At 42.6% G+C, this 144,179-nt stretch overlaps 2 protein-coding genes across 5 annotated transcripts; one reads left to right on the top strand and one right to left on the bottom strand.

Annotated features, from left to right (window-relative positions):
* Positions 1 to 46,436: 46,436 nt before the first annotated feature.
* On the top strand, positions 46,437 to 67,196 carry dcxr (dicarbonyl/L-xylulose reductase). Of its 3 annotated transcripts, none has more exons than XM_072373459.1 (9): positions 46,437 to 46,708; positions 46,912 to 46,978; positions 49,239 to 49,336; positions 49,790 to 49,944; positions 51,325 to 51,367; positions 59,408 to 59,507; positions 59,670 to 59,734; positions 63,045 to 63,162; positions 66,966 to 67,196. In XM_072373459.1, exons 2-9 carry the CDS (start codon positions 46,927 to 46,929, stop codon positions 67,067 to 67,069), a joined length of 735 nt encoding a protein of 244 aa, XP_072229560.1. In that variant the 5' UTR covers positions 46,437 to 46,708; positions 46,912 to 46,926; the 3' UTR covers positions 67,070 to 67,196. The 3 variants fall into 3 exon arrangements, with proteins under 3 accessions (XP_072229560.1, XP_072229559.1, XP_072229558.1); XM_072373458.1 differs by having other exon boundaries at positions 46,437 to 46,735; XM_072373457.1 differs by having other exon boundaries at positions 46,437 to 46,739.
* A 20,562-nt stretch (positions 67,197 to 87,758) lies between these two features.
* LOC140278098 (ras-related C3 botulinum toxin substrate 3) lies at positions 87,759 to 113,845 on the bottom strand. 2 transcript variants are annotated; one of them, XM_072373009.1, is made up of 6 exons: positions 113,653 to 113,841; positions 110,880 to 110,951; positions 110,085 to 110,202; positions 106,651 to 106,713; positions 105,907 to 106,066; positions 87,759 to 90,351 (listed from the first exon to the last, which is right to left on the bottom strand). In XM_072373009.1, exons 1-6 carry the CDS (start codon positions 113,685 to 113,687, stop codon positions 90,221 to 90,223), a joined length of 579 nt encoding a protein of 192 aa, XP_072229110.1. In that variant the 5' UTR covers positions 113,688 to 113,841; the 3' UTR covers positions 87,759 to 90,220. The 2 variants fall into 2 exon arrangements, with proteins under 2 accessions (XP_072229110.1, XP_072229111.1); XM_072373010.1 differs by lacking the exon at positions 106,651 to 106,713 and having other exon boundaries at positions 113,653 to 113,845.
* Positions 113,846 to 144,179: the final 30,334 nt, after the last annotated feature.

Here is a 144,179-nt window from a genome sequence, read left to right as displayed (position 1 = left end):
CTCTTCTAAATTAGAGGAACGCCACTGTCTCTCCAGCTTTCTTGCAGTCTGCTTTAACGCACGCAGCTGTGAATTATACCAAGGAGCCAACCTCTTCTGACTGATTACCTTCCTTTTCAGAGGGGCAACATTGTCCAGTGTTGTACGCATTGAAGCTGTAGTGCTGTCAACAAGAGAGTCAAGTTCTACTGGAGTAAAATTTAGGTAGCCATCCTGTGTCATATCAGCACATGGCAGTGAAGAAAAGGATGATGAAATCAACTCTTTAAATCTGGTTACAGCATTCTCTGACAGACACCTTCTATATGTAGAATTCTTCTCAGAAGCCGTATCGTCAAGTAATGTAAATTCAAAAGTTATTAAAAAATGGTCAGACAAGACAGGGTTATGAGGGAACACTGTTAACTGTTCACTCTCAATGCCATAAGTCAGCACAAGGTCATGGGTATGATTAAGGCAGTGAGTAGGTCTGTGAACACTTTGAGAAAATCCAATAGAGTCTAATATAGAATTAAAGTTAATATTTAGGCTGTCATTTTCAACATCTACATGAATATTAAAGTCACCCACTACAATGACTTTATCTGTACTCACCACTAACTGGGATAAAAACTCTGAGAATTCAGACAGAAACTCAGAATAAGGGCCAGGTGGACGATACACAACAACAAACACAAGAGGTTTTTGTGATTTCCACTTTGGGTGGGAAAAACTGAGAATCAGAGATTCAAAAGAGCTAAAACTAATCTTGGGTCTAGGACTGATTAGTAACCCTGATCTGAAGATAGCTGCCACTCCTCCTCCTCTACCTGTGGTTCTAGGAACATGAACATTTAAATAGTCAGAGGGAGTTGATTCATTAATGCTAACATGATCCTCCTGCTGCAGCCAGGTTTCTGTAAGACAAAATATATCAATATGATGATCACAAATCAAATCATTCACTAACAGAGACTTCAAAGGGAGAGATCTAATATTCAGCAAACCACATTTAATAGTTTGATGTTTTTGTTCAGTTAAAGTTTTTGTTTTAAATTTTTTTTGCACAAGAGGATTTGCTCCTTTTGTGTTTTTTGATTGAGGGGGGGGCAGCATCAGGTGGGAAGCCGCAGAGAAGTGTGTAAGACTACAACTCTGCATCCTGGTCTCAACCCTGGGATGTCATGTTTTTGGATGACTAATAAATTCGTCCATATTTCTAGAAATGAGAGCCGCTCTTTCCAAAGTGGGATGGATGCCGTCTCTCCTCATCAGACCAGGTTTTCTCCAGAAAGATTGCCAATTATCTATGTAGCCCACGTTGTTTGCTGGACACCATCTAGACAACCAGCGATTGAATGAGGACATGCGGCTAAACATGTCATCACTGGTCAGATTTGGCAGGGGTCCAGAGAAAACTACGGAGTCCGACATTGTTTTGGCAAAATTACACACCGATGCAACATTAATTTTAGTGACCTCCGATTGGCGTAACCGGGTGTCATTACCGCCGACGTGAATAACTATTTTACCGTATTTACGTTTATCCTTAGCCAGCAGTTTTAAATAGGATTCTATGTCGCCCGCTCTGGCCCCTGGAATGCATTTGACTATGGTCGCTGGTGTCTCTAATGCCACGTTTCTGACTATAGAGCTGCCAATTACCAGGGTTTTCTCCTCAGCGGGTGTGTCGCTGAGTGGAGAAAATCTATTAGAAACGTGGACAGGTTGATGGTGAACCACGGGCTTGACTTTAGGACTATGACTCCTCTTCCTGACAGTCACCCAGCCACTCTTAAGTCCCGGCTGCTCGGGATCTGCTCGGGGACGACTAACAGAGCTAGCTACGCTAGGTGGCTCCGCACTGACTAAAGGGGCCTGGCTCGCTATCGGGTGGTTTTCAACAGTGCAGAGCCGAGCTTCCAATTCAGAAAGCCTTGCCTCCAAAACTACAAAAAGACTACATTTGTTACATGTACCATTACCACTAAAGGAGGCAGAGGAGTAACTAAACATCTGACACACGGAGCAGGTGAAAGCAGGAGATAGAGGAAGAGAACTGGTAGCCATGCTAAGCTAGAGAACCAGATACACCGCTAAAAAGTGAAAAATAAAGACTAAAGATCTGTAAGAGTTAGCGTTAGAATATAACAAGTATGGGATAGAGTTAACTATGCAAGATGTGTAAATTATAGGGAGAAATAAGGTGATTATTAGTAGTTCAAGGAGAGCGAGAACTGTCACAGTGCACACACACAAAGCAACAGGAAGTGATGCAATACGTCTTATCATCATTTATCTGGTAAATCATTCGCTTTACCAGATAAAACTGCGAGACTCTGAGCGCCAGCTATCCTGAGGGAAACTTCGGAGGGAACCAGCTACTAGATGGTTCGATTAGTCTTTCGCCCCTATACCCAGGTCGGATGACCGATTTGCACGTCAGGACCACTACGGGCCTCCACCAGAGTTTCCTCTGGCTTCGCCCTGCCCAGGCATAGTTCACCATCTTTCGGGTCCTGTCGCGCGCGCTCAAGCTCCACCTCCCCGACGGTGCGGGCGAGACGGGCCGGTGGTGCGCCCGGGCCGCGGAGGGCCCGGGATCCCACCTCAGCCGGCGCACGCCAGCCTTCACTTTCATTGCGCCACGGGGTTTCATACATAACATGCACCTGCAACTTTCGTCTTTCTGAGGGGACACGCTGAAGCTTTATGGCCATACTGCTGGCAATAATAACAAATTATGGTCTTACCAGGAGCAGGTGGTTCAGTGGTGGTGCTAGCGGTACCTGGGCGCTGTCCTGCTGTCGCTCCTCGTTCATTCCACCTCCGCGGAGACTGTTGAGCTGGGTCCCAAAAATCTGGGGTGCAATGCGCCAACCTGGCGGATCTCGTCGGCGTCGTATAACTCCCCCCTCTCCGCGCATTGCTGTACTGCAGAGCAAGTGTCGACGCCTGTAGTCCGTTGGCTGGATCGTGCTCTTTCACCCACGTCCTCACGTCGGTCGGCAGAACGCGTAGCAGCTGCTCCAAGATGACGGCCTCATCGATCTGCTCCTTTGTGTGATGTTCCGGCTGGATCCAGCGACGGTAGAGCCCTTTCAACCGGTGGTACGCTTCCGTCGGCGTTTCTCCCGGCGGCAACATGGTTTGGCGAAACCTCTGCCGGTAGGTTTCAGGTGAGATGTCAAACTTGGCCAACAACGCCGCTTTTAGGTCTCGGTATGAGTGTGCCCGGTCCTCGTCCATGGTCGAATACGCGTCGAGAGCTTTCCCAGATAAAAGCGGCACCAGCCGACACGCCCACTCCGTCTCGGGCCATTTCCAGGTTCTAGCAATCCTCTCGAACCTTAACAGATAATTCTCAATGTCCTCACCGGCTTGGTAGGTTGGAATCTTTGGCTGAGTGGTGTACATAGCTGGTTGTGGCTGGGCAGATGCCTGGGCAGCTCCCGCTACTGTTGGAAAGCTGACTGCGTCTGGTTGTTGTCTTCGAGGGGCTGGTGTTGGCAGTCCGAGCATCGAGCCGTCTGTTTCGGTGCTTGGAGTTGAGCTAACCGGAACGGTCGGCATAGCCGGCGAAAGAGGTTGCGGGGCAACAGGCGTTTGGAACGACCCTCTCAGCCTGCGGAGCTCCTTCAAGAGATTCTGCTCTCTTCTCTGTTGGGCCTCCAGAAAGTTCCGCAACATACTACCCAGATCGATCGGCCCCCCGGTCGACCCAGAAACGCCTGGCTTCTCGCCATCATCCTCTTCCTCCTCTGACGGAACCGCGGTCTCCCAATCCACGTCTGTCTCAGCTGTGGCCGCTGCGGCCTGGCTCTGGGGATATCCCGCCTGGGATCGTAGTCCGGTCCTTGCCGGATGACGGACCCTCTGTTTCCGACCAGCCATCTCTGGTATATCGTCTCTCTTAGTTCTAGCGAAGCAATAAATCCCACTTCTGACACCATATGTTATGAGGTGCGAATGGCGATCACCCTCTTCATCACGGGCCCAGGTGTTTGCTGTCCGCCACTCCACCTCCTGGTGACCGGGTTCAGTGTCACCGGAATAACTCAGACTTTTTCTTGCTGGTTTCTTGGTGGAGCTATTTATTGTGCCCCCTTTTCTCCCCACATGTGTATTCAGTCCCAAAAATTACTACAGACTGTACATATCTTTTTTACCAATCAAGCCCACATCAGCTCCAGCTTTTACATCATTCCTAGCCATTTTTCGCTCCTTTCTCCACCCGTCTTTCTCCATTTAAAGGGCTCCCTCTCTTAATTGAACTCCTCCCCCATAATCATCAACCTCCGGGTAACAGGTGCTCCTTATCACCTGCAGCCGACATAGATTACCCCCCGATACACAAAAATACTCATACACAACCACCAACATAACAGATTTTAGATTAGCACCCATCAGTGCCAGTGATGTCCCAGTCTCCATACTGATCCAACCCCAAACCCACAGACTAGTAGGTGTGCACCCCTAATAGCCTGCAGACTACAGATCAGGTCCTGGAAAATAAGGGACGGGGTCACTCCGTCACATCATCTACCCCCTCCCCTAGGTTGACACTGGGTGGCAACCTGGATAAATAGTCGGCCACCACGTTGAACTTTCCTGCCCGATGTCGAATGACAAACCGGAACGGTTTTAACGCAAGATACCACCGAGTTAGGCGACTGTTATGGTCTTTCATGGAACTAATCCAGGTCAGGGCCCGATGGTCTGTTTCCAGATCAAACTCTCGTCCCAACAAATAGTAGCGGAGACTCTCCAAAGCCCATTTAATGGCCAACCCCTCCTTCTCTATGGTTGAGTACCTGGTCTCTCGAGGCACTAGTTTTCGGCTCAGGTACAGGATCGGTTGTTCAGCGCCCTCCTCTCCTTGAGCTAATACTGCTCCGATACCCACTGCTGATGCATCCACATGCACCAAGAATCGGTGGTCAAAATCAGGGCTGCGCAAGACCGGGGATGAGCACAGGTGATCCTTAAGAGTGTCAAACGCTTGCTGGCATGCAGCACTCCAGAGGACAGGATTTCTTTTGTCCTTCATGGTGAGGGCAGTTAGTGGTGTGGCAATAGTGGCAAACTGGGGCACGAAGCAGGTCACTCCGTCACACACATTAAGGCAATAACAAAGTCAGCCTACTATCACCTTAAGAATATATCAAGGCTAAAAGATCTGATGTCTCAGCAGGACCTGGAAAAACTAGTCCATGCATTCATCTTTAGTAGGCTTGATTATTGTAATAGCATCTTTACAGGTCTGCCTAAAAAGTCAGTTAGACAACTGCAGCTCATCCAGAACTCAGCTGCTCAAGTCCTCACTAAGACCAAAAAATGGACCACAAACCACAAACACTCAGCCACACCCCCCTACCGGCATGGTGAATTGCAGAGCAATTTCTAGTTGTTTGGTTTAATATAAACTCAAGACATGTATTTGTGATACAACATAGATTAGTTTTTATACAATTTTATTGAAATCATACAAACATTAGAAATGTGATTATTTAGACTTATTTAGAAGATTTCAGGTATTTAAGGATAACGCAATACTGCGTTGTTGTTTTAAAAAACAGTATGTCTTCTATGCTAATAGAATTGTGCATTTTAACATCAGGGAGGTGACACTGATGTTTTTAAGGTTCATATCAGGGTTCATTCAATAGGAACAATTTTCTAATAGTGTATTTCATTATCATTTAGTGGGAACTGCGTTGTGTTAGTGAAATATTAAGATTATATGAGAATTTGTCATGACATTAACTTTGCAAAGATAGTCAGGAAAATTAAAAAGTGATGGTGTCACTCTTTCCTTGAAACGAGTTGACAGTCCAGTCCTATCAAAGTCTTGTGGTATAAAGTGACAGCTGCAGACGTGACCCTCCTTAGCACAATTGTATAAAGTGGCTGATTGCAAAATGTCACTTTCATCATCTTACTGATGTCTTACTAACAAAAACATCTTTGGTTTTCTTGTCCCGACGTAAGCTAGTAATAAGCTAGTTTAATTTATGTTCTCTTAAGAGATACATCAAATTAAACTCGTTCATAAGAGTTAAATAATATAAAACAACTTCTTATTTGCAAAATGTTATTCGAAGTTTATTTGTTTCGACGTTTCTTTCACGGGAACATCCTTAAGTGGCACAAAAGTCTGGCATTTTGCCAGATGCACAGCTGTCAGACCCGCTCTGACAGTCGGACTGTTGTCAGAAACCCTGTCTCAAGAAGGTAGCCGTGTTGACGTGCCTGACAAGTCCGTATATGACATCTACGTGTATATATCTTTGTATATATCTGTGGACGACGTCCACGTGACGTCTTCATAGTTTCGGCATCTGTCAGAGCTTTTCTTGTGAAAAACCCGATGTGACCCTGCCTCACCCAGACTCTACCTCCAGCGGCCCCTGGGTAAATTGAGTTTGAGACCCCTGATCTAGATAGTCACTGATAACGTGAGTCGTGGAGGACTATCTTTAACGATGCCGCCCACCAGTAAACCTGCCTCTTCTGGTGGGCTCTGTCTTTTGGCCGATTGGGGCAGACTGCAATTAAATGATTCTTGGCCCAACAGTAGAGACATTCGTTGGCTCTCAAATAATAAAGACGCTCCTCCGGAGAGCACTTTGCCCGACTCACCTGCATGGGCTCTGCGGAATCTGTCATGGGCGGCTCTCCAGGCGCAATGAACTCCCTGGAAAGAGGAAGGTTGCGCATGTAAGAAGAAGACTGCCGAGTAGAAGGTGGTTGGTTGCAGGATGCCCTCTCCCTCCTCCGCTCAACCAGCCTGTTATCGATCCGGATAGCCAGAATGACAAGATCCTCAAATGAAGAAGGCTCCTCCCGTGATGCCAACTGGTCTTTCATCTGCTCGTTGTAAGCATTTATGAGCACCCCCTGAAGGGAACTCTGTCTCTGCAGCCAAAATGTGGAATTCAACCATGAATTCAGGTACAGTCTAGCTACCCTGCTTAAGGTCTCATGAAGGGGGTGGTCAAACATTCTCTTAAGCTCCTAATGAAAAGAAGAGAAGGGAAAAGAGTCAATAGAGCACCCAGTCTAGTGCTCTCTCTTCTAACAGAGCAACAACATAGGAAATCTTTGCAGAGTCATTGGAGAAAGAACGTGGAGAACGGCGAAGATGAAGGAACACTGGAGCATGAAACCACCACACTTGCTGACATCTCCGGAGAAATGATCTGGTTTAGGGAAGGAGACGTCGCGAAAGATGGGCTCAGGTGTGGCGCCCTGGCTGGCTGATGACTGAGCCTGTAAACTGACAGGGGAAACGCCTGGGGAGGAAACAGACAGGTGTTCATGAATATCTTATATGAATGATATCGTGAATATCAGCTCAAAAACTTGATTGAACCGTTGGTTGCTGAGCCCTGCTGTTCCTTTAGAGAACACAAGACCCTCTCATGTTCTCTGAGCATGATTCCCTGATTAGATGATGCTGTCTGGAGAGTGTCTGCTGGGTCCATCCTGGGTCCATCCTAAAAAGATTTGGCTATAAAAACCTATATTATAGTTCTTTCAAAGAGGGATGTAGAAGAGGAGTGGCAACATTAATAGCAAATACAGTCTGGTTTGCGATAACACTGATAAATATCTATGTACCCCCAGAAAGTGACAAATGTTTCTTCAAATGCTTATTTGAGATCATAGCGGCAGAAGCAAAAGGCATTTTAATCTGTGGAGGGGATCTGAACGTTGTAAGAAGTCACAAAATAGATACGACTAACCTAAAGAAGAATAAAACCCATCTGACAAGATACATAAATACATTTTTGATGATATGGGGATGATAGACATATAGAGGAGTCTACACCCCCTAGAAAAGGGCTTCACTCACTTCTCAGCAGAGTCACAAAGTCAACAAAGTCCACACAAGGATAGATTACTTTTTTATTAATGTAGAAGACCACCATAGGGTGAGGGAATGTAAAACAGGAGCAGCAGATCTGTCAGACTACAACCCTCTCTATCTAACAATAAATATAACCAGTTTGACATGATATACAGTATGGAGGCTGAACCTGGGAATTCTGAATAATGATCAGAGAAAAGCAGAAATAAAAACGAAAATAACAATATATATTGAAGAAAACAACATTGGTCAAGTAGATCCAACAATATTATGGAATGCTTTGAAAGCAGTCATCAGGGGACAGCTGATAGCTGAGACAGTACATGTTAAAAAGGTAAAATTGGAGGCACACAAACTACAATGTGACAACTTGAGGCAATTGGAACAGGAATATCAAAGCACGGATGACCCCAAAGTATAGCAGAAAATTAAGGAAACAAGAATGAAAATAAAAGAAATGATGATGGATGAAATTAAGAAAAAAGAACAAATTTCTGAAGCAGAACTTTTATGAAGTAGGCCCTAAGGCCACTAAGATATTGGCAAAACAGATTAGGAACGTAAACAACAGACAATAAATAACATATATAACATCAGAGACCCTCAAACAGATGCAGATATATCAGACCCAGAAGGAATTGGAAAAATCTTTGAGTTATTATCAAGAGCTATACACGCAACCTACATCAGCAGATGAACAAGAAATAAAAGCATTCCTGGATGTACTGGACCTACCCTCCATAAGAACCATGCAAAACAAAAGACTAACAGCAGCAATCACAATAGAAGAGGTGAAAGATGCAATTAACAAGTTAAAAAACAATAAAGCTCCAGGGAGCGACGGATACCCAGCAGAGTGGTATAAGATGTTTGGGGAGGAGTTGGGACCACCACTCCTGTCCTCCTTCAGTTGGACACTTAAAAACAATAAAATGCCTCCGTCTTGGACCAAAGCAAGGTTACAGTTATCCCAAAACAAGGAAAAGAGTATTTGTGCCAACTACAGATCGATTTCTGTATTAAATGTGGACTACAAAATTTAAACAATAGTCTCTAAAAGACTTAACTCTTTTATATCAGAAATAATAGAAGAAGACCAAACAGGATTTATTAGAGAACGCATGACAGACGCATGACAACATTAGGAGGACATTACATATAATAGATCAAGCAACAAAAGACAGAATGAGCACATTATTAGTAAGCATAATGCTGAAAAAGCTTTCGATTGTGTTTATTGGACATTTCTATACAGAGTCCTAGAACAATTTGGTTTTAACAATAACTTTATACAATGCATCAAGACCCTTTATCAAGAGCCAACCGCCAGAATAGAAAATTGATGGAAGTTTGACAGATAAATTAAGGCTACAGATATCAACAAGACAAGGGTGCTGCCTTTCGCCTACTCTATTTGCCCTTTTTATAGAGTCTCTCGCACAGGCAGTTAGACAGGACCAGGAAATCAGGGGAGTGATAGTGAATGGCATAGAACAGAAAATAGAATTCTTCACTGATGATGTCATAGCCTACCTCAGACACCCAAACAAATCACTGCCCACATTGATGAATCTCTTACAATCATATGGACAACTATAAGGATATAAAGTGAATATTAGAGAGATGGACAATGCTAACGCTAGACTTTAGTTCGAGAATTGAAATTGTCAGAATGAATGTGTTGCCAAGGCTCTTATATCTATTCCAGTCCCTACCAATAGAGGTCCCTCAGTCCCAGATTATGAGGTGGAACAGAATGATATCAAGATTTGTATGGGGAGGCAAAAGACCTAGAAGAAAAATGGAAACTCTCCAGCTGCCAATGTATGAAGGAGGAATGGGACTCCCGCACCTTAAAGAGTATTCTTATGCAGCACAATTGAGATATATTGTGGATTGGCGTAAACCAAACTACAATGCTAAATGGAAGGAAATAGAGGCAAAATGTGGAGAATACCCAATACAGAGTATTATAGGAGACAAAGAAACATACAAGAAGTTAAAAAACAATTGAAAATGTGGTTTAGGATGATTAAGACACACAAGATTAGAAAAGACACCAATTTATTAAAGTGGATTGCATTTGACAGTCATTTTCAACCGAATATATATGACAAAGGATTTGAACGGTGGAAAACCAAGGGAATTACAACGTGGTGTGTATTACAGAAAGATAGAGAGTTTCCAAGAAATTGAAGAAAAGTATGACCTGGACGGGTGGCAACACCCATTCTGACATCCCGCTATTCCGACATCCCACCATTCCGACGTTCAAATGTCCCACCATTCCGACAAGGCTTTCCGTATAAGGAAATGTGCGTTACTCAACAGGTGAGTCCCTTCTTTCTGTTCATGCAATTTATATGTTTAACACATGTTTACAGATAATAAGCGTTATTAAAAACACAAAGTCTCGGCAACTGGAGGAGGAGAAGAAGACCGCGGTGGTTTTCAATCACACACTCCAATGCCACTTGTTTCAACTTACAAACATGGACCGAAACGGCTCCATAACACGCACAAGAATCCAAAAGAAACGAAAGTTAACTAAAAGAAAGCAAATAAACAGCATGAAGTGGTCCAAATTGGTTTTACGCATGCCTATGTGCTTCTGGCACATGCGTCTTCGGGCTCTCCCACGTTGGTTTGTGGATGAAAGCTATATGTTCAGCTGTAATGTCATGTAAAAACAATCTCTACATGACATTTACTCCCAGGTGTGACCAGTTAGGTCCTTAAGATATCAACAGGCTGTATAAAGCCTTGCGCAACGGCTGTGTGTTTGTGCCAAATGCGCAAAGCCCATCCGCGCTTCCCAAAATTGGAGCGAGTACTCATAAATCACGTGAATAACATGAATAAACGTTTTTACTGCATTTTGTTGTGTTTTATACGTTCTATGCTGTCGTTTCTCTCCTCTCCTATTGGCAAGGCAAGGCAGAGTGCTCGCAACTGTGTCCTGTGCAGTAGCCGTGATATCTGTAATTGCAATTATTACTTTTGCATATGATGACAGCGTGCAAAAGACGCATGGGCTCTGTGGAGAGCTCGGCTCCAGCTGGCTGCCTGACAGTTCACTGACACTGTATTTCTGCTTAATCAGTTTCAGTCTCGCCAGAGTTACATTAATATCTGTATTTTTATATTTGACATTTCAGGGGATTTTGATAATAGATTATTAAAGTTTGTTTGCGAGGCTGATCTGCCGGCGCCTTCATTAGTGTAAAATGTTTTGGGTAAAACATAGGCTATTAAAAGGAACTGTCGGAATGGCGGTATGTTAAAAAAATATATATATACCGCCATTCCGACCATAGGAGGACAAAAGTGTCGGAATGACGGGACGTTTGATAAAAAAATAAGTGTCGCCATTCCGACAATTGGAGGCCAATATCGGAATGGCGAGATGTTGGAATGGCAGCATGTAACCGTAACCGACTTGGACAAACATGAATTCTATAGATACCTGCAACTTACAAACTATTACAAAAAGGAAATCAAGATGGACCCTTCTGCACTGTTAGCCCGGATTTTATATCTAATTAAATGTTTAATTGCAATACACTTAAAAAATCTAAGTTACATACCATTACTAAACAACCCTGAGTAAATTGTACTAATTTATTGATGTTGGCGAATGTATGATTAATTTTAAGTCAAATGAATTTAAATTTCTAAGTTTTTGTCAGACCACATTTTTTTTTTTTCTTTTCAAATTAATTGAGTGAGAGGCCCTCGCAGTTGCAGACTGGACCATCTTTGCTTAAAAGTAAGTTTGTTTGTTCCTCTCTTTTTTTAGTATCCTACATAATACTCATTCGGAGTACAACTAGATAGATAATAAAACAGAAGGAAAGACAACATGCAGCTTTATAATAAACAACGTCATTCTGTAAAATGTAACGGAAAATAAAGTACTTTGAGATTTAGATTTGTGACGATTTGTTGTGGCGTGATTGCATGCTGGTGGCGGGAACATAAACGCCCATGACCGCGACCACTTCAACATTCAGTCAAAGTCAGACCTGTGCTGACCGTTCTCCGACCATACTACAACCGCAATTGCTGTTGCATGAATTCGAGGATCTATTGGTGAGGAGATGAAGTTTTTGTTTTAATCTGTGTGGTGCTTAGGACGTTTACTGTTAACCGGTTTGACGGACATTTTAAGGCTGGCTGTCCAGGGTGGACCGAAATACCGCCATTCCGCCATTCCACCATTCCGACATCCCACCATTCCGACATCCCACCATTCCGACATCCCACCATTCCGACATTCAAACGTTCCACCATTCCGACATCCCACCATTCCGACATCCCGCTATTCCGACATGCAAACGTCCCACCATTCCGACAAGGCTTTCAGTATAAGGAAATGTGCATTACTCAACAGGTGAGTCCCTTCTTTCTGTTCATGCAATTTATATGTTTAACACATGTTTACAGATAATAAGCGTTATTAAAAACACAAAGTCTCGGCAACTGGAGGAGGAGAAGCAGACCGCGGTGGTTTTCAATCACACACTCCAATGCCACCTGTTTCAACTTCCGAAAATGTAATCCAGGAACAAAAGGCTTACAAACATGGACCGAAACGGCTCCATAATACGCACAAGAATCCAAAAGAAACGAAAGTTAACTAAAAGAAAGCAAATAAACAGCATGAAGTGTTCAAAATTGGTTTTACGCATGCCTACGTGCGTCTGGCACATGCGTCTTCGGGCTCTCCCACGTTGGTTTGAGGATGAAAGCTATATGTTCAGCTTTAATGTCATGTAAAAACAATCTCTACATGACATTTACTCCCAGATGTGACCAGTTAAGTCCTTAAGATATCAACAGGCTGTATAAAGCCTTGCAACGGCTGTGTGTTTGTGCCAAATGCGCAAAGCCCATCCGCGCTTCCCAAAATTGGAGCGAGTACTCATAAATCACGTGAATAACATGAATAAACGTTTTTACTGCATTTTGTTTTATACGTTCTATGCTGTCGTTTCTCTCCTCTCCTATTGGCAAGGCTACTGTGCAGTAGCCATGAACCAGTGATAGCTAGAAGAGACATGTATCTCTACAATGGCACTGACGATTCGCTTTGTTTCTCCAGCTCAGATGGCGGTGGTGATGGGGGTGATGTGCCAGAAGGAGCGAAAGACACTTCGCTCTCTCTCACCTCTATTTTTTGTCTTTCTTCTTTGATTTATTCACTTACTCATTCATTTTCTCTGTTCTTTTCTGCCAACGGATGAAAACTAGCTGACATTATAATTGAAATGTTCATGAATGTACACTATCCCCTTTTCTACAAATAAACAGACCACTGATGCGCGGGTGTTGCTGTGATCAATAAAATGAGCAAATTAATTAACTCACCTGTGTCATTCTTTTCGATATGGACAGCACTTTTAAACATTTTAAACGGGAAATCGGGGTGCTATAATCACGTGACTTAAAAAAGGTCAAGGGCAGGAAATCTCAGCAGGCCTATTGCTCACCATGGCGTACATCCAGGTAGCTAATAGTCGCGGGGGTACAGTCCTAGTTTTGGACGAATTTCGATATTTGAAAAATAAAAAAACAAACACCAGGATCTACTGGCGTTGTGCTTCGAGGGGCTGTCATGTCTATTTGACAACTAATACATTTGATGTCGAGGGGGGGGATCCCGACGACATAATCGTCATCAATCCACCCGGGGAGCATGGCCATGCGGCAGAGGTAGAATTGGTGGCTAGCACAAATTACATTGGGCAGATGCTTCTGCAGGTGGCTGCTGACCCGTCCCACCCATCCAAACGGGTATATGACCAGGTAATTACTATATATAATTATATATATAAAGCTATATAACATTTTGCTAGACCTCTGCTGAGAAGCCACATGTTGTGAAACATATTAATAAGTGTTCATTTATACTTAATAGGTTGTGTTACCTTCATTAAAAGATTAAAAAAATTGTTACAGCTCCACATACATTTTTTTCTCTTTTATAGGCCAAAAATGTCTTAATTGTAAAGGTTGCCGACCCCTACTTTAGTCCTTTTCATTCTGCTCAAGTTGCTTTATATGAACAAGACACAAACCGTCTAACTTTATTAAAATAGGTGTTGGCCCAGGCTGCAGACGTGGCAGCTATGCCCCCTTTCGAGGCAGTGAGGTCGCGGCTTGAGAGGAAGAGGGCCAGCCTTATGCCCCCCATTCCCAACACTCTTGAGGAGGTGGCCATGCAGGGGGAGTGGGCCGAGAGCTGGGGTGGAGAGGACTTCCTGTCCAAACATAATGCCACCCACAACTTCCTTGTCTTCGGGACCGAAGACAACTTTCTCAAGCTGTCCCAGTGCCACCAGGTTAGAATCCCTCCCCCATGAAACTTTCTGCATGTCAGTTAAATGAAGTAGCTTAATCATTTATTCAAATTTTAGTGTGATGTGATGATGCAAAGAACTTCATATATCAAAATATCAGGAAACAATCTCCTGGGTAGAATAAAAGTTCATACAAAAACTACAATGTGACTCCGGTTAGAGGCAACCTCTTGAACAGCACCTCAACCTTCTTGAATGAAAACAGATTACTTTCTAACTTTTTATTTGTATTTTGTTTTAGATCTATATCGACGGGACATTTAAAACGTGCCCTAGGCCGTTTTACCAGTTCATAACCATCCATGGGCTTTACATGGGGAGGACCATCCCCTTCATTATGGTCCTCATGTCTGGGAAGACTGAGCATATGTACCGCGCGTTGCTCAGACATGTGAAGAGGAGGATTCAGCGGATAACGGGAGAACGGTGTGTGTGCGTGTGTCTTCCTGCCTGTGCGCATCCGTGTATGTTTGCGTGGTTAATTATGCTTCTTATTATTTTTGTGAAAACTAAGAATAACTGTTTCATTTTCTGTGTCTGTCTGTCTGTCTATGTAGGTGGATGCCAAATCGAGTGGTCACCGATTTTGAAATGGCATTGATGGTGGCACTACGGGCCGAGTTGCCAACAGTCCGTACTTTAGGCTGCTATTTTCATTTTTGCCAAAGCCTGTGGCGGAAGGTCCAGGAGCTTGGTCTGGCAGGTCAGTGTTCATATGGACAAAGATTCAGGCTGTGCCTTATTGACAGGCTGTGACTTTTTATGACATCACAGGCTCACCCATTGATTTAGAAGACTATATCAAATTTCAGTGAATCATTTTCACTTTTCTCCTCAACATCTGCAGCACCATACCGGCACAACAGGCAGCTTAAGGAGTGGGTGAGGAAGGCCATGTTGGTGGGCTACCTTCCCCTAGCTGTGGTGCGGCAAAACTTTCACACCATGGCCACATCCCGGCAGACCAGGCGCCTGCTACGTGTGCACCCAGTACTGGATGATTTCATCCAGTACATGGAGCACACCTATGTTGGGGTCAATGCTCTTTTCCCCCCGGCCCTCTGGAATGTCTATGGCCGGGGGTCTGACAATAGGACCAACAACCGTGTTGAAAATAACAACTTACATTTCTTTGCTGTAGCCTAATGGGTAGCATATTATTTGACTGTGAAGACTGTGACTAATTTAAGGTGCAATAACCAGTAACTTACACACAAAATATTACAGATTGAAATACAATTTATGAGGAAACAGGAGGTGTGAAGTAACTTTGTGAGACCATCCTGATCTGGTGTGAGCTCATGTGTTGCTTGCAGGTCAGTCTGGACACTGAAAATAGTATCCAGCCATGTGATGCTCACATCTAATTTCCTTGATAAAATAGAAACGTTTGGCATCATTACATCAAGCTGAAAGTGAGGTTACGGCTGTGCATCTTCTCGCTCAGAATGGGTTTCATTAGTCTAATTTCACAGAACAATGTATAAAATAACATCAATGGGCCATGTGTGCTGCATGTAGTTCTTACACATCTACGATTATTTCAGCTTTCCATCACAGATGGAACGCAGCGATGGAGCAGCGCCACCCATCACTCTGGGTCTTCATTCGCCATCTGAAGGATGAACAGCGGTTAGTGGAGACCAGGTGTGGCTTGGCTGAGCACGGAGACCCTGCACCTCAACAGCGGAGGAAGTGGAGAAGGCTGGAGGAGAGGCTTCAGCGGCTGCGGCGGCAGTACCATAGAGGCATAAGAACCCTCCAGCAGTATTGGGATGCTGTGCAGAACTGCATAGTTAATTTTGAATAAATTAATCCTCCATGACCTCCGCTGCCAACCCACCACCTGCCCCCTCCCCCATCACCAATGTATGTTCCAATAAAGTTAATGTTTGATTTATTTTGAAAATCATAACTGTGTGTGGGGGTATCTACCTCAACATCAATCCATCACACAACCATCCCGCAACCTTCAGATAACCTTTAAAAAAGTAATTTTCAAAACGCACTCAAAAAGCTAATAAATTATGAAATAGTTTATTACACAAAAAGGAGCGACAAACATGGACAAACACTGTTCACCGATTTAAAACTAATTTACAACTAAGTTGGGGGTAGCCTAATATATGAAATTGATTTTATTTGCAGCAACGGGACGTCCGACACAGGTGAGCTGCCGTTGATGTCTGATTATAACCGAACCGTTACTTTACTTTTGCATATGATGACAGCGTGCAAAAGACGCATGGGCTCTGTGGAGAGCTCCGCTCCAGCTGGCTGCTGAGACAGCTCACTGACACTGTATTTCTGCTTAATCAGTTTCAGTCTCGCCAGAGCTACATTAATATCTGTATTTTTATATTTGAAATTTCAGGGGATTTTTTTATAATAGATTGTTATTATTATTATTATTATTATTATTAATAGTATTATTATTAAGTTTGCTTGCGAGGCTGTGGGTTTGGTGTGGGTTTGGCGCACAAACATTAGGGCGTATTTGCGCCGGCATATCATTAGTGTAAAATGTTTTGGGTAAAATAGGCTATTAAAAGGAACTGTCGGAATGGCGGTATGTTAAAAAAAAAAAAGATACCGCCATTCCGACCATAGGAGGAAAAAAGTGTCGGAATGGTGGGACGTTTAATAAAAAATTAAGTGTCGCCATTCCGACAATTGGAGGCCAATGTTGGAATGGCGAGATGTCGGAATGGCAGCATGTAACCGGCTTTCCACTAGCTTACTTTTCCTCGGTGGGGGAGGGGATGTTTGATCGCAGTGGAAACTGTTCAAATTCTTGATTTTTTTATCGCTCAGCTTAGCCTGTTTCCTATTGTAGAGCTACTTTTCTTATTCTGATAGCTTTATATGAGCAATAAAAGTTTATTGTAACAAGTTTCACCGTCTTAGATACAATTCCGGGATCTCAACTGAGACGAAGGTGTTCAGCGAGGCGGGCTGTCCTGTGTGCGCGGAGGGAGAAAACGCGTCCAGCCGTTTTTCTTCGCTTTGCTACTGAAACTGGTAAGTTCACACATTTGACCATATTGGCCCTCAAAAAGACAATTCAGGCAATGATAGCTTATGCGGGAACATTAGAAATACATCGTTAAAAAGTCCAAACGTTATGACAACTGTTCAAAACAAAATTCAAACACAATGATTTGGAAATGCAAGTATTGTGCTTTTAGCTGTGAAAAGAGAGCACAGCTGTTTAAACATTATAAACTCAAACATGGAAGTTATGCAAGAACAGAGCCATTTCCTTGTTTGCATCAGGAATGTCTGTGCACATTTAAATCACTAAATGCACTTAAAGTGCATTTATCCCGCCTTCATACCAAAACCCCAGATCAGCAACCAGCAGATGGACCAGTAAAATTGAATTGTCAGTCATGTGAGTTTACTGAGTCTTGTTCAGAGAGGGAGTTTTTCACTCACCTGCATTATGTGCATCTAAAAGTAAATCATAAGGTCAAATGCCCTTATAAAGACTGTAACTTTGAAAGCAGTGTTTACTCCACATTCAAAGCACACAAGAGCAAAGTACATAAAGAACAAAACTGGAAGAGGTTTAAGTCAGAAATCATTGGTGATGATATTTTAAGTCATGATGGTGATGCTGCACAAGAACAAATGTCAGATACAGATGATATTGAAGACATAGACAAGGTCAGTGAGGTAACCAGCGACCGTGATCTCCATGATTTAGAAAAACAGCTTGGGCACAACTTAGCATCTCTTCTACTAAAGATGCAAACCGTTTTGCACATACCAGAGAGTGCTGTGCAAGATGTGGTACAACAGCTTTGGCAAATAAATCAGCTGTCACAACCACTTCTACAACACAGAGTCAGAATTGTATTAAACAAATATGACTGCCGCCTGGATGAAACATTTGTTAAAGAGATGATTCGTGCTGTGTCAGAAAGTAACATAATGTCGCATTGTTCCAAAGATGGACCTTTAGGAACTCCCAAAAAAAGAGCATCCTATGTGCACAGAGAGTTTCCACTGGTAAATCCAATTGAATGTGTTGTGGCAAAAAACCTCTTGCATATGTTCCTATTGTTCCCATGCTACAGAGGTTGCTGAACAAAACTGATGTTTTAGACAAAGCTATGTCGGAGAAAGTCCATGTCCCACAGGAATACAGGTCATATGCAGATGGCCAGTACTTCAGTGAAAATTCACTTCTTTCAAAGGATGAGTTCACAATTGCTCTTGGCCTTTACATTGACGACTTTGAAATAGCCAATCCTCTTGGAACATCAAAGGTGAAACATAAGATGTGTGCAGTTTACTGGGTTATTGTGAACATACCAGCAAAATATAGATCCACCCTTAACTTTATCCAACTAGCTCTGCTGTGCAACACCTCCACAGTCAAAGAGTGTGGTTATGAAAAAGTACTGCAACCTCTGATCTATGATCTTCAGTTTGTTGAGCAAAATGGCATTTTCCTGGAGCAGCTAGGTACAAGTGTCAAAGGTACTGTTTTGTATGTTGCAGCTGACAATCTTGCTGCTCACTCTCTTGCAGGATTCTTTGAGAGCTTCAGTGTTGAGAAATTCTGCAGATTCTGTTCAGCCAGCAGGAGTGACACTCAGCAACGTGAGATATGTTCTGTTTTTTTTCACATGCGCGATAAAGAGTCCCATGATAGGCAGGTGCAACAGGTGCAAAGGGATCCTGGATTGGGTCGGTCTTATGGTGTTAAAGGAGCATGTCCTTTAACTCAAAATCTTAACCATTTTCATGTGGTGAGTGGGTACCCTCCTGACATCTTGCACGATATCTTGGAAGGCATTGTTCCAACCGAGGTTTCACTGTGTCTTTCAGACCTGATAGGCAAGGGTTATTTTACACTTGATGTGCTGAATCAGGCCATCAAATTCTTTAAGTACACTTTTAGTGACAGAACAGATCAACCTCAGACGATTGGAAAGGGATTTTCCACCAAAGGGACAATTGGTGGAAATGCCCACGAGAACTGGTGTCTCATAAGGCTCCTTCCACTTCTTATTGGTCACTATGTCCCTGAGAGTGACAACACTTGGGAAATCCTCATGCTTCTCAAGGACATTGTGGAGTTAGCTGTAGCACCAAGGCATACTGAGGAGACGGTGCATTTCCTCGACTGTAAGATTGTAGAGCACAGGCACTTGCTACAGCTAATCTTTCCAGATTTTCGTTTGAGACCAAAACACCACTTTGTGGAACATTAACCTCAGCTTATCAGGAAGTTTGGTCCCCTGTGTGAAGTTTGGACAATGCGCTTCGAGGGGAAGCACAAGTTCTTTAAAAGGGTAATTCGCACTGCGCAGAACTTCAAAAATGTCGCCATGACACTTGCAACAAAGCACCAGCGGGCAATCAGTTACCACCTTGATTGTAGCTCTTTTTTCAGACCATCAGTTGAGATGTCACGGGTTACCCCAGTTTTGCTTTGCACTTTCCCTCCAAATGTACAAACAGTACTTGCGCATAACAGAAGAACACCAGTATCAGTGCTTAATGTGTCATCTGTGTGTGTAGATGGAATAAAATATCATCCAGGTATGATACTTTCTGCTGGGTCAAGCTCAGGTTTCCCTGAATTTGCCCAGATTGAAAAGATTATTGCAGCTGATGCAGAGATTCTGTTTGTATGCCACAAAATGAGAGCATGGTACATTGACATCTTAACCACATACATAGAGGTAACATCATTGCAATGTAGTTGGTAAGATCTCAAATGCTCAGAGTTAAATGATGTCCACCCATTGTCAGCATACAGGGTACAAGGAGAGCTTATGGTAACACTGAAACGATTTATTATTTGCTAAATAACTGTCCATAATTTCTCTCCAGATGGCTGTGCAAGATAAATTTACCACGAGGATTATTGTCACTGAGGGAGATATAAGAAAGTTGACAATGACAACACGACCAGACACACTTAAAAATTTAATTGACTGGCTCAAAGGCACTCTCCAAGCAAGTTACAGCTTTGACTTGCAATACCAAGATCCTGAATTTAACAATGAACTGTGTAACCTCACAGATCTGTCTGAGCTCCCTGAGAAACCAACTATCAAAATCATCCCAGTGGTTGAACTTGTACCAGTCCATGAAACATGTACTGACACAAGCAGCCTGGCAGATACAGATATCCTGTCCATCTCCTCTTCAGACAGAAGTTCTCAGTGGCCAGAGATATTTGAAATTCCCAAATTTCCAGTTGATGTTGAATATAGACTACGTCAAGGTAACCTGCTGCATCTCAGGGATGCCACCTATCTGAAAGTGACAAAAGAACTGAAACATGACATCCTCACAAAATTGGCAGAGACAATGTATGCATTTAAAGCACACCCAACAAAGAAAGACTTTGAAACTGTTGCAAAAGCTTTAGTGCAAACACATCCATGCCTTAAAGAAACAGGGCCACCCTCTGGTTGGGATGGATGGAAGAACAGTCTAAAGTTCAAGATGGGTAATTCTAGAACCAAAATGCGCCAGTGCGGTCGACTTGATGTCACGGTCAATGGTGGTAAACGTGGAAGGCACTCTACAAGTGGTGACCCTCCCAGCAAAGACATTAAGAAGCCAAGGAAAGGGGAAATAAATTTTCTGCCTGATTATCCTGAGGGGATGGAAAAACACAACCTGGAGGGAGCTCGTCAGGTTCTGGTCAATGAAATGATGAAGAAAAAGCCAAATGGGTCCCTGGTTAAGAAAGAGATGGATATGACATTTGCGCTTCGTAGAAAGGAAGTTGTCCAAGACAAGCCTGCCATCAGCCAGATGGTAGAAAGATGGCCTGCTCTTTTCACAGAAAGTCAGGTTTGTATTCATGTTTTTGATACTTTTTATAAATGTTTTTATGTTTCAATTGTAATATTGACCATTAAATAATTTCACCCATATGTTTTGGTGAGGGTGTCAGATAAGGTAATTTGACAATGTGCTTATATATTGTCTTGCTGTGTTTCTGGTTTATTATGAGTTCAGCAGAGTAGTGGGGAAAAATCTCAGAGAAAACTTCTTTGATGTACTAGACCGTTTTTCTCCAAGTCTGATGGACCTCTTCAGGAACAAGAGAGGCCTTACTGGTCAACTTTTGGCTGAGCTTTTACATCGCACAAAGGTGAGTTGTCTACATTATCCCCATCTTGTGAAATTTTTATTTGACCGCTGTTCCTTTCGTCTTTTTTTCTATTCTTTTTCCTCCTTTGGTCTGCTCTATTCTTCTGTTGATTCATTTCTTACCTCTGCATCTTTTGAGCTCATACATTTACCTCATCTTCTGTCTCCTTTTCTACTTTTGTCCTGTCTCTGTTGCTCTGTTTTTTAATTCCTTGTATTCTTCTCTTTTTCATATTTCCATCCCTCATTCTCTTATCTTATCCTTTGTTTTTTCATTATGTCTTATAGACCAAATTATATTTTAAATAGACGTTAGTATCCTTATAACTGTTACTACTACTGTATTCAATGTCCCAGACAACTGAGCCAACAGACATTCTGCCTTCTTCAAAACATGCTCTGTAAGTAAATCAATTCGTTGAACATGTTTTTTCTTTCTTTCACTTTGCATCCTTTATGGACTGATTTACGCCTTGCACCTGGACTATCCCAAGTACATGAAAAATACTTTGTCCTTTGTCCAGCAGGTGATGCTCAGCCTTGGTAAAAGTCAGTTGCCACCCAAGATTCAGTCTTTGAAAAACCAGCTCTCAGTGTAAAGTCGGTTTCTGACTGGTGCAGATATCAGGTGCTTGGTTGAAATGTTGCAATTTTGACATGTTGCTGCTCATGTTTATACTTTGTATGTTATAGAGGGGCACTGATACTGTGGTTCGATTACGTTGAAAAAGATGTTAGCGCTGTTTGTTTTTGGAATTGTAGAAGACGATTGTATATCCATCCACTTCTGGCTTTAAGAAGTGAGCAGAGGCAGTATTGTGAACTTGGATATTGTTAAGAACTTTTCTACTATAGATTGAAACTTATAATTCAGACCTTTTTGCACACTTTTTCTCCAAATAATTGAAATGTCATTTGTTGTGATGTTAGTGTGAACATATTTAACCATCCGAAGTTAAAACAGCTGACAGAGATTGTCATAAAATATTGTTTTAATGTTTTATACAAAATATGTTGAAGACATGGGTCTCCATCCTGTAGCACGGTAAAGGTAAAACTTTAATAAAATAAAACACAAAAATGATGCCACTTTGTTGTTTTCTTTTTCTCACTACTATTTAAAGGTTCACACAACACCTTGACGATAATAACTGGACTAGATAAATGAACATTACAAATACGTTTGAATTCAGTCAACTTGGACTAAAGTGCATTAAACTTAAAGATATTAAGTGTAATAATTGTGCAAAACACTTGACCGTGTAAACTATTCATAGTTAAATCAACTTGGCATTTAGTATGTTTAACTTAAATATATTAAGTGCAATAGTTGCGCAAAGCAGTTGACCTTGCAAACAAAATTTAAGTTGAATCAACTAGGCATTTAGTTTATTGAACTCAAGCTTTCAAGTTAGATGTACTTAAGTTTTCATCATACATTACTAAAAAATTTTAAGGCAACCGGTTTCCTCAAATTTTTTTAGTAAATTCAACTTATCCGGGCTTAGAGTGTGGAGAAGTGAATGGTCTGGTTCGAATTATAGTCAAAGCATACAAATGAAACAAAATCAGAACTATATCTGAATTGCATAAATATATAATAAAAAACAGACACTCCACAAAATACATTAAAAAAATGGGAAATGGAATTTAAGATAAAAATAACAGATGAAGACTGGCAAAATGTGGAAAATGCACCAGACATCGACTAGTTCGCGGATCTGGAGGGAGTTCTCCTGGAAAAATCTGGTACGTTTTTTCATTACACCGAAGGTCAAAAGCAAACAGTTAAACAGAAATATCCCCTGCTGGAGGGACTGTGGAGCGCTGAATGCAGATCACTCTCACGTTTTTTGGGAATGTGATAAAATAACACAGTTCTGGAAAATGATACATATCACACTACTGGAAGTACTTGGCTACGCAGTCCCTTTGTCATGTACAATACTATATTTTTGTAATCTATATGCAAAGGAAATGTACAGCAGAAAGACAGATATTTAATTAAGATTCTATTAATAGCTGGTGAGAAAGCTATTACAAAGAAATGGGCTAAGCAAGACCCGCCTACGCAAGATCAATGGTTGGACATTATAGAGGGAATTTCTGTGATAATTTATGTGGTAAGGTTGACTCAGACTTCCCCTACAGAAAACAGTTCCAAGAGAAATGGGAAAAATGGACTGTTTACACCAGACAGTGACAAACATCACAGAAAGGACAGTCAACTGAATAAGACTATGAAAAATACTGTTTGTGTTTGTGTACTGTTTGTTGTGTGTTATTATAAAAATGAAAAGGCTTCAATAAAACTTTAAGTGGAAAAAAAATCTAAAGAGAAAAAAAGAAAATAATTAAAATGATTAAAAACAAGCAACAATCTAGATAAAGTAAAAGATAGCGTGCAGATTTAATGCATAGACACATGAGAAAATAAATGTTTTTAACCTGGATGTAAAAATGTCTACATTTGGTGACAGTTTAATCTCCACTTGTAATGAGTAACAAGAGGAGCTGGAAATTCAGCCACACACAGTAATTCCAAAGACAACAGTTTATTTTGTACAGAGGCTGAATAATAAGTGGTAGGTAGAGAGGGCTAGGCGAGGGTCGATGGTCAAAAGACAGAGCGTGGGTCAATATCCAGAAAGGCAAGAAATGTCCTGCTGTACAAGGCAGGAAGAATAATCCGGGGATGTGAACATGGTCGGCAACATAGCTGATCGTGAATATAATGCTGGATTTCACTTGGCACATGGCTAGTGATAATCTGGCAGGGAAGCAGAGACTGGAGAAAGCTTAAGTAGAGCTATGAACAGGTGAGAACAGGTAAGCAATTAGGCAACACCCAGGTGGGCTGGATAAGGCTGATAAGAGAGTGCACGTATGGCAAAGCAGAGAGGTGAAACATGACACCACTGGCAGTTTGTTCCACTTGTTTGCAGCATAACAGCTAAATGCTGCTTCTCCATGTTTAGTCTGGACTCTGGACTGGACCAGCTGACCTGAGTCCTTGGATCTAAGAGCTCTGCTGGGTTTATATTCTCTGAACATATCACAGATGTATTTTGGGCCAAAATATTCTGGGATTTGTAAACCATCAGTAGGCTTTTGAAATCTATTCTGTGAATGACTGGAAGCCAGTGTAAAGATTTTAAAACTGGTGTGATGTGTTCAGATCTCTTAGTCCTGGTTAAAAATCTCGCAGCAGCGTTCTGGATGAGCTGCAGATGTTTAATGTTCTTTTTGGGAAGTCCAGTTAAAAGACCATTACAGTAATAACCTTTAATTCTGTTAATGTTTCTGAGTTGGTAAAAAGTGCCTTGGTGACAGCTTTGATGTGGCTGCTGAAAGTTGGGTCGGAGTCTATCAACACTCCAAGGTTAGGAACTTGGTCAGTGATTGTAAGGGCCAGAGTCTCAAGATATTTACCAATGCTGACCCTCTTCTCTTTGCTACCAAACTGAATTATTTCAGTTTTGTCTTCATTTAATTGTCGAAAATTCTCTCTCATCCAGGTGTTTATTTTCTCCAGACACTGACTCAGTACATCTGTGGGCTGCAGCCGTCTGGTGACAGAGACACATAAAGTTGTGTATCGTCTGCATAGCTGTGATAATTGATGTTAAAGTTCTGCAATATTTGACCCAAAGGGAGCATATATAAGTTAAACAGGAGAGGTCCAAGAATTGACCCCTGGGGGACTCCACAACTCTGGCCTTCTAAATAGGACCAACCCAGTTTTCCAGCCGGTGCAACAGCACTCTGTGATCCACAGTATCAAATGCAGCGCTGAAATCCAACAGAACCAGGACTGAAACATAACCAGAATCAGTATTCAACCTAATGTCGTTTAACACTTTGACCAGAGCTGTTTCAGTGCTGTGATGACGTTGGAAGCCTGATTGAAAGTTATCAAGATTTCCACTTTCATTCAGAAACTCATTGAGCTGGTTAAATACAACTTTCTCAATAATCTCGGATATAAAAGAGAGATTACAGACTAATCTGTGTCTAAAACCTAGAAATAACTCTGATGTATTGTCACAATTTAATATTGTTGATTTTAAAGTCCTCGAGGAAACAGTTCGGCATCTCAAATCAACAACTTGCACTCTGGACATAATATCATCCGACTTTTTAAAAACTGTTTTTACCTCAGTAAAATGTGATCTCCTACAAATAGTTAACAGCTCACTGGTATCAGGCATTTTTCAAGTTACTAAAGACAGTTACCATTGAGCCACTCCTAAAGAAGAGAACTCTGATTAACAACTACAGACCTGTTTTCTTGTTAGTCTGTGTGGCGTGAATGTTTTGTCTCATTTTTTCGATCTTTTTTGGCTAAAAACGTTTTCATTTCTCAGTAGAGAGGAGGTCTGGGTTTGACTGTTTTGGAGGATTTGTGAGTTTTTCAACCATAGCAAACAGAGTTTGAGAATTGTTGACATTCTTATTAATCATTTCAGATAAATGCAGCTCTCTGGCCTTGTACAGCTTTTTGTTATAACTACGCAGGCTTTGTTTGTACAGCTCATAGTGAATCTGAATCTTTGTTTTCCTCCACTTACGTTCAGCTTCCCTGCATTCTCTTTTCAGTTTTTTGACTGTAGTGGTGTTTCTCCATGGTGTTTTCTGCTTGCTCAAGGTGCTCTTGATTCTTATCGGTGCTACAGCTTCCATTGCAACAGGTCTGGTGAGGGGCAGGGCTGGGGTGGTTTGCCTCGCTGCTGTGTCCTTCACTCTCATCTGTACACTCATGTTTGGGTTTGCTGTCCCAACGGCATGACGTAAGTGTGCACCAAGTAATCTGAATCCAGTTTGATTTGGATGCTCATCATCAGGTCTGAAACGCTTCTTACAGTTCCAAAAGATATTGAAGTTATCAATGAACTTAATCCCATGGGCGATGCATGCCTTTGATAACCATGTGTTCAGACCAAGATGTCTGCTGAAAAGTTCAATTCCTTTACCCACAGTAGGAATGGGGCCTGAAATGGAGACACGGTGTGCTCCATAGTGACACAGTCTCTCCAACAGCAGAGAAAAGTCTTTCTTCAGGATCTCAGAGCCAGTCTACCTTCTCAGAATATTTAAAGACCCCATGTGGATAATGATCTTCATGCCATCTGGATGTGTAGACAGAATGGTCGGCAAGATATCTATCAGTTCCCTGACTGATGTATCAGAAAAAGTTATATTTTCTGTCTTTGCCATTCTGACATACTGTGTTACAGAGTCACCAATTAGAAGGGTATCTACTCCATTTTGTGTGGAGGTGTCGATTGCTTCTGTAGTCCTCACCTTGGTTGTGGCATTTGGGCTTCTCCTGATATTCTGGATAGCCCTCGGCTGAGTTTTGGGGCCATTTCTCATGTTATTATTAATTTTTGCATTACATTCATAACCACATATTGTATTTGGAATCAACGGGTCATATCTATTATGCAATGGTACTTCAGGTGGTGGAGTGAGTACTGGAGGTTTAGGTTTCATGCTGGGTTTACCTCTGCGACAGACAACATGAGACCAGGTCCTGGCTGGGGTTGCTGACTTCGGTTTGGCACCAACACTGTTCCAATAAGAGCTATCAGTCGGACCGTCTGGTTATGGAGCTTCACCATATATTCCAGTGTCATTTGGACACATCCAGGGAAATGTGTCAGCCAGGTCTGCAGCGTGAGGCTCCACATCAGCTGTTATCCCATGTAGAAAAATCTGAGTTAGTTCTTTGGCACATGAAGGCTCCACAGCCTGCACAGGAGCTATAATAGAGTCAATAAATTACTTGTTTGCACAAATTTCTTGCAGCGTTTCAATCCTCTTCTCGAACTGTGTTATCTTTACAGAGAGTCGCTCACACTCTGTTCAGCTCACTGATAATGCAGGGTTAGGAGACATTGGGCCTCATGCAAGAACCGTTCATACGAACAGATTTGTTCTTAAGTCATGTGTACGAGTTATTTAAGAGAATTAGCGTATTCACCAATGTTTTCGTATATTTTAAGTTTTCTTTCAGGTGTGAACAGAATTTACGAGCGATCCAGACCTGTCGTAGCAGTTTCGAGAAATAGTCCACTGTTATTCAAATCAAGTTTTCTTGACTTATGGATTGTATATTTAATTACTTTGAAGCAATCATAGATAAATATATACATTATACCCCATAATTATGCTGACATTATTCTGTTTGACTTCAATTATGCACTAATTGAAGGTTAAGTTGACTCTCTAACAATGCGTCCTGTGATGTACTGGCGACCTGTCCAGGGTGTCCCCCCCCTTTCAATCTCAGACCCCGTAAAGTCTGTTATTTTGGGCGTGGAGTATGCAAATTTACTATCCTAGTGCACGTGCACTTAAATACGCACGGGTGGCATTCATCATTTACGCAGGTCGTTTACACACTTTTTCCGACGTTAAGAGCGTTTGTTGAATCTGACGTGGCATATTCATATGAGACCTTTTGAAAAAAGTGAGAGAAGTTTAGAATAAAAATACGAAAATGTTGTTGCATGAGGCCCATTGTTCTGTCCGATTCTTTTTGCAAACAGGAGGGCTAATACCGTTTACAAGTATACACTTAAAAGAAAAGGAAAAAAAGAATAAGATTATTTCCAGGACTTGTGGAAAGAAGTCGAATGATTTAGAAGCGAATAAAGGAGGAAAAAGCAGGAAGAAGCAGAGACACATCTGCACTCTTCAGAAGCAGGAAGTAAGATTTTCGATGAAGATGAAGAACAGGTGTGACAGCAGGAGTGATCCAGCCTTCACCCCAGACTCCCAGGAAACCTGCCCCGCCCTCACCTAAGACTCAGAAACCAAAACAGCAACAACCCAGCCAAGGATGATAGTGACAGAAATCACAGCGCCAGGAAGGTTATTTAAAAAGTCATTTAAGATAAAATTTTACAAACAGCAATTGACTCTGGGAGCAAAATGGCATCGAGAAGAGTTGTGACTTTGTCATGATGGAGAATGGGTTTTCCATCAGGTTTTAGTAATTGTCTGTGTTTCCACAGAGTGTCAAATTCAAGGACAACACCAAAAGCGTATCTGGAATCAGTGTAGATGGTTACTGCTTTGTTGTTAGCTAGTCTGCATGCCTCTGTCAAAGCTATCAGTTCTGCCGCCTGTGTTGAATAATGAGAGGACAGTGAACTGGAGACAAGCGTCTCATGATTAGAGACAACAGCAAACCCAACTCTGTTGTGACCCGTTTGTGGGTCACGTGAAGCTGATCCATCTGCAAAGAGAACCAAATCAGGGTTTGTTAATGGTGTTTCTTGGCAAGCAAACCGGTTGGGGGACAGCAACACAGTTATGTTGTGTTCTGTCATCTGGTGTGGGGAGGAGGGTGGCAGGTTTTAACACAGGGTGTTTGACAGTGATGTTAGACATTTCTAAAAGTACTGTGTTGTATCGTAGCCATCGTGCTGTGGAGAGGTAGGAAGTCTTTTGTTCAAGTAAAATCATGGACACATCATGTGGGACCAGGAGAGCTACATCAGAAAAGCCCACAATATCTCTGGAGGCCGTAACTGCCTTTTCCTCTGCCGTCACAGATCTGAGACATCTGAGACATCAGGAGACCTACTGCCACGGGATCCAGTTTTGAAGAGAAACAGGGCTACAGGGCGCAGCTTATTTCCATGGTCCTGGAACAAAACAGAAGTCATACATCCATCTTTTTCATCTACTGTTTGAGTGAACGGTCTGGTAGGGTCAGGCAGGCCCAAGGTTGGAGTGCTTTGTAAAGCAAGTTTTAGTTCAGTGAAAGATTGTTTCAATTCAAGAGTCCATGTGATTATCTGTTGTGCTTGTAGACCTTTGCCATGAATGAGGGAGGCAAGCCAAAAAATTCTGTTGGGGTTTTAGAAGGTTCTGAATAGTATCAACTCTTTTTGGTGAAAGAGTCTTCACTTCAGAAGTGATGACATGACCTAAGAATACAACTTTTCCCTGGACAAATTGAAATTTAGACAAGCTGGCTTTGTGACCAGTTTTAGCCAGATGTTTCAAGAGTTTGACTGTGTTGGCTGCTCATTGGTCGGACTGCAGATCATGAGGTCATCAACATACTGTAACAAAGCAGTGCCTGGGGAGTGTGTTCAATGCAAATAGTGGGACTTTCACAGTATCCTTGGCACAGACGTGTGAATGTGTAGCCCCTTCTATTGAAGCTGAAAGAAAACCAGAATTAGCTTCCTGGGTGACCTCTGATTTTTTTTACAGGAAACAAAGGCATGCGTATTGGAGAATCCTTACATGGCTCATGGTGGACTCAAACAATGGTGGTATACTATATATGGCTTTTTGTTTAAGTGAATATTGAGCTTTGCAAGGTTTAAAGTCTGATTTTGGAGTGATGACAACATTTTCACAATCGTTGACAAGATTAACATCATACTTAACAAAAGATGTCACCTTTTTTTAGTTGCACTGCAGTGTAGGTGAAAAAAATAATAGACTTATTTATGTTTCTGTCCTTTCGGCTGCATGCTTACACAATTTCATAACTGGGCTCAAATCTTCCCAGCTATCCGATGTGTGTTTTGCTAGTGGGATGTGTGGGACCGAATGTTCCATTGAGCTGGTGTGAGAGACACTGACACAGCACATTTATGCTGTGTCCTGTAAATATGTGTCAATGCGAGTTTGTCAAACCTCTCCCTTAACCAACCTTCCTCCTGTGATTTGCCAGTTTCCAGTGACACATGAGAGATACATTGCTGGTCCTCTGTTACCATGAAGTCTGTTGTAGCTGCTTTTGCTGAAACAAACTCAGGAAAGGTTGTTAATGGTTGCAATTGTCGTTGCCATACATATGTCATATTTGAGGTGTGGAGGACAAATGACTGAAGAATTTGGTGCCAGTTCAGGTAGTCTGAAAACTGTGGCACCTTCTGGGGTTGAGATTAGATAAAGACTTAATTTGCACATCCAGGTCCTGCTTGTCAGGTTACTGGGACAGATTTTAGAGAACAAAAGTGCATATTTGAACCCGTCTCCACATTTGAAAATGACAATATCTCTTTCCTTATTATTAAGGTGGTTTGGCTTCTCAGGGGAATCCATCGCTCTCCAAAACGCTGGTGTTTCTGTGACAATCATGCCTCCAGTGTCTGCGTTGGCCACAAACGAAACAGACATCATTTCTCTTTTTGTTCCTGTAAAGGCCATGTCCCTTTCCTGTTGTTCTTTGTGTGTGTGTATGTTGTCTGTCATTGGTTTCAACATTTTTGCATTCAAAAGAAAGTTGTTTCTGCACTGATCTTTTAATTTGTGTCTCTGTTTCTGCTTTCCACATCTCTAAACATTCTTTTTGACCTTCCATAATTTCTAATTTCTTAACAGAAATATTGTTTTTTCTTCTCATTTCTTCTTTTTGCTTCTGTTTTTATTCTAATTTTTCTATATTCTCTAAACTAAAGGATCCCCCTATTGAGAGTCTGAACTAATTTGTCCATATATTTAAATATTTGTAAGCTTTATAAGCATTTTGTAACACATTATCCCCAAATTTATTTTTAATGATTTCCACGATGGGCCCCACCGGAGGCTGAACCACCTCCCGGAGAAACTACTCCCTATGCCGAATGGGTAGGCCGTACGACTTTTCCATACACTTCGTTTTCCCCCAAAACTGCCCTCCAAGCCTGACACACAGTCCACCCCAGCACACACCCAACCGCCCAGAGCGACGGGACAGCAACCCACCACCACCACTATGTGATAAAGCTAATCAGCGGGGACCAGAGAGAATGAAATTCAGCCAATTGATGTTTTGAGGAGGCAGACATTGTTTCCATGCTAATATAGTCTAAAAGAACATTTCTAAACTGGTTAATACACAGATTGTTCTTCGCTTTCCAGTTCATGAGAATAGTTTTCTTTACGATACATAACACTGTGAGAACCATGTGTGCTGACTTAATTTCCATGTTGATGTTGTCTAAGTCACCCAGTATGCACAGTGTGGGGCATGCAGGGATGCTACACTTTAGCCATGTTGATAGGTCCGCACAGACTTCAAGCCAGAACTTCTGGACAGGCGCACAAAACCACAAAGCGTGTGCATAATCATCAGGTGTGTTATCTGTGCAATGTGAGCAGATGTTTGAGTGTGTCAGACCCATCCTGAACATTCTTTGTCCTATATAATGTGTTCTATGAAGAATTTTGTATTGTATGAGCTGTAAATTAGGATTTCGAGTCATTCTGAAGGTGTTCAAACATATTTGTGGCCAGAAGTTATGATTAGAACTGATTGATAAATCTGCCTCCCATTTTGAAGATGGAAGAGACATTGTGTCATCAATTTTAGACAATAATTAATATATTTTTGATAACAGTTTTGGGGTGCAGATGCTTAAAATTCTGCTACCCTAATCGGGAGTTGTAAGTCTGGTTGGTGGAGGATATATTTCTTTGTTATTATAGACTTAAGTTGTTGATATTCTAGGAATTTACTGCTGCCTATCCCATGTTGTGATCTCATCTGTGAGCTCATCAAATTAAATAAAATTTCCATTTTGGTTTATATGTTCCAGATGTTTGATTCCTTTGTTCTTCCATAGAGTAAAGTTTAGCATTTTTTTGTTTTGGAGGATGTCAGGATTGTTCCAGATGGGTGTTTACACTGGAGAAGTGAAGACTTTGTAATTTTAAGAAATTCCCACCAGGCTGTCAGAGAGGTGCTGATGTTAATGTTTTTTAAACATTTGTGATGTTTTACGTTTTGACTAATAAGTGGCAGGTCGGAGATTTCCAGATTATCACACAATGCTTGTTCAATATTTATCCATGGCTCATCTAATGGCCTAGGTTTAAACCATTTTGATATATATTGTAACCTATTGGCTAACAAATAGTGCTGAAAATTAGGTAAATCTAATCCAACATTGGATTTATTTATGATTGTGATTGTGTGACTGAGAGACATCTGTGAGTTCTGAAGGAAAAGTAATACATCATCAGCATAAAGATTTATTTTATGCTCAATATTTTGGAGTTGTCTGAGTCTTGTCTGATAGCAGCTGCTAAAGGTTTGATGAAAATAGCAAAAAGTGAGGGGGAAAGTGGGCAACCCTGTCTTGTACCTCTCTGCAGACTGAAGTTTGGAAGTATGGGTGACATTTCCTTTTGAGTCTTTAACAGAAGTGATTGTTGTTTTCTCTTTGTTTCTCTTTAGTTGATTAGCTAGGAACCTTCCAGATTTATTGCCATGCTCATAGTTCTTCAAGCAAAGTATTTTTTAATCAGGAACTGTATTTGTTTATCAATAATTTTGTTTAATTCAAGTTTAGATTTTCTTAATTCATTCAGTATATGTTCCTCTTTAGAGGCAATGTAGGCAACTTCTAATGATTTAACCCTAAATTCTAAACCTGATATCCTTGAACTTTCCCTCTTTTTCTTATTTGATAAAAAAGAGATTATTTTGCCTCCCATAACTGCTTTCCCCACTTCCCAGAGAATAAAAAACTGACATTCAATCCAATTCAATTTTATTTATATAGCGCCAAATTACAACAATTGTCATCTCAAGACACTTAAATAATATAGTCGAATTCAAGCCAATTGGAATTAAATTCATTGTAATCATAATCCAATTCATTCGTATAGAGCCAATTCAAAAAATAATATAATATCCTAACTAAGGAAACCAACAGAAACTTGTCTTCAGTCCAATTTCCCGTCCTGAGCATGCCTGTGGCAACTGTGGAAAGGAACGACTCCCTTTTAACAGGAAAAAAACTCAGACAGAACCAGACACAGGAAGAGTGGCCATCCGCCTCGACCAGCTGGGGTTTGAGAAGACAGAAAAGAGGGGGGAAAAACATCATAATACCATTCAAAGGATACCCGTTGGAACAGGGAAACACAAGTTAATAACCACAATAATGTCACATGTACATAATATCATTTGAGAAATTAAACAGCGCCATCCGAAGGAATGTTGGGTCAACGCCTACAACTCGGATCTTCTCAGAGCCTGGAATGCGAACATGTCCTATGTGTCAAAGCCAGAACATGAGATGACCGAGTTCCTTGATGGTGTCATTCGTGAAGTTAAAAAAACGAATGTTAACGAAAAAGACGAGATGAAGCAGATCATGCAGGCGTACGTCAAACACAGAGAGGTCAGTGCTCAGGAGTCTGTAGCACGAACATGCAGCCTGCCCCTCAAAAAGTGCTCCCGTAGTGTCTTGTTTATCCAGACGGATGATCAAGCAGTGCGGATGAGTCTCCCCATGAGCAGGTTAAAGGAAATGGCAGACGATAGTGAAGAAGTCTGGATGTCTGGACTCCCTGAGAAGTACACCTCCAGACCCCAAACACGTGAGTTTGAAAGCATGTGTTTGGCTGAATTTGTGTCAGAGTACAGGGTGCTTTATGGTCTGGAAACTCAGGGTAAAAATGCCATTCCTCTGAACGATAAAGGGTTCATTCAGAAAAGAACTATTGGAAAACCTGCTGTGATTAGGTACACTCGATTTTCTGAGAAGAAACAGGCAGAGAAGTTTTATGGGCGACTTCTCAAACTTTATTTTCCACACAGGTCAAGCAATGACCTGAAAAATAAGGACCATCCCACGTACGAGAGTTTCTATAATAATGAAACAAAAGGGGAAATCTCAGTTAAAAAATGGACAGATTTCAACAAAATGCGATGGGAAGGAATTTGACAGGGCCATGGAGAGGCTTAAGGAGCAAGGTCCTCTTCAAAATGCCTGGAATTCTTTTGCACCAGAAGTCGAGGTCGATCGGTTGGAGTGTGTTGCCGAGAGAGAGCCGGTGAATGACGAGAATCAGAGAGAAGTCGTTCCCGACTATCAAGTGGAGGGCGGTGCAACCATTCCAGCCATCGAGGTACCAAGACTAAGCCCAGATTTAGTTATAAAGTTGTACAGAAGCCTCAATGAGATGCAGGCATCTGTTTTTTACACTGTTCGGGACTGGTGCTTCAGACTTGTCTGGGGGCACAGTCCTGAACAGTTCTTTTATTTTGTTTCTGGAGGAGCTGGATGTGGAAAATCTCAAGTCATCAAATGCATACATGAGGAGGCCACAAAGATCCTGCGCCAGCTCCCCAGATTCAGGGACCAGGCAGACATGTCCCACCCGCGGTACTCCTGACAGCTTTTACTGGAACGGCAGCTTTTAACATCTCTGGTAAGACACTGCACTCAGTTCTGAAACTGCCAAGATCCCTGAAACCTCCATACCAGGGTCTTGGAAACTCGCTGGACGAAATGAGAGCAGTGCTGTCAAACGTTGAGATTTTAATTATTGACGAAATCTCCATGTGTATCTCCAACTCTTTGCGTACGTCCATTGGAGATTTCAGCAGATCAGAGGAAACAAGAAACCATTTGGGGGGATTTCGGTACTTGCAGTGGGAGACTTTTACCAACTACCCCCTCTTGGTAGAGCCAAACCACTGCGTGTATGAGGAGGAAGTGCTTGATCTTTGGAAGGAGAACTTTCAGATGGTTAACCTCACAGAGATCATGCGTCAGAAAGATGATCAGACTTTTTCTGAGCTCCTGAACAGGATCAGAGTAAAGCAGAAGACCGATTCTCTCAGCGAACAGGACAAAGCTTTGCTCGCACAGACAGTCCACGACAACCAAGACTGTCCACCTGACGTCCTCCACATATTCGCAACCAACAAAGAGGTCGATAAGCACAATTCTGAAACGGTTGTTGCTCTCAGTATCAAAGCAGAGGATTACAAAAAAACCCTCAGACAGGCCAAATGATTACATTGGGAACATTAAAAGGGGAAAAAAAGAGATTTACCCGACAAAATTGAAGCGGCGATAGGAGTGCGCGTCATGATGATTCGGAACCTGGATGTCGAGGATGGGCTTGTGAACGGCACATTTGGAACCATTGCACACATCGTCACAAACACACAACAGGGACCAACCACGGTCAGGCTTATTGGACTCAAGCTTGACAATCCGACAGCAGGTCAGAGGTTTCGCCAAAAAATTCAGGGACCGTCGGACGACTTAGTTTACATTGACAAATCGGAGGAGAACCTCAGCTTAAAGGGTGTTATGAGGCGGCAGTTTCCAATGAAGTTAGCCTTTGCCTGTACAGCCCACAAAGTACAAGGCATGACCATGCAGTCAGCTGTGGTTTGTTTGAAACGCATTTTTGAGCCCGGAATGGCGTACGTTGCCCTCAGCAGGACAACGTCACTTCAGGGACTTTATATCACAGAATTTAATGAGGACAAAATTTATGCTAATCCACAAATCACAGCTGCACTGCAGGAGATGACACACACCTCATTTAGCGACACAAGGCCATTATTGCAATTGGGACAAACAATCGATCAAACACATCAATCATTGACCATCATCCACCACAACACACAGGGACTGCCGTCTCACATGGAGGACTTAAAATGCCACCATGAATTGAAATTGGCTCATGTATTATGCCTAACAGAAACGCATCTGTCTGGCTCTCACATTTCCCCACATTTTCAATTGGAAGGATACACCACAGTGACCCGCAACAGACACGTCTCGTACGCAACCCATCCTGACATGGCCAAAAAAGATGGCGGCGGCGTTGCAGTTTACTTTAGGACCAACATTAGAGCGGAACCACGGCGGTACATCCAAAATGTCACGGATCTGGAATTCATCGTCGTCAAAGTACAGCATCCGGTAAAAGCGCTTATCGCGACAATTTACAGGCCTCCAAATTACAGATTGGACAAATTTTTACCCCAAATGAACCATTTATTGCATTCTTTGGACATGATTACTGTCCAACCCGTCATCATCTGTGGAGACTTTAATGAGGACCTTATCTCCACAGGTAAAAAAGCCATTCACGAATTGTTATAAATTAGAGGGTACACACAAATTATCACCGCAGCAACAACCGAACAGAACACCTTAATCGACCACATTTACGTTTCCCAGCCAAATTGGTGCCTCCAGTCAGGAGTACTGCACACGTACTACAGCTATCACAGTCCAGTTTATTGTGTACTGAACAATACTGGCTGCTGATTGGGTATTTATTTATCTATTTATTCGTCTATTTATTCGTCTATTTATTCGTCTATTTATTCGTCTATTTATTCGTCTATTTATTCGTCTATTTATTTGTCTATTTATTCGTCTATTTATTCTCAAATCATGAGCACTTTTGAATGATAATCATGGTATTTTATTTGACAGTTGGCAATTATGTTAATTATTGTACATATCTTCCAATCAGTGAAATATGAACTTTGAGGATCATGGCTTAACTAGTAGACTGTGATTCTTCCTGATTGCTGTACCGTGCTGGCACGGTGATGCTTTGACAATTAGTTGATCATCCTTGACCATGTTTTTGTGAGAAGAGTATCATGAGTTTGTTCAGTCGGAGAGCTACACCACCAGTGATGAGAAGCTCAGAGAAGGCAGACAGGACAGAGACGGAGCAGCTTCAGTCAGACAGAGAAAAAGATGAAACTGAGGTAAATGTTGGAGTCAAAGGTTCAGAGTTACACCTCACACTTCACTCTGTTTAACGTGAATCCTTAACTCATAACATCACCAGATTGTTCCATTTATTCATTACAAGTTATCATGCTTTTGTTTTTCTTCTGTCAGAGAAACCAACACAACCCCCCCCCCCCCCCCCCCCCCCCCCCCCCCCCCCCCCCCCACCCCCCAGAAAGCATCTTCGGTTGGAGAAGCAGGACCTCATTAGATGTAACGCTGCACTTACAGGTGAGACTTCTACATGTATGAAGACAGTTTCAGTGCTTTTCATCATGTGTGCTTGGTGCTAATTTCAAGATTGTTGTCTCCAGCTTTTAAAACATGAGCAACAGATGGAAACCAGCAAGAGTCCAGACTACAGTTATCATGCAGATGCTGCAGAGACAGACAAAAAGGTCTAAAGTAAGTACTGACACTTCCCCTCACAGCTCACATACAGTAAGGATGTCTGTTTATGATTAATGCTGTTAATGATTGTGTGTCCAGCTTTCCATCTGAGGTCCTGCTGAACCGAACACCTGCGCTTCCACAGGAGGATTCAAACTGCATCGTGACGTGTCCAAGGAGAAGAACTATGAAAAAGATGAGTGTTTTTATCTTTACTCAATACATTGATTGTACTTTAGATATTTTTTGTGATGAATTAAAAACAAGAAAATTGATCTACATTGACATGAGAAACTCAACATTTGGTTTCCTCTCTTTTTGTCTTATGAAGCAGAGAAGGACTCCCATCAGCTGCAGTGACCCAAACAACCTTCAGCGAACACAGATGTGACCGAGGACTCCGATGAAGACTGGAGTTTCTATCACCATAGGACAGAGGTAAGATTTGAATGTTGTTGGGTTTAATGTCCTCATGTCTTCCTCTTACTGTGATGGTGAATGCTTACAGATATTTCTCTACACAGGGACCCCTATTATAGACTGTGACATGTTAAAGTTTATCAGTTTATCAAAACTGACTGAATTATAATGAGCTGTTGTTGCTAAATAAACACATTTAAACTGTCAGTATGTCTGAACATTACTTTCTGTCCTCCTCCTCTGGTTCAGATGGGATCTATGCTTCAACCCAACCAAAGGTGACTCGGTTGGCTAAAAGACCAGTAACTGAGCAGGTGATTGGCTGTTTAAACTCTCCTCCTTAATGAGGTAAACATAATGGCTGCCACCATGTAAAGTGGTCCATCGTGTGCAGCCTCTGTGTGTCTGTGTGGACGGGCAGCAGCTTGGCACCCATCAAAATTTCTTCAGAAATTTTCTAGTTATATAGTTACTCTAGATGGTATTTCCCTGGCTTCTAGTTCTACAGTGAGGAACCTTGGAGTTATTTTTGACCAGAATTTATCATTTTGTGCACATATAAAACAGGTTTCTAGGACTGCCTTCTTTCACCTTCGTAATATTGCTAAAATCAGGAACATCCTGTCTCAGGGTGATGCAGAGAAACTAGTTCATGCATTTGTTACTTCAACACTGGACTACTGTAATTCTTTATTATTGGGCTGTCCCACATATTCTCTGAAAAGCCTCCAGCTGATCCAAAATGCTGCAGCCAGAGTTCTGATGAGAACTAACAGCAGAGATCATGTTTCTCCAGTTTTAGCTTCTCTTCATTGGCTCCCTGTTAAATTCAGAATAGAATTTAAGATTCTTCTCCTCACATATAAAGCTCTTAATGACCGAGCTCCATCATATCTTAAAGATCTCATTGTAAGATATTTTCCTAACAGAGCACTTCGCTCCCAAACTGCAGGTTTACTTGTTGTTCCCAGAGTTTCTAAAAGTAGAATGGGAGGCAGAGCCTTCAGTTATCAGGCCCCTCTCTTGTGGAATAAGCTGCCAGTAAATGTCTGGGAAGCAGACACCCTTTCCACTTTTAAGATTAGGCTTAAAACTTTCCTTTTTGATAAAGCTTATAGTTAGGGATGGCTCAGGTAATCCTGAAACATCCCATAGTTAAGCTGCTATAGGCTTAGACTGCTGGGGGACCTCATCTGTCACACCTTTCCTCACTTTGCTCTCTTTTTCCTCCTGTTTAATTTCTCAGATGATATTATGTCCATGTGAAATTATTGTGGTTATTAACTTGTGTTTCCCTGTTCCAACAGATATCCTTTGAATGGCGTTATGGTGTTTTCCCCCCCTCTTTTCTGTCTTCTCAAACCCCAGCTAGTCGAGGTGGATGGCCACCCTTCCTGAGTCTGGTTCTGCCAGAGGTTTCTTCCTGTTAAAAGGGAGTCGTTCCTTTCCACAGTCGCCACAGGCACGCTCAGGACGGGAGATTGGACTGAAGACAAGTTTCGGTGCAATCTGTTGGTTTCCTTAGCTAGGTTGTTTTTTTAATTGGCTCTATATGAATGAATTGGATTATTTAGAAATTAATTAATTGGATTTCATTGGATTATGATTACAATGAACTGAATTCCAATTGGCTTGAATTGGATTATATTATGTAAGTGCCTTGAGATGACAATTGTAATTTGGCACTATATAAATAAAACTAAACTGAATTTAATTGAATCTTGAATACCATCAGCGCTATGAAAGATGAGTTCACGACACGATTTGATGGAATAGAGACAGCGATAGGAGATATAAAGAAAGAGATGAACGAGCTTACTGAACAAGTGTCTCAAGTGGAGCTATGAGTATCACACACAGAAGATGACATCGCAAGCTTGCAAGCTAAAGTGAGCGCACTGGAATCCAAAAGCAGAATTATGGAAGACATACTTTCACTTGGAAACCAGATCCCGATTGAATAATTTGAGGCTGGTCGGGCTGCCGAAAGGGGCTGAGGGAGAGGACCCATGTTCATACCTGGAGAAGTGGATCCCGGAGGAACTGAATCTTTTGGCACGAGGATTAACGGTTAACATTGAGTGAGTGCACCGGGTCGGACCGGCGAGAGAGGCAGGTGTTGTGCCGAAAAGAGACTGCTACCGAAAAACGACTGACCCCCACAGGAACTTGCATCAGTTCAGAGGAAGTGGGCCTAGGTCTACTCGTAGATATAATATACGGTCCCATATTCACCTTTTATATTCGTTTAAAAGGTGAACATGGGAAGATACTTGAATGCATAATAAATGTAGACAGCAAAGTTCCTAAGGAACCATTTTTTGTTTGTTTGTTTTTTGCTTTAAAGAAACTATCCAAATTAACTGCATCTGAGGCAGATTAAGTTGTAATCTGTGTATGATATTCTAGCTGCTAAACATTTGTGTAATTAGATGTCTTCCCAAATATATTGTCCTGTGAACTCCAATTCCTTACATAAAACATACATTTATCTGTGGCAACTGAGAAGGATGTGGAGGAGGAAGGGGTGGCTGTGGTGGCTGTTGAGGCAGCTGAGGTGGTAGAGGCAGGGATGGCAGGGGAAGGGGTGGCTGTGGTGGCTGTTGAGGCAGCTGAGGTGGTAGAGGCAGGGATGGCAGGGGAAGGGGTGGCTGTGGTGGCTGTTGAGGCAGCCGAGGTGGTAGAGGCAGGGATGGAAGGGGTGGCTGTGGTGGCTGTTGATGCAGCCGAGGTGGTAGAGGCAGCCGAGGTGGTAGAGGCAGGGATGGTAAGGGAAGGGGTGGCTGTGGTGGCTGTTGAGGCAGCTGAGGTGGTAGAGGCAGGGATGGCAGGGGAAGGGGTGGCTGTGGTGGCTGTTGAGGCAGCCGAGTTGGTAGAGGCAGGGATGGAAGGGGTGGCTGTGGTGGCTGTTAATGCAGCCGAGGTGGTAGAGGCAGGGATGGCAGGGGAAGGGGTGGCTGTTGAGGCAGCTGAGGTGGTAGAGGCAGGGATGGCAGGGGAAGGGGTGGCTGTGGTGGCTGTTGAGGCAGCTGAGGTGGTAGAGGCAGGGATGGCAGGGGAAGGGGTGGCTGTTGAGGCAGCCGAGGTGGTAGAGGCAGGGATGGCAGGGGAAGGGGTGGCTGTTGAGGCAGCCAAGGTGGTAGAGGCAGGGATGGTAAGGGAAGGGGTGGCTGTGGTGGCTGTTGAGGCAGCCGAGGTGGTAGAGGCAGGGATGGCAGGGGAAGGGGTGGCTGTGGTGGCTGTTGAGGCAGCTGAGGTGGTAGAGGCAGGGATGGCAGGGGAAGGGGTGGCTGTGGTGGCTGTTGAGGCAGCCGAGGTGGTAGAGGCAGGGATGGCAGGGGAAGGGGTGGCTGTTGAGGCAGCTGAGGTGGTAGAGGCAGGGATGGCAGGGGAAGGGGTGGCTGTTGAGGCAGCTGAGGTGGTAGAGGCAGGGATGGCAGGGGAAGGGGTGGCTGTGGTGGTTGTTGAGGCAGCTGAGGTGGTAGAGGCAGGGATGGAAGGGGTGGCTGTGGTGGCTGTTGAGGCAGCTGAGGTGGTAGAGGCAGGGATGGCAGGGGAAGGGGTGGCTGTTGAGGCAGCCGAGGGGGTAGAGGCAGGGATGGAAGGGGTGGCTGTGGTGGTTGTTGAGGCAGCCGAGGTGGTAGAGGCAGGGATGGAAGGGGTGGCTGTGGTGGCTGTTGATGCAGCCGAGGTGGTAGAGGCAGGGATGGCAGGGGAAGGGGTGGCTGTGGTGGCTGTTGAGGCAGCCGAGGTGGTAGAGGCAGGGATGAAAGGGGTGGCTGTGGTGGCTGTTGAGGCAGCTGAGGTGGTAGAGGCAGGGATGGCAGGGGAAGGGGTGGCTGTGGTGGCTGTTGAGGCAGCCGAGGTGGTAGAGGCAGGGATGGCAGGGGAAGGGGTGGCTGTTGAGGCAGCTGAGGTGGTAGAGGCAGGGATGAAAGGGGTGGCTGTGGTGGCTGTTGATGCAGCCGAGGTGGTAGAGGCAGGGATGGCAGGGGAAGGGGTGGCTGTTGAGGCAGCTGAGGTGGTAGAGGCAGGGATGGCAGGGGAAGGGGTGGCTGTTGAGGCAGCTGAGGTGGTAGAGGCAGGGATGGCAGGGGAAGGGGTGGCTGTGGTGGCTGTTGAGGCAGCCGAGGTGGTAGAAGCAGGGATGAAAGGGGTGGCTGTGGTGGCTGTTGATGCAGCCGAGGTGGTAGAGGCAGGGATGGCAGGGGAAGGGGTGGCTGTTGAGGCAGCTGAGGTGGTAGAGGCAGGGATGGCAGGGGAAGGGGTGGCTGTTGAGGCAGCTGAGGTGGTAGAGGCAGGGATGGCAGGGGAAGGGGTGGCTGTGGTGGCTGTTGATGCAGCTGAGGTGGTAGAGGCAGGGATGGCAGGGGAAGGGGTGGCTGTTGAGGCAGCTGAGGTGGTAGAGGCAGGGATGGCAGGGGAAGGGGTGGCTGTGGTGGCTGTTGATGCACCCGAGGTGGTAGAGGCAGGGATGGCAGGGGAAGGGGTGGCTGTTGAGGCAGCTGAGGTGGTAGAGGCAGGGATGGCAGGGGAAGGGGTGGCTGTTGAGGCAGCTGAGGTGGTAGAGGCAGGGATGGCAGGGGAAGGGGTGGCTGTTGAGGCAGCTGAGGTGGTAGAGGCAGGGATGGCAGGGGAAGGGGTGGCTGTGGTGGCTGTTGATGCACCCGAGGTGGTAGAGGCAGGGATGGCAGGGGAAGGGGTGGCTGTTGAGGCAGCTGAGGTGGTAGAGGCAGGGATGGCAGGGGAAGGGGTGGCTGTGGTGGCTGTTGATGCAGCTGAGGTGGTAGAGGCAGGGATGGCAGGGGAAGGGGTGGCTGTTGAGGCAGCTGAGGTGGTAGAGGCAGGGATGGCAGGGGAAGGGGTGGCTGTTGAGGCAGCTGAGGTGGTAGAGGCAGGGATGGCAGGGGAAGGGGTGGCTGTGGTGGCTGTTGATGCACCCGAGGTGGTAGAGGCAGGGATGGCAGGGGAAGGGGTGGCTGTTGAGGCAGCTGAGGTGGTAGAGGCAGGGATGGCAGGGGAAGGGGTGGCTGTTGAGGCAGCTGAGGTGGTAGAGGCAGGGATGGCAGGGGAAGGGGTGGCTGTGGTGGTTGTTGAGGCAGCCGAGGTGGTAGAGGCAGGGGTGGCGATCTTGAGGGGAATGTGTGACGTTCCCTCCACATTAATTTTTAAATGATCAGTATTGATCTTTTTAAAAATGCGCCCCTCCTCATTTGAGAGATCTGCACTTTTATTTTGGAGTGCCAAAACAATGAAAGGCCCCAGGAAATCAGGGTCCAGCTTTCCTCCCTTTCGCTGCTGGCGAAACCTTGAAATTTGTTGGTGGCAATTTGCCCTTATTGGTTGGATTCCCATTGGCAATGGCATCCCGAGCAGCCTGCAAGTCATCACTTAGATGCAGGATGTCATCTGTGGGGCTATCATTTTCCACGTTTTCCACACTGCTGTCACCTTTTTCAAAAAGACTTTTATAAGCATTAAAAATAATTCTTGTAAAAAGTCTGGAACATCTATAAATTAAAGCTACTAGTTACAACAGAAGATACCATATATTCCATGGGGACCTGTGATGGGTAGCAGGCTTCCCTGCCAAACATCAAATAAAATGGTGAAAATTTGGTGGTCAGCTGTGGTTTTGTCCACAAACCAAACATCACTGCGTGAAGGTGTTTTTCCCATGTATCGGGCCTGTCTCCCACCAGTTTTCTAAGTGCTCTGAAATGCAATAGGAAAAAGAATAGAATTTTTTACAACTGCTTAAAAGTATTTGCAAAACTATCTGTACATGTATTTGTTGAATGTCAACTTGTGATGACCTTTGCTAAATATTCACACATCAATAGATAGGAGATGGTGAAAATTTATAAAAATTTCATGCAAGCAAGCCCAATGCAAGAAAATAAAAAATATTACTTACCTTTGTATGGTCCCATTCATTTTTTCCACCAGACCATTTATTTGAGGGTGGTAGGGGGCACAACGGCTTCTTTTTATTGAAAGAATCCTGCAGATGTTTGTCTCCACCTGTTTTAGAGAAAGCGATAAGCAAGAAATTGCATACATATATTAAATGTTAATTTAAATGAAAATGTAGTCTACTTCACTATATTGCTTGTAGCTAATGAGTAATTTCATCATACCTCATTCACAATTTCCTTCCCATGATCAGTGAGGATCCTCTTGGGATCTATCATGAACCAAATGTAGCTGTTGCCATGCTCTGTTTTGGTCAGCTTCCCGACCAGATCCATCCCTTCCAGCTCAAATGGATGTGTTACCTAAAAGACAAATAGTTTTTACTGTACTACTGTCTACACAAAAGAGTAAGGAAGAATGCAATTAGAGATTTTCACTGTCAAATATTACAGCACAAGGCAGTTGTAGCAAAAATAATTTTACAGAAAGCTAAACCAGATGACAGATGAGGATAATCTGATGGGGCAAAGAAATAAGACATAGAGGGAAGCAAGAGCCAAAATGAGGAAAATGAAAAAGCAAGCAAACATACAGGCACAAGTTGAATTTGGAAAGTAATAGTGATTGGAGTATATGTTCTCTCCTCCTTTATCACAGTTCCACTGGCCTGGCATTCCACACACTGTGCCACCTGAATGAAAAGATGGGATGAAGGTGAAAATACTGTGCAGAGTAATAGATTACCTGAAGCATTTTCTGAACAATAAATCTGAACACAGAGGCTTTCTTGTCTTAACAATTTGTGTAAACTGTAAGTTGTATGAAGGCAGAGTAACTCTTCACTTGTCTAACATTCCACAAAGTGGACACAGTATATGTCGCGGTTTATTTTCTGTTCCATGTCTTGTCATTTCCTGTTTTATTTTGACAAAGCACTGACCTTCTCCTCTCATTTCAGGTATCTTTCCCTTCCTCCCGTGTCAAGCGTCTGATTGTCTTCCCTGATTCCCAAAGTGTTTCCACCTGTTCCCCTTGGTCCCTCATATGTTCAAATAGTCTGCGTCTCTCCCCATGAGCATCATTACCAGCCATTTGTCTTGTTTTTTTCCCATGATCCATGATTCCACGAGCCTGCAGTGAGCGATCCTCCCGTAGTCCATCTTACTTTGTAATTTATTCTTGTTCCATAGCCTTAGTTTATTTATTGTAACGGTAAGTTTCATAGCTTTGTTTTCCCTCCATTTTCAAGGAGTGATTTTTCGTTGTTACTCTTCATAGTCGCCTCCGTTAAAGGAGAGCTTTTAGTTATCGCTGAAGTTTCATAGATCCTCTGTTTTGTTAAGTGTTCATAGCATTTCTGTTTTCCTCCCAGTTTGGAGAGATTTTATGTTTTGTAAATTTCATAGCTGCGCTCCTTCTCCACGATAGATACGGAGGAGAGTGCTTAGGATTTTCACAACTTTTCTTTCGCGCTGCCGGGAGATCGCCCTGCAGTTCCGTGATCTGTCTTGTTTAATTTAAATAAAACCATTTTGGAACCACACCACCCTGCATCTGCGTCCCGAGTCCCTCTGGTAACTGACAGTATATAGATTCCGACTGACATCAGATGTAAAATCATCACATTATTGTCATTGCTAACTATAACTGCACTTAATTAACTATAGTGCACTTAAGGACTTCATAGGGGACTTTAGATACGTACCCATGTGTCAATGTCATCTGACATGCCAGCCCAGTAAAACTGCCTGCCAATTGCGTCCTGGGTTTTCTTTTGCCCCCAGTGCTCCTGGCATGAAAATCTTTGAATACTTCTGCAACTTTTTCGGGCCCACACATTACCCTTCTTTTTGTAGAAGAGTTTTTTTTATCTTTGGGAATAAAACACGCTATATTAGTATAGATTATTAAATAAAAGCATCAGCGGAGAAACAGACCAAGACACAGCCTCAAATACATCCTATTTTCACATCACAACAAAGGGTCAAAAACACAAAGAGCAGTCCAAAAAACAGGTAGATGCACAGACAAAAGGAAGACAGAAGGCAAAGGGTCACAGTCCCTCGACTAATCTCACCCTCATCCCTCCCTCTGGAGTGACAGTTTATCACTCCTGCATCACCTGGTTCTCCACCATACAATAAACTACATAAAATGCATCTTATTGTTGGGATCTTAAGGGTAGAGATCTTAAAAAACATTTCAAATAAGAAACTGATTATTTTATCTAATTCCCATTTAGATTGTATACTGTACGCTTTCACATTATTGTTATACATTATAATTATTTCACAAGTATCTGACATGTGAGGGAATCTGATCTTACTGCTGGACAATCCGACTGCCCTTCATGTACATAAATAAACACAATTGTCTCGTTATTGTTGGAAGCATTTTGACATTTAGGCTACTAATTTCTCATTATTTGTTATGTAATTAATGTGACGTGGAAACACTCCTGCATTCTTTTCTGCATTGATTTCCTAATCCTAATAAATTCATTGCAACAGGGATATTGAATTATAACTTTATTTAATGATCAAAGCGTTGTAAAATCACATTGCAACAACGATAACAACAACCACAATAAAAGTGGCAAGGTAAAGCATCTACTCTCATCAACTGTTGACAACAAGCCTATATTATGGAATATAGTATTCTTTTTCCGTAGCCTCTTCACAGTTAAAAAAAAGGAGAAAAAAACATTTCTCTCGGTGCTACGTCTGCCAGCTGACCGTATATTATATCTACGAGTAGACCAACGCCCACTTCCTCTGAACTGATGCGCGTTCCCGTGGGGGGTAGTCGTTTTTCGGCAAGCAGTCTCTTTTCGGCACAACACCGGCTGCGCTTATAGATCAATGTTATCCATCCTGCTCGCAGGACGCCTTATTTTTGTGCAAATCGGGGCTTTGGTCCTTGTTGCTCGTAGTCTATGTTATTACATTGGGAAAGAGGCATCATCAACGTTTGACTTATTGATCCCGGACGTCCGAATCTGTGAATATATTTCCAACTTTACTGAAGTAGGAAATCAAGTGTGCGCAATTTGGGAAATGACACAAGAGTTCAGAGTCCTCTACATATACGCAGTGCTTCCTGTAGACTGGGCTTAGGTACGCTACTGCTCTATCTACCAAGCTGTAAGTGAGTACTGTCGTGTTACACACACCAAGACACGTTTGCTGCTGTTTTAACTACAGATAACTATGCAGAGGATTAGAGAGGGTGAGATCTAAGACTTGACACCAAGCAGTCATGTGACTGATCGTTGCACCTAAATTTGAAACTATCTGTGGTGTTGTGTGTCAATCTGCAGCTGAACCAACCGACCATGGAGATTTCATTTATTGGCAAACATGCCCTGGTCACCGGAGCAGGAAAAGGTAAAGAGAGCAACTTTTTTTTTAGCCAAGTGTGCATTCTGCACCCCACCTGTGTCTTTCTCTGACTGATAAAGCGGTAACTCTACTCATCTAGTTACAATTCAGTGTTCTGCTGAGAAAACCTTCAGCCTTCTTCCACGTGGATGTTACGTTGACATTTTCAATCTACCTTTGCAGTTGTGCAGACCAGTTATAGGCATACATGTATGTATGTATGTATTACAGTATTACTATTAGCAACTACACATCATCAATATCGTGATATGGAAGCAAATTGGGACCAAAATTTAAATTAAAATGCATTTGCAGAAATGCTTTTTCATTTTAAAAATATGCATTATTTGACTCAGAAATTAAAATAGTAATCAATCATCCTATTTGCATTTTAATTTTCTTCTTGAAGAGTGCTTAATCTTTCACTTAATTAAAATGAAAAAGATATAGACATTTGAGATGTCATCCATCCATTTTCTATACCGTCAATCCGTCGGTCGGGTCACGGGGGGCTGGAGCCTATCCCAGCGGTCACCAGGCAAGAGGCGGGTACAGCCTGGACAGGTCGCCAGTCCATCACAGGGCCACACAGAGACAAAGGAGACACGCAACCATGCACGCTCACACTCACTCCTAAGGACAATTTAGAGTCACCAATTAACCAAACATGCATGTTTTTGGATGCGAGGAAGCCGGAGAACCTGGAGAGAACCCAGACATACACATTTAGGATTGAATTTTCTAAATGTACCCCAGCAAATAGATACCAAAATTCAATTTGAAATGTCAAGTTTAAAATGAAAATGCATTTGCAGAAATGCTTTTTCATTTTATGAATGTAGCTGCATTATTGGACTCATAAATTAAATTAGTAATCAATCATTCCATTTGCATTTGTATTTTCTTCTTCAAGACTGCACATTTTTGCTTTTTCGTTTTCATGGTCTGCCCACAAAGTGCTGCCCATGATTCGGAAACAAAAAAGCAATCTGAGCGGCGCAGCAGAGTGACGTCAGCTCTTCTTCAGCTCCCTGCTGACCGAGTTACCCATCTTGTTCAGTAGGGGGCGCTGTGCACATCTGCATTGCATTACATTGCAAATGTGGCGGGAAATTGATTGAATTGCCAGGTCTTTAGAGGATGCATCACAGATCATGGCGCTCCCTCAAATTGTGCAAACACTGATAGAATTAGCTGAGCAGGTAGAATCTAATAATATATCTGGGTGTGATGCCTGTGGACGAGTAGAACAAGTCAGAGAGCTTGGCTGCATACTCTGCCGTCACAGATTTACACATTAATGAGGTTGCCATAGTAAACCTCTGTTCAGTCCTGGAACGGCTGGATGCTGTGGAGCCTCAAATGGGACGAGGACGACCAACCATCAACATCCGTTCGAGTCCATTGAAAGCTAATTATTAAATGTTTTTTTAAAAAAGGAAATAGTGGAGCTGTTCGACATAGGCCACCAGACCATCCGTGGGAGAATGCAAAGCAACGGATTGATGTAGCAGACTCCTTATTACTATTATTTGTAAAGGAACCGTGTTCACAACTAAACGTAATTGTTGCCATTTGATGGTTTGTGCCAAAGTTCTAACCTGATCACTGTTGATGTGACTGTCACTAAAAATAACTTTTATAACGTAGATCAGCGGCTCCCAAACTAAACGATCAGCGGCTCCCTTCTATGTCCCAACCGGGTTAACGCACCCTCAATCCCTCTTTCAGAGAGACATTAAGAAACCGGGTGGGCGGTTACGTCCGCTCTTCATTCATGGAACGGGGGTTTACGTCCACTGATGGCAGGACTTTGTGGGCAGACCACGAAAACGAAAAAGCAAAAATGTGCATTCTTGAAGAAGAAAATGCAAATAGAATGATTGATTACTAATTTAATTTATGAGTCAAATAATACAGCCACATTCTTAAAATGAAAAAGCATTTCTGCACATGTGTTTCAATTTAAATTTTGGTCACGATTTGCTTCCATTACTTACATCTTCTCACAACTACATTGCATTATTGTAGTTTCTGTTAATGGAAATCAAGTGATCAAACCTAAAGGGCTGAAGTGAGTGACTGAGACAAATCAGGGTGTTTGATGAATTTGGACACATCCTGAGCCAATCTTTTCAGTGAAAAAATTAAATTAAGAAACTTTGTTCACAAAACCCGAGATGTGTGTGTGTGTAATCTCCGGTTTCACAGCAGCAGCTCCACTCTGTGATCAGTCTTTGTGCTTCTGAGTGTTTTGTTTTCTCAGGAATTGGCAGAGCTACAGCTCTGGCTCTCGCACGCTGCGGCGCAAAGGTCACCGCAGTCACACGCACACTGGCTGACCTGAACAGCCTAGTACAGGAGGTACATCCCCACACACGTACCTAGTCACTCATTAAGGGCCCCTGTCCCTGACCTCTGACACCACACACAGACCTTCCTGTATGAACTGTCTCTCATTGTCTAATAATTCTAATTTCTGCACTCATTCTTATCTAAGGTGTCTTTTGTACTTATTTGTTTTTACACGTGTTGTCTGTCCTCATATTTCTCGTCATCATTACTCAGCTCTCCTCTGGCTGGTTGGGTGAGGCTTAAGAACTTCAGTTGGGCCTTGAATGATAAACTTTTGCTGACACAACAGATTCATATGTCTTCTATTTAATTTTTTAGACTGACATGTTATTTATTGCCAGTTGGATATTTAAGAGCTTTCTGAGCAATAGAGTCATAGTCAAACAAAATGATATCTTGATTTATCCATCTCAGTCTTTTATTAGCTCAACGGGTGTATTTTGTATTGACTTGCTCTCACAGTGTGCATCCATCACGCCAGTCTGTGTTGACCTGGCAGACTGGGATGCCACAGAAGCTGCCCTGCAGAACATCGGCCCTTTCGATTTGTTGGTGAATAACGCTGCCTATGCCAACCTGCAGCCATTTCTGGAGGTCACGCCTGACCAGTTTGACCAGTAAGGCAAATCTGAGATGCTTCTGTGTTCCCCATTTAAGAACTTACATCAGCAAATGGTAAAAATATTCCGATTCAGACCAATTTATTAATCCCAATGGTAAGTTTAGCTTCCCAGTAAGTACATTCAGTTCCAACAAACTTTTCTAAGGTAAGAATAAGGGACTTGGATAGTTCTCATCAGGGACACTTTATAACATCAGCTCAAAGGCATCAGAGATAATTGCAGAATGTAGTCTGGTTGGCTGATGATATTCTTTGCTTACTCAGAGACTAGGAACCCAAGTGCTTCCATTGAATTATAATCTTGGAGCACACTTTCACTGTATGGTTTAGGTTGTTCTTATCATTTACAATAACCCAATAAACACTCAGATAAAAGAAAAAGTGAAAAATATTTTCAATAAAAGATTAAATTACTTAACTTGATATCACAGACTTCTGCATTAAATCAATTCTTTGTTGACCCCCTCAACAATCTGTATGAATAATGTTAACTTTTGGTGTGTCCTTACTCTGCCTAAAATCACTGATTAACTTCTTGGTTTTAAAAACATCAAGATTCAGGAAGTCATCGTCATATCATTCAACAAAAGTTGCTATGGCATTATCATAGCCTGAATCTGAGCCCTGAAGAAAGAACATAAGAGCAGTTTCATCAGACAGCTTAATACAACTGCTGCTCTGTAACCTTTTTCAACTGTCTGTGTACATTGTAAAGAGCAAAGATGATGAACCTTAGAGTGAAACGTCAAACATGTTGTCCATTCATCCGATCCTGCTGAAATCTGTTATTAAAAAAATCTAAGAGCAACAATAAAAGCTGATCAGATAGTTTTAAAAAGGGGTGAAAGACGGTCAAATGCAACATGAGGCTACATCTTATTAAAGACAGAAGAAACTTCAGCAAATAAACTCAATGTATAAGACTTTGTTTTCCAGGTGCTTATACATTCTGACCAAAATAAAAAGTTATGCATCCTCAACATTGTACCTGCTTGGAAAGCAAACTGTAAGGAGTTTGATTTGACAGCTAAAAGGAATACCACCATATCTCTTCACCTTTTCAAATATCCTCATGACCAGGCATATAATGTGCATTTTGGTCCTTGGTGTTTTTAGATTTCGTGATAAGTATCACGGTGGATCTTTTCCAGATCATAGGTGTCTGACCATGTTCAGCTCACATTAAGAAGAGTTTGGTGAAAATGTCACTGAACTGGTCAACACCATGATGTCGTGTCTGCCCACAAATAGCATCAGGACCTGCAGACTTACTAATGTTCATCTTCTTCAGTAAAGATGTGATGATACTGTACAAAGACTTATGGGTCAATAGTTTAATCATGTGGTAACCTTTTATGTTTATTATATTCTACAGAGCATACAGTGTGAACGTGAAAGCTGTGCTGCATGTATCCCAGGTAAAACAGTTGCTATGCATGACTAATTGGCATTACAAAACCCAAGTGTTACTCTCTATTTCTGTGTGCAGAAATGTTCTTGTAATAATTTTGGACCTTTGCACCTTTGAAGGTGAATATCAGTAGTGCAGGGTTACCCATCTTCCATGTAGTAACCCCAGTTATAGAGAGGAAAACCATTTAGTTGTTTTATATATTGAGCTCATTTGCTATACAAGTTAGTTTATCAAATTACTTATTTAGTAATTTGAATTAAATTATTTATTCAGCCACCCTCAGCACTGTGCAAAGGACTTAATTTCCTCACGTGTCCAGGTAAACAGGAAATAATTGCAATCGTTGAAACATGGTCAAACATGAATATAAATACAGAATATGGGGCAGAAACAGAGTTTGTACAGTTCTCAGCAACTTTAAAGTGAATATTTGGTCTGAGCTCCTTTATTCTCCAACACAGCCTATTTGTAAGGAGTCTTCAGGAATAGTTCTCCAGGCTTCTTGAAGGACATCCCAAAGCTCTTCTTTGGATGTGGGCTGCCTTTTGTTCCGTTCTCTGTCAGATGATCCCACACTGCTTCAATAATGTTGAGGTCCGGGCTCTGGGGAGGATTCATCCCTCCATAAGACCTGTTGCCACTGATTTTCAGTCCACTTCTTGTGTCATTTGGCACAGCTCAGCCTTTTCTCCCTGTTTCCCTTCCTTAAGAACGGCTTCTTGACAGCCACCCTTCCATGGAGACCATTTCTGATGAGGCTTGGGCCAACAGTAGATGGATCAGCTGAAGGTCCAGATGCATCTCTCAGGTCCTGTCAGGTCACAGCTGGATTTTTTCCTCTTTCTTAAGGACATCACTTTCAGATCCTGTTCATCTGCTGTAGATAGTTTTTTAGGCCTGACACTTCTTCTTTTGTCCTCCACTTGTCCAGTTTCCTCAAATGTTTTAAGGACACACTGCACACCATGCTGAGATATGCCAAGTTTTCAGCTAATAGCTCTTTGGGAATCACCTTGTTGCTGCAGAAATCCTATTTTCTGTCTGTCAAACTGTGTTTTCTCTGCTGTTTTTCATAGATGCAACTAAAGAAATGGGAACAAATGTTGTGTCTTTGTGACAAAGTGCCTAAAGATCCAGTTTAAAATGGCTTCTTTGCTAAGTTGTCTGTTCTGTGTCGACACAACACTGGTTCATCCCTTGAGTTAGGAGCCTTTTTCCTTCTTGAATGATTCATAGGTCAGAGTTAAGTGGCTGAACAAAGAAAAAACACATTCCTCTGAAAATGCTCAGGTACAAGGACTGGACTGAAAATGAGTGAAAAGGCAGAAAATGTCCATAGAAAACCTCTGAAAGAGCCTATAGGTCCAATAGATCCACAGACAACATCATCTCCATCGCCCTCCACACCGCTCTCACCCACATTGAAAAACATACATCAGGATACTGTTTGTTGACTTCAGCTCAGCATTTAACTCCATCAGCCCCAGCCGTCTGATCAACAAACTGCAGACAGTGCGACTTGGAACCTCCCTCTGTCTGTGGATCAAGGACTTCCTGACTAACAGACCCCAGCATGTTAGGATGGGCTCCTCCGCATCTTCCATCATCGTCCTACACCACATACTGGTGTTCCTCAGGGCTGTGTTCTGTTATGGAAGTTTTCAATTGCTTCCTTCCTAATACCTCTGATGAGCAATGAAATAGAGAAACTTACTTTTTCTGCCGGCCGGCTAAGTTTTTTACTCTTCGTTGCAAGGAAAAAGATCAGTCCACACCATTCAGCAGCAATGGTATGAAAAGATACAAACAAAAGAAATACAGAGCATTTATACCTTTAGATGTGTAACAACATCTCCAGAGGGGGGCGGGATGCAGTCTTGATGATAAACAGGAGGTTAAAACAATGATCTTGTCTGAGTGTTAATTAAGAAGTAAATAGTTTAAAACAATTAGCGTGTCTGGGTGATACAAATGGTTAATGTGGATTGGAGAGTCTGTCAGTCCTGAGACATAAAATTTACCATCACAGTTCTGAGTCCAGTTTTGTACATGCTGTACACCCATGACTGCATCGCCACCCATGGCTCCAACACCCTCATCAAATTTTCAGATGATACAACCACAGTGGGGCTGATTAACAACGATGATGAGGCACCATACAGGGAAGATGTCCAAACACTGGCAGCCTGGTGCAGTGGTAACCACCTCAACCTCAACACCAAGAAGGACCACACTGCACTCAGGTTTGAGCATCAATGGGGAAGAAGTGGACACAAACTTTTAAGTTTCTCAACTGCACATCTCAGAGGACCTGGACTGGATTGTGAACACCACCCACAATATTAGAAAGGCCCAGCAGGGTCTCAGAACGCTGAGGAGTAACAAACTCCTTCTATCTCTGCTGAAAACTTTTATCACTGCACAGTAGAGAGTGTCCTGACCTATGGATGTACAGTGTGGTATGCCAGCTGCCCTGCATCTGAGAAAAAACAAATGCAGCAGGTCATCAAGACTGTTCAGTGGACCATCCCCACTCCCACACCTAGAGGAGATCTACTCGAGCCTTCTCCTCCGATGGGCCACAAAGATCCGGGAAGACTTCCCCACAGCTGTGAAGAGACCCCCCCCAACAAAATGTGTAGACTATTTTATATACAACATTTTTAACTGCATTTTAATATTTATTACTCGTATTATGTTTAATGCTCATGACATTTTAGTTGCTACAAGAGATGCTGCCAAATGCAATTTCATTGTATTCTTGTACGATGACAATAAAACTTCTGATCTATCCAGAAAGCCTGGAAAACTATTGCTCTACTTTCTGCATACCATTCAAACTTCAAACGGGTCACAGACATTCAGCTATTACCAATTTGTTCAGCTTTTTTCAAATATTAAGCAAATTTTGAAATAGGACAGTTTCAACAACGTGAATATTTTTGCTCCTTGATTTTTATGAATGAAGAGCCAGCAGAGTGACATGCTGATCATTTTAACTTTTTCTGATATTCAAACAAATTTCTCCAAATTATACATTAAAATGTAGGAAAATTCTCTTTCAGCCAATGTTCTTTCAGCCAATGTAACTACTAAAGAGCTCATATTTACAGAACTATGAGCCTTGAGGCGAGAGAAACCTTTCAAATTCTCTCACTAACTCCAATGGAAAGTTTGGTATTACACCAGAGACAGGTTCAACTGTGTTCAACTCGCTGCCTTTTAAAAAATCTTTCACTCCATTAAAATAAAAACTACATTACCGTATTTCTACTAACCCTTCTGGTTCTTACGGTCTTCAAATTATTTTCCTCCCTCTTACAGTTTTCTCACAGGAGGTCATAGTATTCAAAAAAGCCATTTCTGCTGGTTCTACTGGGAGTGAGCTGTTAAGCCACAGCTGCTTACATTCTGTCGCTCCCCCCTGAGCTGTCACCTTATCGTAGTGGGGGAGTTTGCGTGCCCCAATGAGTCTGGGAACTATGTTGCCTGGGGCTTCAAGCCCCTGGTAGGGTCACCCAAGGCAAACAGATCCTAGATGAGGGACCAGACAAAGAACAGCTCAAAAGATTCCTTATGATGAAAAAGAAATTTGGACCGCGTCATCCCTTGCCCGGATATGGGACACCGGGGCCTCCCCCCGGAGCTAGGCCCGGGGGTGGGGCCCGGCAGCGAGCGCCTGGTGGCCGGGCCTGTGCCCATGGGGCTCGGTCGGGCATAGCCCGAAATCATGACGTGGGTCCCCCTTCCGATGGGCTCACCACCCGTGGGAGGGGCCATGGGGGTCGGGTGCCATGTGAGCTGGGTAGCAGCCGAAGGTGGAGGCCTTGGCGGTCTGACCCTCGGCTACTGAAGCTAGCTCTTGGGACGTGGAATGTCACCGCTCTGTTGGGGAAGGAGCTGGTGCGCGAGGCTGAGCGGTTCCGGCTAGATATAGTCGGACTCACCTCGACGCACGGCTTGGGCTCTGGAACCAGTCCTCTTGAGAGGGGTTGGACTCTCTTCCACTCTGGAGTTGCCCGTGGTGAGAGGCGCAGAGCAGGTGTGGGCATACTTATTGCCCCCCGGCTGTGTGCCAGTACATTGGGGTTTACCCCAGTGAACGAGAGGGTAGCCTCCCTCCGCCTTCGGGTGGGGGGACGGGTCCTGACTGTTGTTTGTGCCTATGCGCCAAACAGCAGTTCAGAGTACCCACCCTTTTTGGAGTCTCTGGGGGAGGCACTGGAGAATGCTCCTACCGGAGACTCCCTCGTTCTGCTGGGGGACTTCAATGCTCACGTGGGCAATGACAGTGAGACCTGGAGGGGTGTGATTGGGAGGAACGGCCCCCCCGATCTGAATCAGAGTGGTGTTATGTTGTTGGACTTCTGTGCCAGTCATGGACTGTCCATAACGAACACCATGTTCAGGCATAAGGGTGTCCATATGTGCACTTGGCACCAGGACACCCTTGGCCGCAGTTCGGTGATAGACTTTGTGGTTGTATCATCGGACTTGCGGCCGTATGTCCTGGACACTCGGGTGAAGAGAGGGGCGGAGCTGTCAACCGATCACCACCTGGTGGTGAGTTGGCTCCGCTGGTGGGGGAGGATGCCGATCAGACCTGGCAGGCCCAAACGTATTGTGAGGGTCTGCTGGTAGCGTTTGTCAGAATCCCCCGTCAGAAGGAGCTTTAACTCCCACCTCCGGCAGAGCCTCAACCATATCCCGGGGGAGGTGGGGGACATTGAGTCCGAATGGACCATGTTCCGTGACTCCATTGCCGAGGCGGCTGATCGGAGTTGTGGCCGTAAAGTGGTCGGTGCCTGTCGTGGCGGCAACCCTCGAACCTGCTGGTGGACACCAGTGGTGAGGGAAGCCGTCAAGCTGAAGAAGGAGTCCTATAGGGCCTTTTTGGCCAGTGGGACCCTGGAAGCAGTTGATAGGTACCGGCAGGCCAGATGGGCTGCGGCTTCGGCGGTTGCTGAGGCAAAAACTCGGGCCTGGGAGGAGTTCGGTGAGACCATGGAGAACGATTTCCGGACGGCCTCGAAGAGATTCTGGTCCACCATCCGGGGTCTCAGAGGGGGGAAGCGGCTCACAGTCAACACTGTGTACAGTGGGGACGGGGCTTTGCTGACCTCAACTAGGGATGTTGTGAGTCGGTGGGGGGAGTACTTTGAGGAACTCCTCAATCCTACCAACACGTGCTCGGAAGAGGCAGAGTCGGAGAGCTCGGAGACGGGGCCTCCCATTTCTGGGGCTGAGGTTGCCGAGGTGGTCAAAAAGCTCCTCGGTGGCAAGGCCCCGGGGGTGGATGAGGTCCGTCCTGAGTTTCTCAAGGCTCTGGATGTTGTAGGGCTGTCTTGGCTGACACGCCTCTGCAGCATCGCGTGGACATCGGGGACAGTGCCTCTGGACTGGCAGATCGGGGTGGTGGTCCCCCTCTTTAAAAAGGGGGACCGGAGGGTGTGTTCCAACTATAGGGGGATCACACTCCTCAGCCTCCCTGGTAAGGTCTATTCGGGGGTACTGGAGAGGAGGATCCGTCGGATAATCGAGCCTCGGATTCAGGAGGTGCAGTGTGGCTTTCGTCCTGGCCGTGGAACAGTGGACCAGCTCTATACCCTCGGCAGGATCCTGGAGGGTGCATGGGAGTTCGCCCAACCAGTCTACATGTGTTTTGTGGACTTGGAGAAAGCGTTCGACCGTGTCCCTCGTGGAGTCCTGTGGGGGGTGCTCCGGGAATATGGAGTGCCGGACCCCTTGATAGGGGCCGTTCGGTCTCTGTATGACCGGTGCCAGAGTTTGGTCCGCATTGCCGGCAGTAAGTCGGATACATTTCCGGTGAGAGTTGGACTCTGTCAGGGCTGCCCTTTGTCCCCGATTCTGTTCCTAAGTTTTATGGACAGAATTTCTAGGCGTAGCCAGGGCGTTGAGGGTGTCCGATTTGGCGACCTCAGAATCGGGTCTCTGCTTTTTGCGGATGATGTGGTTCTGTTAGCGTCGTCAGGCCGTGACCTTCAGCTCTCACTGGAGCGATTCGCAGCCGAGTGTGAAGCGGCTGGGATGAGAATCAGCACCTCCAAATCAGAGACTATGGTTCTCAGCCGGAAAAGGGTGGAATGCTCTCCCCGGGTCGGGAATGAGATCCTTCCCCAAGTGGAGGAGTTCAAGTATCTCGGGGTCTTGTTCACGAGTGAGGGACGAATGGAGCGTGAGATTGACGGGCGGATCGGTGCGGCGTCTGCAGTGTTGCGGGCTCTGCACCGACCCATCGTTGTGAAGAAGGAGCTGAGCCAGAAGGCGAAGCTCTCTATTTACTGGTCAATCTACGTTCCCATCCTCACCTATGGTCACGAGTTGTGGATAGTGACCGAAAGAACAAGATCGCGAATACAAGCGGCCGAAATGGGTTTCCTCCGCAGGGTGTCTGGGCTCTCCCTTAGAGATAGGGTGAGAAGCTCAGTCATCCGGGAGGGGCTCGGAGTAGAACCGCTGCTCCTCCGCATTGAGAGGAGTCAGATGAGGTGGCTCCGGCATCTGGTTAGGATGCCCCCTGGACGCCTCCCTGGGGAGGTGTTCCGGGCACGTCCCACTGGGAGGAGACCCCGGGGGAGACCCAGGACACGTTGGAGAGACTAGGTCTCTCGGCTGGCCTGGGAACGCCTCGGGGTCCCCCCGGAAGAGCTGGAGGAAGTGGCCGGGGACAGGGACGTCTGGGTTTCTCTGCTCAAGCTGCTGCCCCCGCGACCCGACCCCCAGATAAGCGGCAGATGATGGATGGATGCTTACACACATTCCTATCACTGTGATGACATAACTCTCCCACTCCCCTGCTACATATTACACTGCAGCCATTTTAACTATTACTCACTTGACTTCTGCAAAATTTTCACTATTTTCAGCTTTTTTAGCATGGTCAGCTTTCCCTATTCAGCTTTTCAGCGTTCTCACTGCTGTTTTGCAGGAATAACTTTTTCTAGTTGAAAATTAATTATTGTGTGTAAATGTAAAAATAAATAAAATACACATATGATGAGTCATTGAAGCTAGGCATGGGGAAATTGGTCAAAATAACAAATGTCCTTACAAATTCTCTTTAACAAATAATCACAAAGGGCCTTTGGTTGAATGGACACAGAGCCAACCATCTCAACCAACTTGGTACTTCTTACCAAATGTTCGACTGTTATTTGTTAATTTGCATGCTGCCTTCTGTTTAGTTACATTCTCTGCAACATCAGTTGAGGGACCCACAACCAGAACCTAGAGTCTTAGGTTGCAGTGTACAAGAATTACTGGCCAGAGGCAGTAGTTGCCAGGAGAGTCAGAGAAACTTTTACAAGCTGAGAAGTTCAGTGAAAGATTAAGACATAGTAAAATGAAATGTAACCCACATGGGTACCAGACCCATTTATGTAATTCAAGAGAGAGTTTATGTGCCCCACCACAAAGTGACGTGCCGGCCCTGTATTCAATATATGTGAAAAAGCTCTATTTTGTTTTGTTTTTTTCTAATTCCATGCACTGCAAAATAATAATTGATTGTGAGCCAGTAAAATATCACTGATCACTGAGTTCAGCTTTCTGAACCTAGGGGAAATGTGGTCTGCTTCCTTCCACTAAGGTTAAAGGCGCTACAGAAACATGTCAAGTGGTGTGCCCCAATGTTCTGTCTTGGATTCTATTCCTCTTTGTTTTTACACTATAATTGCTGAATGTGATCTTCAAATATCAAAACCAGATCATTTTAGCTCTGTTGAGAATGTCATTTTAGATAGAAGAGGTTATTTGGTCCTTTTATCAGTTTTACATTTACATCAGAAAAATATCCATTAGTGGCTTAAAAATATTAAATAGACAAGATGTAACAGGCTAAAAGTGTGTGAGAAAGGTATTTTCTCTATATGATCTGTTCAAAAGCTCAACATGCCCTTTTGAACTGATCATAAAAAGTAATCAAGATGACCTTCGTTCTGAGGTCCTCTTTATTATATAAAATCAAAATGACTGTTAAATAGGCTTCAGTGAGAATAAAATACAGCTCTGTCTCTGTGGTTAGATAGTGGCTCGGGGTATGATGGCCAGAGGATCACAAGGCTCCATTGTTAACATGTCCAGCCAGGCATCACAGCGTGCCCTCAGAGATCATGCTGTTTACTGTGAGTAACAGAATAACATCCAGCATTTATCCCAAGCTTCTCATCTTGGTTGTCCTCTCATTGACCATACTCAGAGGAAACAAAAAGGTTTAAACTTTTAGGATGTCTAAATGAAAGTCGCCAAATGATAGTAACAATGGTTTCTTGTGTTTCTGTGCTCAGGTGCCACAAAAGGGGCCCTGGACATGCTGACTAAAGTGATGGCACTAGAGCTGGCACCCCACCAGGTACCTGTATCACCCTTATCGAGCCTCATTTCAGCCAAAGTCCTGTGGACCTGTCCATGTCTTGACAGCATCTTCTTAAGAGATCTTTAACAACAAATGCCTCCTACCAGTAAAAACTACATTTGGCCAGATCTGTGGATTTTTTTGTTCATTAATATCTATGAATGAAATTATGCAGCACCTCGTGGTCTATACATTCTACACAGTGCTTTTTTTCCTCATCCATCATACGCGCACACACACACACACACACACACACACTGACAAACACATCAGGGATGATGTGGTTTCAGTGCCCTGCCTAAGGAAACCTGGGCATGTGGACTGGAGAAACCACAGAACTGCAGATTGGCAAAAAACTGTTCTACCTCCTGCACTCTAAAATCTGATTTATTTATCTTACTTAAAAGAATCTAGGAAACAGATTGCCTTGAAAAGGGTAAGTAAACATAACTATAAGTCTCAAGTTATGTTTACTTTATATGTTCTTGTTGAGTTTACTTTAAATTTTGTTGTATTTACTTAATTTGGTAAAGTTGTTCCAACTTAAAAATGCCAAGTGAAATTAATTGTTCTTTTGTTGTGGGTGTTACAAGTGTACAAGTGTTACAAACTTAAGTAAAACAAGTGAATCTGACTTAACTGAAGAGTTGTGTTAACTCAATAGAATCTACAAAACCAATTGCCTTAAATAAAGTAAGTACAAAGATTAGAGTTACGGCCTCAGGACACAAATGCAGGGTCGGTTCGGATGCAAAATGTTTATTTAATAAACACAGGATGAGGATCTCCTCACAGAGCAAAAGATCAGGCTGTGAAAATCCTAAGCACTCTCCTCAGTAAATATGTCTGAGGATGAGTGCAGCTAAGAAAGTTAACAAACAGAAATCTCTCCATGCTGGGAGGAAAACAGAAAAGCTATGAATGATAACCAAACAAGGTCAACAAAAGAAAACAAAACTCTCCAAAAACGGAGGAACAGAACAGAGCTAGGAAACTTACCGTGGAGTAATGAATACATAAACTATTACTATGAAAAATTTACAAATAAATATGCTCTGCAGGAGAGTCGCTCAAATGCAGGCTCGAGGCAAGTGATGCAGGTCGAAACAGAATGCAACATACCGGCACAGGACAAAGGCAGACACAGACTATTTGAGAACAAGGGGAACAGGTGGAAACACTTTGGAATTAGGGAAGACAATCAGACGCTTGACACGGGAGGAAGGGCAAGATACCTGGAAGGAGAAGGGGTTAGTGATTTCAAAATAAAACGGGAAATGACAAGACAAGACATGAAACAGAACGTAAATCATGGCAATTAGTTTGCAGGATTATTGTTTATGTCAACAAAATTACCATTGTGAGCTTCTTAAACCCAGGTCAGTGTTTGCGGATAAATTAAATTATGCAATCAAAACAAATGAAGTTTTAAGCCTTAAAAGATATCAGCACAAACTCTGCACATGCAGAGGCCACAGCCCCACAAACAAACTTTAATAATCTATTATCAAAAACCCCTGAAATGTCAAATATAAAAATACAGATATTAATGTAACTCTGGCGAGACTGAAACTGATTAAGCAGAAATACAGTGTCAGTGAGCTGTCAGGCAGCCAGCTGGAGCGGAGCTCTCCACAGAGCCCATGCGTGTTTTGCACGCTGTCATCATATGCAAAAGTAATAATTGCAGTTACAGATATCACGGCTACTGTACAGGACACAGTTGCGAGCACTCTGCCTTGCCTTGCCAATAGGAGAAGAGAGAAATGACAGCATAGAACGTATAAAACACAACAAAATTCAGTAAAAACGTTTATTCATGTTATTCACGTGATTTATGAGTACTCGCTCCAATTTTGGGAAGCGCGGATGGGCTTTGCGCATTTGGCACAAACACACAGCCGTTGCGCAAGGCTTTAAACAGCCTGTTGATATCTTAAGGACCTAACTGGTCACACCTGGGAGTAAATGTCATGTAGAGATTGTTTTTACATGACATTACAGCTGAACATATAGCTTTCATCCACAAACCAACGTGGGAGAGCCCGAAGACGCATGTGCCAGACGCACATAGGCATGCGTAAAACCAATTTTGAACACTTCATGCTGTTTATTTGCTTTCTTTTAGTTAACTTTCGTTTCTTTTGGATTCTTGTGCGTGTTATGGAGCCGTTTCGGTCCATGTTTGTAAGCCTTTTTTTCCTGGATTAAATTTTCGGAAGTGGCATTGGAGTGTGTGATTGAAAACCACCGCGGTCTGCTTCTCCTCCTCCAGTTGCCGAGACTTTGTGTTTTTAATAACGCTTATTATCTGTAAACATGTGTTAAACATATAAATTGCATGAACAGAAAGAAGGGACTCACCTGTTGAGTAATGCACATTTCCTTATACTGAAAGCCTTGTCGGAATGGTGGGACGTTTGAATGTCGGAATGGTGGGATGTCGGAATGGTGGGATGTCGGAATGGCGGGATTTCGGAATGGGTGTTGCCACCCCTAACATTCACATTAGCCCCCCAAGAGATTTAGGTATGACAATGTACAGAAAAATGCCCTGCTAAAGTTCAGTTGTGAATAATGAAATCATAGCTGACATATGTAAATACTCAGTGAAATTAAATAACTTACCTTGAGACTCAAAAAGCTTGCTTCTTCTTCTAAAACTTTTTAGTTGCTGGAAAGTCCTGCTCTACTGAGCATGTGCAAAGCCAAGCACTGCGTTCACTCTAGTTTTACTTCAGGAACACAAGTTCACTTTACTCACATGAGCTTATTTTTACATCCCTTTCAGGCAAAACGAGTTTATTACTGACATTACATGAATTCAATCAACAGAATAGTGAGAAATAAGTAAAGTACATAATTTAAGTGAGCATAGGTATTACTTTTTAGAGTATGAATTACAGCTGCCACATTGGACACAGCTGTAGTAAAATGAACTGAATGGATAGTAAATATGAATCCCTTTTATAATGTAATAAAATCAGTCCCACAGAACAATTCATTAAGAGTTGATGACCTGACTTTACATTGAACCAATAATATCTGTGATGTTTATCATTGTCTTATATTTGTCTGCATTTCCATACCTCATAGATTTCGGATTAGGAAAATATTCCTTTGAAAAACTCTCCACAATGGTTACTAATGCTACCATATTTTTGTTATGTATTAACCATTAGAACATACTTTATATGATATATTGATAGAGCACATGTACAAACAAATGGTTCATCTAAATTATTTTCTTTGTAGATCAGTTGTTGGAATTGTTTTAGCTGAATTGCCAGTGTTGTGTTGTGAGCAGATCCGTGTGAACAGTGTGAACCCAACAGTGGTGATGACAGAGATGGGCCGCCTGGGTTGGAGTGACCCTGAAAAAGCGAAGGCCATGACTTCCCGCATCCCCCTTGGCTGCTTTGCAGGTCAGACGCAGCAGGCAGTGTGTATGCATGGTTTACAGATGTATTTTTTCATGGCGTAGTGCTCATTTGCACAAATAATCAATCACCAAATACACTGTTTGCAGAATTTTAAGGATTTGTTTTTATCGTTGAATTAATGGAATCCAATCTCAGTCATTCCAAAACATTAGAGAACCTCAAATCTGACTGTTTACCAAAGACAAATATATATGCAAGAGTGCAGAATCATTGGAGAAACAACTTTCTCTTTAGTTTTGTATTTTTGTGCAAAATTTGTTTGGCAACTAAGGGAATTTTCCTACCTCACATTATTTTCAATGCTTAGGGAAAGCTTGACAATTGACAAACACAAAATGGATTAAACACTTATCATTTCTTTTTTTAAAATGTTCAGCCAGCTTTCTTTCTAATAACTGCCATGAGCCTTGCATTCAATAAATGTGTCAGTTTTTTTATGTACTGATTATCAACTTGGACAGCCTTCAAATGCTGTACATAAAGGTTTTTTTTTTATTCCTCAATGTAAAGCTTAAGTTAGAGAAGAAACCACAAGTCCTCAACGTCCAATGTTAACTTATTGAGCCATTCCCACCTTTAAACCAGCATGTGATTGTAGCTCAGGGCTTGAAGCTCTGAGTGAAAAACCTCTTTGCATATCAATTGTGGGGCCAATTGTCCAGGAGTAGTGTCCTAAATCCCATTCACAATAAACTGCATTGTTGCAAATGCCGCAATCTTTTCTGAAACAGTCCCAGAAAGAAGGACTGTGCAATTACTCACAACCAAAAATAAAGGAAATAACAGGAAAGAACTACAAAAAATAGATGTACATGATGCTGTACAGTTTATGCATAGTTATCCATGTAGGATATCCTTATATGAAGCTTTAGATCAAATAAACCAGCTGTTTAGCTATTTGTAAGTAAAATAAATTTGTAGCAACAGTAATTAATGACAAAAAAACCCAAGAGATAAATCACCAACAGAATCAGCAGATCTCTTTTAACTGATTGTTGGGTGATTAAGGCAGATACCATCAATCTGTTTTTGTACATCATCCTCAGGATGACCAGTACAACAAAATGGCAAGTTATCAAGCTGCCAACACCAGCAGTTTTCCCAGTCTCAAGATTCAAGAATGCTTTATTAATTCCCGAGAGGAAATTATTTTTGCAACAGGAAGCGGCTTCACGCACATGCGCCCTTTTTAAAGAGCTGCAACGAGTTGCGCTTCAATTCAATTCAATTCAATTTTATTTATATAGCGCCAGATTACAACAATTGTCATCTCAAGGCACTTAAGTAATATAGTCCAATTCAAGCCAATTGGAATTCAATTCATTGTAATCATAATCCAATTAATTCATATAGAGCTAATTAAAAAAATTTAATATCCTAGCTAAGGAAACCAACAGATTGCACCGAAACGTGTCTTCAGTCCAATCTCCCGTCCTGAGCGTGCCTGTGGCAACTGTGGAAAGGAACGACTCCCTTTTAACAGGAAGAAACCTCTGGCAGAACCAGACTCAGGAAGGGTGGCCATCCGCCTCGACCAGCTGGGGTTTGAGAAGACAGAAAAGAGGGAAAAGAGGGGGGAAAAAACACCATAACGCCATTCAAAGGATATCTGTTGGAACAGGGAAACATAGGTTAATAATCACAATAATGTCACATGTACATAAAATCAATTTTGAAATTAAACAGGGGGAAAAAGAGAGCAAAGTGAGGAAAGGTGTGACAGATGAGGTCCCCCAGCAGTCTAAGCCTATAGCAGCTTAACTATGGGATGTTTCAGGATTACCTGAGCCATCCCTAACTATAAGCTTTATCGAAAAGAAAAGTTTTAAGCCTAATCTTAAAAGTGGAAAGGGTGTCTGCTTCCCGGACATTTACTGGCAGCTTATTCCACAAGAGAGGGGCCTGATAACTGAAGGCTCTTCACACATAAAAACGCAAGACAACTCGAAGGCGTGGGATGGGGGTAGCCCAGACAGTTGCTATGTCTGGCTCTCTACCAATGCTTCAATTCACAAGATGTCATTGTGATACCACAGGAGGTTGCCATGGAGAAGTCCTTGATTGGGTCCCAGTCGGAGTCAACAATCACCAGGTGTCCATGAAGAAAGAAAGGAGTTCAGAGCGTCTCGCAGCAGCGATCTCAGGGAGAGTTGTTACAGCAGCGGCCTTGGCCAAAGCCGTTGCCAGGAGAGCAGGAATGCAGATTAGATTATGATAGTTGGTTAGGGCGAGTCGTCGTATTTCAATGGACACGATTTACTCTGTTTGTCCATTCTGGTCACAAAAACGATCCATACGACTTTGCACAGCCACCAGCTTCTCCAAGATGTTATCCATATTGCGGTTAATGACCACAGTCTGAGCGCCAATAGCTCTGCCCACTGCTTCAAACATGTCGGGCAGCATGGGACCTCGGACCACTGTCTCCAACTTCCGAATTTTGCAATACACCAGGGCAATGCCTAATCCAATCGGCAGAAAGCCTGTTATCATGGTTCCGAATATGTCAATTTGTCTCAATGTCCTCAACGGAAAGAATCGCCAGGCACACAACTCTCCACTGCTCCCAGGAGTCCCTCGTGTACCCAGCGGCGAACATTATATCAGGGCAGACAATTTCCCCTGGGCCTTAGCTTTTCGTAGCAAAGATTTTGTCAATTGCGTTGAGAGACCAGTTGATCAATTCCATGATTTCAGTTTTGAGAGCAATGCACAGAGAGGCAGAGAAGTTTGAGACAGGACAGGACAGGACAAGACGTGGAGAAAAGCAGGGAAGATAAGGGAGACCGCCTTCGTTGAGAGCCGGAAGAGAACCTCAACCTACAGATAAACCCCACCTATGACACCAGAGATGCTTTTGACCCAGACACACACACTTGCTTGTCCACCTTTGGCCCCATAGTGCAGTCACTCATATGTTTGAGAAAGCCCCCACACACAGATTCTTGTACACTCCTTGGTGTTTAATAGAATGTGATACTAATAAAAGAAAGACAAAAACAGATGTGAGGTTAGCTTTTTCTTTGTGACAGCAGCTGCTCTGAGCTGTGAACTCATCATGGGTCTAGTGAGGGGCAGAGCTGCGTGAAGAGGGGTTGCAAATGTTAAAGTGTTAAATTAGATCTTTTTTTTGTATGAGTGTCAAAATATTTGGCAGCTTTATTAGACTCCCATTTGAAGAAAATAATCAACTTTTCTCATGAAATATTCAGTCAATATGGCAGGTACAGTTTTGAATCAGCATTGACTAAAAATCACACCCAGGTGTAAGCAAATTAGCAACTCTATGTTCATACATGCATGCATCGTTCTGACCTGTTATCAAAGCTAATAGTAATATGAGTCATACTAGCTGTCTAACATGTGGCCTTCATACTGATGCCACTGTTTTGAAAATGCATTAATGTCATGCATAATATTTAATAATAAGAGGGCCTGAACCAGCACTTTTACTTTATTATCTAAAATAGATGTAGCTGCTATGATCTTTGTCTTTTTTTATCTGTATATTTATTCAATATTTAAATGTGATGTATTTTTTTCTTTGTTGTTATTTACTAGCATCTTTGTCAGAGACTAATATTGGTTTGCAGAAAATGAATAATTTACACCTGGGCAAATGGTCGCAATATATTGTTGATTTCTTCAAAAGTCAAAAGAAATATTTGTATGTCAAATTGTGTCTGTGCATTAAGTTCAGGGCAGGAGTTAGGATGTGGTCATAAGGACTTGAAGCTATTATTTTAAACTAAGAGACAACTGAACTCTTATGTGTGTCTGTACAGAGGTGGAGGATGTGGTGAACAGTATTTTATTCCTGCTGAGTGATAAGAGCAAAATGACTACTGGAATCACACTGCCAGTGGATGGAGGCTTCCTGGCCTGCTGACCCACCTGAGCCTTGCTTCAGCATGTCTTCACCCTACTCAGAGCATAAAGAAGAACCTCCTATCTTATCACCTCACTGCGTTTTACGCACAGATCAATGTATCTCTAAATAAACTGGTTCTTTCCACAACCCACCCAATTGGTCTTTTTTATATTGTATATATTGATGTGGCATCCATGTAAATGTCAGTATTCTTGCCAATTTATTTAGGTACTTCTGAATCAGTGTGCAGAGGGATGAGGCTCGTAACAACCTTTATATACACAGCACTTTTTTTATTTGAAAGCTTCTTATAAAAATGAGCAGTCATTCTTTTGTGTTTTAAATTCAAGGATTTGATCCATCCATTTTCTATACCCATATTATATCCATGCAGGGTTTCGGGGAGGCTCAAGCCTATCCCAGCTGCCATCAGGAGAAAATGGTGGTCGTGCACGCTTGCATTCGTTCCTGTGGTGTGACAGTATCTTGTTTACAGATGATGTCAGGGAATGCTGGGTAGTTCCGGGATCATCAGAGTGATGGGATGTGCGGTAAGATGGCGTCTCTATGTTAACAGTAAATGTTCACAGAATAAAGAAAGGCGGTGTCATCATTCCTAAAACTAAGAACTCACAGCATTAACATAACAGTTCCAAGCGTCAATTTTTAATCATCATTTAACAAAACATGTAAGTTTTTAAAACTGAGTGGGAGAAAGCTGGATAACCTACACCTGCATGTGGTCCCTGCAATTTAAGGATTTTCATTTGGTTTATTTTGAGTTTGTCTCAGATTGTATTTACACAATCTAATGATTATTGCTTTGATCTTAGAAAGCAGTTACAAAACGGCAGTTTTCATGAGAGTCAGTCACCTATGTTATTTGATCTGCTCATAGAAATCTTTCTCCATGGAAGTACATTGTAAGTTTTCCCATTAGATCGAAATTGGATGTTTCATTTACACTTGTTTTCCCACACAAAAGTTGGAAAACAAATACAAGTTGTCTTTTGTCAACACAGTTTAACATTATTGTTCACATCTGTCAGCTGGAATTTGTGGGATTGATTCTATGTTAGCAATGGGTGGAACAGTGCTGAGGCACGTTAGGTAGCTATTATACAAATAAAGACGTGTAGGCGAAGCAAGGCGAAGCAGAGCTGAAATTTGCGGAGAGACTGCACAGTCTTCATTGCTTGCTGCAGGTATACTCCACACTTATTTGTCCTTCAATATCTTTGCATCAGCCAGGGATTAGGCACCACTATTGGGTTTGACCAATAATGGTGCAGGGGTCCAGGGGTAGGCAACCCGCGGGTCCAATGCTTCATGTGGCTCTGTCTTCCCTCTACTGCGGTTCCCTGTGGCTTTAGAAAATCAATAATGAGTATATGATTTAAATCTGTTTTGTTTTAGTTATTCTAAATGGGAAGATTATGGTGGTCTTGTAACATTGAAATAAAACGTGTTTAATTTTTTGCACAAACCGCCGATGTGCGACACCTGCTGGCTCGCAATTTATGGAGCTTTTCGACCTCCACTATGCTAACCATGGACAAATCCAAAAAAAGAAAAGTTTCTGAAGAGAACAGAACGTTTAATGCGACGTGGACAGATTAATTTACTTTCACTGTTGACGTTTACCAGTCTGCTTAATATTTGGGGAGAAGTTAGCAAACAACAAAAAGTCAAATGTTGTAAGATATTTTCAGAATAAACACACAGCCTTTGCTGAAAAATATCCAGGATGGATTTGCTGCAGGTTGATAATTTAAGCTCCGCTTTTTATTTCATAAATACAAGGAGGACTCAAATAGACATTGAGCATTTTATTTCGAAGTAACTTTCAACCCAGCGGCTTTTTTTTCAGAGTTCAAAATGTTTTGTTGCATGCAAAAAAAAATGTTTTGTTTTCTCTGTAGCAGTTCATTGATTTCATGAGAGCAACACACTATAGTTCTTTTCATACATAGCATAAAGGTAAATAGATGCTGTGTCATTTGTGCATCTGTATAACCAGGGGATGAGCACTGTTCAGGGATCAAAACATTTTACTGCTCTTACAGTTTGTCCTCAGTGTCACATCACCTCAATTTTGACATCTAGTAGACACTGCTCTTTGCTCAAGTGCAGGGTCCAACACTTCACAGCAAGGCTTGGGAAGGCTGTAGAGCTTCAGGGAAGATGTCTTTGTCAAAATAAGAAAAAGTGGACAGATGGTGTTGCATTTTCCAAAAAATAATGGACTTATTCCTATTTATTTACAGAAGTGTATTAGAAACCAGTGTGCTTGGTATGTTTGCGCCACATTTCAATTCAATTAAATTCAATTTTATTTATATAGCGCTAGATTACAACAATTGTCATCTCAAGGCACTTAAGTAATATAGTCCAATTCAAGCCAATTGGAATTCAATTCATTGTAATCATAATCCAATTAATTCATAAAGAGCTCATTCAAAAATTAATATCCTAGCTAAGGAAACCAACAGATTGCACCGAAACTTGTCTTCAGTCCAATCTCCCGTCCTGAGCGTGCCTGAGGCGACTGTGGAAAGGAACGACTCCCTTTTAACAGGAAGAAACCTCTGGCAGAACCAGAACCAGGAAGGGTGGCCATCCGCCTCGACCAGCTGGGGTTTGAGACAGAAAAGAGGGAAAAGAGGGGGTAAAAACACCATAACGCCATTCAAAGGATACCTGTTGGAACAGGGAAACACAAGTTAATAACCACAATAATATCACATGTACATAATATCATTTGAGAAATTGAACAGGAGGAAAAAGAGAGCAAAGGGAGGAAAGGTGTGACAGATGAGCTCCCCCAGCAGTCTAAGCCTATAGCAGCTTAACTATGGGATGTTTCAGGATTACCTGAGCCATCCCTAACTATAAGCTTTATCAAAAAGGAAAGTTTTAAGCCTAATCTTAAAAGTGGAAAGGGTGTCTGCTTCCCGGACATTTACTGGCAGCTTATTCCACAAGAGAGGGGCCTGATAACTGAAGGCTCTACCTCCCATTCTACTTTTAGAAACTCTGGGAACAACAAGTAAACCTGCAGTTTGGGAGCGAAGTGCTCTGTTAGGAAAATATCTTACAATTAAATCTTTAAGATATGATGGAGCTCGGTCATTAAGAGCTTTATATGTGAGGAGAAGAATCTTAAATTCTATTCTGAATTTAACAGGGAGCCAATGAAGAGAAGCTAAAACTGGAGAAATATGATCTCTCCTGTTAGTTCTCATCAGAACTCTGGCTGCAGCATTTTGGATCAGCTGGAGGCTTTTCAGAGAATATGTGGGACAGCCCAATAATAAGGAATTACAGTAGTCCAGTGTTGAAGTAACAAATGCATGGACTAGTTTCTCTGCATCACCCTGAGACAGGATGTTCCTGATTTTAGCAATATTACGAAGGTGAAAGAAGGCAGTCCTAGAAACCAGTTTTATATGTGCGTCAAATGATAAATTCTGGTCAAAAATAACTCCAAGGTTCCTCCCTGTAGAACTAGAAGCCAAGGAAATACCATCTAGAGTAACTATATAACTAGACAATTTCTCCCTGAAGTGCTCAGGTCCAAAGAGAACAACTTCAGTTTTGTCTGAATTTAAAAGCAAACAGTTCTGAGTCATCCAGGTCTTTATGTCTTTGAGACAGCTGCTAGTTTTGGTTCAGGAAGCAGACACCCTCTCTACCTTTAACATTAGGCTTAAAACTTACCTTTTTGATAAAGCTTATAGTTAGGGATGGCTCAGGTGACCCTGATAACTCCAAAAAGTTTTAAGCAGATAAAAAAATATATACTAACAGACATATTAAAACACACCAATAGAACTGTGCTATATTTTCTAGAGTGTTAGAGTTTTCTTGAGATACTTATTGATTCCACCTTCAAACTCACTCATCGGTAAAAATAACAACTTTACGGGCTCTGAGATTGAAGTTCTGCTTTCAGAGAGGAAACTTTTCCAAAAAGGAAAATCTATAATTTTTAGCAGTGTCAGCAGTGGAATTGCAGGACCTGCTAAAGCGAAGAAATGGGAAGCAATTACGAGGGCTGTTAATTCTGTGTCAAAACTCTGTGTCAAAACAAAAAAACTCCAGCACCACTGTGTCTGAGATTGCTGCAACATCTTCTACATCACCGTCTGGACAGAAAACATTCCGACCGTAAACAATATGTGGTGTGAGCAGTGGCTTTCGCCCACAGTGACAGCCAAATTATTGCCTTTTATTGTTAGACATAGAATAGACTTTTCTTTGAATAAACACAGACCTCCTCAAGGCCAGATGATGTTGCAGCAATCTCAGACTCAGTGGTGCCGGACAGAGATTTGGTTTTGGCCACATGCGCGCAGAATGATATCAGGAAGTATAAGAGGATCTCACAAACTGTTGTTGTTGGGAAATAATGTATATGCTGCCATGTACATGTTTCCATGTTGTTCCGATTAATAAATTCCCCATAAGAGGTTCTCAAAGAGGAGTGCCAACTACTCTTTTTTTCCACCTACCGTTTCAGCCCATTTCCAAAACAATTGTAACAGTTTGACATGCAAAGCAGGCATTTGTGAACAATCCAAGACTGAGCAAACAAAGTTATTGAACCCTGGTCTTCTGCATGACAGGCAGAGATACTGGCCACTGTACAAACAAGGCTTGTGAAGGATTAAAATTCCCAATCTGTGGTGAGAAATTGGCTCCCGGTTCTGATGTAACTCTCGGCGGTCACCAGTGTTATATTCAACCTCGCCTCGCTGATGAACAACTTGATAAGAAACTGATATTTTATGATTTTGAATCCTTAGTTGGTCAGAATGACATACACATCCCCTTTCTGGTCTGTGCAAAAACGCTGAAAGGTGCGGAGTGGTATGCCTATGGTTTGGACTGTGTCTGGCAATTTCTCCTCCATTTCAGGAGGCCGCGTTACAGAGGATATACCTTTATAGCACACAACGGACGAGGATATGATAGCTATCTCATTCTCAACGTTATGGTGCAGTTAGGTATTAAGCCCCTCTCATTACGCAAGGAAGCAAAATTCTCTGTTTAACAGACTGTGATTTTGGTCTGAAATTCATCGACAGTCTGTCATTCCTAGCTATGAAACTGAGTATAATGCCAAAAGTATTAGGTTTCAGTGATCACACCAAAAGTTTCTTTCCCCACAGATTCTCTTCAGAATAGAATTTGAAATATGTGGGGCCCTTTCCTTCACCAAGTTACTACTCTGTAGAACTTATGAGCCCCCATGAGCTGGGAGAGTTCTACAGCTGGTACGGACAAGCGTGTAAGGGTACTGTTAACTTTCAGGAACAAAGACTTCTTTACAGCAAAAACGATGTTGACATACTGTACTCTTCAGAGGATGCATCAAATTCCGAGAGCAATTCTTTAATGAAAAGCACGTGGACCCCCTCAAATGCATCACAATTGCATCAGCCTCTATGAAGGTTTTTGTTACCACCTTTCTGCAGCCTAAAACCTTGACTATACCTTCACCTGCTGATTACAGGTACCAGTGAAACACATTCTCAAACGCGTCCATCCAGTGACTGGAGTCGGTGGCATGTAGCAGAAACATAGACATCTGCCATGCACTAAACACGGGGGAAAAAAAGCAGGGCCCTATCATGTAGATGGCTATGCAGAAATTGATGGTGTGACTCATGCTTTTGAGTATTACGGCTGTTTCTTTCACAGATGTCCCATCTGCTATATGCCTCAGGACAGTTGTTCGTTTAGGAATGCATCATTTGAGCAGTTCTATGCAGCAACCCGAGAAAGAGAGAGAGAGAGCGGGTGCTTCAGTCAGTGTATGATCTTCGCTTGCAGGTCATGTGGGAGCACAACTGGACTGAGATGAAAAAAACCCAATCAATCACCCATTTGGGGTATTTTCCCGAAAAATGTAATGCCCCCGAACCTCTCTCCCTCAGACAAGCTCTGTATGGTGGTTGGATCTGTGCACTCAGGTTGAGATACACTTGCAGGGAAGCTGTGCACTATGCAGACTTTACATCTCTGTACCCTTATGTGAACTGCAGCTTTCCTTACCCCCACAGTCCTCCCAAGATTATCTGCAGAGATTTTGATGACCCAGAGATTCTTTAACTCCTCCAAGTATCGAGTATCTCGGAGTTCAAGTATCTTGGGGTCTTGTTCATGAGTGAGGGACGAATGGAACGTGAGATTGACGGGTGGATCGGTGCGGCGTCCGCAGTGTTGCGGGCTCTGCACCGACCCATCATTGTGAAGAAGGAGCTGAGCCAGAAGGCGAAGCTCTCTACTTACTGGTCAATCTACGTTCCCATCCTCACCTATGGTCACGAGTTGTGGGTAGTGACCGAAAGAACGAGATCGCGAATACAAGCGGCTGAAATGGGTTTCCTTCGCAGGGTGTCTGGGCCTCCCTTAGAGATAGGGTGAGAAGCTCAGTCATCCCGGAGGGGCTCGGAGTAGAACCGCTGCTCCTCCGCATTGAGAGGAGTCAGATGAGGTGGCTCGGGCATCTGGTTAGGATGCCCCCTGGACGCCTCCCTGGGGAGTTCCGTGTCCCACTGGGAGGAGACCCCGGGGGAGACCCAGGACACGTTGGAGAGACTATGTCTTTCGGCTGGCCTGGGAACGCCTCGGGGTCCCCCCCGGAAGAGCTGGAGGAAATAGCCGGGTCCCCGCCACTCGACCCCCGGAGAAGCGGCAGATAATGGATGGATGGATAGATGGATTTTGATGACCCCAACAGCTACTTGGGTTTCATTAGAGCTGTTGTATACTCACCGCACAGACTGTTTTTCCATGTTTTACCTTACAAGTCATCTCACAGTAAACTAGTGTTCACTCTCTGTCGCACCTGTGCAGAAATGAATAACCAGGCAGGTGCATGCACCCACAGAGTACTAACAGATGTGTGGGTGAGCGTGGAGTTTAGCAAGGTGTTAAAGCTTGGTTATCGCCTTGCTAAAATCACAGAGGTGTGGCACTTTGACAAAAGCAGTAGCTCAATCTTTGTAGGGTATATACACACATTTCTTAAGGGCAAACAGGAAGCTTCCGGATACCCAATTGATGCAGTTGATGAGGAGAGCAAGTTAAGGTACGTCAGAGACTACAAACTCCATCAAGGTATTCAGCTGGATACCAACAAAATTGAGGTGAACCCCACCAAAAGACAGGTGGCTAAACTGTGGGGGGAAATTTGCACAAAGGAACGATCTGTCTCCAACCACCATCATCACAGACCCGAATTAATTTTCTAATTTCATGTTCTCGGGTAAGTACAAGATCACCAATCTCAAGATCTCAACCCTGACATGTGCATGTTGCAGTGGAGTTACAACAAACGGTGTATCTCTCCTCCCAACAAGGTAAACAATGTATTAATTGCAGCATTTACCACCGCTTATGCACGTGTAAAACTGTATAGCTGTCTGGAACTAATGCAAAATTCTCTACATAGACACAGACAGTCTGATCTATATGGTGCAAAAGGATGAGACTCCGCTGAAACTGAGAAACTATCTGGGGGATTTGACCGATGAGATGGGGGGCGATACAATTCAGGAATTTGTTGCCGCAGGACCTAAAAATTATGGCTACTAGACCAAAAACCAGAAAAAAAGTATCGATGCGTGTTAAAGGCATCACTCAGACGCATGAATACAACGAGAAGATCAACTTTGACAGCGTCAAAGAGTTAGTGGAGGGTTACTTGGCTGACTCCAGAGAAGGGGTGATCGAGACCCCTCAGCGTACCATCAGGAGAGATAAAAAGAGATTCCAGCTAAAAAACGCGAGATTCCTGAAAAAGTTCCGGGTGGTGTATGACAAGAGACATCTTTTTCCTGATGGAACAACTCTGCTCATCGGGTATTAGGGTGATTAAGAGGGAATAAAAATTAAAAATGTCACGCTTCTCTGATGTGAAGGAGTTTGATTTTGACTACAGAATAAAGACTCCTTTTTCATGTTTGATTGTGGGGCCCTGTGGATGTGGGAAATCTGTTTTTGTTAAAACTGTTTTACAGAATTGTAACCATGTGATGGATGTTGTACCAGAGAATATTGTTTGGATTTACACCTCCTTCCACCCGATGAATAAAAAGATAAAATTTGTGGAAGGATTGCCTCATTCTTTTGAAGATGAAAATCTGTTTCCTCCTCGTCATAATCACTTTGTTATTTTGGATGATGTTATTTTTCAGGCCTCGGCCCATCCTGAAGTGGTAAAAACAGTATAGACATCATAGAAATATGAGCGTCATGATGTTGACTCAAAATGTATCAAGGAAAGTACAGTCGCACCATTAGTCTGAACAGAAATTATCTGGTGCTGTTTAAGAATCCCACAAATTGCAGGTGAATATCAAATCTTCCCCTCAGAGAAGGCTCTCTTCCTGGAGAGTTTTGGAGACGCTACCAGAGAGCTGCAGGGGTACTTAATCGTTGATCTGACGCACTCATGCCCAGAACAGTGAATCTATCTAATCTGTTAACGGAACCATGTACAACTCAAAATACAACAGAGACCAGTGTAAACTCCACAAAGCTAGGTCTACTTAATACTGGCTCTCTGTCCAATAAGTCACTGTTTGTTAATGACTTCATAATTTCACAATTTAGATTGACAATTTAGATTTTCTTTTTCTGACAGGAACATGGCTAACAGAGAGCACAAGTGCTACTGTTCTTAATGAAACAGCACCCCCAAATTTTAGTTTCATGGATAAATGCCAAAATGGGAGGAAAGGTGGGGGAGAAGCTGCCTTATTTTATTATTATTATAATAAAATAATTATTATTCTTTTGAATATCTTAGTTTTATTTTAAAGGGTGTTCCTAAAATTCTGTTCTTAATCATTTACAGATAACCAGGATACTGTGCAAGTTTTATTGATGAATTTTCTGGATTATCGGCTCTTATTTCGACTGATTTTATCCATTTTATCATGACACAGGGATTTTAACATTCACATAGATAACAGATGGCAATGCCAAAGAATTTTCTTCTGTGCTGGACATGTTTGGTTTTTGGCAACATATAACAGAACCAACCCACCTTTGAGGTCACACTCTGGACCTGGTCATTTTTAAAGTTGTTGATATTTCTTCTGTTGTGGTTATTGATTTGGCCTTGTCTGTCCATTTCTGTATTTTATTTGATTTATTGATTACTCAGAATGTTCAAATAACCAGCTTCTCAGTTAAGAAGAGGTACATTAATGAGAAAACAAGTGCTCAGTTTCGGGAGGCCATAGCTATGTCACCAACAGTGAGCACATAGTCGGTTGACGGACTGCTGGATCATTTCAACTTAAGAATTTTGAATGTAATGGAAGCTGTTGCACCAATAAGAATCAAGAGCACCTTAAGCAAACAGAAAACACCATGGAGAAACACCACAATGGTCAAAAACCTGAAAAGAGAATGCAGGAAAGGTGAACATAAGTGGAGGAAAACAAAGCTTCAGATTCACTATGAGCTGTACAAACAAAGCCTGCATAGTTATAACAATGAGCTGTGCAAGGCCTGACAGCTGCATTTATCTGAACTGATTAATAAGAATGTCAACAATTCTCGAACTCTGTTTGCTATGGTTGAAAAATCACAAATCCTCTGAAACGGTCAAACCCAGACCTCCTCTCTACTGAGAAATACAACGAATTTGCCAACTTTTTTAGCCAAAAAATCCAAACAATTAGACAAAATGTTCACGCCACACAGACCAACAAGAAAACTAATCTGTGTCAAAAACCTAGAAATAACTCTGAAGTTATGTCACAATTTAATATTGTTGATTTAAAAATCCTGGAGGAAAAAATTCGGCATCTGAAATCAACAACTTGCACTCTGGACATAATACCATCCGACTTTTTAAAAACTGATTTTACCTCAGGAGAAAGTGATCTCCTACAAATAGTTAACAGCTAACTGGCATCAGGCATTTTTCCCAAGTCACTAAAGACAGCTGCCATTAAGCCACTCCTAAAGAAGAGCACTCTAGACGCCTCTGTGATGAACAACTACAGACCTGTCTCTAATGTCTCTTTTATATCCAAGACTATTGAGAAAGTTGTATTTAACCAGCTCAATGACTTTCTGAATGAAAGTAAAAGACTCGATAACTTTCAATCAGGCTTCCAACGTTATCGCAGCACTGAAACAGCTCTGGTCAAAGTGTCAAACGACATTAGGTTGAATACTGATTCTGGTTACGTTTCAGTCCTGGTTCTGTTGGATCTCAGCGCTGTGTTTGATACTGTAGATCACAGAATCCTGTTGCACAGGCTGGAAAACTGGGTTGGACTTTCTGAAGTGGTCCTCAACTGGTTCAGATCCTATTAAGAAGGCCAGAGTTATTTTGTTACAATTGGCAACTATAAATCTGAGTGAGTGGCCATAACTTGTGGAGTCCCCCAGGGGTCAATTCTTGGACCTCTTCTGTTTAACTTGTATATGCTCCCTTTGGGTCAGATATTGCAGAACTTTAACATCAATTATCACAGTTATGCAGATGATACACAACTTTATGTGTCTCTGTCACCAGACGCTTGTAATGTGTCAGTGTCTGGAGGAAATAAACTCCTGGATGAGAGAGAATTTTCTACAATTAAATGAAGAAAAACTGAGTGAGAGAAAAACTGGTAAATACCTTGAGACTTGGGCACTCACAATCACTGACCAAGTTCGCAACCTTGGAGTGTTGATAGACTCAGATCTGACTTTCAGCAGCCACATCAAAGCTGTCACCAAGGCAGCTTTTTACCAACTCAGAAACATCAACAGAATTCAAGGTTTTCTCTCCCAAAAAGACCAGGAGAAACTCATCCATGCATTCATCTCCAGGAGACTCCATTACTGTAATGGTCTTTTAACTGGACTTCCCAAAAAGAGCATTAAACATCTGCAGCTCATCCAGAACGCTGCTGCTGGAGTTTTAACCAGGACTAAGAGATCTGAACACATCACACCAGTTTTAAAATCTTTACACTGGCTTCCAGTCAGTCACAGAATATATTTTAAAATCCTACTGATGGTTTACAAATCCCAGAATGATTTAGGCCCAAAATACATCTGTGATATGTTCAGAGAATATAAACCCAGCAGAGCTTTTAGATCCAAGGTCTCAGGTCAGCTGGTCCAGTCCAGATGCTGAAAACATGTGGAACAAACTGCCAGTGGAGATTAAACTGTCACCAAATGTAGACAATTTTAAATCCAGGTTAAAAACATTTCTTTTCTCATGTGTCTATGCAAGAAATCTGCACGGTATCTTTTAACTTATCTAGACTGTTGCTTGTTTTTATTAATTTTCATTATTTTATTATTTTCTATTTATATTCTTTTACATATTTGTTATGCTTCTTCTGCTCCCCGCTGCCATGCTTTTATGTTATGTAAAGCACTTTGAATTGTTTTGTACATGAAATGTGCTATACAAATAAATTTGACTTTGACTTTGACTTTATACTTCCTGATGTCATTCTGTGCGTACGTGGCCAAAACCCAATATCTGTCCGGCACCACTGTGTCTGAGATTGCTGCAACATCTTCTCCTCCTGAACAGAGAACATTCTGACCCCAAACAACATGTGGTTCGAGCAGTGTCAAGGCTCTGCTCTCTCCCACAGATGACAAATAATCCTATATTTTAAATGCTGAATAAACATAGATTCATTAAAAATAATGACACCCAGTTATACCAATAAGAGGTCACTAAAATTCATGTTGCCTTGATATGCAGCAATGGCAAAACAATGCCAGACTATAGTTTTCTCTGGACCGCTTCCAAATCTGATCTGATGTCCTCCTTCAACTGCCGGTTGTCTAGATGGTGTCCAGCAGACAATGTAGGCTACACAGATAATTGGCAATCTTTCTGGAAAGAGCCTGGCCTGATTAGGAGAGACTAGTTGTAGTTAGTTGTGGTGAGGAGGAACTGAGCCATCAGAGGGTGAGCAGGCAGATAAGTTGTGAAGGTGAGTTCTCCTAGATCATGTATCCACAGGAATTGAATTGACACACGAGTAGTCACGAGAAAGACCTGATTACCATGTGGAGGACATTGACAATCTGACGAACACTAGCAGCTCTTGTTGAATAAGGCACAGGTATGCCTGCAGGAGCCGGACAGATTCCACCTAGGAAAGCTTCTGCAGCCTGCTCAGCCCCAGCCTAAGGCACAGATACAAAACAACACCACAACCAGGCATAATCATGACACTATCTCAATTACTGCTGAGCACATATAAAGTCATTGTAGTGAGTGATGTTGTGGAGAAAAGATGTCCGGACTCACCTTTGCACCTTAACATTCTGTGCGTACGTGGCCAAAACCCAATCTCTGTTTAGCACTACTGTGTCTGAGATGTCTATTGTTGCCACAACATCTTCCATTAAGATTTAGTGTGTTTGATGAGATGAGAGGTGACTGATAAACGCATTCGTGTTTTAAGCGTAATCTGATAAGTGAGACAACTCTCTGGCACACCAACCAACAACAACAACAAAAGGGGTGTGTCCCCACAGTCCACAGTGTAGAAAGGAGAGGGAAAAAAGCGTTTCTGATTCGGTGTGTGTGTGCTCAGAGTGTGGAGAAAAGAGAGAGAAGAAAGGTGTTAAAGCTTATAGTTAGGGATGGCTCAGGTAATCCTGAAACATCCCATAGTTAAGCTGCTATAGGCTTAGACTGCTGGGGGACCTCATCTGTCACACCTTTCCTCACTTTGCTCTCTTTTTCCCCCTGTTTAATTTCTCAAATGATTTTATGTACATGTGACATTATTGTGGTTACTAACGTATGTTTCCCTGTTCCAACAGATATCCTTTGAATGGCGTTAGGGTCTTTTTCCCCCATCTTTTCCCTCTTTTCTGTCTTCTCAAACCCCAGCTGGTCGAGGCGGATGGCCACCCTTCCTGAGTCTGGTTCTGCCAGAGGTTTCTTCCTGTTAAAAGGGAGTCGTTCCTTTCCACAGTTGCCACAGGCACGCTCAGGACGGGAGATTGGACTGAAGACACGTTTCGGTGCAATCTGTTGGTTTCCTTAGCTAGGATATTAATTTTTGAATGAGCTCTTTATGAATTAATTGGATTATGATTACAATGAATTGAATTCCAATTGGCTTGAATTGGACTATATTACTTAAGTGCCTTGAGATGACAATTGTTGTAATCTAGCGCTATATAAATAAAATTGAATTGAATTGAATTGAATTGTTTTGGCTGCACGCGTGCAGTGACTTACACACACATTTAGAAGTTGAGAAATGAAATGATTTTAGAGGAGGCATTGGAGTTTAGATCCCACATTTGTTGATAGACATTCATTATTTTTGTTAATGGGCTTTAAAGTCAATACCAACTGAGAAAAGAAAAAGGTGAACAGTTTTAAAAGCTTGGTGATTTATGATCAACTGAGTCTCATAATAGCGCAGCAAAGGGCTTCATTGAACAATTAGAAAACAATTTAGATTGTTAGAATATCCAGAATTGATAGTAATGGTGGTGATTATTTTTAATCTTATTTTCTAGAATGGAAATAACTGTTTCATGAGTATAAGGAGCTCAAAAGTTTTGTTCTTGTTTTTCTATGATTAACCGAATGTATATGAGAGTCCAAACAGACAGAAGGCTACGCCCGAGTGCTGGATCTTCCAAAAAGATAAAAGACAGACTGGAACCGTGCCATATTAGTTCAGACCTGCCTAATAAGGCCAGTGTGATTTATCCACAGGTTCTTTAAACTCACACACACACAGACCTACACACCCACACATGCACGCACACACACTCTCTCTCTCTCTCACACACACACACGACACACACACACATATCCGCGCACACACACGCGCACACATTCTTGTACTTGCTGCAAGATTAATCAATAATTTAGGGGCCAGTGTCGACTGAAGGGGGGGAAAAAGTGACAAGATCATATTTTTGAATCAATGGTCAGAAGCCCTGCTACCTTGGCAGTCCAGGCATCAACAATTATAGTGTTATTTCACACATTAACACTTAAGGTACCTCATGCAGTGGCTGTAATATGGTTACTTAACAGAATATCTTTACTGTCTCCTTCCAGACATCTCTCCTACATAACAGTTCTTCTTTCACAGCCACACCTTGTTGCCGAGAGATGTGCTACACTTAATCCATCCACACTGCTACCTACCCCACAGATGGAAAGCCTCATGATTGCATGTCAGAAATAACCATCAGTGTTTTACCCAGGCCAGACTTAACTGATATACGTTATGAAAATGCAGAAATAACTATATTTATTCGACAGGTCAAGCAAAAAAACCCTGATGGCACAAATGCTACAGGATTTGTAGTAGTAACAGAAACTGAAGTTTTCTTAAAACAACCACTACCAAAAAATTACTCTGTTCAAGCAGTCGAATTGATAGCTTTAACTGAAGCTTGTAAGTTAAAGAACAAAAAGGTTGTTAACATATACAATGACAGTCAGTATGTCAGTCATGTGTTTGCACAGCAATGGAAAAACAGCTGCAGAATTGTGCCATGGATGTCATGTCTCTACAGGAGGGATGGAAGCAATAATGAACAAGGTTTTTACAACATATAGTTTTACTAATTACTAAAAAATAAATGAATAAAGTTTTGTCTAAAAGGTCAAATATGTGCAAAACACAATCCACAGGGCAATCTAAGACCAAAACAAGCATAATTCCCTAAGCCAGTGTATCTTTTTCAACATATTTGTTTGGATTTCATTATTTCATTATTGTGTAGACTTCATTGAACTAAATTAATGTTAAGGGAAATGGTTCTGCCGAGTGATAACAGGGGTTTTTACCAAATGGGCTGAAGTATTTGCATGTGCATAAGCAGATGCACTCTCAGTAGCAAAAGCACTGGTAAAATAAGTAATTCCTAGATTTGGAATTCCTGAAAATATCTACAGTGATAATTTGACACACTTTGCAAACAATGTCATCTCAGTGATGGCAAAGAACTTAGAAATAGACCTTAGAAACCACTGTGCATATCATCCACAGTCAGCAGGATGGATGGAAAGACAATGGAATAATTATGTCAAGGTTGAAGAAAATCATGGAAGAAATGAGATTGGCTGACGGCTTTGCTTTGCGGTAAGACGTATTGCATCACTTCCTGTTGCTTTGTGTGTGCACTGTGATATTTCTCGCTCCTCTTGAACTACTAATAATCACTTTATTTCTCCCTATAATTTACACATTTTGCCGAGTTAACTCTATCCCATACTTGTTATATTCTAGCGCTCACTCTTACAGATCTTTAGTCTTTATTTTTCACTTTTTAGCGGTGTCTGGTTCTCTAGCTTAGCATGGCTACCAGTTCTCTTCCTCTATCTCCTGCTTTCACCTGCTCCGTGTGTCAGATGTTTAGTTACTCCTCTTCCTCCTTTAGTGGTAATGGTACATGTAACAAATGTAGTCTTTTTGTAGTTTTGGAGGCAAGGTTATCTGAATTGGAATCTCAGCTCTGCACTGTTGAAAACCACCCGATAGCGAGCCAGGCCCCTTTAGTAAGTGCGGAACCACCGAGCGTAGCTAGCTCTGTTAGTCGTCCCCGAGCAGATCCCGAGCAGCCGGGACTTAAGAGTGGCTGGGTGACTGTCAGGAAGAGGAGTCATAGTCCTAAAGTCAAGCCCGTTTCACCATCAACCTGTCCACGTTTCTAATAGATTTTTCCCACTCAGCAACACACCCGCTGAGGACAAAACCCTGGTAATTGGCAGCTCTATAGTCAGAAACGTGGCATTAGAGACACCAGCGACCATAGTCAAATGTATTCCAGGGGCCAGAGCGGGCGACATAGAATCCTATTTAAAACTGCTGGCTAAGGATAAGCGTAAATACGGTAAAATAGTTATTCACGTCGGCGGGAATGACACCCGGTTACGCCAATCGAAGGTCACTAAAATTACTGTTGCATCGGTGTGTAATTTTGCCAAAACAATGTCGGACTCCGTAGTTTTCTCTGGACCCCTGCCAAATCTGACCAGTGATGACATGTTTAGCCGCATGTCCTCATTCAATCGCTGGTTGTCAAGATGGTGTCCAGCAAACAACGTGGGCTACATAGATAATTGGCAATCTTTCTGGAGAAAACCTGGTCTGATGAGGAGAGACGGCATCCATCCCACTTTGGAAGGAGCTCTTCTCATTTCTAGAAATATGGACGAATTTATTAGTCATCCAAAAACATGGCAACCCAGGGTTGAGACCAGGATGCAGAGTTGTAGTCTTACACACTTCTCTGCGGCTTCCCACCTGATGCTGCCCCCCCCTCAATCAAAAAACACAAAAGGAGCAAAATCCTCTTGTGCAAAAAAAATTTAAAACAAAAACTTTAACTGAACAAAAACATCAAACTATTAAATGTGGTTTGCTGAATATTAGATCTCTCCCTTTGAAGTCTCTGTTAGTGAATGATTTGATCTGTGATCATCATATTGATATATTTTGTCTTACAGAAACCTGGCTGCAGCAGGAGGATCATGTTAGCATTAATGAATCAACTCCCTCTGACTATTTAAATGTTCACGTTCCTCCAACCACAGGCAGAGGAGGAGGAGTGGCAGCTATCTTCAGATCAGGGTTCCTAATCAGTCCTAGACCCAAGATTACTTTTAGCTCTTTTGAATCTCTGATTCTCAGTTTTTCCCACCCAAAGTGGAAATCACAAAAACCTCTTGTGTTTGTTGTTGTGTATCGTCCACCTGGCCCTTATTCTGAGTTTCTGTCTGAATTCTCAGAGTTTTTATCCCAGTTAGTGCTGAGTACAGATAAAGTCATTGTAGTGGGTGACTTTAATATTCATGTAGATGTTGAAAATGACAGCCTAAATATTAACTTTAATTCTATATTAGACTCTATTGGATTTTCTCAAATTGTTCACAGACCTACTCACTGCCTTAATCATACCCTTGACCTTGTGCTGACTTATGGCATTGAGAGTGAACAGTTAACAGTGTTCCCTCATAACTCTGTCTTGTCTGACCATTTTTTAATAACTTTTGAATTTACATTACTTGACTAAAGGGCTTCTGAGAAGAATTCTACATATAGAAGGTGTCTGTCAGAGAATGCTGTAACCAGATTTAAAGAGTTGATTTCATCATCCTTTTCTTCACTGCCATGTGCTGATATGACAGAGGACGGCTACCTAAATTTTACTCCAGTAGAACTTGACTCTTGTTGACAGCACTATAGCTTCAATGCGTACAACACTGGACAATGTTGCCCCTCTGAAAAGGAAGGTAATCAGTCAGAAGAGGTTGGCTCCTTGGTATAATTCACAGCTGCTTTAAAGCAGACTGCAAGAAAGCTGGAGAGACAGTGGCGTTCCTCTAATTTAGAAGAGTCTCAATTAGTCTGGAAAGATAGTTTAATAACGTATAAGAAAGCACTTCGTAAAGCTAGAACTGCTTATTATTCATTATTGATAGAAGAGAATAAGAATAATCCCAGGTTTCTTTTCAGCACTGTTGCCAGGCTGACAAGGAGTCCGAGCTCTGTTGAGCCATGTATTCCTTTAACTCTCAGCAGTGATGATTTCATGAGATTCTTCATCAATAAAATTGTTTCTATCAGAGAGAAGATTAATGGAATCGTTCCCATTGTTATCACTGATGTATCATCAAGTAGAGCAGCTTTAGAAGTATCTTTAGAACCTGATTTGTATTTAGACAGCTTCTGCCCAGTTGATCTCTCTGAGCTAACAACAGCAATAGTCTCTTCTAAACCATCAACTTGTATTTTAGACCCAGTCCCAACCAGACTGTTCAAGGAGGTTTTCCCCTTAATTGACACTTCCATATTGGATTTGATCAATCTGTATTTGTTTACAGGATATGTACCTCAGACTTTTAAGGTTGCTGTAATTAAACCTTTACTTAAAAAACCTACTCTTGATTCAGAAGTGTTGGCTAATTATCAACCTATATCCAATCTCCCTTTTTTGTCCAAAGTTCTTGAAAAAATAGTCGCAGCTCAACTTTGTGATCATTTACATAGAAATAATCTGTTTGAAGAGTTTCAGTCAGGATTCAGAGTGCATCATAGCACAGAAACGGCACTGGTGAAAGTTACCAATGATCTCCTCTTAGCCTCTGATAGCGGACTTGTTTCTGTGCTTGTCCTGTTGGATCTCAGTGCTGCATTTGATACGATCGATCACAGCATTCTGTTACAGAGACTTGGACATGTTATTGGGATTAAAGGAACTGCATTAGGCAGGTTTAAGTCATATTTATCTGATAGATTCCAGTTTGTTCTTGTAAATGAAGAATCTTCCTCACACATTGGAGTAAGTCATGGAGTTCCTCAGGGTTCTGTGCTTGGACCAATTCTTTTTACTTTGTACATGCTTCCATTAGGTAACATTATTAGACAGCATGGCATAAATGTCCATTGTTATGCTGATGATACTCAGCTGTACTTATCTATGAAACCAGATGAAACCAACAGGTTGGTCAGACTACAAGCCTGTCTTAAAGACATAAAGACCTGGATGACTCAGAACTGTCTGCTTTTAAATTCAGACAAAACTGAAGTTGTTCTCTTTGGACCTGAGCACTTCAGGGAGAAATTGTCTCGTTATATAGTTACTCTAGATGGTATTTCCTTGGCTTCTAGTTCTACAGTGAGGAACCTTGGAGTTATTTTTGACCAGAATTTATCATTTTGTGCACATATAAAACAGGTTTCTAGGACTGCCTTCTTTCACCTTCGTAATATTGCTAAAATCAGGAACATCCTGTCTCAGGGTGATGCAGAGAAACTAGTTCATGCATTTGTTACTTCAGGATTGGACAACTGTAATTCCTTATTATTGGGCTGTCCCACATATTCTCTGAAAAGCCTCCAGCTGATCCAAAATGCTGCAGCCAGAGTTCTGATGAGAACTAACAGGAGAGATCATGTTTCTCCAGTTTTAGCTTCTCTTCATTGGCTCCCTGTTAAATTCAGAATAGAATTTAAGTTTCTTCTCCTCACATATAAAGCTCTTAATGACCGAGCTCCACCATATCTTAAAGATCTCATTGTAAGATATTTTCCTAACAGAGCACTTCGCTCCCAAACTGCAGGTTTACTTGTTGTTCCCAGAGTTTCTAAAAGTAGAATGGGAGGTAGAGCCTTCAGTTATCAGGCCCCTCTCTGTGGAATAAGCTGCCAGTAAATGTCTGGGAAGCAGACACCCTTTCCACTTTTAAGATTACGCTTAAAACTTTCCTTTTCGATAAAGCTTATAGTTAGGGATGGCTCAGGTAATCCTGAAACATCCCATAGTTAAGCTGCTATAGGCTTAGACTGCTGGGGGACCTCATCTGTCACACCTTTCCTCACTTTGCTCTCTTTTTCCACCTGTTTAATTTCAAAATTGATTTTATGTACATGTGACATTATTGTGGTTATTAACTTGTGTTTCCCTGTTCCAACAGATATCCTTTGAATGGCGTTATGGTGTTTTTACCCCCTCTTTTCCCTCTTTTCTGTCTTCTCAAACCCCAGCTGGTCGAGGCGGATGGCCACCCTTCCTGGTTCTGGTTCTGCCAGAGGTTTCTTCCTGTTAAAAGGGAGTCGTTCCTTTCCACAGTCGCCACAGGCACGCTCAGGACGGGAGATTGGACTGAAGACAAGTTTCGGTGCAATCTGTTGGTTTCCTTAGCTAGGATATTAATTTTTGAATTGGCTCTATATGAATGAATTGGATTATTTTGAAATTAATTAATCGGATTTCATTGAATTATGATCACAATGAATTGAATTCCAATTGGCTTGAATTGGACTATATTATTTAAGTGCCTTGAGATGACAATTGTTGTAATTAGGCGCTATATAAATAAAACTGAATTAAACTGAATTGAATTGAATTTGATGACAGCGTTTCCTCAGAAATATGCTCTCCATGAAGGCACCATTAAAAAAAGTGTTAATTCTAGATAAAACTCATAATCATTTTATGTTTTAGTAGTAAAACTATGAATATAATATCAATATAATATATAATAAAGATAAAAATATTGGTATCTTGTGAACCTGCCATAGTTTTGAATAATTTTGCATTTTGAGATTCAGTTTTCTATTAAATTCAGTTCATTTCAGTTCAACCTACAGCTTTTGGGGCTCCTGTCTTTTTAACTCTTTTGTCAGTTGTTAATCTAGCCTTGTTTTTAAAGTACACTGTTCAGGCATAACTGTGTATACATGGGTATGTCATATTGAAGCACAAAAAGGCTTAAGGCTGAACATTATGTTTTTCATAAAAGGTCTGCAATTATATGCTGCTTTTCTTGTCAGAACAGCACAATTCATATTCACAGACATCCACTCACATCGATCCTCTCAGTCTATAGATCCAACACTTATTTACAAATTGATAAACACATCAGAAACATCTTGGGGTTCAGTATCTTGCCCAAAGACAGTGTGACACATCTCTTCTCCTAATCCACAGCTCATTTCCATTTATAGATACAGAGTTACAATATCGAACTTAAGTTTTACTGATTCTTTTTTTTTTTTAAACGTTAATATTACTTTAGGCCATACAATAATTCTGTGCCCACTAGAATTTTTGCTTCTTCAAAGCTTGGAGACATTAGGGAAGCTATTACTGAAAAAAACGTATTTTCTAAAAACACAACAAAGGCAGAAAGCAGCAGAGGAGTGAATCATGACAGAAAACAGGGTACCTTACATATGTATATGTGTTTAGTATACAAAAAATTTAATTTTTCACCACACAGACAAGTAAAGTAATAAAATGACAAACGTATACGAGTCATCTTACATTACATACATACATGGCCAATGCATTTCGTCATACAACCTCTCCAAAGAATTACAGTGGGTCAAATAATCAGCTAACTTCCATGCAATAATAGTACTTTGTTGTTTTTTTTTCTTTTGTGTTTCCCAGCTACTTTTCAACACCTTAGCGAGGCTGGACCACAGACATAATTCAACCACATAGCTGTGTCAACCAAGGACAGCATGAGTGTCATCACACAAGAGAGATAGTCACACTGTAGGTCTGCAACTATACAGAAATGTCATACATTTGCAATCTGCATTATTTGCCACAGTGACAAACTCCACAGAGTTTGGCCCATTTATTTTACACTGTTAGCAACTATAATCCCCTTTAGTGTGAATGGTTTTAATTTTAACTGTTAAATATTCAGGTACATTTAGATATTTATAACCTATTTATTTTCTGAGGATTATTCTTTAAATCACAATGAGATGTCACTAATCCATTTTTTCTTTATTTATGTCCATATATTGTGGAAAACTCCTGTGTATTACTACAATATGAAATAGTACCAAAAACTGGACACTAAAAAACTTGTATTAAAACAATACTGTCTTTTATCACCACCCCAAACTGCCTCACTGCTACTGACATGTGCCTTTTCACACACACAAACACCAGCTTTATATACACACATGTGACACACACACACACACCCTCATACAGAGGAGCAGATATTACATCTAAACAGCAGGATAAATTAAGACAGAACATTTTAAGACCCATGCAATCTTCTCCCCCTCCAGAGGCAGAACTCGGGTAGCAACGTTGTACAGCCCCAGTGTTTGGCATGCTTGTTTTGTCCACAATTAAATGAAATTGCCCATAGACACTTGACTAAGATCAGGTGCTTGCTGCAAGTAAGACCACAAGATTTTTTCAAGAAACAGATTTGTTTTCTTTATAAAAGGATAGCAGACTTAAAAGTACTAAAAGTAAAAATATAATGCACAAGGTGAGCTTGAAATGTATTATTAAACCTTGTAAATGGCAGTTTTCAGCCACGTATAGCGTTTACTAAGCAAGCTCTTCTGATGGGATAAGCTGGGGCTGAAGATCTTTTTATCACAGTACAACAAAAAAGTCAAAACTGAGCCTTCCCACTGAAAATATTTGTAGAATTGGGGGTAAGTAACCCCCAAAGTTAGAAGTCTGCTGCTCCTCCCTCATATAATCCTCAAGGGAAAAGAATCACCATTGTCTTTATCAGTCCTGTAGGTATTAACAATACTGTTGTGACTCAAGTATCGTCTGATGGACAGGGCAAGAAATACAAACAGACAGACAACCATTATAGTTAGTCATGGCAAGTGTTACTTATAAGGTTGAGCACAAAAGCTGATGCTTGGTTTGATGTAACCCTTTACATGCTTTAACTTTGTCCAGTGTTTTTGTGGAACAACAAATGCAGACCCCAGATTTGCTGTGTTATCATACACATGTTAGATACAGTGGTTTGGCAATATGCAACAAAACTTCAATTTTAAAAAAGTCTTCCAACAAGAAACTTTTAGGGTACTCTCTTTAACAAAATGCCCCAAAGATAATGCAATAAAGCCATGTTAAATGAATTTGTGAATGCCAAATTTACTAATGGGACAAATCTATTTAGCCCTCAAGGTTTCCAAGTTAGTTTGCATTTGAATAGTTTAAATGCCAATCATAATCAAAGAAAAAACATCAATTTGCTACCTCTGAGTGAACCTAAAAAATACCAGTAGATAATCTGACACTGAAATTATGACTCGACCAAAGATCCTGATGATTACCTCACTGAGCAAATGCTATTACAACTAAGAAATTATGGCAATAGCTACAATACTGTAAAAGCAGGCAGTAGTTTTCTGATCTTAGATTAGAAGCTGAGGGTAACTTCAAAAATCTGAAGGCATATTAGCAGTTTTTATCAAGTCACCATTGCATTAATTCAAGCAAGCATGGCTGAAAAAGAAGAAATGTTGCAGTATGAAGACCACTTCTAGAAACCTTTGCAACAATTTGGCAACATGATCTGATTCTATGAGTAAAAAGTAGTTGGACAGTCAGTGCAAATCATAATCAATCAACCAACAACCACTAGCTAACCATTAAGTGAACTTTCCACACTGCGTTCACGGAGAATCTATGACCATATTTAGCAATGGTAATAAAAATATTTAAAAAAAAATCTGATTAAATATTGGTTTAGCTACCAATATAGTTTTGAAAAAACATCAATACAAAGAAAGCAATCTCAGAATTGCCCACTTGCTCTCATTAGTTTTCCCTCTCAGCCTCTAAGAGAAGAAGTGGTTGTTGTTGTTCATGGTGGTGTAGTGTTAAAACAGTGTTTCCTCTTCAGAACATGGTGCATCTCTTCCCTCTCTTCTTCACAGGTGGAGGGCAGAGCACAGCTCGGATGGCCTCATCAAATACCGTCTTCAGGCCTCGCTGGGTCAACGCCGAGCACTCCAGGTACTTCACAGCCCCTGAGAACAGGAAGAGGATGTAATGGGACAACATTAGTAGTGTTTTTAGTTTGGTGTTGTCCTGAAAGATTCAACATAGTTCAAATATACTTTGTTTTTGGGCTGCACAGTGGTGTGGCGCTTAGCATCGTTACCTCACAGCAAGGTTCAAATCCCAGCTGGGGCCTTTCTGTGTGGAGTTTGCATGTTCTCCCCGTGTATGCGTGGGTTCGCTCTGCGTACTCCAGCTTCCTCCCACCACTCAAAAATATGCATGTCAGGTTAATTGATAACTCTAAATTGACCCTAGGAGTGAATGTGAGAGTGGATGGTTGTTTGTCTCGTGATGGACTGCTGACCTGTCCAGGATGTACCCCACCCATTGCAGAATGGCAGCTTGGCTCCAGCCCTCGTGACCCTGAATTGGGATTAAGCAGTTATAGAAAATGGATGGATGATAAATTTATCTTATTTTGTGGCAGTGTTGCTGCCGGCTTCCTCTCAGGCACAGCTGCAGATACTATTCCAAAATAATACCACTCGCGCACTCACACATATGTCCAGCACTCACCTTGTTAGTTTGAGCATGTCGACGTTAAGGTTTATTTCATGGAATATGTGTGGAGCTGGGTCCAGGGAGAAGAGATAAAAAAATCTCTAATAGATTGAAGGATCTTCAGGCAGACACTGTTTTACTCGACAGCAGCTGTTCTCAGCAGTTTCCTCATATGTACACAGGCTGTTACAACTCCAGACAAAGAGATGTAGCCATAAGCCATAAGAAGAGTAAATTTCACCGTACACAATACAGTTCTAGATCCAAAAAGCAGATTTATAATAGTTAACTTATCTATCCAAAATATGAATTTATGCACTGATGACCCCTCATTTTTTCATTTCACTCTGATCCCTCAGATAACACACTCATCATAGGAGGGAACTTTAACATGGTATTAGACTCAGGAGTAGACAGACTCAGTACTTCAGGAAGTCAGCGGAACTGGCAGTCCACAAATATTGTTAAACAATACATGAATGATTTAGGTCATGATAGTAATAGTAATAGTAAGCCCATAGGAATGATTTTGTGATGCTTGGCGCTCCCACCACCCCACTCTTAGAGAATACACCTTCTACTTACCAGTACACCACTCATACTCAAGAATAGATTATTTCTTGATTTTCTGATTACCCTGATTTGATTAATTATTTCAAAAGGGAATGGTCTGTATATTTAGGAAATAATGACCTGCCAGGAATGTCAGTGTGTACTCTCTGGGAAGCAGGAAAAGCAGTTATGAGAGGCAAAATAATCTCTTTTTTATCAAATACGAAAAAGAGGGAAAGTTCAAGAATATTAGAATTAGAACTCAGGATTAAATCATTAGAAGTTGCCTACAGTGCCTCCCAAGAAGAACACATACCGAATGAATTAAGGACAGCTGCACTTGAGTTAAATTAAACAAACAAACACAGTTTCTGATAAAAATACTTTGCTTGGAGAACTTTGAGCATGGCAATAAATCTGGAAGGTTCCTAGCTAACCAACTAAAGAGAAACAAAGAGAAAACAACAATCACTTCTGTTAAGGACTCAAAAGGAACTATCCCCCATGACCCTGATGTAAGCAACAATGCTTTTAGGGACTTCTATAAAACCTTACATTCATCACAAAATGATCCACCAGACAGTGAAATAGACCATTCTTAGTAACATCAACCTGGCTTGAGGTCTGTGAGGACCTATCAACATGGCTCAAGTGTAATATTTCTGCATGCCCCACTCTGTGCATACTGGGTGACTTAGATGACATCAACATGGAAATGAACTCAGCACAGTCCTTACAGTGTTATGTAATGCAAAGAAAACTATTCTCATCCTTCTTTCTACACCCCTGTGTCTTGGCCACTGCCTGGGATGGGAGGGGGCCAGGACAATTCATGTAAAACCTGTACCATATATTTTGCATGTTTATGCACATACACACACATACACACATTCATTCACTCAGTCACATACTTATCATACAGTTGTTGTATCATCCTGTGGTTTCAGACCATCCCATATCCACAGTTATGTTATATGTACTTGCTGTTGTTGTTGTTGCTCTTTGTGGGTTTTTTTCTCTCTGTCTGGCTACCTGCAGATGTTCCCGATGGTTCTCCACCAGGTTTCCCCACAGAGGTCATAGGATGTTTTCTGTTTGGTTTCTACAGATGTAGCAGTTACTTGTCTGGTTTTGTCTTATTTTTCATTGCCTTCTCCTATCATTTCTTCCTATCTCTGTCTCGTTTTATTTTCTTTTTCATTTTTCTTGCTCTCCCTCTTTCCCTGTCCTCCCAAGTTGGCATTATTATATGTAAAGAATTGTAAAATAAATAAATAAATAAGCAGTACTTGGGAATCATTGGTTATCTGGTACTCGCCCAGATACCAGGAAACACAGATAGGATCAGTGGTAAAATTATGTCAATAGAAGGAATTCAGTAGGTTGTTAGAAGCTCCAATGCAGAACAAAGCAGTGCTGTGTTTTTGTCTGTCTTTGTGTAGGTCTTGAAGAGAAAAAGAGAGTAGTGTATATTTTGAAGAAAAAATAAATGAAAATTGCTTGTACCTGACTATGAAACAAAATAACTAAGTGAGTGAATAGATGAAGAATTAAGCTTGCTGTAGCAAAGTTTTAAGCATCAGATCTAGTTATATGGGTCACCACGTGGGTGGTCAAACGTGATGCATCAGCCTTGCCCTGGGCTGTCACCATGCCATGTCTATACGGTGGCTAAGCACCATTACGAATTTAAGATTAATTGTGGCCAGAAGATTAGCATACAGCATATGGTTGATGTGTGATAAGTGTGAATACTGCAGTTGAAAAAGTGTAAATAAAATGATAATAAGTGCACTGTATATATGTATATAATATATATGAACTCCTAAGTAAAAAAGGCAAGGCAGTAAATTAATAGGTAAAGAAACTGATAACAAAATCTCACATTAAAGTGAGAAAGGGAATTCTGATCAAGGCAAAGGTTATTGATAGATTATCAAAAGTGATGTAAGAAAACTTCATATGAGTATAAACAAGTAGTTTAATGCTGACACAGGTGAACTGGTGAAGAAAACTTTAAGGAAAAAGGTTTTTGTTGTGGACTGCTGGATATAAGCCAAAAAGTGATACAGGCTCACAGAAAAGAGAAACACAGACAAAAGTGTTTACTTCTGACAAATAATTAAATCATCAACAACATGCCAAACACATATGGGAAATATTAACCCGTTGAAGAATAAAATCATATTTAAACCTACTAGATGAATGATCAAGGGAAGCCGAGATCTCCTTTGCACTGGGCTGTTTTCACTCTGTTTCCCAACAGCGTGTTTGTCTTAATTTGAATTTACTCAGTTAAAGTTTCATTTTTACGTGTAGATTTGGATCATATTCATAAATTCTAATAAAATATATACTGGTGTGGCCGGTGTGGGACCTGCCTGCTGGACAGATTTTTGAAAAAGGGCCAACAGTTATGAACCTGCATGAATGAAAAAGAAGAAGTAATTCTAGGTTTGCTAACTAGGATAATCAAGAAGTGAAAAGTTTTGCAAAAATAATAAAAATAATATTGTTGAAACCTGCTGCATTAAATGAACAATAAGAAGAAGAAGGAGTGAAGTAAAAAATGATTAAATAAATACCTATTTTCAATAATTGAAAAATTTGGCATTAGCATAAGCTGGAAAAAGATGAGTCTCAAAGCAAAAAGAAAGGTGCTTTAACACCTGCAGAAATTATGATATTAAGATATCCCAAATGAAAAGGAAGAATGTAGAAATGTATGAGAGAATGGCATAAAAACACATTGTGGCCACAAATGGACAAATCATTGATCCTTTGATCCAACCTTATGGGACCGTATGGAATCTGTGTGGAATAAAAGTAGGAGACAGGCTTCAGTGGTGTCAACAATACAGGCAATTCCAGCTGAAGTTGCTTTCCCACAAACACTAGTGATCTCTGCTGCATGGTCATAGATTCTCCGTGAACGCAGTGTGGAAAGTTCACTTAATGGTTAGCTAGTGGTTGTTGGTTGATTGATTATGATTTGCACTGACTGTCCAACTACTTTTTACTCATAGAATCAGATCATGTTGCCAAATTGTTGCAAAGGTTTCTAGAAGTGGTCTTCATACTGCAACATTTCTTCTTTTTCAGCCATGCTTGCTTGAATTAATGCAATGGTGAGCCCACCATATCAGTGACCATCCAAGATCGACAATATCAATTTATGGTGGACACAGGAGCCACATATTCCTGTACTGGCAGAGAAGGGTCCGGACTCCCCCATCGACAATATTAGTTAAAACATTATGTTTCTCTGCAGAAACACAAGTAATCCCCATGACAGAACTGGTCCCCATGAAAATTGGTGGAAAGACTGTATGTGCCCCAGTCGATTCAACTTATACATCAATCAACCTGCTGGGAAGAGATATACCGTAACCCTCTTCCCTTGTCTGTCCTTGTGTCGTTTTACGTTGTTTTGGGCCGTCTTCAAGCTTCACCAGATTCCAAGAAAGCCCCCTGAAGGAAACAAACCTGTATCTCGTTCAACACTAAATATGGCCAAAGGGATCATATTTCTTACTATAAACACTGCTTTCTATGCATCTCAGCCCTGTAAAAATTTTAAAGAGGACTGCTGGTGAGAACGGAAAGAATCCAGCTATTCCATCTCAATATAGCTTCCTTTAATAGTGTACCAAAAATGTGATGTCAAATCCTTTTAGGATTACAGTCAAACAACCTCATGTGACAGCAGCACCCCAGAACGGAGATTGCCCATCTGGCTACACAGTGAGATGTATGAACAATAATTGAGCGAGACAGTTGGTGGACGCAAAATATAAACCTCCTTGGAAATATTTTACAGCGAGTGACTGTGTGCAGGAATTAGAACTGCTCTATGCTGAACTTTATTTTGCTTGCTTGTTCATATTGCGTGTACAGCCAAATAAGCGCTGTACAGATATCAACATTATAGCATTCATCAGTATGGCTAAGTAGGAAGCCTCATCTATTTTTCTGGGACGTACATCACGTCCTGCTTCACATGCACTGTGACCAACTCTGCCACTCTGGAGCACTTTGAGAATCTATCTCCATCTGAGAATCTCTGTCAGGGCTCTAGCTCTTGTGGGGGAGAGCAGGGCCTTGACAGTGCTCGCACCACATATTCTTTTGGGTTTCTTTGCTCCTGTGAGCTGCTAACAGTGGACGATCCTAATGTTAATGTTAAAGGTCTTAAAGAATTTTTCAGTTCAAATATCATATGTACTGAGTTTTGATAGTTTTTAATTTTTTGGTTGAGGGTTCACACTATTTGCTTTTTCAGTTTTAGCTTGATACTGCTTCATTTATTGAGATTATCGGTTTTTCATGTTGTAGTGATAATTTTTTGTCTTCATTTTATTATTTTTGTGATTTCTTTGATTCATCCTTGATTCTGCTATTATATACTTATATTTATTTCCTTATTATATTTTCTTTAATTTCTGGGTGAATTTGTTTTAATTAATCATTTAATTTTATTTTAGTCATTTTAATGTTGTTAATTATGTGTGATGATAGTTTAGGTTTTTAGGTTAAGTTATTTACTTATCGAATCATTGATAAGTAATTTCAATGGGGATATGTGGGGGAGAGCGGGCCTTGAACCTGCTCGCACCATATTTTGTTTGGGGTCAGAATGTTCTGTGTCGAGACGATGACGAAGATGTTGCGGCAATCAAAGACACAGTGGTGCTGGACAGAGATTGGGTTTTGGCCACGTACGCACAGAATGACATCAGGAAGTAGAAGAGGATCTCACAAATTGTTGTTGTTTTCACTGAGACCTGGCTGAACGAAACCGTTATGGATGACGTTATTAGCATAGCAGGGCTAACAACACACTCAGTGGCAAGACACAGGGCAGAGGCTTATACATCTACATCAATAATGAATGGTGCAAGGACACAAATAAGACCTTCTCATACTGTTCACATTGAGATTCATACATTCAGGCTTTGGCAGTCAAATGCTGCCCCTTCTACCTCCCATGAGAATTCTCAGTTATATTCATCATTGCTCTTTATATTCCCCCTGATGCAGACACCCTCTATCACCGCATCAATGATCTGCAAAGAACCTATCTTGAGGGAGTTATCATTGCTGCTGGGGACTTCAACCAGGCCAACATGAGAAAGGTTCTCCCTCATTTTTACCAACATGTGGACTTTGCAACCAGAGATGACAACATAAAAGCATACACAAACATCAAAGCAGCACTCAAAGCAGCCCCTTGCCCCCATGTAGGCTCATCAGACCACATCTCTGTCATGCTGATGCCGGCATTCAGACCTCTGCTCACCAGAACAAGGCCCTCCTCAAAACTGGTGAGTGTATGGTTAGAGGGAGTCATGACAGCACTGCAGGGCTGCTTCAAATGCAGTGACTGGTCAGAGAGGCTGCCACCAAGGACCAGGAGGTTGATATTGAGGAGTATGCAACAAGTCCATTGCAACAAGACACATCACTGTAAGGGCAAATGAGAAACCATGGATGACTACGGAGGTGCGAGACCTGCTGAGATCAAGAGATTCCACTTTCAAATCTGGAGACACAGTTGCCCTGAGAACAGACTGACTAAAAGGGCCTATGGACACAAAATCCAAGACCATTTTCAGGACTACAGGAACAGCAGGAGACTGTGGCAGGGAATTAAATCTGTCACAGACTATAAGACCATTCCTCAATCCTGTGATGTGAACACCGACTTCCTGAACCAACTCAACAATTATTTTGGATGGTTTGAGGCACTAAAACAACATGCCTGCGCCGAAGGCCACACTACATCATGAGGAACAGGTGCTGTGTCTTGACCCAGCTGAGGTCTGCTGGAACCCTAATGAGGAATAATCCAATGTGGAAAATCTGGTGGTCCTGATCAGATACAAGGCTGTGTGCTCAAGGAGTGTGCAGAACAACTGACACATGTCCTTAAAGACATATTCAACATCTCCCTGCGCCAAGCGGTTGCGCCATCCTGCTACAAAGCCTCAGCAATCATCCTGGTTCCTGGTACCAGCAATCTGAGTTCAAGTCTCGGTGGAACCAAAACTATTATGAAATGTTCCTGTTCATTGATGTAAAGCCATGAGTCCACAAGCCACTCATTGGTAAACCCTGCACTGCTGGATTTGTACTTCATGAATAACTTCAATGAACCAGAGATGTGAAACCACCTCAGCATTGCTCTAAAAAGACTTCGGATCTGCTGAAGAAGATGACTTAAAAAAAATTGGTAAAACCAGCTCACGTTGTGTGGGCCACTTTCCATCTCACCTCGTGCCCTTTTGTGTCACTGGTGACAAGCATTGTGCTTTCTAATTGCACATTCCTTCTGGTTGTTTACAGGATTTGTGCCAATATTATGTGCACACAGGATGGCCTCGATCTGGAGTTTCCGGAGGACTTGTCACCTCATGCAAAGATGCCATCACTACATCAAAGAGAAACAACTGTGTCAGCTGAATCACAAGTTTTTTGGCTAAAAATAAACCCACCTGAATCATGTTTGAAGTGAGAATGGGAAGAATGGATGGAAAAAATGGATACAAGCTCAGTTGGTGCTGAGCTGCATGATAACCATTTCTCCTGCTACACTGCACTGCTGTTTGATGAAAATCAAAGCCATGAGGACTATAAAAAATGTTGGGATGAACTCATCAACCAAAATACATTTCTCATTCAACTTGAGGACAACTAATTGGGCCACAAGGTGCTGCAGCAGCTCAGACTCATTAATGGACTACAAGAATGGTTCCAAGTCCTGAACTCCACTCCTCACTTCTCACTATTGATAGCAAAATAATCAGACAAACCTGGCCCAATGTTAAAATAATCTCTACAAGTCATAAAATGGATGCTAACAGAATGTAAGTAAATTTTTTTGCTGACAAATGCTTCTTTAGAATTTCCACTAAAATAGGCTTAGATGAGGTAATTGGAGAAAAGGTATTACTTCCCTCATTGTCCTGTTACAAATGCCCTGACAGCTGAACATTAAAAATCATTAGAGCAAGTACTCTTAAAAGTATGGTCACAACACATAAAACTGATGCAAGCTTGGTAAAATTTGCCTAACCACTTAGGACTGAAGTCAAACGAGGAGCACAGTTACCAAATCTAAAACAGTACCAACTTAAACAAGAAGCAATGAATAGTATTAAGCCCACCACTGAAGATCTGTTAAAAGCAGCAGTGCACCAAGAGAGCATGTAACACTTGCAGTTTACTCATTAAAAAGCCACACTCAAATTATTACAGAGCAGTGCCTGACTCGAAAGCCATAAATACCATAGTGGTTGAAGAAATCCTATAGTGGTCCCTGACCCACATATGTTGTTGTCAAATATTCCTCCAGGCACCCAGTGGTACACAGTCATAGACTGGTGCTCTGCATTCTTTAGTGTTCCTATTCATCAAGACTAACAGCATTTGTTTGCATTTACATATCTGGGGAACAATACACTTATCAATGTTTGCCTCAAGAGTTTGTACACTCACTCTTAATATTCAACGGACGCATGGTTTCACTCAAACCACTGCACTCGGTACTGACCTCACTCAGGTCCAGCTCACCAGCCTGAGGCTGATGACACAGATGAGCATGCTGACACTGGCAAGGAAGAGGATGTGCAAGACACCCAGGGAGCGCAATAGTTCTATATGATAGTAGCCATTATAATATCAGAGATATTGAGTATATGCTTTGTTTCTGTCGTCTATAACTAACAATGGCGGAGCCAGGAGGAACACATTGGATTGAACAGCAGCAACCCCAAATACAGCAGTAATGCATGACCCACAGTAATCTGACTGAATCATTATTCAGCCACTATTTAGTCACTGAGCAAAATTACTTTTGGTCTGCCTTAAAAAGATTCTAGCAAACCGTCAGATGCCTCAGGATGGCGAAACGGTGCTTTGCCAACGTTTAGAATGGGGGCAGAGTCCTGCTGAACTCGACTGTAGATATAATCTGGCATCTCAACTCAACTGATTTGCCTTCCACACTAAAAGCAGAGACCTGGAAGTTTAGGGGGATTCACCAATCACTGCAGCTGAATTTGCTGGTTAAACGACTCCATGGCTGCAAGGCCCCGGGGGTGGATGAGATCTGCCCTGTGTTCCTTAAGGCCCTGGATATTGTTGGGCTGTCTTGGTTGACACACCTGTGCAACACTGTGTAGAGGTCTGGGACAGTGCCTTGGAACTGACAGGGTGGTCCCTCAATGTAAAAAGGAGGATCAGAGGGTGTGTTCCGGGGGATCACATTTCTCAGCCTTGCTGGGAACCTGAGGTGGTGGAGAGAAGAGTCAGGCAGGTAGTCGAACCTCAGATTCAAGAGGAGCAATGCGGTTTTTGTCTTGGTGGAACACTGGACCAGCTTTTTAACCTCACAAGGATATTGGAGGGTACATGTGAGTTTCACCAACCAGTCTACATGTGTTTTGTGGAGTTGGAGATGGCTTACGACAGTGTCCCTCATGGTGTCATGTGGTAGGTTCTCTGGGAGTATAGGGTATCAGGCCTCTTTTTACAGGCTATTCGGTTCCTGTACAACTGGAGTGAGAGCTTGGTTTGCATTGCCAGCAGTGTGTCAGACGCAATTCAGGTGCCTCAATTCTGTTCATAACTCTTACAAACAGAATTTCTATGAGCAGCCAATGGTTGGAGGCTTTCCTATTCAGTCATTTTATGTCTGCATTTTTGCGTTTTGCAGATGATGCAGTCCTGATGGCTTCGTCGAGCAGAGACCACTAGCTGGCACTGGGGCGTTTTGCAATCGGGTGTGAAGCAGGGTCTGAGGCCATGGTCCTCAGTCAAAAAAGGGTGGATTGCCCACTCCAGGTTGGGGGTGACTGCCTTGCTCACAAGTGGGGTTAAAAAGGAGCAGGAGATTTACTGGCAGTAGATTGACCCGTACCAGTCAATCTACTTTTCAACCCTCACGTATGGTCACGAGCTGTGGGTAGTAACCTAAAATTATTAGATCAATACAAGTGTCGGCAATGAGCTTCCTCCGAAGGGTTGCTGAACTCACCCTCAGGGATAGGACTAGGAAATTGGCCATATGGAGGGGGCTTAGAGGCACTGTTCTTCTGCATCAAAAGGAGCCAGTTGAGGTGGTTTGAGCAAGTGGTCAGGATGTCTTCCAGTTGTCTTCCTGGTGAGGTGTTTCAGATCCAGGACCCGCTAGAGAGACTATATGTTTTGGTTGGCATTGGAAGCACTCGTGTCCCCTCAGAATAGATAACATTATTAGACAGCATGGCATAAATTTCCATTGTTATGCTGATGATACTCAACTGTACTTATCTATGAAACCAGATGAAACCAATAGGTTGGTCACTCTACAAGCCTGTCTTAAAGACATAAAGACCTGGATGACTCAGAACTGTCTGCTTTTAAATTCAGACAAAACTGAAGTTGTTCTCTTTGGACCTGAGCACTTCAGGGAGAAATTGACTGGTTATACAGTTACTCTAGATGATATTTCCTTGGCTTCTTGTTCTACAGTGAGGAACCTTGGAGTTATTTTTGACCAGAATTTATCATTTGACGCACATATAAAACTGGTTTCTAGGACTGCCTTCTTTCTCCTTCGTAATATTGCTAAAATCAGGAACATCCTGTCTCAAGGTGATGCAGAGAAACTAGTTCATGCATTTGTTACTTCAACACTGGACTACTGTAATTCTTTATTATTGGGCTGTCCCACATATTCTCTGAAAAGGTTCCAGCTGATCCAAAATGCTGCAGCCAGAGTTCTGATGAGAACTAACAGGAGAGATCATGTTTCTCCAGTTTTAGCTTCTCTTCATTGGCATCCCTGTTAAATTCAGAATAGAATGTAAGATTCTTCTCCTCACATATAAAGCTCTTACTGACCGAGCTCCATCATATCTTAAAGATCTCATTGTAAGATATTTTCCTAACAGAACACTTTTCTCTCAGACTGCAGGTTTACTTGTTGTTCCCAGAGTTTCTAAAAGTAGAATGGGAGGCAGAGCCTTCAGTTATCAGGCCCCTCTCTGAGGAACCAGCTGCCAGTTTGGCTTCAAGAAGCAGACACCCTCTCTACCTTTAAGATTAGGCTTAAAACTTTCCCTTTTGACAAAGCTTACAGTTAGGGATGGCTCAGGTGACCCTGAAACATCCCATAGTTAAGCTGCTATAGGCCTAGCCTGCTGTAGGGCCTCCCATAATGACTGTCACCCCATGTATGCAAAGGACAGGGGACTGAATCAAAGTTTTAATCCAATCTGGTCGTTTCCTTAGCTAGGCAACTTTTTTCAAATTTGGCATTGCATGACATGAAATAATTTAGATTTTAATGTATTTGATTTTATTGTATCATGATTGAATTACAATTAATTGGACTATAATTGGCTTGAAGTGGACTGTATTTTTCAGGTGAGGTGAGATGATATTTGTTTTGATTTGGCACTGTACAAATAAAACTGATTCAACAAAATTGAATCTTGCAATACAACGATCTGTAAAATATGCAAGGTGCATGACCTTTTATAATTCTTAAAACTGAAACAGTATTTCAGATAAAGTAGAACATTTCATACTTTTTTTTTGTCTGTTCATGACCACCCTTTACAGCCTAACAACAAATTTATATCTCCAGCTGTGAATGCACAGGGCTCTGTTGGAGAGCAAACAGTACTGCATTAGGCTGGTTTAAGTCATACTTATCTGATAGATTCCAGTTTGTTAATGTAAATGAAGAATCTCCCTCAGACATCAGAGTTAGTTGCAGAGTTCCTCAGGGTTCTGTGCTTGAACCCATTCTTCTTACTCTGTACATGCTTCCTTCCATCCATCCATCCATCTATTTTTCTATACCCACGTAATGCAATTCAGGGTCACAAGGGGGATCGAGCCTATCCCTGCTCCCAATTTGATTGAGAGGCGGTGTACATCCTAGATAGATCACCAGTCAATCGTAGGGCCATCAACAACAATACACACTCACTCCTTCGGGACAATTCAGGATCACCAATTAACCTAATGTAACCCAGGTTAGCTAAACCATAAGCTTAACCTGAGAAGGAAATTGTTGTTTTACTAGATGTTTCATGTGTTAAAATATACGTTTTTCTAAGTTGCACTTGAAAGCAACATGTTTCCAACTGCACTTGAAGGCAGTTTCACCATCCAACCAAACGAAAGGCAGGTAGCCTTTTAGCAACCAGTTAGCATGCATGTTGTGCCTATTGTGTAGGAGGCAAGTCTGTACGCAAGCTTGAAGGCAGTACTCAGCTGAACAAAAGCGCTAAGATATTGATTGTAGTAAAACAATACCGCAAATCCTTTAAGTTACTGTTAGCTCCAACTAGTTACTTTGTTCACAGTTTAGTATTGTGCTCGAGCAGTTACACAGGTGAACCGTCTTTGATCTTGTGAGAGCCGAGAGTCCCCGATGGCGCTCAGCACTGGATCAGATCTTTTGGAGACCTTTAGTCTGTTGGAGAGGATCCAGAGCCTTGGATGGAGTGATTCGGGATCATTCTGTGATTCATAGATGGGAAGCCCCCCAAAGATCCTAAAGAATCTGGATTGACTCTTAGTCACTAATTCCAATTGGTGGTAGTGTCATAGTTCAGTCATCCAACCATCAGTAATTTTCCATTGATCCTGCTTCTGCCCCACTCAGCCTGTCAGCCACACACACCTCATCAGTTCACTTCATTCACCTGTGCACACAGCTGCCTCTCATCACATGCAATCAGCCCAGCATATCGTCACCAGCTCCACACTCTATCCTTTGCCAGATTGTTCTTTTCCATGCAAGTCTTTCCAGCGTTCTCCTGCCAGCTTTACCGGTACCGACCTCGCCTGTCCCTGATTCCCTGCTTCGTCTGCCTCCTGGTAATTCGACCCAGCCTTCTGTCGCTGACCAAGAACTTTGTCTCTCCTCTCCTCTCCTGGTTCCTGTTTGCCGGTTTCTAAACCGTTTGTCTGTCTGTCAGAGTCTCAGTAAAGCCTTGAACTTTTTACCACTGTCTTCTGACTCCTTTGTACTACAATTGGGTCCATACACCACCCGTTACAGGTAGGGCCAACCTGGTTGGCAGGATTGCCACACACCAAAAAGAGTTGGCACGTGACTCTAATCACCCTATCAGAGAAACATTTGGAGGGAACACAAACAAAACAGTTACCGGTACAAAGGAAAAACAACTCATTTTTTTAAAGGCGCCATTTTCTTTTCTTTATTATTTTTCATATAATTGTTTATATAAATGTTGTAAACTTTTGTTATACAGTACTCACTAAAATAGTTTACTTTTGCAATTTACTTACTTTGCAATTTACTGGTTGGTGTTGTTCATTGTTCGGCTGTTCAGGACTATGGTAATTGAGTTTTCTCCGAACCTAGCCATTCAGTATATATACTATAAGTGGGTTATACTAACATGAGTGTTTTTGGATGGTAGAAGGAAGCTGGAGTACCCAGACAGAACACACGCCTGCATGGGGAGAACGCCACAGAGAAAGGCCCCAGTCAGGATTCAAACCAGGAACCCTCTTGCTGTGAGGCAACAATGTGCACATGCTTCCATGAGGTAATATTATTGGACAGCATAGCATAAATTTCAATTGCTATGCAGATGATTATCAGCTATACTTAGGGTGACCAGATGTCCTGCATTTTCATTAGTTTTCACATGTCCCGCATTGTTATTGACAGTCAGACTCCAGTTCTGAAATGTGTGTTTTATAATCTGGCATTTATCAAATGGCTGTGTTGAGAAAGCAGTGAGGGCTGTCATCAGGGGGCGGGGCGGGCTGTTTGACCAACAAAAAACAATGCAAATCAGGTCAAAATGGCATCGGCATGCAGCACGAGATCTGGTCGGAAAGGGAGGAAAACATGACTCGTACAATTAAGGAAAGAAAATGCAGCTACAACAAAGACTGGGAAACTATCTACCCCTGGGTGAAACCAGTGCAAGGCGAGTCTGGTAAAGTTAGAAAAAATACAGGAAAGCCATACCCTTCTTGAAGCACTATGATTTAACAATTTTACTCCTGACTGTCTATTCTGTTCAATTGTACACAGTCAGGTGTGTTAACTTGAGAGCCACTGTGAAACAGTATGAAAGCTCCATGCTTACTATGTTTTCTTACGTAAGAGAACTTGGGAAAATTGCATTTAAATAAGATACGTTTTTATTTAAGTTTTTATTTACAGCCTGTTATGTGCTACTAAATCAACCAGATGGCAAAGCATAGTAATGTTACAAGCTATGGGGTAGAATAGAGAGGGTTATTTTTTTTTAAGTTATTTTAGACCACCTCGATGCATAGGTATCCCACATTGTTTCACACAGACATAGTCTTTGTCCCACATCTGGTGAATTGGAATCTGGTCACCCTAGCTATACTTATCTATAAAACCAGATTTAACCAATCAGTTGGTCAGAATACAAGTATATGTTAAAGACATATGTCTTTAACATATACTTGTAGTCTGACCAATATAATAATAATTTAGACATATATTACATTTAGACATATAATAATTTAGATTTTAATGTATTTGATTTTATTGCATTATGATTGAATTACAATTAACTGGACTATAATTGGCTTGAAGTGGACTGTATTTTTCAGGTGAGGTGAGATGATATTTGTTTTGATTTGGCACTGTACAAATAAAACTGATTCAACAAAATTGAATCTTGCAATACAACGATCTGTAAAATATACAAGGTGCATGACTTTTTATAATTCTTAAAACTGAAACAGTATTTCAGATAAAGTAGAACATTTCATACTTTGTTTTCTGTCTGTTCATGACCAACCATATTTGGTGGCCTCTACTGGTGTTTTTTTTGTCAGCCTTTACAGCCTAACAACAAATTTATATCTCCAGCTGTGAATGCGCAGGGCTCTGTTGGAATTTTGCTTTTATGACAGTGGAGTTACATCCCACATCAAAGAGAGCCAAAGAGCAAAAAAATGGCCAAATCTCTACAGATGCTTCAAATGACAAAGCTTCAGAGGTGTATTTTGGAAAAGGCCAGACAAGCCTTTTCCTCCAGCTTCCAATCTTTAAGCAAAGCCTTACTATACATGTACTGATTTCAGCAACATACCTTTGCCATCTAAACCAAAAATAATCAATTAGTCTCTTTATATCAGTGGTCACTGACACCACAGGAATTGTAGTAAATAACGCAAAAAGCACAATACTTGCATTTTCCTCTATTTGCTTAGGATTGTTTATTATTCAAGTTAATGTTCACATTTCTGGAAAACTTTCTTAATGTGTTCAATAATAGTTGGTTTCTGATTCCAGCAGATTTTATTAAGTGACTTTTGAGACCTCACTTCTTTGTCACTTATTGCAAAACCATAAAACCACACTACTAATTATATTTAGTAAAATAAATGGTGTCAAATGTTATTACAGAAAACAGGTGCAGTTTAAATACAGGTGTACGCAGTCTCACCAATCTCTCTTGCCATAGCCAGACCCTGGGGATAGGTGATGGGGGAGAGCTTCTTATCCCGCAGCCTCTCTATGGTGTCCTTGTCATCTCGTAGATCCAGCTTGGTTCCCACAAGGATGATGGGTGTGTTTGGGCAGTGGTGCCTCACCTCAGGGTACCACTAAGGTACCACAAGCATGCACACAAGTGCACGTATGGATATACAAAGAACAAAGTCAGAGGGAGAGGGGAAATAGAACAGTTAGCTGGATGCAAAGGCAGAGCATTGTCGGCCAATCCATCAAGACATTGAACATACTTGAAGTGTGACAACAAAAATAAGATGTTTTTAACAGCACAAAGCATCCTAAGGCAAATAAATCTCCAGTCATAATTTGTCACATCATATGATGAGAATCCCCTTCAGACCAGAAACATACAGACTTTGCAGAGGGAGGCATGACCTTCTGGAAAATGTGATTTCATATGAAAGCATCTCATGATGCTCAGCAGACCAAACCACAGCTGGTCCTCACACTCCCTCTACAGAGTGTCTGCACACCTCCAGGCCTCGGTTTACAATGTCTTTCTGTACCCCTTCCTCTGAGGGAGTGAGTTCAAATCCAGACCATTCTAAGCTGAGGACTGAGCAGGTGTGGCAGCTGTGTCATAAACCAGGTGAAGCCATAGATGTGCCTCCTTGTGGTCAGACTCGGCATGGATGGGGACAAAGGGAGGTGATGGGTGGTCAGTCAGCGTACTGACCTTAGCTCGGACGTTCTCAAAGGAGGCCGGACTGACCAGGGAGAAGCATATCAAGAACACATCCTGGGAGAGAATCAGAGAGATGGCTAGTTGAGAGTGAGATAAGTGTGTGGTGGTGAAGGGGGGTTGGGTAGATATTGGTGTTTCTATTAATGGAATTATTGGAAGCTAGAGAGTGTACCTCAATGAACACTTTTTTATATCACAGCAAAAGGAGTTCAACTTCACATATTGCTGTCTAAACCTGTCAATCGTAGAGGAGACTTTTTTATTTTACAGTATATCTTATTTTGCCATGTAATGTCTAGGTGGACATTCCTGTGCTTTCACATTAGTAGTGATGTGGTCAACATCACCCAGCAAAGTAGTTGGAAGGGAAAAAAGTTGCCAGCAGTGTACACTGGAGCAGTTAGGAGGACGGCAGAGACGGTAATGAAACAAACTCTTTGAAAAAGAAAAAAAAGAAACGTGTTGCTAATGCAGAGGATTACAGTTTAAAGTCTTTTCTAAATGAAAAGACATCTTAGGCAAACAGGTCAGTCATTGATGAGACTTTTCTTTAATGAAGAGTGCAGAGTGAAGGTGCTGAGTGCAGACAACAATGGGGTCTTACTGCTCAAACACAGTAATGTTGCAATGAAATATTTGGATTAGGATGTGCTAAATCATAGAGAAATTGTTGTCATGTAACCACTGACATTCTAAATCTCAATTGTTTCTAAATGTGAGCAGTGGGTTAGTTAAATGAATAAAGCATTGCCAAGCTGGCTGCCATCATCCTGGGGTTAGGGGAAACACTGCCTGTTTGATCTCACCGATTGTTCAGAGTACTCAAAAAACCCAAAGCTATACAGTGAGCTGGTGCAGGTTCAGAATAGTGGTCTGCCTACAATTTGCTCACATCAACACGCGATGGCATTTTGTTGCCACTTAGGGGCAGTCTAAAAAATATGTGGAACAATCTGAGCTGTGGGCTGCTCCTGGTTGGTCTGCTGGTCCTTTCGCTTTGCACTGCTGTGGAAAAGTGGATGAAGACTTGCTTTGTGATGGAGTGAAATTAAGTGTTAAATAATCAAGATTGTCATGTTAATTATTCAACACATCAACATTAATGGACAAACACAATAGAGGTGGCTTGATTTAAAATATGACTACTGTTCTAGCGTGGAGCCACACTAGTGGCAGTCTGTTGCAGAAGCCCTGGACATATTGTGTCTTTCTTTGTATCTTCTTGACATTTTTTTCAAATGAGCTTTTTTTCTGTGAAAAGAATGCATTTTGGAATTCCTTAATTTTTAAAAAAAATCTTTCTTCTGTGCATCTGTTGTGATGTGTAACCATGACAATGCTTGGTCTGAGGCCCCAAATTTGTGGAGATATTGAGAATGCAGAGCAAGATCTAAACAGAGAAAGTTTAAATCACTTACTCCCTTGATCGTCATGGGGAATGTTAGACCACTGGTAGATAAAATATATGAGCTTGGAGCTCTGATAAAGACACATCAGTTTAGTTCCACCACTGTTTACGTTACCACTATAAAGCATGCTTGTTGGCCTATTAAGGACTGAACTGTTATAAATTTGTTATTGATTGATGGAGCCATTAATAGTGTTTAGTTTAAGTCTGAAAAGGGTTTAAATGAGTACAAAGATCCTCTAACACAATAAGGGTTCTGTTCTGGTGGATTTATTTATCTTATTAGTAGCTCAAGAGAGTATCTGTCATCTGTTTGTCATCTCCTTCCTTCAGTTTTAAACTCAGTGTTTTAAATCTTTACTGATGGTTTTTTAAAGCTCTCTTTCTGCCTAATCTTACATGTGTATATGGGTCTGTTTGTTGACTTTGTGACTATACTCCATGCCATGTCTCAAGGGAGGTTGGCATATAATTCATAATCTTACTAAAACAAGACCTATTCAGAAGGCCCTTTGCTGTCCAGTTAGTTAACTTGCCCATACTACTAAGATTTTTTGTTAAAGCCTTTCATTTATCACTGTGGAAATAACTTGTGTTTTCAATTTGACCATATTTGGGAGAAATATGGATCTGTTGGATAATATGTACAGATTTAACGTGTTGCCCAGCTCTGTGGCATTGGTGGCAATACAGAATATATATGACAGTTAATTGGCAATATGAAATTGTAAATAACAGGAAAGGCTTGCATCAGAATATCTTTTTTAATTCAGCTTGAAATGAGACGTGTGGCAGAATAGTTTGCTGTGCTGTTTTTGGTTATTATTGTTACTATTGTTTCATAATAATCGTGATAACTAGAGATTCTCTTGTTATATAATAATAGTCAGCTGCTTAAATAATTGGTCTGTTTTATACTATACTCGTGTTTGCCAGTAGACGGCAGTAGCAGCTTTACTATGTCAGTCATTTGAGACTTCACAGGGAGTTTCCTTCCAGAACACTTGACACAATGTTGGGGACAAGTAGACGAGTCATCACAACTATTTGAAATAACTACAACATTCTAATGTCAGCAGACACAGAGTTGGCATTATCACCAACACGCCAACACCAACACAACCAATTTCTATAGCTTCCAGAAGAAGAAGTCTGTCACTGAGATGAACTGCACTTCCTGTGGGGCCCTTCAGAATAAAAGCACTAAAGCTCTTTTTCAAAGTAGGTGGAATCGGACAGCTGTACTGTCCAAAAGGTCGTGCTTTGCATCAATCAAATCACAAGAATCTCAGCTTCCAACAGTTTGTTGCCTGTACACCCACTTATACAGCTGATAGTTCACTGGTGAGCTGTTGGAATTTAGGGAGTTAAAATCTTAAAGAAGTCAGAGGTGCTCTGATACTGAGCTCTGTAAAATTATTTTTACTTCTCTCATATCACGCCTTTTACAGAACTGAGCTTACTGACATGTTTGTAAATTATTCTGCAATAAATGAGACTCAGATGAATCTGAATCATGTTATTATGTGAATAGTGTTGTAATAATGGTGATTCTAAATGAATCAATTAGGGATTCTACAGAAATATTACTAGATGTGCTGATGTTGTATTGTGGCTCAGCTGACAACAGACTGTGACATAGACTACACATTCATCTACATAAAGAGCAGGTACCTGAGATCTGATCACAGGTGCTCACTCAGGACATATGTGTCCACTTGTGATTAGATCACCCAGGACGCATGTTGGCACCAAATGCAAACAGGACCATGGTAGCCATTGGTGTGTTGACTCATAAAGCACTGCCACTGATCAGCTCCAAAGTTTTGAATCTGCATAGCTTTAATACATTATCTTAAAACTAATTCTAAAAAGTGCAGCTATATGCTTAATAGAACCACGTTGGATTTTATGTCTATGAACAGGTCATACATTAGCATGCTTATTTCAGTAGGTTCCCTGTAATATGAAAAGTTGTGAGTAAGTGCATCTGATTGCGGGGAAGGAGTTTGAATACCGTCTGTGGGTAAGACAATGGTCTGAGCCTATCGTAGTCCTCCTGTCCTGCTGTATCCCAAAGGCCCAGATTCACTGGCTTCCCATCCACCATTACATTGGCAGAGTAGTTATCAAAGCTGTAGAGGAGTGGACATCACACTGAGTAAGCACAAGTCGCTAAAAGGTATAAATTCCCTTGTATAGACATACATTTTTCCATACATACATAAATATATATATTCATACATCGTTCATATATAGGGTTGTCTATATTTTACTTTGTATACCCCATTTACTTTCTATATAACCTGTCAAAAAATCACATAATAATCAACAACTCTATGATGTGCAAAAAAGGCACCTGTTTTATTCAGAAGAACCTCAGCTCTCCAATATGTCCACAGGTTGGCCGTGTTTAAAGCTAATACTTTACAAACAATATGGTTAAAATCTCAATAACAGGTAACTAATTGACACTATTTTCACTAATTAAAATACCATTTTAAACATTTCAGATTGTGATTCATCACCCTCACAGACATTTATTTACCCGATTAATCTGCAGTACAACAAATAGTAACATGAGAAGATTAAAAAACACAAAGTACACTCAGATGCTGAAACAACCTATATACAAAGTACGCTGACAAACTGTGAAAGTGTACCATGAAGAACTGGGTTAATGTTAATTTTTAAAAAGCATCCTCACTTTCTTTTTAGAGGCTGGGGCCTTTGCACAATACTAATGTATGAACACTCAGCTTTGAATCACTGTATGGTCCTGTTGTGTGAATGTGAGTTGTGTTTCACTCACACAGTAGGGATGTATTCCCCAGGGAAGGCATTGGTGGTGTAGCTAATCAACAGACAGGTCTTTCCCACAGCCCTGAGGAAAAAGAACAACAGAGGGTAAACAAGTGAAAATGTCAGCACTGGTCCCATACTCATATAAACTCCACACAAGTGTGAGTTTCGTCTGTATGTTTGAGTGGATGGATGTCTGTACTGGTGTGTAAAGTCAGGCTACTACTCCCCTTCACTAAGTGCCACACAGACACTGACCTAGATTCATGTTGCCGAGGGACACAGTAACCTTGTATGATGCACCCCCTCCCATCCACCCACAAATGCACATACTCGTACTCATCCACATGCACAGGCACAACATGCTCACATACTGGACACATAACATTACTCCCCTCCTACACTGCACTGATACAGGCTGCAGAATGCTCAGCAGATTGATGATGGCATAGATTAGTATAGGCTTTGTGCCTATGCATGAAGCAATAACATCACAGCAAATGGTGGTGACCCAGAGTCAGTTTCTTTGGCCGGGATGAAGAGAACGTGAACACAAGACAACAATGTGGGAGAGAGAGGTTGGTGTTTTGATTCAAAACAGATACTGATTCATCTTCATAGAAGAAACAAAGTGACCACTGCTTTATGTTCTTCTCACTAAAGGAGCCCTGATGTTACACCAACATACAATAAAGTTGAGGGCAGAAGGGTTAGGGTTAGGGTAGCCCATTTTCCTACACAGCATCCTCCCATCATCCATCTGTCCGTAGACACATCCCCATACCCATTACTGGGCCTGAAACTGCCCCAGAGCACCTGGAGGCTGAAGTGCTGTAGTATACAACTTTGGTTTCATGCCTGGCATGACAGCATTTTGCTGTACAGTACCACTTATTGCACCAGCAACTAGATAAAAACACACACTTTCTCCATAGTAAACACAGTTAAGACAGTATTGTCATTTCAAATACAGCTTACAGGAAAAAAGCCTCTTCATTAGATACAGTAAAGGGTTCCAAAACAAAGCCATGAGGGGGAGTGAGGAAGAAGAGATAAAGTGTACTAGCAACACACAGGACAAGAATAAAGATCAGAGTGGATTTTACTGCTGGAGAGAACTCAGAGACAAAAAGGACTGACAGACAGACACAGAGTTAGCTTCATCGTTGCTGTCAGTAAGTAATAACTGATGAGCTCTCTGGTTCTGACCCGTTTGCTTTGCTTGGTTCTGTCTGTGACGCGCAGGTTTAAATGAATTAAAAGAATATGATCATACTGCTCTGTGTAGGCTGTAGATCAGAGGAGATGTGGTTGATTCCTGTAATAAAACTAATGAAACATTTACTTCAGTGCTCTGTGTCGTGACGAACAGGAAATAACCAACAACTTAGAACCTTGTGATTATCATCTCTGTTTCACAGATGAAGCCTCAGTTAGCTCCTCAGTTCTGTTTCAAACCAACATGGAAATAATTTCTTATCACATAAAAATGTTTGCTCAGTTTTAGCAAATTTCACAGCAGAATGGAAGTTTGTAGCCTTCCAAAATGTTCTGTAATTTATACAATGTGCATTATGTTGATTTCACACGTTCACATTCTTTAAAAATGTAACTCAGAAAAAGCAAACTGTGTTACAGATCAACAAGGACATTTTTCTTTGTTGTTCTTTCTTCTTGTGAGCATGTTTGTTCATCACGTGTCATAGAGTGGAAAAAGATGTGGTCTTATTTTTGTACGACCCCGTAACATGACCCTATTCTGTCTTTTGACATTGTTGGTGGCTTCTGGAGATGTTTTTTATTTGCCTTTGAAGCATGACAACGTGTACAGCTGTGCATGTGCAAAGTTCAGATAGAGGTTGTTTTCACAAAAATGGTGGTACATCCAACTGTAGGGGGAGCCAAAGAGCAGAAAAAGGGCCAAATTCTTCAGTGATACTTTAAGATGGCATCCTCCACACATTTACTCCTGCAGGCGCTAATAGGCAGGCTAAGGAGGACTCCCTCTCATTGGTATCCACATGATTTTTTTAATACTCTTTTAAGGGATAAATTAAATTTGAGGATCCTCAAAAGTTTATTTCTGCATGATTCATCTGTCAAATTCTGAACGGTACTATCTGTACTTCAGAGGATTGGTGTCAGAACTTTTTCACAAGTTCAGAGATAAATTCCAGTATCAAACATATTAAAGCAAGGGTTGATGCACAATTTCTGACCTCACATATTCTAGAATTGACCAACACTCATATTCAATTCTATCTATTAACATAACTACAAAAAATTAGAAAAATTCAAAATTAAGTGAGGTCAGAACATGCATTTACCCTTGCTTTAATATTTAATCCACGGAATTATATGATTATTCTCTCATTTTCAGAACTGACTTCAAACTGTTGGGATCTAAGAGAAGGCTGAATGGATGCAGAGTTACAGCAGCGGGGGCCTGCAGCCACTAACAGGGCCATAAATTCCTTAGCGTGCATCAGCACTTCAGCCTGCCTCCAGTGGCCTACGAGGCGTGTGTGTGTTCCTGCACAGCATCCCGAGGATCTCCGCTCCTACCTTCATACTGAACGACATCAGCAGCAGCCACATGGCAGATAACTGAGGACATCAACCGAATATCGGAGAGCAAAAAAACGAGTGAACGACAGATCGACAGGCTGAGCCCCAGCCCATTTTCCTACATAGCATCCTCCCATCATCCATCTGTCCATAGACGCATCCTTGAATCACATAAGAAATGTGCTGCCGCTCTGTTTCTGTGAGCGTGCTCTTACCCGTCGCCGACCACCACACATTTGATAGCTTGCATTTGTACAGGAGCTGGAAGATTCCCCGGTAACCGGTGCTGACGAGTTCAGAGATCCTGCAGTCTGCACTGAGGTCTCGGATGAGAGCAGCGAGTTCGTCCGCCTGACGACTGAGCTGCAGTGAAAGAGGTCGAAGACGAACAGTGCCGATTTTTTTCGAAAAGAGTCGAGTGATTTTAAAGGTACAGCGTAAAGACTGCTTGTAAAGTGATAGAGGCTGCACCGTATCTGCTTCCGTCTTCGCTTTAGTCCTCACAACAGCACCCAAAGTATTGCGTTTAAACAGACTTCTGGAACCTTTCAACACTGCCAGGAGTAGCAGATTCCCTACATTGCCCCCTACAGATTACACTGCAACACTTGGTTTGAAAATAAGGCATTTTCCATCATTTCTGGGAATTTTTAATAGGAATATTAATCAATAACTTCACTATGATACAGTGTCGTGTCACCAAACTCACTACACACTTCATTGGCCCCCTACACATTACACTGCAACACTTGGTATGACAAATGTCTTCCTTTTTAATTGTATTAATTGTAAGATAAAGTGTAGTGGTGCTAAATTCTCCACAAACACCAGGAGATCCCTGGTGGTTAGTCAAAATCTATTTTTTAAAACAGTTTTACTTGGATTCATTTTAACAAAACCATTTAAAACCTGCCCCATTTGTTTTCAGCAAACCAGAACGCTGATTAAATTGACATACAGATTGAAACACACAATCCACCTCATATTTACTAAACTGCGTCTTCTGAGAAGGATGAAAGTTTGGTTTAGGAGGCCTTCTTGTGGTCAGGAGTTGAAGTGTGATTCACTCTGAAAATTTTACTCATGCCTTACAGTCTCAAATGAAAAATAATTTTGAGGAAATTATTTGTGAACCTTTTTTTTTTTTTTTTTTTACCAATGAATGAAATACATGCAATCACTTTTGACAGGTGTCGTCCAATTCTATTTGTATGAGGATTATAAGTTCCATTGCTATAAAGTACGACAGGATTTGGTTTGAACCAGCGCACCTATGACGTTTTGAATTGTCTTTGTCTTGAATAGAAATATAGTCACATATACATAAAGACAATAGCTATCAAAACTAGTTCACTCTTTTCATCTTCAAGTAACTCACATATTATATACAAAATATACAAGTTGTTATGTCCCCCGAAAGGCTAGGGGAAGAGGGGAGTAACATAGAGCAGGACCACTGGTTAAAGGGAGTGATGCATCACAGGAATGGGCAGGAAACAGCGGTTTATTGACACAGAAACCATAAGCAACATAACCTAAAGACAACACCAAAAAACAGTTAAACTAAAGACGATTCCTCCAAACGGGTGGATGGCTTTGCCCAGAACAAACGCACATTTGTGTCAATTCCAGAGAGAAGGAGCAGCAACTGAAACACAAGGAGGAGGAAACACATGAGGGAGGAGCGAGCAAACAAAGACACGCCCCTTGTGGCCATAACACATGTACAGAACATGTAGTCAGGGCAAAAATTCAGTCACTCGGTGCCCATAAGATATTAACTGACACCTGAGACTGAAAAACAACATTTTGATTATCTGTGATACCATACAATCATATGAAAAAAAACTATGGCAAAATGAACGCTCCTGGAATAGACAAACATATGATGATAGAAATCCACAGTCCTATTTTTACATAGAAAGCCTCATATCTCAGGTAAGAACTTACCAAACTCACCTACAGCCTCTTCATCTAGGTTTGTTGCACAGTGCACAATACCAAGGGGTATCTTGGTTTGGTGTCGTTGCCGCTGTCATCCCAAGGCACTGCGTGTGAAACCATCTTGTACAAGTTTCACATTGAATCTATAGGGATGAATTTATGAAACATATTAAGAAAATGTTACCTCTATGTAATGCATATAAGTATATAATATTTGAATACTTTGTGTCTGGTTTTTAACCCCAGAACGTCTACTGATTATCCACTATTCAAATTATCTATCGATAATCTCACCCAGACAGCATCAGCAGCAGTCTTGGGCAGGTCCTCATTGCCACAGAAGGAACAGAAGTCCTCCTTTGAAATTGAAAAAAAGACATATATTTGACTTAACTTTGTAGGAAGTGTATGACATATCATTGTAATATTTTGAGCAATACCTGATCCTTTCAAAATTTCTTCTGCCATGTCTCTTCTTAGTTTTTGAAGAAATTTTTGGATGAATGAATGTGGAACCTCTTTGGAATGTTTGGAAACTGTAGACATGGAAAAACAACACATGTACTGAGTATGATCATCTTACATAGTAAAACTACATGCTTTTTTAACATAAAGAAAACACAAGAATCACCTGCATGACAAAGATCCCACAACTGGTGACATCTTTCTGGAAACTGTGGCTTATCTTGCCAGGCCGCCAACTGACATTAACCCAGTCCTCCTTTCCCAGTCTATTCTGGCACATCTTGAAATACTGTCTACAGGTTGAAAGTAAAATACATTTTTGCTTTACCTTTGCGTTTACTCTATAGCTACACAGAATGTGTGTTTATTCCCCATAATCTATTAAATATTACCCGAATCTACAGCCAGCCTATCTGGAGCAGTTTTTCTTGTAGTTGAGCTCCTGTCTGTAACGGCACCTCCTGTTGTTTGTCTTCTTCCTCGTCTTCATGTGACTCTTCATCAGTCACTTCTTGTAGTTGAGCTCCTGTCTGTAACGGCACCTCCTGTTGTTTGTCTTCTTCCTCGTCTTCATGTGACTCTTCATCAGTCACTTCTTGTAGTTGAGCTCCTCTCTGTAACGACACCTCCTGTTGTTTGTCTTCTTCCTCGTCTTCGTGTGACTCTTCATCAGTCACTTCTTGTAGTTGAGCTCCTGTCTGTAACGGCACCTCCTGTTGTTTGTCTTCTTCCTCGTCTTCATGTGACTCTTCATCAGTCACTTCTTGTAGTTGAGCTCCTCTCTGTAACGGCACCTCCTGTTGTTTGTCTTCTTCCTCGTCTTCGTGTGACTCTTCATCAGTCACTTCTTGTAGTTGAGCTCCTGTCTGTAACGGCACCTCCTGTTGTTTGTCTTCTTCCTCGTCTTCGTGTGACTCTTCATCAGTCACTTCTTGTAGTTGAGCTCCTCTCTGTAACGACACCTCCTGTTGTTTGTCTTCTTCCTCGTCTTCGTGTGACTCTTCATCAGTCACTTCTTGTAGTTGAGCTCCTGTCTGTAACGACACCTCCTGTTGTTTGTCTTCTTCCTGGTCTTCGTGTGACTCTTCATCAGTCACTTCTTGTAGTTGAGCTCCTGTCTGTAACGACACCTCCTGTTGTTTGTCTTCTTCCTCGTCTTCGTGTGACTCTTCATCAGTCACTTCTTGTAGTTGAGCTCCTCTCTGTAACGACACCTCCTGTTGTTTGTCTTCTTCCTCGTCTTCATGTGACTCTTCATCAGTCACTTCTTGTAGTTGAGCTCCTGTCTGTAACGACACCTCCTGTTGTTTGTCTTCTTCCTCGTCTTCGTGTGACTCTTCATCAGTCACTTCTTGTAGTTGAGCTCCTGTCTGTAACGACACCTCCTGTTGTTTGTCTTCTTCCTCGTCTTCGTGTGACTCTTCATCAGTCACTTCTTGTAGTTGAGCTCCTCTCTGTAACGGCACCTCCTGTTGTTTGTCTTCTTCCTCGTCTTCATGTGACTCTTCATCAGTCACTTCTTGTAGTTGAGCTCCTCTCTGTAACGGCACCTCCTGTTGTTTGTCTTCTTCCTGGTCTTCGTGTGACTCTTCATCAGTCACTTCTTGTAGTTGAGCTCCTGTCTGTAACGACACCTCCTGTTGTTTGTCTTCTTCCTCGTCTTCGTGTGACTCTTCATCAGTCACTTCTTGTAGTTGAGCTCCTCTCTGTAACGGCACCTCCTGTTGTTTGTCTTCTTCCTCGTCTTCATGTGACTCTTCATCAGTCACTTCTTGTAGTTGAGCTCCTGTCTGTAACGGCACCTCCTGTTGTTTGTCTTCTTCCTCGTCTTCGTGTGACTCTTCATCAGTCACTTCTTGTAGTTGAGCTCCTGTCTGTAACGGCACCTCCTGTTGTTTGTCTTCTTCCTCGTCTTCGTGTGACTCTTCATCAGTCACTTCTTGTAGTTGAGCTCCTGTCTGTAACGGCACCTCCTGTTGTTTGTCTTCTTCCTCGTCTTCCTGTGACTCTTCATCAGTCACTTCTTGTAGTTGAGCTCCTGTCTGTAACGGCACCTCCTGTTGTTTGTCTTCTTCCTCGTCTTCGTGTGACTCTTCATCAGTCACTTCTTGTAGTTGAGCTCCTCTCTGTAACGGCACCTCCTGTTGTTTGTCTTCTTCCTCGTCTTCGTGTGACTCTTCATCAGTCACTTCTTGTAGTTGAGCTCCTCTCTGTAACGACACCTCCTGTTGTTTGTCTTCTTCCTCGTCTTCGTGTGACTCTTCATCAGTCACTTCTTGTAGTTGAGCTCCTGTCTGTAACGACACCTCCTGTTGTTTGTCTTCTTCCTCGTCTTCGTGTGACTCTTCATCAGTCACTTCTTGTAGTTGAGCTCCTCTCTGTAACGACACCTCCTGTTGTTTGTCTTCTTCCTCGTCTTCATGTGACTCTTCATCAGTCACTTCTTGTAGTTGAGCTCCTCTCTGTAACGACACCTCCTGTTGTTTGTCTTCTTCCTCGTCTTCCTGTGACTCTTCATCAGTCACTTCTTGTAGTTGAGCTCCTGTCTGTAACGGCACCTCCTGTTGTTTGTCTTCTTCCTCGTCTTCCTGTGACTCTTCATCAGTCACTTCTTGTAGTTGAGCTCCTGTCTGTAACGGCACCTCCTGTTGTTTGTCTTCTTCCTCGTCTTCGTGTGACTCTTCATCAGTCACTTCTTGTAGTTGAGCTCCTCTCTGTAACGGCACCTCCTGTTGTTTGTCTTCTTCCTGGTCTTCGTGTGACTCTTCATCAGTCACTTCTTGTAGTTGAGCTCCTGTCTGTAACGACACCTCCTGTTGTTTGTCTTCTTCCTCGTCTTCGTGTGACTCTTCATCAGTCACTTCTTGTAGTTGAGCTCCTGTCTGTAACGACACCTCCTGTTGTTTGTCTTCTTCCTCGTCTTCGTGTGACTCTTCATCAGTCACTTCTTGTAGTTGAGCTCCTGTCTGTAACGACACCTCCTGTTGTTTGTCTTCTTCCTCGTCTTCATGTGACTCTTCATCAGTCACTTCTTGTAGTTGAGCTCCTCTCTGTAACGGCACCTCCTGTTGTTTGTCTTCTTCCTCGTCTTCGTGTGACTCTTCATCAGTCACTTCTTGTAGTTGAGCTCCTGTCTGTAACGACACCTCCTGTTGTTTGTCTTCTTCCTCGTCTTCGTGTGACTCTTCATCAGTCACTTCTTGTAGTTGAACTCCTCTCTGTAACGACACCTCCTGTTGTTTGTCTTCTTCCTCGTCTTCATGTGACTCTTCATCAGTCACTTCTTGTAGTTGAGCTCCTGTCTGTAACGACACCTCCTGTTGTTTGTCTTCTTCCTCGTCTTCGTGTGACTCTTCATCAGTCACTTCTTGTAGTTGAGCTCCTCTCTGTAACGACACCTCCTGTTGTTTGTCTTCTTCCTCGTCTTCATGTGACTCTTCATCAGTCACTTCTTGTAGTTGAGCTCCTCTCTGTAACGGCACCTCCTGTTGTTTGTCTTCTTCCTCGTCTTCGTGTGACTCTTCATCAGTCACTTCTTGTAGTTGAGCTCCTGTCTGTAACGACACCTCCTGTTGTTTGTCTTCTTCCTGGTCTTCGTGTGACTCTTCATCAGTCACTTCTTGTAGTTGAGCTCCTGTCTGTAACGACACCTCCTGTTGTTTGTCTTCTTCCTCGTCTTCGTGTGACTCTTCATCAGTCACTTCTTGTAGTTGAACTCCTCTCTGTAACGACACCTCCTGTTGTTTGTCTTCTTCCTCGTCTTCATGTGACTCTTCATCAGTCACTTCTTGTAGTTGAGCTCCTGTCTGTAACGACACCTCCTGTTGTTTGTCTTCTTCCTCGTCTTCATGTGACTCTTCATCAGTCACTTCTTGTAGTTGAGCTCCTCTCTGTAACGACACCTCCTGTTGTTTGTCTTCTTCCTCGTCTTCGTGTGACTCTTCATCAGTCACTTCTTGTAGTTGAGCTCCTCTCTGTAACGACACCTCCTGTTGTTTGTCTTCTTCCTCGTCTTCATGTGACTCTTCATCAGTCACTTCTTGTAGTTGAGCTCCTCTCTGTAACGGCACCTCCTGTTGTTTGTCTTCTTCCTCGTCTTCGTGTGACTCTTCATCAGTCACTTCTTGTAGTTGAGCTCCTGTCTGTAACGACACCTCCTGTTGTTTGTCTTCTTCCTGGTCTTCGTGTGACTCTTCATCAGTCACTTCTTGTAGTTGAGCTCCTGTCTGTAACGGCACCTCCTGTTGTTTGTCTTCTTCCTCGTCTTCATGTGACTCTTCATCAGTCACTTCTTGTAGTTTAGCTCCTGTCTGTAACGGCACCTCCTGTTGTTTGTCTTCTTCCTCGTCTTCGTGTGACTCTTCATCAGTCACTTCTTGTAGTTGAGCTCCTGTCTGTAACGACACCTCCTGTTGTTTGTCTTCTTCCTCGTCTTCGTGTGACTCTTCATCAGTCACTTCTTGTAGTTGAGCTCCTGTCTGTAACGACACCTCCTGTTGTTTGTCTTCTTCCTCGTCTTCGTGTGACTCTTCATCAGTCACTTCTTGTAGTTGAGCTCCTGTCTGTAACGACACCTCCTGTTGTTTGTCTTCTTCCTCGTCTTCATGTGACTCTTCATCAGTCACTTCTTGTAGTTGAGCTCCTGTCTGTAACGACACCTCCTGTTGTTTGTCTTCTTCCTCGTCTTCGTGTGACTCTTCATCAGTCACTTCTTGTAGTTGAGCTCCTGTCTGTAACGACACCTCCTGTTGTTTGTCTTCTTCCTCGTCTTCGTGTGACTCTTCATCAGTCACTTCTTGTAGTTGAGCTCCTGTCTGTAACGGCACCTCCTGTTGTTTGTCTTCTTCCTCGTCTTCATGTGACTCTTCATCAGTCACTTCTTGTAGTTGAGCTCCTGTCTGTAACGGCACCTCCTGTTGTTTGTCTTCTTCCTCGTCTTCATGTGACTCTTCATCAGTCACTTCTTGTAGTTGAGCTCCTGTCTGTAACGACACCTCCTGTTGTTTGTCTTCTTCCTCGTCTTCATGTGACTCTTCATCAGTCACTTCTTGTAGTTGAGCTCCTCTCTGTAACGACACCTCCTGTTGTTTGTCTTCTTCCTCGTCTTCATGTGACTCTTCATCAGTCACTTCTTGTAGTTGAGCTCCTGTCTGTAACGACACCTCCTGTTGTTTGTCTTCTTCCTCGTCTTCGTGTGACTCTTCATAAGTCACTTCTTGTAGTTGAGCTCCTGTCTGTAACGACACCTCCTGTTGTTTGTCTTCTTCCTCGTCTTCGTGTGACTCTTCATCAGTCACTTCTTGTAGTTGAGCTCCTGTCTGTAACGACACCTCCTGTTGTTTGTCTTCTTCCTCGTCTTCGTGTGACTCTTCATCAGTCACTTCTTGTAGTTGAGCTCCTGTCTGTAACGACACCTCCTGTTGTTTGTCTTCTTCCTCGTCTTCGTGTGACTCTTCATAAGTCACTTCTTGTAGTTGAGCTCCTGTCTGTAACGACACCTCCTGTTGTTTGTCTTCTTCCTCGTCTTCGTGTGACTCTTCATCAGTCACTTCTTGTAGTTGAGCTCCTCTCTGTAACGACACCTCCTGTTGTTTGTCTTCTTCCTCGTCTTCATGTGACTCTTCATCAGTCACTTCTTGTAGTTGAGCTCCTGTCTGTAACGACACCTCCTGTTGTTTGTCTTCTTCCTCGTCTTCGTGTGACTCTTCATCAGTCACTTCTTGTAGTTGAGCTCCTGTCTGTAACGACACCTCCTGTTGTTTGTCTTCTTCCTCGTCTTCGTGTGACTCTTCATCAGTCACTTCTTGTAGTTGAGCTCCTGTCTGTAACGACACCTCCTGTTGTTTGTCTTCTTCCTCGTCTTCGTGTGACTCTTCATCAGTCACTTCTTGTAGTTGAGCTCCTGTCTGTAACGACACCTCCTGTTGTTTGTCTTCTTCCTCGTCTTCATGTGACTCTTCATCAGTCACTTCTTGTAGTTGAGCTCCTCTCTGTAACGACACCTCCTGTTGTTTGTCTTCTTCCTCGTCTTCGTGTGACTCTTCATCAGTCACTTCTTGTAGTTGAGCTCCTGTCTGTAACGACACCTCCTGTTGTTTGTCTTCTTCCTCGTCTTCGTGTGACTCTTCATCAGTCACTTCTTGTAGTTGAGCTCCTCTCTGTAACGACACCTCCTGTTGTTTGTCTTCTTCCTCGTCTTCGTGTGACTCTTCATCAGTCACTTCTTGTAGTTTAGCTCCTCTCTGTAACGACACCTCCTGTTGTTTGTCTTCTTCCTCGTCTTCGTGTGACTCTTCATCAGTCACTTCTTGTAGTTGAGCTCCTCTCTGTAACGGCACCTCCTGTTGTTTGTCTTCTTCCTCGTCTTCATGTGACTCTTCATCAGTCACTTCTTGTAGTTGAGCTCCTGTCTGTAACGGCACCTCCTGTTGTTTGTCTTCTTCCTCGTCTTCATGTGACTCTTCATCAGTCACTTCTTGTAGTTGAGCTCCTGTCTGTAACGGCACCTCCTGTTGTTTGTCTTCTTCCTCGTCTTCGTGTGACTCTTCATCAGTCACTTCTTGTAGTTGAGCTCCTCTCTGTAACGACACCTCCTGTTGTTTGTCTTCTTCCTCGTCTTCGTGTGACTCTTCATCAGTCACTTCTTGTAGTTGAGCTCCTCTCTGTAACGACACCTCCTGTTGTTTGTCTTCTTCCTCGTCTTCGTGTGACTCTTCATCAGTCACTTCTTGTAGTTTAGCTCCTCTCTGTAACGACACCTCCTGTTGTTTGTCTTCTTCCTCGTCTTCCTGTGACTCTTCATCAGTCACTTCTTGTAGTTGAGCTCCTGTCTGTAACGGCACCTCCTGTTGTTTGTCTTCTTCCTCGTCTTCATGTGACTCTTCATCAGTCACTTCTTGTAGTTGAGCTCCTGTCTGTAACGACACCTCCTGTTGTTTGTCTTCTTCCTCGTCTTCATGTGACTCTTCATCAGTCACTTCTTGTAGTTGAGCTCCTGTCTGTAACGGCACCTCCTGTTGTTTGTCTTCTTCCTCGTCTTCGTGTGACTCTTCATCAGTCACTTCTTGTAGTTGAGCTCCTGTCTGTAACGACACCTCCTGTTGTTTGTCTTCTTCCTCGTCTTCCTGTGACTCTTCATCAGTCACTTCTTGTAGTTGAGCTCCTGTCTGTAACGACACCTCCTGTTGTTTGTCTTCTTCCTCGTCTTCGTGTGACTCTTCATCAGTCACTTCTTGTAGTTGAGCTCCTGTCTGTAACGGCACCTCCTGTTGTTTGTCTTCTTCCTCGTCTTCATGTGACTCTTCATCAGTCACTTCTTGTAGTTGAGCTCCTCTCTGTAACGACACCTCCTGTTGTTTGTCTTCTTCCTCGTCTTCGTGTGACTCTTCATCAGTCACTTCTTGTAGTTGAGCTCCTGTCTGTAACGACACCTCCTGTTGTTTGTCTTCTTCCTCGTCTTCGTGTGACTCTTCATCAGTCACTTCTTGTAGTTGAGCTCCTGTCTGTAACGACACCTCCTGTTGTTTGTCTTCTTCCTCGTCTTCGTGTGACTCTTCATCAGTCACTTCTTGTAGTTGAGCTCCTCTCTGTAACGACACCTCCTGTTGTTTGTCTTCTTCCTCGTCTTCATGTGACTCTTCATCAGTCACTTCTTGTAGTTGAGCTCCTGTCTGTAACGACACCTCCTGTTGTTTGTCTTCTTCCTCGTCTTCATGTGACTCTTCATCAGTCACTTCTTGTAGTTGAGCTCCTCTCTGTAACGACACCTCCTGTTGTTTGTCTTCTTCCTCGTCTTCATGTGACTCTTCATCAGTCACTTCTTGTAGTTGAGCTCCTCTCTGTAACGACACCTCCTGTTGTTTGTCTTCTTCCTCGTCTTCATGTGACTCTTCATCAGTCACTTCTTGTAGTTGAGCTCCTGTCTGTAACGACACCTCCTGTTGTTTGTCTTCTTCCTCGTCTTCATGTGACTCTTCATCAGTCACTTCTTGTAGTTGAGCTCCTCTCTGTAACGACACCTCCTGTTGTTTGTCTTCTTCCTCGTCTTCATGTGACTCTTCATCAGTCACTTCTTGTAGTTGAGCTCCTCTCTGTAACGACACCTCCTGTTGTTTGTCTTCTTCCTCGTCTTCATGTGACTCTTCATCAGTCACTTCTTGTAGTTGAGCTCCTGTCTGTAACGACACCTCCTGTTGTTTGTCTTCTTCCTCGTCTTCGTGTGACTCTTCATCAGTCACTTCTTGTAGTTGAGCTCCTGTCTGTAACGACACCTCCTGTTGTTTGTCTTCTTCCTCGTCTTCATGTGACTCTTCATCAGTCACTTCTTGTAGTTGAGCTCCTCTCTGTAACGACACCTCCTGTTGTTTGTCTTCTTCCTCGTCTTCATGTGACTCTTCATCAGTCACTTCTTGTAGTTGAGCTCCTCTCTGTAACGACACCTCCTGTTGTTTGTCTTCTTCCTCGTCTTCATGTGACTCTTCATCAGTCACTTCTTGTAGTTGAGCTCCTCTCTGTAACGACACCTCCTGTTGTTTGTCTTCTTCCTCGTCTTCGTGTGACTCTTCATCAGTCACTTCTTGTAGTTGAGCTCCTGTCTGTAACGACACCTCCTGTTGTTTGTCTTCTTCCTCGTCTTCGTGTGACTCTTCATCAGTCACTTCTTGTAGTTGAGCTCCTCTCTGTAACGACACCTCCTGTTGTTTGTCTTCTTCCTCGTCTTCGTGTGACTCTTCATCAGTCACTTCTTGTAGTTGAGCTCCTGTCTGTAACGACACCTCCTGTTGTTTGTCTTCTTCCTCGTCTTCGTGTGACTCTTCATCAGTCACTTCTTGTAGTTGAGCTCCTGTCTGTAACGACACCTCCTGTTGTTTGTCTTCTTCCTCGTCTTCATGTGACTCTTCATCAGTCACTTCTTGTAGTTGAGCTCCTGTCTGTAACGACACCTCCTGTTGTTTGTCTTCTTCCTCGTCTTCGTGTGACTCTTCATCAGTCACTTCTTGTAGTTGAGCTCCTGTCTGTAACGACACCTCCTGTTGTTTGTCTTCTTCCTCGTCTTCATGTGACTCTTCATCAGTCACTTCTTGTAGTTGAGCTCCTGTCTGTAACGACACCTCCTGTTGTTTGTCTTCTTCCTCGTCTTCGTGTGACTCTTCATCAGTCACTTCTTGTAGTTGAGCTCCTCTCTGTAACGACACCTCCTGTTGTTTGTCTTCTTCCTCGTCTTCGTGTGACTCTTCATCAGTCACTTCTTGTAGTTGAGCTCCTCTCTGTAACGACACCTCCTGTTGTTTGTCTTCTTCCTCGTCTTCGTGTGACTCTTCATCAGTCACTTCTTGTAGTTGAGCTCCTCTCTGTAACGACACCTCCTGTTGTTTGTCTTCTTCCTCGTCTTCGTGTGACTCTTCATCAGTCACTTCTTGTAGTTGAGCTCCTGTCTGTAACGGCACCTCCTGTTGTTTGTCTTCTTCCTGGTCTTCGTGTGACTCTTCATCAGTCACTTCTTGTAGTTGAGCTCCTGTCTGTAACGACACCTCCTGTTGTTTGTCTTCTTCCTCGTCTTCATGTGACTCTTCATCAGTCACTTCTTGTAGTTGAGCTCCTCTCTGTAACGACACCTCCTGTTGTTTGTCTTCTTCCTCGTCTTCATGTGACTCTTCATCAGTCACTTCTTGTAGTTGAGCTCCTGTCTGTAACGACACCTCCTGTTGTTTGTCTTCTTCCTCGTCTTCGTGTGACTCTTCATCAGTCACTTCTTGTAGTTGAGCTCCTGTCTGTAACGACACCTCCTGTTGTTTGTCTTCTTCCTCGTCTTCGTGTGACTCTTCATCAGTCACTTCTTGTAGTTGAGCTCCTCTCTGTAACGACACCTCCTGTTGTTTGTCTTCTTCCTCGTCTTCGTGTGACTCTTCATCAGTCACTTCTTGTAGTTGAGCTCCTCTCTGTAACGACACCTCCTGTTGTTTGTCTTCTTCCTCGTCTTCGTGTGACTCTTCATCAGTCACTTCTTGTAGTTGAGCTCCTCTCTGTAACGACACCTCCTGTTGTTTGTCTTCTTCCTCGTCTTCGTGTGACTCTTCATCAGTCACTTCTTGTAGTTGAGCTCCTCTCTGTAACGACACCTCCTGTTGTTTGTCTTCTTCCTCGTCTTCATGTGACTCTTCATCAGTCACTTCTTGTAGTTGAGCTCCTGTCTGTAACGACACCTCCTGTTGTTTGTCTTCTTCCTCGTCTTCATGTGACTCTTCATCAGTCACTTCTTGTAGTTGAGCTCCTCTCTGTAACGACACCTCCTGTTGTTTGTCTTCTTCCTCGTCTTCGTGTGACTCTTCATCAGTCACTTCTTGTAGTTGAGCTCCTCTCTGTAACGACACCTCCTGTTGTTTGTCTTCTTCCTCGTCTTCATGTGACTCTTCATCAGTCACTTCTTGTAGTTGAGCTCCTGTCTGTAACGACACCTCCTGTTGTTTGTCTTCTTCCTCGTCTTCGTGTGACTCTTCATCAGTCACTTCTTGTAGTTGAGCTCCTGTCTGTAACGACACCTCCTGTTGTTTGTCTTCTTCCTCGTCTTCGTGTGACTCTTCATCAGTCACTTCTTGTAGTTGAGCTCCTCTCTGTAACGACACCTCCTGTTGTTTGTCTTCTTCCTCGTCTTCGTGTGACTCTTCATCAGTCACTTCTTGTAGTTGAGCTCCTGTCTGTAACGACACCTCCTGTTGTTTGTCTTCTTCCTCGTCTTCGTGTGACTCTTCATCAGTCACTTCTTGTAGTTGAGCTCCTCTCTGTAACGACACCTCCTGTTGTTTGTCTTCTTCCTCGTCTTCGTGTGACTCTTCATCAGTCACTTCTTGTAGTTGAGCTCCTCTCTGTAACGACACCTCCTGTTGTTTGTCTTCTTCCTCGTCTTCGTGTGACTCTTCATCAGTCACTTCTTGTAGTTGAGCTCCTCTCTGTAACGACACCTCCTGTTGTTTGTCTTCTTCCTCGTCTTCGTGTGACTCTTCATCAGTCACTTCTTGTAGTTGAGCTCCTGTCTGTAACGGCACCTCCTGTTGTTTGTCTTCTTCCTCGTCTTCATGTGACTCTTCATCAGTCACTTCTTGTAGTTGAGCTCCTGTCTGTAACGGCACCTCCTGTTGTTTGTCTTCTTCCTCGTCTTCGTGTGACTCTTCATCAGTCACTTCTTGTAGTTGAGCTCCTGTCTGTAACGGCACCTCCTGTTGTTTGTCTTCTTCCTCGTCTTCGTGTGACTCTTCATCAGTCACTTCTTGTAGTTGAGCTCCTCTCTGTAACGACACCTCCTGTTGTTTGTCTTCTTCCTCGTCTTCGTGTGACTCTTCATCAGTCACTTCTTGTAGTTGAGCTCCTGTCTGTAACGGCACCTCCTGTTGTTGGTCTTCTTCCTCGTCTTCATGTGACTCTTCATCAGTCACTTCTTGTAGTTGAGCTCCTCTCTGTAACGACACCTCCTCTTGTTTGTCTTCTTCCTCGTCTTCGTGTGACTCTTCATCAGTCACTTCTTGTAGTTGAGCTCCTGTCTGTAACGACACCTCCTGTTGTTTGTCTTCTTCCTCGTCTTCGTGTGACTCTTCATCAGTCACTTCTTGTAGTTGAGCTCCTCTCTGTAACGGCACCTCCTGTTGTTTGTCTTCTTCCTCGTCTTCATGTGACTCTTCATCAGTCACTTCTTGTAGTTGAGCTCCTCTCTGTAACGACACCTCCTGTTGTTTGTCTTCTTCCTCATCTTCGTGTGACTCTTCATCAGTCACTTCTTGTAGTTGAGCTCCTGTCTGTAACGGCACCTCCTGTTGTTTGTCTTCTTCCTCGTCTTCGTGTGACTCTTCATCAGTCACTTCTTGTAGTTGAGCTCCTCTCTGTAACGATACCTCCTGTTGTTTGTCTTCTTCCTCGTCTTCGTGTGACTCTTCATCAGTCACTTCTTGTAGTTGAGCTCCTCTCTGTAACGACACCTCCTGTTGTTTGTCTTCTTCCTCGTCTTCGTGTGACTCTTCATCAGTCACTTCTTGTAGTTGAGCTCCTGTCTGTAACGGCACCTCCTGTTGTTTGTCTTCTTCCTCGTCTTCGTGTGACTCTTCATCAGTCACTTCTTGTAGTTGAGCTCCTCTCTGTAACGACACCTCCTGTTGTTTGTCTTCTTCCTCGTCTTCATGTGACTCTTCATCAGTCACTTCTTGTAGTTGAGCTCCTGTCTGTAACGACACCTCCTGTTGTTTGTCTTCTTCCTCGTCTTCGTGTGACTCTTCATCAGTCACTTCTTGTAGTTTAGCTCCTCTCTGTAACGACACCTCCTGTTGTTTGTCTTCTTCCTCGTCTTCATGTGACTCTTCATCAGTCACTTCTTGTAGTTGAGCTCCTGTCTGTAACGACACCTCCTGTTGTTTGTCTTCTTCCTCGTCTTCGTGTGACTCTTCATCAGTCACTTCTTGTAGTTTAGCTCCTCTCTGTAACGACACCTCCTGTTGTTTGTCTTCTTCCTCGTCTTCATGTGACTCTTCATCAGTCACTTCTTGTAGTTGAGCTCCTCTCTGTAACGACACCTCCTGTTGTTTGTCTTCTTCCTGGTCTTCGTGTGACTCTTCATCAGTCACTTCTTGTAGTTGAGCTCCTGTCTGTAACGACACCTCCTGTTGTTTGTCTTCTTCCTCGTCTTCGTGTGACTCTTCATCAGTCACTTCTTGTAGTTTAGCTCCTGTCTGTAACGACACCTCCTGTTGTTTGTCTTCTTCCTCGTCTTCATGTGACTCTTCATCAGTCACTTCTTGTAGTTGAGCTCCTCTCTGTAACGACACCTCCTGTTGTTTGTCTTCTTCCTCATCTTCGTGTGACTCTTCATCAGTCACTTCTTGTAGTTGAGCTCCTGTCTGTAACGGCACCTCCTGTTGTTTGTCTTCTTCCTCGTCTTCGTGTGACTCTTCATCAGTCACTTCTTGTAGTTGAGCTCCTGTCTGTAACGACACCTCCTGTTGTTTGTCTTCTTCCTCGTCTTCGTGTGACTCTTCATCAGTCACTTCTTGTAGTTGAGCTCCTCTCTGTAACGACACCTCCTGTTGTTTGTCTTCTTCCTCGTCTTCATGTGACTCTTCATCAGTCACTTCTTGTAGTTGAGCTCCTGTCTGTAACGGCACCTCCTGTTGTTTGTCTTCTTCCTCGTCTTCGTGTGACTCTTCATCAGTCACTTCTTGTAGTTGAGCTCCTCTCTGTAACGACACCTCCTGTTGTTTGTCTTCTTCCTGGTCTTCCTGTGACTCTTCATCAGTCACTTCTTGTAGTTGAGCTCCTGTCTGTAACGGCACCTCCTGTTGTTGGTCTTCTTCCTCGTCTTCATGTGACTCTTCATCAGTCACTTCTTGTAGTTGAGCTCCTCTCTGTAACGACACCTCCTCTTGTTTGTCTTCTTCCTCGTCTTCGTGTGACTCTTCATCAGTCACTTCTTGTAGTTGAGCTCCTGTCTGTAACGACACCTCCTGTTGTTTGTCTTCTTCCTCGTCTTCGTGTGACTCTTCATCAGTCACTTCTTGTAGTTGAGCTCCTGTCTGTAACGGCACCTCCTGTTGTTGGTCTTCTTCCTCGTCTTCATGTGACTCTTCATCAGTCACTTCTTGTAGTTGAGCTCCTCTCTGTAACGACACCTCCTCTTGTTTGTCTTCTTCCTCGTCTTCGTGTGACTCTTCATCAGTCACTTCTTGTAGTTGAGCTCCTGTCTGTAACGACACCTCCTGTTGTTTGTCTTCTTCCTCGTCTTCGTGTGACTCTTCATCAGTCACTTCTTGTAGTTGAGCTCCTCTCTGTAATGACACCTCCTCTTGTTTGTCTTCTTCCTCGTCTTCGTGTGACTCTTCATCAGTCACTTCTTGTAGTTGAGCTCCTGTCTGTAACGACACCTCCTGTTGTTTGTCTTCTTCCTCGTCTTCATGTGACTCTTCATCAGTCACTTCTTGTAGTTGAGCTCCTGTCTGTAACGACACCTCCTGTTGTTTGTCTTCTTCCTCGTCTTCATGTGACTCTTCATCAGTCACTTCTTGTAGTTGAGCTCCTCTCTGTAACGACACCTCCTGTTGTTTGTCTTCTTCCTCGTCTTCGTGTGACTCTTCATCAGTCACTTCTTGTAGTTGAGCTCCTGTCTGTAACGACACCTCCTGTTGTTTGTCTTCTTCCTCGTCTTCATGTGACTCTTCATCAGTCACTTCTTGTAGTTGAGCTCCTCTCTGTAACGACACCTCCTGTTGTTTGTCTTCTTCCTCATCTTCGTGTGACTCTTCATCAGTCACTTCTTGTAGTTGAGCTCCTGTCTGTAACGACACCTCCTGTTGTTTGTCTTCTTCCTCGTCTTCGTGTGACTCTTCATCAGTCACTTCTTGTAGTTGAGCTCCTCTCTGTAACGACACCTCCTGTTGTTTGTCTTCTTCCTCGTCTTCATGTGACTCTTCATCAGTCACTTCTTGTAGTTGAGCTCCTGTCTGTAACGACACCTCCTGTTGTTTGTCTTCTTCCTCGTCTTCGTGTGACTCTTCATCAGTCACTTCTTGTAGTTTAGCTCCTCTCTGTAACGACACCTCCTGTTGTTTGTCTTCTTCCTCGTCTTCGTGTGACTCTTCATCAGTCACTTCTTGTAGTTGAGCTCCTGTCTGTAACGACACCTCCTGTTGTTTGTCTTCTTCCTCGTCTTCGTGTGACTCTTCATCAGTCACTTCTTGTAGTTGAGCTCCTCTCTGTAATGACACCTCCTCTTGTTTGTCTTCTTCCTCGTCTTCGTGTGACTCTTCATCAGTCACTTCTTGTAGTTGAGCTCCTGTCTGTAACGACACCTCCTGTTGTTTGTCTTCTTCCTCGTCTTCATGTGACTCTTCATCAGTCACTTCTTGTAGTTGAGCTCCTGTCTGTAACGACACCTCCTGTTGTTTGTCTTCTTCCTCGTCTTCATGTGACTCTTCATCAGTCACTTCTTGTAGTTGAGCTCCTCTCTGTAACGACACCTCCTGTTGTTTGTCTTCTTCCTCGTCTTCGTGTGACTCTTCATCAGTCACTTCTTGTAGTTGAGCTCCTGTCTGTAACGACACCTCCTGTTGTTTGTCTTCTTCCTCGTCTTCATGTGACTCTTCATCAGTCACTTCTTGTAGTTGAGCTCCTCTCTGTAACGACACCTCCTGTTGTTTGTCTTCTTCCTCATCTTCGTGTGACTCTTCATCAGTCACTTCTTGTAGTTGAGCTCCTCTCTGTAACGGCACCTCCTGTTGTTTGTCTTCTTCCTGGTCTTCCTGTGACTCTTCATCAGTCACTTCTTGTAGTTGAGCTCCTGTCTGTAACGGCACCTCCTGTTGTTTGTCTTCTTCCTCGTCTTCATGTGACTCTTCATCAGTCACTTCTTGTAGTTGAGCTCCTCTCTGTAACGACACCTCCTCTTGTTTGTCTTCTTCCTCGTCTTCGTGTGACTCTTCATCAGTCACTTCTTGTAGTTGAGCTCCTCTCTGTAACGACACCTCCTCTTGTTTGTCTTCTTCCTCGTCTTCGTGTGACTCTTCATCAGTCACTTCTTGTAGTTGAGCTCCTGTCTGTAACGACACCTCCTGTTGTTTGTCTTCTTCCTGGTCTTCGTGTGACTCTTCATCAGTCACTTCTTGTAGTTGAGCTCCTGTCTGTAACGACACCTCCTGTTGTTTGTCTTCTTCCTCGTCTTCGTGTGACTCTTCATCAGTCACTTCTTGTAGTTGAGCTCCTCTCTGTAACGACACCTCCTCTTGTTTGTCTTCTTCCTCGTCTTCGTGTGACTCTTCATCAGTCACTTCTTGTAGTTGAGCTCCTGTCTGTAACGACACCTCCTGTTGTTTGTCTTCTTCCTCGTCTTCATGTGACTCTTCATCAGTCACTTCTTGTAGTTGAGCTCCTGTCTGTAACGACACCTCCTGTTGTTTGTCTTCTTCCTCGTCTTCATGTGACTCTTCATCAGTCACTTCTTGTAGTTGAGCTCCTCTCTGTAACGACACCTCCTGTTGTTTGTCTTCTTCCTCGTCTTCGTGTGACTCTTCATCAGTCACTTCTTGTAGTTGAGCTCCTGTCTGTAACGACACCTCCTGTTGTTTGTCTTCTTCCTCGTCTTCGTGTGACTCTTCATCAGTCACTTCTTGTAGTTGAGCTCCTGTCTGTAACGACACCTCCTGTTGTTTGTCTTCTTCCTCGTCTTCGTGTGACTCTTCATCAGTCACTTCTTGTAGTTGAGCTCCTCTCTGTAACGACACCTCCTGTTGTTTGTCTTCTTCCTCGTCTTCATGTGACTCTTCATCAGTCACTTCTTGTAGTTGAGCTCCTGTCTGTAACGACACCTCCTGTTGTTTGTCTTCTTCCTCGTCTTCGTGTGACTCTTCATCAGTCACTTCTTGTAGTTGAGCTCCTCTCTGTAACGACACCTCCTGTTGTTTGTCTTCTTCCTCGTCTTCGTGTGACTCTTCATCAGTCACTTCTTGTAGTTGAGCTCCTCTCTGTAACGACACCTCCTGTTGTTTGTCTTCTTCCTCGTCTTCATGTGACTCTTCATCAGTCACTTCTTGTAGTTGAGCTCCTGTCTGTAACGGCACCTCCTGTTGTTTGTCTTCTTCCTCGTCTTCGTGTGACTCTTCATCAGTCACTTCTTGTAGTTGAGCTCCTCTCTGTAACGACACCTCCTGTTGTTTGTCTTCTTCCTCGTCTTCGTGTGACTCTTCATCAGTCACTTCTTGTAGTTGAGCTCCTCTCTGTAACGACACCTCCTGTTGTTTGTCTTCTTCCTGGTCTTCGTGTGACTCTTCATCAGTCACTTCTTGTAGTTGAGCTCCTGTCTGTAACGACACCTCCTGTTGTTTGTCTTCTTCCTCGTCTTCGTGTGACTCTTCATCAGTCACTTCTTGTAGTTGAGCTCCTGTCTGTAACGACACCTCCTGTTGTTTGTCTTCTTCCTCATCTTCGTGTGACTCTTCATCAGTCACTTCTTGTAGTTGAGCTCCTGTCTGTAACGACACCTCCTGTTGTTTGTCTTCTTCCTGGTCTTCGTGTGACTCCCCATCAGTCACTTCTTGTAGTTGAGCTCCTGTCTGTAACGACACCTCCTGTTGTTTGTCTTCTTCCTCGTCTTCGTGTGACTCTTCATCAGTCACTTCTTGTAGTTTAGCTCCTGTCTGTAACGACACCTCCTGTTGTTTGTCTTCTTCCTCGTCTTCCTGTGACTCTTCATCAGTCACTTCTTGTAGTTGAGCTCCTGTCTGTAACGACACCTCCTGTTGTTTGTCTTCTTCCTCGTCTTCATGTGACTCTTCATCAGTCACTTCTTGTAGTTGAGCTCCTGTCTGTAACGACACCTCCTGTTGTTTGTCTTCTTCCTCATCTTCGTGTGACTCTTCATCAGTCACTTCTTGTAGTTGAGCTCCTCTCTGTAACGACACCTCCTGTTGTTTGTCTTCTTCCTGGTCTTCGTGTGACTCTTCATCAGTCACTTCTTGTAGTTGAGCTCCTGTCTGTAACGGCACCTCCTGTTGTTGGTCTTCTTCCTCGTCTTCATGTGACTCTTCATCAGTCACTTCTTGTAGTTGAGCTCCTCTCTGTAACGACACCTCCTCTTGTTTGTCTTCTTCCTCGTCTTCGTGTGACTCTTCATCAGTCACTTCTTGTAGTTGAGCTCCTGTCTGTAACGACACCTCCTGTTGTTTGTCTTCTTCCTCGTCTTCGTGTGACTCTTCATCAGTCACTTCTTGTAGTTGAGCTCCTCTCTGTAACGACACCTCCTGTTGTTTGTCTTCTTCCTCGTCTTCGTGTGACTCTTCATCAGTCACTTCTTGTAGTTGAGCTCCTCTCTGTAACGACACCTCCTCTTGTTTGTCTTCTTCCTCGTCTTCGTGTGACTCTTCATCAGTCACTTCTTGTAGTTGAGCTCCTCTCTGTAACGACACCTCCTGTTGTTTGTCTTCTTCCTCGTCTTCGTGTGACTCTTCATCAGTCACTTCTTGTAGTTGAGCTCCTGTCTGTAACGACACCTCCTGTTGTTTGTCTTCTTCCTCGTCTTCATGTGACTCTTCATCAGTCACTTCTTGTAGTTGAGCTCCTGTCTGTAACGACACCTCCTGTTGTTTGTCTTCTTCCTCGTCTTCGTGTGACTCTTCATCAGTCACTTCTTGTAGTTGAGCTCCTGTCTGTAACGGCACCTCCTGTTGTTTGTCTTCTTCCTCGTCTTCATGTGACTCTTCATCAGTCACTTCTTGTAGTTGAGCTCCTGTCTGTAACGACACCTCCTGTTGTTTGTCTTCTTCCTCGTCTTCGTGTGACTCTTCATCAGTCACTTCTTGTAGTTGAGCTCCTGTCTGTAACGGCACCTCCTGTTGTTTGTCTTCTTCCTCGTCTTCATGTGACTCTTCATCAGTCACTTCTTGTAGTTGAGCTCCTCTCTGTAACGGCACCTCCTGTTGTTTGTCTTCTTCCTGGTCTTCGTGTGACTCTTCATCAGTCACTTCTTGTAGTTGAGCTCCTCTCTGTAACGACACCTCCTGTTGTTTGTCTTCTTCCTCGTCTTCGTGTGACTCTTCATCAGTCACTTCTTGTAGTTGAGCTCCTGTCTGTAACGACACCTCCTGTTGTTTGTCTTCTTCCTCGTCTTCGTGTGACTCTTCATCAGTCACTTCTTGTAGTTGAGCTCCTCTCTGTAACGACACCTCCTGTTGTTTGTCTTCTTCCTCGTCTTCATGTGACTCTTCATCAGTCACTTCTTGTAGTTGAGCTCCTCTCTGTAACGACACCTCCTGTTGTTTGTCTTCTTCCTCGTCTTCGTGTGACTCTTCATCAGTCACTTCTTGTAGTTGAGCTCCTGTCTGTAACGACACCTCCTGTTGTTTGTCTTCTTCCTCGTCTTCGTGTGACTCTTCATCAGTCACTTCTTGTAGTTGAGCTCCTCTCTGTAACGACACCTCCTGTTGTTTGTCTTCTTCCTCGTCTTCGTGTGACTCTTCATCAGTCACTTCTTGTAGTTGAGCTCCTCTCTGTAACGACACCTCCTGTTGTTTGTCTTCTTCCTCGTCTTCGTGTGACTCTTCATCAGTCACTTCTTGTAGTTGAGCTCCTCTCTGTAACGACACCTCCTGTTGTTTGTCTTCTTCCTCGTCTTCGTGTGACTCTTCATCAGTCACTTCTTGTAGTTGAGCTCCTCTCTGTAACGACACCTCCTGTTGTTTGTCTTCTTCCTCGTCTTCATGTGACTCTTCATCAGTCACTTCTTGTAGTTGAGCTCCTCTCTGTAACGACACCTCCTGTTGTTTGTCTTCTTCCTCGTCTTCGTGTGACTCTTCATCAGTCACTTCTTGTAGTTGAGCTCCTGTCTGTAACGACACCTCCTGTTGTTTGTCTTCTTCCTCGTCTTCGTGTGACTCTTCATCAGTCACTTCTTGTAGTTGAGCTCCTGTCTGTAACGACACCTCCTGTTGTTTGTCTTCTTCCTCGTCTTCATGTGACTCTTCATCAGTCACTTCTTGTAGTTGAGCTCCTCTCTGTAACGACACCTCCTGTTGTTTGTCTTCTTCCTCGTCTTCGTGTGACTCTTCATCAGTCACTTCTTGTAGTTGAGCTCCTGTCTGTAACGACACCTCCTGTTGTTTGTCTTCTTCCTCGTCTTCGTGTGACTCTTCATCAGTCACTTCTTGTAGTTGAGCTCCTCTCTGTAACGACACCTCCTGTTGTTTGTCTTCTTCCTCGTCTTCGTGTGACTCTTCATCAGTCACTTCTTGTAGTTGAGCTCCTCTCTGTAACGACACCTCCTGTTGTTTGTCTTCTTCCTCGTCTTCATGTGACTCTTCATCAGTCACTTCTTGTAGTTGAGCTCCTCTCTGTAACGACACCTCCTGTTGTTTGTCTTCTTCCTCGTCTTCGTGTGACTCTTCATCAGTCACTTCTTGTAGTTGAGCTCCTGTCTGTAACGACACCTCCTGTTGTTTGTCTTCTTCCTCGTCTTCGTGTGACTCTTCATCAGTCACTTCTTGTAGTTGAGCTCCTGTCTGTAACGACACCTCCTGTTGTTTGTCTTCTTCCTCGTCTTCGTGTGACTCTTCATCAGTCACTTCTTGTAGTTGAGCTCCTGTCTGTAACGGCACCTCCTGTTGTTGGTCTTCTTCCTCGTCTTCATGTGACTCTTCATCAGTCACTTCTTGTAGTTGAGCTCCTCTCTGTAACGATACCTCCTGTTGTTTGTCTTCTTCCTCGTCTTCGTGTGACTCTTCATCAGTCACTTCTTGTAGTTGAGCTCCTGTCTGTAACGACACCTCCTGTTGTTTGTCTTCTTCCTGGTCTTCGTGTGACTCTTCATCAGTCACTTCTTGTAGTTGAGCTCCTCTCTGTAACGACACCTCCTCTTGTTTGTCTTCTTCCTCGTCTTCGTGTGACTCTTCATCAGTCACTTCTTGTAGTTGAGCTCCTGTCTGTAACGACACCTCCTGTTGTTTGTCTTCTTCCTCGTCTTCGTGTGACTCTTCATCAGTCACTTCTTGTAGTTGAGCTCCTGTCTGTAACGACACCTCCTGTTGTTTGTCTTCTTCCTCGTCTTCGTGTGACTCTTCATCAGTCACTTCTTGTAGTTGAGCTCCTGTCTGTAACGACACCTCCTGTTGTTTGTCTTCTTCCTCGTCTTCGTGTGACTCTTCATCAGTCACTTCTTGTAGTTGAGCTCCTCTCTGTAACGGCACCTCCTGTTGTTTGTCTTCTTCCTCGTCTTCGTGTGACTCTTCATCAGTCACTTCTTGTAGTTGAGCTCCTCTCTGTAACGACACCTCCTGTTGTTTGTCTTCTTCCTCGTCTTCGTGTGACTCTTCATCAGTCACTTCTTGTAGTTGAGCTCCTCTCTGTAACGACACCTCCTGTTGTTTGTCTTCTTCCTCGTCTTCGTGTGACTCTTCATCAGTCACTTCTTGTAGTTGAGCTCCTCTCTGTAACGACACCTCCTGTTGTTTGTCTTCTTCCTCGTCTTCGTGTGACTCTTCATCAGTCACTTCTTGTAGTTGAGCTCCTGTCTGTAACGGCACCTCCTGTTGTTTGTCTTCTTCCTCGTCTTCGTGTGACTCTTCATCAGTCACTTCTTGTAGTTGAGCTCCTGTCTGTAACGACACCTCCTGTTGTTTGTCTTCTTCCTCGTCTTCGTGTGACTCTTCATCAGTCACTTCTTGTAGTTGAGCTCCTGTCTGTAACGACACCTCCTGTTGTTTGTCTTCTTCCTCGTCTTCGTGTGACTCTTCATCAGTCACTTCTTGTAGTTGAGCTCCTCTCTGTAACGACACCTCCTGTTGTTTGTCTTCTTCCTCGTCTTCGTGTGACTCTTCATCAGTCACTTCTTGTAGTTGAGCTCCTGTCTGTAACGACACCTCCTGTTGTTTGTCTTCTTCCTCGTCTTCGTGTGACTCTTCATCAGTCACTTCTTGTAGTTGAGCTCCTCTCTGTAACGACACCTCCTCTTGTTTGTCTTCTTCCTCGTCTTCGTGTGACTCTTCATCAGTCACTTCTTGTAGTTTAGCTCCTCTCTGTAACGACACCTCCTGTTGTTTGTCTTCTTCCTGGTCTTCGTGTGACTCTTCATCAGTCACTTCTTGTAGTTGAGCTCCTCTCTGTAACGACACCTCCTGTTGTTTGTCTTCTTCCTCGTCTTCGTGTGACTCTTCATCAGTCACTTCTTGTAGTTGAGCTCCTCTCTGTAACGACACCTCCTCTTGTTTGTCTTCTTCCTCGTCTTCGTGTGACTCTTCATCAGTCACTTCTTGTAGTTTAGCTCCTCTCTGTAACGACACCTCCTCTTGTTTGTCTTCTTCCTCGTCTTCGTGTGACTCTTCATCAGTCACTTCTTGTAGTTGAGCTCCTCTCTGTAACGACACCTCCTGTTGTTTGTCTTCTTCCTCGTCTTCATGTGACTCTTCATCAGTCACTTCTTGTAGTTGAGCTCCTCTCTGTAACGACACCTCCTGTTGTTTGTCTTCTTCCTCGTCTTCCTGTGACTCTTCATCAGTCACTTCTTGTAGTTGAGCTCCTGTCTGTAACGACACCTCCTGTTGTTTGTCTTCTTCCTGGTCTTCGTGTGACTCTTCATCAGTCACTTCTTGTAGTTGAGCTCCTGTCTGTAACGACACCTCCTGTTGTTTGTCTTCTTCCTCGTCTTCGTGTGACTCTTCATCAGTCACTTCTTGTAGTTGAGCTCCTGTCTGTAACGACACCTCCTGTTGTTTGTCTTCTTCCTGGTCTTCGTGTGACTCTTCATCAGTCACTTCTTGTAGTTGAGCTCCTCTCTGTAACGACACCTCCTGTTGTTTGTCTTCTTCCTCGTCTTCCTGTGACTCTTCATCAGTCACTTCTTGTAGTTGAGCTCCTGTCTGTAACGACACCTCCTGTTGTTTGTCTTCTTCCTCGTCTTCGTGTGACTCTTCATCAGTCACTTCTTGTAGTTGAGCTCCTCTCTGTAACGACACCTCCTCTTGTTTGTCTTCTTCCTCGTCTTCGTGTGACTCTTCATCAGTCACTTCTTGTAGTTGAGCTCCTGTCTGTAACGACACCTCCTCTTGTTTGTCTTCTTCCTCGTCTTCGTGTGACTCTTCATCAGTCACTTCTTGTAGTTGAGCTTCTCTCTGTAACGACACCTCCTGTTGTTTGTCTTCTTCCTGGTCTTCGTGTGACTCTTCATCAGTCACTTCTTGTAGTTGAGCTCCTCTCTGTAACGACACCTCCTGTTGTTTGTCTTCTTCCTCGTCTTCGTGTGACTCTTCATCAGTCACTTCTTGTAGTTGAGCTCCTGTCTGTAACGACACCTCCTGTTGTTTGTCTTCTTCCTCGTCTTCGTGTGACTCTTCATCAGTCACTTCTTGTAGTTGAGCTCCTCTCTGTAACGACACCTCCTGTTGTTTGTCTTCTTCCTCGTCTTCGTGTGACTCTTCATCAGTCACTTCTTGTAGTTGAGCTCCTCTCTGTAACGACACCTCCTGTTGTTTGTCTTCTTCCTCGTCTTCGTGTGACTCTTCATCAGTCACTTCTTGTAGTTGAGCTCCTCTCTGTAACGGCACCTCCTGTTGTTGGTCTTCTTCCTCGTCTTCATGTGACTCTTCATCAGTCACTTCTTGTAGTTGAGCTCCTCTCTGTAACGATACCTCCTGTTGTTTGTCTTCTTCCTCGTCTTCGTGTGACTCTTCTTCAGTCACTTCTTGTAGTTGAGCTCCTGTCTGTAACGACACCTCCTGTTGTTTGTCTTCTTCCTCGTCTTCGTGTGACTCTTCATCAGTCACTTCTTGTAGTTGAGCTCCTGTCTGTAACGACACCTCCTGTTGTTTGTCTTCTTCCTCGTCTTCGTGTGACTCTTCATCAGTCACTTCTTGTAGTTGAGCTCCTGTCTGTAACGATACCTCCTGTTGTTTGTCTTCTTCCTCGTCTTCGTGTGACTCTTCATCAGTCACTTCTTGTAGTTGAGCTCCTGTCTGTAACGACACCTCCTGTTGTTTGTCTTCTTCCTCGTCTTCATGTGACTCTTCATCAGTCACTTCTTGTAGTTTAGCTCCTCTCTGTAACGACACCTCCTGTTGTTTGTCTTCTTCCTGGTCTTCGTGTGACTCTTCATCAGTCACTTCTTGTAGTTGAGCTCCTGTCTGTAACGACACCTCCTGTTGTTTGTCTTCTTCCTGGTCTTCATGTGACTCTTCATCAGTCACTTCTTGTAGTTGAGCTCCTGTCTGTAACGACACCTCCTGTTGTTTGTCTTCTTCCTGGTCTTCATGTGACTCTTCATCAGTCACTTCTTGTAGTTGAGCTCCTGTCTGTAACGGCACCTCCTGTTGTTTGTCTTCTTCCTCGTCTTCGTGTGACTCTTCATCAGTCACTTCTTGTAGTTGAGCTCCTCTCTGTAACGACACCTCCTGTTGTTTGTCTTCTTCCTCGTCTTCGTGTGACTCTTCATCAGTCACTTCTTGTAGTTGAGCTCCTCTCTGTAACGGCACCTCCTGTTGTTTGTCTTCTTCCTCGTCTTCATGTGACTCTTCATCAGTCACTTCTTGTAGTTGAGCTCCTGTCTGTAACGGCACCTCCTGTTGTTTGTCTTCTTCCTCGTCTTCGTGTGACTCTTCATCAGTCACTTCTTGTAGTTGAGCTCCTGTCTGTAACGGCACCTCCTGTTGTTTGTCTTCTTCCTCGTCTTCATGTGACTCTTCATCAGTCACTTCTTGTAGTTGAGCTCCTCTCTGTAACGACACCTCCTGTTGTTTGTCTTCTTCCTCGTCTTCGTGTGACTCTTCATCAGTCACTTCTTGTAGTTGAGCTCCTGTCTGTAACGGCACCTCCTGTTGTTTGTCTTCTTCCTCGTCTTCGTGTGACTCTTCATCAGTCACTTCTTGTAGTTTAGCTCCTGTCTGTAACGACACCTCCTGTTGTTTGTCTTCTTCCTCGTCTTCGTGTGACTCTTCATCAGTCACTTCTTGTAGTTGAGCTCCTCTCTGTAACGACACCTCCTGTTGTTTGTCTTCTTCCTCGTCTTCCTGTGACTCTTCATCAGTCACTTCTTGTAGTTGAGCTCCTCTCTGTAACGACACCTCCTGTTGTTTGTCTTCTTCCTCGTCTTCCTGTGACTCTTCATCAGTCACTTCTTGTAGTTGAGCTCCTCTCTGTAACGACACCTCCTGTTGTTTGTCTTCTTCCTCGTCTTCCTGTGACTCTTCATCAGTCACTTCTTGTAGTTGAGCTCCTCTCTGTAACGACACCTCCTGTTGTTTGTCTTCTTCCTCGTCTTCATGTGACTCTTCATCAGTCACTTCTTGTAGTTGAGCTCCTGTCTGTAACGACACCTCCTGTTGTTTGTCTTCTTCCTCGTCTTCATGTGACTCTTCATCAGTCACTTCATGTAGTTGAGCTCCTGTCTGTAACGGCACCTCCTGTTGTTTGTCTTCTTCCTCGTCTTCGTGTGACTCTTCATCAGTCACTTCTTGTAGTTGAGCTCCTGTCTGTAACGACACCTCCTGTTGTTTGTCTTCTTCCTCGTCTTCATGTGACTCTTCATCAGTCACTTCATGTAGTTGAGCTCCTGTCTGTAACGGCACCTCCTGTTGTTTGTCTTCTTCCTCGTCTTCGTGTGACTCTTCATCAGTCACTTCTTGTAGTTGAGCTCCTCTCTGTAACGGCACCTCCTGTTGTTTGTCTTCTTCCTCGTCTTCGTGTGACTCTTCATCAGTCACTTCTTGTAGTTGAGCTCCTGTCTGTAACGACACCTCCTGTTGTTTGTCTTCTTCCTCGTCTTCGTGTGACTCTTCATCAGTCACTTCTTGTAGTTGAGCTCCTGTCTGTAACGACACCTCCTGTTGTTTGTCTTCTTCCTCGTCTTCGTGTGACTCTTCATCAGTCACTTCTTGTAGTTGAGCTCCTCTCTGTAACGACACCTCCTGTTGTTTGTCTTCTTCCTCGTCTTCGTGTGACTCTTCATCAGTCACTTCTTGTAGTTGAGCTCCTGTCTGTAACGACACCTCCTGTTGTTTGTCTTCTTCCTCATCTTCGTGTGACTCTTCATCAGTCACTTCTTGTAGTTGAGCTCCTGTCTGTAACGGCACCTCCTGTTGTTTGTCTTCTTCCTCGTCTTCGTGTGACTCTTCATCAGTCACTTCTTGTAGTTGAGCTCCTGTCTGTAACGACACCTCCTGTTGTTTGTCTTCTTCCTCGTCTTCGTGTGACTCTTCATCAGTCACTTCTTGTAGTTGAGCTCCTCTCTGTAACGACACCTCCTGTTGTTTGTCTTCTTCCTCGTCTTCGTGTGACTCTTCATCAGTCACTTCTTGTAGTTGAGCTCCTGTCTGTAACGACACCTCCTCTTGTTTGTCTTCTTCCTCGTCTTCGTGTGACTCTTCATCAGTCACTTCTTGTAGTTGAGCTCCTGTCTGTAACGACACCTCCTGTTGTTTGTCTTCTTCCTCGTCTTCGTGTGACTCTTCATCAGTCACTTCTTGTAGTTGAGCTCCTCTCTGTAACGACACCTCCTGTTGTTTGTCTTCTTCCTCGTCTTCGTGTGACTCTTCATCAGTCACTTCTTGTAGTTGAGCTCCTCTCTGTAACGACACCTCCTGTTGTTTGTCTTCTTCCTCGTCTTCGTGTGACTCTTCATCAGTCACTTCTTGTAGTTGAGCTCCTGTCTGTAACGACACCTCCTGTTGTTTGTCTTCTTCCTCGTCTTCATGTGACTCTTCATCAGTCACTTCTTGTAGTTGAGCTCCTGTCTGTAACGACACCTCCTGTTGTTTGTCTTCTTCCTCGTCTTCATGTGACTCTTCATCAGTCACTTCTTGTAGTTGAGCTCCTGTCTGTAACGACACCTCCTGTTGTTTGTCTTCTTCCTCGTCTTCATGTGACTCTTCATCAGTCACTTCATGTAGTTGAGCTCCTGTCTGTAACGGCACCTCCTGTTGTTTGTCTTCTTCCTCGTCTTCGTGTGACTCTTCATCAGTCACTTCTTGTAGTTGAGCTCCTCTCTGTAACGACACCTCCTGTTGTTTGTCTTCTTCCTCGTCTTCGTGTGACTCTTCATCAGTCACTTCTTGTAGTTGAGCTCCTCTCTGTAACGACACCTCCTGTTGTTTGTCTTCTTCCTCGTCTTCGTGTGACTCTTCATCAGTCACTTCTTGTAGTTGAGCTCCTCTCTGTAACGACACCTCCTGTTGTTTGTCTTCTTCCTCGTCTTCGTGTGACTCTTCATCAGTCACTTCTTGTAGTTGAGCTCCTGTCTGTAACGACACCTCCTGTTGTTTGTCTTCTTCCTGGTCTTCGTGTGACTCTTCATCAGTCACTTCTTGTAGTTTAGCTCCTGTCTGTAACGGCACCTCCTGTTGTTTGTCTTCTTCCTCGTCTTCATGTGACTCTTCATCAGTCACTTCTTGTAGTTGAGCTCCTGTCTGTAACGACACCTCCTGTTGTTTGTCTTCTTCCTCGTCTTCATGTGACTCTTCATCAGTCACTTCATGTAGTTGAGCTCCTGTCTGTAACGGCACCTCCTGTTGTTTGTCTTCTTCCTCGTCTTCGTGTGACTCTTCATCAGTCACTTCTTGTAGTTGAGCTCCTCTCTGTAACGACACCTCCTGTTGTTTGTCTTCTTCCTGGTCTTCGTGTGACTCTTCATCAGTCACTTCTTGTAGTTGAGCTCCTCTCTGTAACGACACCTCCTGTTGTTTGTCTTCTTCCTCGTCTTCGTGTGACTCTTCATCAGTCACTTCTTGTAGTTGAGCTCCTGTCTGTAACGACACCTCCTGTTGTTTGTCTTCTTCCTCGTCTTCATGTGACTCTTCATCAGTCACTTCTTGTAGTTGAGCTCCTGTCTGTAACGACACCTCCTGTTGTTTGTCTTCTTCCTCGTCTTCGTGTGACTCTTCATCAGTCACTTCTTGTAGTTTAGCTCCTGTCTGTAACGGCACCTCCTGTTGTTTTTCTTCTTCCTCGTCTTCGTGTGACTCTTCATCAGTCACTTCTTGTAGTTGAGCTCCTGTCTGTAACGACACCTCCTGTTGTTTGTCTTCTTCCTCGTCTTCGTGTGACTCTTCATCAGTCACTTCTTGTAGTTGAGCTCCTGTCTGTAACGACACCTCCTGTTGTTTGTCTTCTTCCTCGTCTTCATGTGACTCTTCATCAGTCACTTCTTGTAGTTGAGCTCCTCTCTGTAACGACACCTCCTGTTGTTTGTCTTCTTCCTGGTCTTCGTGTGACTCTTCATCAGTCACTTCTTGTAGTTGAGCTCCTGTCTGTAACGACACCTCCTGTTGTTTGTCTTCTTCCTGGTCTTCGTGTGACTCTTCATCAGTCACTTCTTGTAGTTGAGCTCCTCTCTGTAACGACACCTCCTGTTGTTTGTCTTCTTCCTCGTCTTCGTGTGACTCTTCATCAGTCACTTCTTGTAGTTGAGCTCCTCTCTGTAACGACACCTCCTGTTGTTTGTCTTCTTCCTCGTCTTCATGTGACTCTTCATCAGTCACTTCTTGTAGTTTAGCTCCTGTCTGTAACGGCACCTCCTGTTGTTTGTCTTCTTCCTCGTCTTCGTGTGACTCTTCATCAGTCACTTCTTGTAGTTGAGCTCCTCTCTGTAACGACACCTCCTGTTGTTTGTCTTCTTCCTCGTCTTCGTGTGACTCTTCATCAGTCACTTCTTGTAGTTGAGCTCCTCTCTGTAACGACACCTCCTGTTGTTTGTCTTCTTCCTCGTCTTCATGTGACTCTTCATCAGTCACTTCTTGTAGTTTAGCTCCTGTCTGTAACGGCACCTCCTGTTGTTTGTCTTCTTCCTCGTCTTCATGTGACTCTTCATCAGTCACTTCTTGTAGTTGAGCTCCTG

Source organism: Leuresthes tenuis, unplaced genomic scaffold, assembly GCF_036924035.1.
Source record: "Leuresthes tenuis unplaced genomic scaffold, fLeuTen1.0.hap1 SCAF_20, whole genome shotgun sequence".
Taxonomy (NCBI): domain Eukaryota; kingdom Metazoa; phylum Chordata; class Actinopteri; order Atheriniformes; family Atherinopsidae; genus Leuresthes; species Leuresthes tenuis.
The sequence above is the reverse complement of the archived record's forward strand: the minus strand, read 5'-3'. Positions and strand labels throughout refer to the sequence as shown.

Coding starts and splice junctions, on each gene's coding strand:
- dcxr (XM_072373459.1), top strand. CDS start 46,927: ATGGAGATTTCATTTATTGGCAAACATGCCCTGGTCACCGGAGCAGGA. Junction 49,337..49,789: donor TGAACAGCCTAGTACAGGAG/GTACATCCCCAC, acceptor TTGCTCTCACAG/TGTGCATCCATCACGCCAGT. Junction 59,508..59,669: donor CAGAGATCATGCTGTTTACT/GTGAGTAACAGA, acceptor TTCTGTGCTCAG/GTGCCACAAAAGGGGCCCTG.
- LOC140278098 (XM_072373009.1), bottom strand. CDS start 113,687: ATGCAAGCTATCAAATGTGTGGTGGTCGGCGACGG. Junction 106,714..110,084: donor CATTGTCTTACCCACAGACG/GTATTCAAACTC, acceptor ATTCTCTCCCAG/GATGTGTTCTTGATATGCTT. Junction 90,352..105,906: donor GGCTATGGCAAGAGAGATTG/GTGAGACTGCGT, acceptor TCCTGTTCTCAG/GGGCTGTGAAGTACCTGGAG.